Here is a 144179-nt window from a genome sequence, read left to right as displayed (position 1 = left end):
TGGTACTAGGGAATCCAACCCAGGGCCTTGTGCTTGCAAGGCAAGCACTCTACCAGCTGAGCTATCTCCCCAGCCCCTGGATCACAAGTTTGATTCTATCCTGGGCAACTTAGCAAGATCCTGTGTCAATTTTTTTTTTTTTTTAAAGTGGTACTAGGGATGGAACCCAGAGCTTCATGTGTGCTAGGCAAGCACTATACTATTGGGCTATATTCCCAACCTCAAGATAATTTTTTTAAAAGGGCTGTGTATCCACAAAACATTAATTAAAAACCAACAACAACTAAGTAAATAACAGAAAGATCAGTAGAATAGAGGGAAGGTAATGGGGAGAGAAGAAGGGAGAAAAAGGAGAAGTACTGGAGACTGAATTAGAACAAATTATATTCCATGCTTTTATAATTATGTCAAATGAATCCTAATGTTATGCATAAATAAAAAGAACCAATTTTTTAAAAAATGGCCGGAAATGTAGCCCAGTGGTACAGCACTTGCCTAGTATGCATGAAGCCCTGTATTCGATCGCTGGTACCACCAAAAAAAATAAATAAATAAAAATAATTAAAGGTTCTGCAAACTTACAGTATTATGTAAGCAGAATGGAAGAGAAAGAAATAGAATTCTTGGCTTTATAAATTTTTTTAGACCTTTTTATTGTTGTTTGTTTGGGTGTGGGTTTTTTTTAAATTTTTTTAAATGAACAAAACCATTCTTAAGTACTTCTCTAAAACACATGTACTTATTCCTCATCTATTTTCTGCATGTTATTGCATATCCTAGTTCTTTATCAGAGAATGTCTGTTAGTAATGTCTATGGGGGTTGCAGATGCCCCACAGATTTTAGCTCAGAGGCAGGGCTAAGACTAAGGGGAGGTAGATGAAGCCACTCTGGGCCCAAGATTAAGAAGTGAAGGGGCTGCAGATATAGCTTAGTTGGTAGAGTGCTTGCTTTTCATGCACAAGGCCCTGGGTTCAATCCCCAGCACCACCAAAAAAAAAAAAAAAAAAAAGTGGAGGGTAAGCTAAAAATCTCAGTAGTAAGTATAAATGCTTTAATGTGATTTTTTTTATTAATTAATTCTTGCAGTACTAGGAATTGAACCCAGGGGTGCTTTACATTGAGATACATTCCTAGCCCTTTCATTTTGAGGCTAAACTGCCGAAGCTGTCCTCAAACTCAAGATCCTCCTCCCTCAAGCTCCTGAGTAGCTGGGATTACAGGCATGTGCCACCATACCTAGCACAAATTGTTTTTTCAGATACCAGTCTTTATTCTGTTAATGCCATTTTTATATATCATTAGGTTTTGGCTTTCAAATAAGTGACATTCCAATTGTATACTTTATACCATTTTTCTATACCATACTCACTTTGTGTTTGGGGTTTTTTTTTTTTGTCACTTCAGTTATTTCTACATGTAGCTAATATTATTTGCTTTGTAACGATCTGCAGTGATTTTATTCTCAGCCAGTAATCTTATTTCCAAGGTCTAGAAACACCAACTCCTCTAACCATTTTTATAGCAATAAGAATTATCTCATAAGTCAGGTGTGATGACCCATAGTTGTAATCCCAGCTCAAGAGACTGAGGTAGGAGGGTCACAAGTTTGCAGCCAGCGTCAGCAACTTAGTGATACTCTATCTTAAAACAAAGAGCTAGGGGTGTAGTTCATTAGTAGAGCACCCTGAGTTTGATTGCCAGTACCATCATCAATAACAACAAAAATTATTCCTAAGTGATTTAACTTTAAAGAAATCTACAGTTTGCATTTGTAAGTATTCATTCATCTGAAGACTGATTGTTATTTCTCAATTGTTAGACATGTTTCCTTTGTTGACTGTCCTGGCCACGATATTTTGATGGCTACTATGCTGAATGGTGCAGCAGTGATGGATGCAGCTCTTCTTTTGATAGGTAAATACAACAGAATTTGTTTGGACTAATCAGTGTGGAATAAACCCAAGATGGAATATTTAAAGAGAAACTAAGGCCTTTAAGGGCCATATCCATTGCCTAAGGGTAATATGAATGGGAACAAACATGTCATACAGGATGACATTCCTACCTAGAAGCTGTCACAAAATACTAATCAAGATAGACCTGGGGCTGATAAGTTTCTGAGAGTTCTTATCATAGTATCCAAAAGAATGAAGGTCAATAATGTGTTTTCCCCATCTTTGTCACATGAGGTAGTTTATTATTTTAGCTTAAAATTTATGTGTAGAAGGGTGTGATGCTTGACAACAATATCAGGACTTTTGCCTTGAGTAGGGCTAGAATATTCTAAAGTTTTCTTTATTGGATGCCAGTGATGCTTTTTTTTTTTTTTTCCCCCTGCAGATGGTGATAAAATAATACACATAACAAAATTTATCAGTTTAGCCACTTAAAGTATAAAATTTAATGGCATTAAGTACTTTTACAGTGTTGTATAATGTAGTGATTGTAGCAGCACTATTATCTGGTTCAGAACATTTTCTCCACAAACAGAAACTCCATGCTCATTAAGCTCATTAATTCATTTCCCAGTCCTTTTTCTCCCCAGCCCCTAGCAACCAATAATATGCTTTCTATTGCTGAATTTGCCTGGTCTGGCTATTTCTAGCTATACTTATACATCTTTTTTATTCCTCATCAACTAGCTGGTAATGAATCTTGCCCTCAGCCTCAGACTTCTGAACACCTTGCTGCTATAGAAATCATGAAACTGAAGCATATTTTGATTCTACAGAATAAAATCGATTTGGTAAAAGAAAGTCAGGCAAAAGAGCAGTATGAACAGATCCTTGCATTTGTACAAGGTAAGAAGCCATAATATCTAATAAACCCATGAATCATTTTGAGAGGCATTTAATCCAGGCACTAGATAATAACTTTGAATAAAGGACACTTACCTAAAAACAAGGTAAATTTAGGGGTCTTAAGTCTTATTTCTGTACTGAGTATTTGTTAGCAACTTGATATAACTGGTAAAATGTGTGTTTTTGAATTCGATGTACATAAATATATTTTTGCTAGCTGAAAGTTAGAAATGAAGTTATATTCTAGAATCTTTTATCACTCAGATTTTTAGAAAAAATCCTCAGGACTGAGGGTGTAATTCAGTGGTAGAGCACTTGCCTAGCATGCATGAGGCTCTGGGTTTAATCCCTGGCATGTGTCAATACAATAAAAGTATTGTAAAAAAAAAATCTTCATAGTGTCCCTTTCTCTAGCAGTATAGTATTTTTCATTTTAGGGAAGATTTGATGCATATCATTGTTCACATTTGATTTTCTCTTAGAATCTCATTTTTCTTGTTAGAAAGGTTAACTTCTTATGAACCCAGTTCTGTCACCATGAAAAAAAATGTCATTTTGATTAAAATCTGATTATGTTTTGTCTATTTCTTTGACGTCTGTTTGATGTATAATTAATAAGGAGCAAAATGTTATATGTGGCAGCAGTCTTTGATTAGCAGAGTCTGTAATTCTATCTTAACATTTATTGGGAGGTTAATTACATGTTATTAGAAATCTTTTCAACTAGTAAAGTACTCTTTCCCAGGAGTGTTAGTAAAGGGAATAGTATTCCTTTTCAGGAGTTAAAACAGTGGTGAAATATTGTCATCTTTCCAAACAGAATTATTGCTTTCTACTTATTGCTGTCATTTGTGTGGGGTTGTATAGAACTCTGTTTTAGTAATCTTAGTTGTTTTATGTAACAGATGCATAGAACAAGTTTATTAAAACTGAAAAATTTTGATTTTTCTCAATTTTGCCATATAGGTACAGTAGCAGAAGGAGCTCCTATTATTCCAATTTCTGCTCAGCTGAAATACAATATTGAAGTCGTCTGTGAGTACATAGTAAAGAAAATACCAGTACCCCCAAGAGACTTTACTTCAGAACCCCGACTTATTGGTAAGTGATAGGAGTCATCTTTAACTGTGTGTCTGTCTGTCAGTCTGTCTCTCTCTCTCACTGGGGATTCTACTCAGGGCCTGGAGCATGCTAGGCAAATCGTCTACCACTGAGCTATACCCCTAGCCCTTTTCTTCCTTTATTTTGAGACAGTGTCTCACTAAGTTTCCAAGCCTGGCTGCAAATTTGTGATCCTCCTACCTCAGCCTTCCAAGTAGCTGAGATTACAGGCATGATCCACCATGCCCAACCAATCTTTATCTCTTATATTGGTCTCTTCCACATTAGTGATTCACATTTATGGGTGTTTCTTAATATTTCCTCTTTCTACAGAGAGATAATAAATACATAAGTTTTTGAAATTAATTCTGAGATTGTATTGGCAGTGTTAGATTGTATTGCCAAATGAGGAACAGAGTCCTAAATACTGTAGAAACTATTAACTTTTCCAATACTCAGCATGTTGTATGTTATATAATGTTTTAGGATGTTACAGTTTCCATACAAATGATGTCACTGTACCATTGATGAAAAACCAATCTTGGTGTAATTTGATCATCTAAGCTTGTGGTTCCTACACAGAAATATAGGAACTTTTTCAAAATAGACATTTGAACCCCTTTAAGCCTTCATTTTGAGTTCCTGTGTTGTTTGGTGGGAAAAGTGCTCTTGAGTGACCTAAGTATAGGTCATGTAGTCCTAGAATTGTTTAGTTTTGCAGAAGCCACATAATATAGAAATTTCTTATATAAAATGGCATAGAATTTGTATGTAACCTACACACATCTTCCTCTATACTTTTATTTTTTTGTGGTGCTGGGATCAAACTTAGGGCCTCATGTATGCCAGGCAAGCATTCTACTACTGAGCTGTAACCATAGCCCCCTCCTGGATATTTTAAAGCATCTCTACATTACTTGTAGTATCTAATACATTATAAATGCAGTGTAAATAGTTATTGTATTGTTTAGGAAATAATGACCCCCCCAAAAAAAAAATAAATAAGTAAAAGTCTGTATGTATTCTCTATAGACTGTTGATTCTTTTCTTTTTTTTTTTTTTAATCTGCTGGGCATGGTGGCATACACCTGGAATCCCAACAACTCAGGAGGCTGAATCTTTATAACTACTCTTTTTTTTCTCCTTAACAGTATATGAGAGTCATTCTAGATCATTATAAAAACTCTTAATACTCTAACATTTTTTTTATTTTGTGATACTGGAGACAGAATCCTAGCCTTGCACATGCTAGGCAAGCACTCTACCACTGGGCTATATCCCTAGATCATTGTTTCTTCTTTTTTTCTTTTCTTTCTTTCTTTTTCTTTGATCTTTAATTTCTTTTTAAGTTTATTTCAATCTAAGAGAAAATGAAAAGACTAGTCTTAGCTCTAGTCTTTCTTTGTGAGAACAAATTATAATGATGGACTATTACACAAGAATTCACATTGCTAGTCATAAAATTATAGCATGAGACCGTATTAAGATTATACTTAGAAATTTCCTAGAGGGGCTGGGGAGATAGCTCAGTCGGTAGAGTGCTTGCCTTGCAAGCACAAGGCCCTGGGTTCGATCCCCAGCACCTAAAAAAAAAAAAGAAAGAAAGAAAGAAAAGAAATTTCCTAGAAACAAACAAAGATTAAAGCGTATTTGACTTTTTAGAGGGTGGGGTACCAGGGGTACCAGGAATTGAACTCGGGCACTCAGCCACTGAGACTGGCTTTGAACTCATGATCCTCCTGCCTCAGCCTCCCCAGCCGCTGGGATTACAGGTGTGCATCACCACTCCTGGTGTATCTAACTCTTAAATAACACAAAAGACAAATGATGATGCCCCCCACAAAATAGCATCCAGTACTTAGGTACATCAGCAGAAGTACACTTTGTTCAGTTACTAAAACAAATAGCACACCTAAAAATTAGCCAGCTGAGTTTCACCTAAAACAGAAGACAGAGGAATTCAGAGCTAATATTCACAATGAAAGTAGAAACAAGTTAAACGTATGCATTTAGGCACTGAATCTCAGAGAGTTGGCCAAAACATTACAGGGGATATATCCCTAGATCTTTTTATTTTTTTGCTTTGAGTCAAGGTCTTGCTCAGTTGCTGAGGCTGGCCTTGAACTCAATATCCTCCTGCCTCAGCCTCCCTAGAAGCTGGAATTACAGTCATGTGCCACCATGACCAGCCCCTGACATTCTTATTTATTTATTTAATGCAAGGATTGAACCAGGGGCACTTAACCACTGAACCACATCCCCAGCCCACATTTTGTTATTTGAGACAGGGAGGGCCTCACTAAGTTGTTGAGGCTGGCTTGGAACTTGTAGTTCTCCTGCCTCAGCTGCTGAGGCTACAGGTATGCACCACCCAACATTCTTTTTTAATAGCTTAAATGGTATTTTATAGTGCAGATATGTCATAAGACTTATCAAGGAACTTTCAGGTTATTTTCATTTTTCTCATCATAAGTAAGGCTGTAATAAGTTTGGAGTAGTAAAATTAGATAATTAGATATTTTTGAAAAGTTAACTTGGAAAAGAACATTTCTTCTAAAGTTAAAATTAATAGAAATAGTTTTAATTTGTTTTCTTTTAGTTATTAGGTCATTTGATGTCAACAAACCTGGTTGTGAAGTTGATGACCTTAAGGGAGGTGTTGCTGGTGGTAGTATTCTGAAAGGAGTATTAAAGGTAAGGTAGGTTTGGGTTGTTGTGTTTTTGTTTAGCCCTGTCTTAAGAAAAAGAATGAATAATCCAAGTTGAATTAAATGGTTTATGGTGTTTGTTATTTGATATAGATTTGTTTGCTTTTATGTCTTTGGAATGTGTCTAACCTCTAAATTTACAGGCTTCTTTTGAGTATGAAGCCCATTTTATGTGGTAATGGGTTTATGTGGTAGGTAGTAACTTGAGTGGTTCTGATTTTGAAGGTCTCTTCCACATTTATTTTTTTCTTTTATTAAAATGGTGATCTTTGAAATAGAGGAAGGTTTACCTTTTCAGTTTTATGGTTTTCTTGTTAGAACTTTTTTGATAGATAAATGATAATTGTGTTAATTCATAGTAATTTTCACTACTGGTTATATATTTACAGGTGGGCCAAGAGATAGAAGTCAGACCTGGTATTGTTTCCAAAGACAGTGAAGGAAAACTCATGTGTAAACCAATCTTTTCCAAAATCGTATCACTTTTTGCAGAACATAATGATCTCCAGTATGCTGCTCCAGGAGGTCTTATTGGTAAGGATTTCCCTCTCATCCCTTTTCTTTTAATTTGTACATATTCATGGTACTTTTCATGGGAAATGGATTAATATAAAGGTATATTGTAGTGGTTTTTGTTTGTTTGTTTTTTATTGCACCTAGGGGCATGTTATCACTGATCTATATCCCTGGATTCTTGGTGGTTTATTTTTGTTTTTGGGTTTTTTTTAAGAGCACAGGGTTTTGCTGTGCTTGCCCAGGCTGGCCTTGAACTCCTGAATTCAAGCAATACTCTTTGCCTTAGCCTCATAAGTAGCTATAACTGTAGGCACATGCCATAGCAGTACCCAGCTTATGCTTTTTTGAGGGTAAGATGGGTTAGAGAGTGGTTGGGTTTGTGTGTGTGTGTATGTACGTGCACATGTGGGGTTGAGCCTAGGGCTTTGCGTATGCTAGGCAAGTACTCTCCCACTGGACTACATGCCCAGCTCTTTTTTTTTTTTTTTTTTTTAAGACAGGGTCTTGTTAAGGCTAACCTTGAACTTGTGATCCTCCTGCCTCAGTCTCCTGGGTAGCTGGAATTATAGATGTGCCCATGCCCAGCTTGAGTGATTACTTTTTATGTATGTTTTGTAAATGGAAAGTTATTCAGAAATGTTGGTTGAATGATGTCAAATAATGTTTACACTGCAGTGGGAATAAAAGAAGATAATCACTAAGTGGGTGTGATTGTGTGCACCTATAGCCCTAGGTACTCAGGGGACTGAAGCAGGATGATCACTTGTGCCAAGAGGTTCAAGGCCAGTCTGGGCAATGTAGTGAGACCATGTCTTTAAAAAAAAAAAAAAAAAAAAAAAAAGTAAAGGAAGATACTTTCACTGTGTAGGAATCACTCAAAGTTGTGGGGTTTTTTTTGTTTTGTTTTGGTTTGGTTTGGGTTTTGTCCAGGGGTGGTAATGGGGATTGATCTCAGGTGCTTTACCACTGAACTACATCCTGTCCTTCTTATTTTTATTTTGAGACAGGGTCTCTCTTCTCACTAAGTTGGTAGGTTGATAAGGGCTGAGGTGTAGCTCCATGGTATAGCAACCCTGGGTTCCATCCCCAGTGCCAGGAAAAAAAAAGAAAAAAGTGAAGATTTAGCAAATATTAGTGATATTGTCATATCTTTGGATTAAGGAAGAAAACATTGGGTAAAAAAGCAGTTTATTCTTCACCAAACAAATTGGTCCTCTGGTTTTTACCTATATGGTTCATTTTTCTATTCTGCCCTATAATTAAGTGATTATTGCATAAATAATCACTTTTGTTTTGTGGACAAGGAAACTCTGGAAACTTTTTTTTGACACGGTTTCACTGAGTTGCTTAGGACCTTGCTGAATTGCTGAGGGTGGCTTTGAACTTGCAATGCTCCTGCCTCAGCCTCCCAAGCCACTGGGATTATAGGCATGTATTACCATGCCCGGCTTGGAAACACTTTTTTATAATGTAATTTACTGCCTGGTGTGTTACACGCCTAATAATCCAAGCTATATGGAGACTGAGGCAGGAGGATTGCAAGTTCAGCCAGTCTTGGCAATTTAGTGAGAACTTGCCTTAAAATAAAAAGGACTGGAGATGTATCTCAGTGGTAAAGTGCCCCTGGGTTCAATCCCTGGTTTAAAAAAAAAAAAAAATGTAATTTATGGAACTCTTCAAACTTAACAATAGAAAGTAGACTATTATAGTGATAACCTTCATGTAGCAACCATTCAACTAACAGCCTCGCTAAATTGCTGAGACTGGCTTTGAACCTGCAGTCCTCCTAACTTAGCCTCCTGAGCTTCTGGGATCACAGGCATGTGCCACCACACCTAGCTAAGCTCTTTTTGATCAACCTTCCAAGAAATGGCATGAAAATATTCTGCAAACTACTCATGAATTTTGTATCTCCCCCTCCCCTTGGGTACTGGGGATTGAAGCAAATGGTGTGTTCTACCTCTGAGCTACATCCCCAGTCCTTTTTAATTTTTTTTTTTTTTGTAGTCGTAGATGGACAGAATGCCTTTATTTACTTATTTTTATGTAGTGGTGTTAAGAATCAAGCCCAGCACCTCACATATGCTAGACAAGCGCTCTGCCATTGAGCTACAGCTGCAGCATCCCCAGCCCTTTTTATTTTTTGTTTTGAGACAAGGTCTCACTAAGTAGCTGAGACTGGCTTTAAACTCAATATCCTTCTGCGTCAGCCTCCCAAGTTATTGGGATTACAGGCATATGCCACCATGCCTGGCTCAATTTTTATATCTTTTTTCATATTTCAGCAAGGATATTCAAACTCAATTTATATTAGGTTATTATCTCTATTTGCCTTTTGTTTAGAATATAACAAAGAGAATTTTTCTGTTCTCAGTTGCCCAAAGGATGTGTGAATTTATGAAACAGGTATCTTGTTATTCCTATGTAGCTGTGTACGTATTATTTTACATTAGGAGTTGGAACAAAAATCGACCCCACTTTGTGCCGTGCTGACAGAATGGTGGGGCAAGTACTTGGTGCAGTTGGAGCTTTACCTGAGATTTTCACGGAATTGGAAATTTCCTATTTCCTGCTTAGACGACTTCTAGGTGTACGCACTGAAGGAGACAAAAAAGCAGCAAAGGTAAGTGCTCTTTGTAATTTCTGTTTCCCAAAAAGTGGCCATGATGTTAAACCCAGTTTTTAGTTTTATTCTTGTATAGTTAAAATAGAATTAAGATAAATCGTTTTGACTTCCTGAAAATCAAGAGCAACTATATGGCAATCAGTTTGAAAACAAAGAAAAGAGTAGGGAAAAGTATTTGTGTCATGTATGACATAGACATGATATTCCTAATATCTTTGTGTTTAAAAAAAGTGTTTCAGTAAGCATGTTGGTAGAAAAAGGAAAAGAAAGGTTGAGGGGAGATCTCATGAAAATTGAATGAGAACAGTAGAATAGAGGAAAGAGATCAGGGGGAGGGAGAAGGGGCAGGAAACGGGAGGTATTGGGGAAAGTTTTGGCCAAATTATACTGTTATGTTGTTTGCATTTATGAATAACAACAAATCCCACCATTATGTACAACTATAATGCACCAATAAAAAATATGGAAAAAAAAGAATGTTAGCAGAGATGGAAAAATTACTGACAGCTAAGTTGGCAAGGATGTAGAAAATATAGAAGAATTACAGAATTGCCTCTTTTCAGTGGAAACCCTGAACTTTTTCTGACTCTCATCATGAAAAATTCATATAACACAAATAGCATGAAGTTATTTTCATGAAAAAGCAAGGAAAGAAATCATTTTGACTTTGAACTACATGCCTATAAAACTTGAGGTTATATTCTTCAGAATTTCTGTAGTACAGACTGTTTTTGTCTCATTTTACTTTTAATGAAAATATAAAGGTATTAAAATAATGATCTGAATTTTGGCATTAGGTTTTAAACAGCAAAAATAGGAATAGTAGCTAAAAATTCACCTAATTTTTCAGACAAACATGTGGAAGGTGTTAGCCAATTTTAAAGAGGCGCAGAGAGTTCAGTTGCTGGCTTAGATACATGAGTGGAAATGCATCTCCAGAATCGCTTTATTAACTTTTTTTTTTTGTGCATTGTAGTTGTACATAATGATGGGATTTGTTGTTACATATTCATGCATGCACATGATATTATTAACTAATAGCTGTTTTCCTGCCCCTTGCCCCACTTAGGAAATTTTGTATCTCATTTCTACTACAGGTTGTTCATCCTTAATTTAAAAATCTGAGGTCCAAAATCCAAAACTTTTTTGAGCACCAACATGATGCCACAAGTGGAAAATTCCACACCTAACCTTATGTGATGAGTCATAGTCAGAACACAGGTGCACTAAAAATATTATATAAAATTTCCTTTAAGCTATGTGTATAAGGTTTATATAAAAGACAAGTGAATTTTGTATTTAGGCTTGTGTCCCATCCCCAAGTTAAGCTTATTATGTGTACGCAAATATTTTAGAATCAAAAAAAATCCAGAGCACTTCTATTTCTAGGCATTCCCAGTAAAGGATATGCAATCTCAATCTGTATACAACGTCTTCAGAATTTTAGGAGGTTTTATGCTATGGTTACTAGCTTATTTTTATAAAGGTAGATCTTGTGTGAAGTCAGCATGTGCCAAATCAACCAGTTGTTATTTTTAGACTATATTATAGTTCACATTTCATTGTAATGAAATTTCTGTAGAATTTTTTTTCTTTTATAATTGTCTTTCTTTCCCCATATTTTTTTCTTGGTACACTAGTCATACATAATGGTAGGGTTATAATTGTCTCAATTCCAAAAATATTTGGTAAATCCCCATTCTTTTTGGAAAGCATGTTCTTGATTTTGGGATTTGTTCTTCCCTAATTTATTTCCATAGGTCCAAAAGTTGTCTAAGAATGAAGTGCTCATGGTGAACATAGGATCACTGTCAACAGGAGGGAGAGTTAGTGCTGTCAAGGCTGATTTGGGCAAAATTGTTTTGACTAATCCTGTATGTACAGAAGTAGGAGAAAAGATTGCCCTTAGCCGAAGAGTTGAGAAACACTGGCGGTAAGTTTATTAGCCTTTGCCGATGCAAGAGTCAGTTTCCTTAAGTCCATGGTTGTGTAAACACAGGTACATATTCTTTGAACACAGTTGTATAGCTTTAGCTTTCAACTATTTATTTTGATGACTTAGAAAACTATTTCTAACCTCAATTTGTAGTACCATATTTTAGTCCAAATACTGTAATTGACTTCCCTATGCAAGCATCAGTGAATTCAGATTCAATATTTCCATTGTCTTTTTTTGTGTGTGTGTGCTGGAGATTGGACCCAGGGCCTTGCGCATGCTAAGCCTGCCCTCTACCACTGAGCTATACCCCCAGTCTGTATTTGACTTTTTATTTATTGATTGATTGGTACCAGGGATTGAACCCAGGGGTGCTTTACCACTGAGCCTCATCCCCAACTGTTTTCTATATTTTTATTTAGAGACAGGATCTCACCGAGTGCTCAGGAGTTGCTCAGCCCTTGCTAAATTGCTAGGGCTGGCTTTGAACTAACAATCCTCCTGCCTAATCCTCCCAACCCACTGGGATTACAGACATGTACCACCATGCCCAGCCTTTTTTGACTTTTTAAATACTATTTGTTAGTAATTTCATACTTACCAGGGAAATCTCAAGAATTGTACGGAGAATTCCTATATACCCCTTACCCAGATACACATGCACACACGCACATACACACGTACATTTATTTATATATATAAAATGTTTTTTAGAACTATGGGTAGCTTGTTGGTTGAATACTTGTCTAGCATGTGCAAGGTGCTGGGTTTAATCCCTGGTACCAAAAACAAAACAAACAAAGCCGGACACAGTGGCATATGCCTGTAATACCAGTGACTCAGGAAGCTGAGACGGGGATCATGAGTTCAAAGCCAGCCTCAGCAACACCAAGTGAATCACAGGTTTAAGACCTGCCTCAGCAATTTGGCAAGGCCCTAAGCAGTTTAGTGAGACCTTGTCTCAAAATAAAAAATATAAAGGGCCAGGGATATAGCTCAATGGTAAATCACCTCTGGGTTTAATCCCTAGTACCAAAACCAAACAAACAAACAAACAAAAAAAAAACATACAAAAAAATAAAAAGGGCTGGGGATGTAGCTCAGTGATAGAGTGCTTGCCTGGGAAGCCCAAAGCCCTGGGTTCAATCCCTAGTACCACAAAAAAACTCTCAACATGGAACTATGTTGTTATTACTTGTTTGTTTCATTTCATAGATTTAAACATATTTTTAAATAAAGGCTCTTTTGGGGTATTTTTACTAATATTACAAGAGGATTCTATCCAAATAAAATTGGCAAGTATGTTAAAATTCAAATAAAAAGAGAGCATCTGAATGATCCTTACGTGTTTATTTATTTATTTTGGTGCTGGGAATTGAACCCAGGGGTACTTTAATATTGAGCTACATACCTGTCCTTTTTTTAGACGGGTCTTAAAGTCATCAAGGCTGGCCTTGAACTTGGATCTGCCTGCTTCAGCCTATTGAGTCGCTGGTATTACAAGCATATGTTGTAAGCATATGTTGCCACTCCTTGCTGATCCTTGTATTTTTAAGAATTGTGGGTTTTTTCCGTGTTCAGGTGGACTTTGTTCAAGAAGCTACAGTTGAGGTAGAACCAAAGGGAACAGAAGTCCCTTTGTTATCAAGAGTAATCAGTTTACCAGTGACTCTGAAGGTTGAGGCAGGAGGGTCACAAATTTAAGGCCAAACTTAGCAACTTAGTGAGGCCCGAATCAACTGAATGAGACACAATCTCAAAATGAAAACAAAAAGGTCTGGGGATATAGCTCAGTGGTAAAGCATCTTTGGGTTCAATTCCCAGTACCCACCTCCCCCCAAAATAGTCTGCTTATAGACTGTGGGTTCCTCTGGTTCTCTTAAATTTCCTTTACCATTTGGGGTCACACTAAATGTGTCATGATCTATTGATGTGCTATGAGTGGTAGAAAAGCATTTTTCAAAGAGAAAAGCATAGAATGAGGTTTTGAAAGACAATCAGACTGATTGGTTTGTGTATTGGCATGATTCCTTCAGTGGAGTAAAGAGCTCTTAGTTGGATCTGAAGGGTTAGGTATATTTTGATAGAATGAAGACACATATATCCATGGTAGCAATTTTTGTTTGCTTTTCCTGTCATGCTAGCCAGATCTTATCTGGTTCTAAGAATCTAAGAAAATAGTGTGGCCTTTATGGAGCAGCAGTCTGTGGGAACAAATTTGAATTTAGAAGATAGGCAGGTAAAACTAGTTCTATCATATAATTGTTTGGTGATGATAATGAAATGGATGTAATATTCATAATTCTTTCTATTTTCATTTTTCAGTTTAATTGGTTGGGGTCAGATAAGAAGAGGAGTGACAATCAAGCCAACAGTAGATGATGACTGAAGAATCCCAGTTAAATAATACATTTGGATGGAGCTGGAATTTCTCTTAAACAACCTAGGCGTATATTTTCAGAGCAATACTCGGCAATTAATTTCACAGCTCATTACCTTAGTAGGTAGCTGTAAGGTTGTTCTCATTTTTTTGTTGATGAAAATTTAACCTCTAGCACTAATATAGCATCTACAATAAATATAAAAATTGGTGTAATGTTGGATTGAATCTACATTTTAACAGAAGTTAAACATTCCCAAGTAATGTATAATTTATACATCAATGCAGGTTTAAAATGAAACTGTTTGCTACAATCAGCCTTTGCTATAGCATGCATGCCACAGAATCTGTCTGAAATAAAATTTTTCTTGTTCTTTTTCATGATTCTTTTCAGTAGCACCAGGCTGAGGGACTGTTGTACCAGTAAAAACTGGAAGATACAGCTCCCCTTTGGCCCCATATTTTATGTCGCTTTATCTTGATATTTTGAGAGAAAATTGACCTTCTGAGCACAAGTGCTCATTCCCATGGACAAACCTTTCCTCTCATTTTCCTGGACTAAAACATAGGAAACCAGAACCAGAAGTTCTCACCCTCTCACCATGGTGCCCTGAGATTATTTCTGCATTGGTTTACGCCTAAAACAACACTCATTGGAAAAAATGTTAAACCAAGTGATTCTAGATAACCAACAAAGATCTTTCCAGTCCTTATTTTTGGGGCATTTTGTTGATTGATTGGTTGCACTGCTGGGGATTGAACCTAGGGTCCACAAAGCAAGTACTCTGCCACTGAACTGTACCCCCAACCCTGTTTGTTTCTTAACCACTTAATTGGTGTGATTATGAAATAGACTCTAATCTTAGTAATCTTTGGACTTTGCAAGGGATTAAAAGGTAAAAGATGTTAGAAAGCAAAGGGTGAGTCCTTTTAATTTTTAACACATTTTCCATGTCCCTATACTCTTCCTGGTACTGTGCTTTTAAATTTTTATTTATTAATGATTTTCCTCCATAAGAGATTTTGTTAGAGCACAGATGGTATTTTTTAAAACTCCCAGTATTGAAAAGTAGGCCTATTAAATAAAAGTACCTGGGACTGGGGATATGGCTCAGTGGTAGAGTGCTTGTGTAGCATGCACAAGGCTCTGGGTTCAGTCCCCAGCACCACCCAAAAAAAAAAAAAAAAAAAAATTATCTCAATGAGTTTTGGTAGTCTGATAATATGCTTTAGTTTTTTGGTTTTTTTTCTTAAACTTACACTGAGGTGAGATTTCATGCCAAATCATCATATTGTGCTCTTGAACATTGAGGCTGCCTTGAATTTTTGAAGCTGTGGGGTAGTAGGCTGTTATTAGTGAGTTTTTTTTTTGTTGTTGTTGTTTTTTGCGGTACTGGGGATTGAACGCAGGGCCTTGTGCTTGCAAGGCAAGCACTCTACCAGCTGAGCTATCTCCCTAGCCCATTAGTGAGTTGAGGAAACATAAATGTTACACACTTGATTGACTTTGAAGGGTTGTGCTGTATCACAAGAAACCCATTTAAATAAAATAAGGTTCTAAATCTAGCAATTTTATATCTAACGTCCCCATGTGGTTTTTTTGGAGGGAGATCTTGGGGGTTTTTTGGTTTTGCAGTACTAGGGATTGAACCCAGGGCCTCATGCATGCTGGGCAAGTAAGTGGTCCGCCTCTGAGCTACATCCCTACCCTTTTTTATTTTGAGACAGGGTCTCACTGGGTTGCTGAGGCTGGCTTTGAACTTGTGATCCTCTTGCCTCAGCTTCCTGAGTAGCTCTGATTTACAGGCATGCACCACTGTGCCTGGGTCCCCTTGAGTTTTGTAAACACTGTATATCAGAAATTCTGGAATAAGACCCAAAATATTGACTAACATTGTAATTAATCTCATGTCAGACAGAAACCAAAAATCTCTTAGAATTAATTTCAGCCATCCACATGAATTTAACAACTTTGCAAAGCATTGTGCTTAGCCTAATAAGTATATACAGATAGGAAAACGATGGACCTTATTGTCATAGAGTTTGAAGTCGGTATGATGATTGTCAGCAAAAGATATACCTGATCAAGAATCTACCTGTAAGGTGATGTTCCTGTTGAAGGTATGTTGCATATATAAATCCTCTTGGCTCTACCATCAGCATATTTTCAAAATTTTCAAAATCTGACCAGTTCTCGTCACTTCCACTGTTTACCACCCTAGTCAAAACCACCAGTGACTCACTTGAAGTAACCTAACTCCATTTCTGTGCTTGCCCTGTTGCAGTCTGTTCTCAGCACAGTATCCAGTTATCCTTTTAGTAAGAATGCTATGTACGACTCTAATAATAAGTTGTACAGTTAGTCTAACTGAAATAAGGGTTGTGAAGACAGTCTGACATTATTCATATGACTTCCAGGCTGACCTGGAAAACACCTATTTTACTCCTAAATAACCTCCAAAGATTGTATGCACACACTTGTATTTTGCAAAGGAAAATTTCTAATTGTGCAAGTAACTAGACTCATAAAACTTATGGAATCTTTTCTAGAAAAACTTGATACAGTGATGCTTCCAATTAAATGGATGCTTTTCTAGAATACATATTTGTGTGCATGTGGTGCTTGTGATCCTCTTGCCTCAGCTTCCTCAGTAGCTGGGATTTACAGGCATGGAGCTCAGGGCTTCATGCTTGGTAGGCAGGTGCTTTATCACTGAGCTACGTTCCCTGTCCTAAAAGTTTTTTTTTTTTTTTAATTACCAAAGATAAAGCAGATATCCTTAAAAGATTGATACTTATGAGACAGGTTATTAAAAAATGACCTCTCTGGGGGCTAGAGTTGTAGTTTAGTGGTAAAGCACTTGCCTAGCATGTGTGAGGCACTAGGTTCAATCCTTAGCACCACATAAAAATAAAGGCATTGTATCCATATACAACTAAAAAATATAAATTTTTTAAAAATTACCCCTCTGTTGAGCATGGTGGTGCTCCCCTGTAATCCCAGCAACTTGGGAGACTGAGGCAGGACAACCATAAGTTTAAGGCCAATCTCAGCAATTTAGCAAGACCCTGTCTAAAAACAGTTCTTTTAAAAAGATGGGAAGTAGCTAAGTGGCAGAGGCTTACCTAGCATGCACAAGACCCCTGAGTTTAATACCCAGTACTGAATTTTTTCTTTTTTTAATAAAAGGATATGACTAATGAACAGTATTGAATTGGGAATACCAAATCTTGTACAGATGACTGTGCCTCCTTTAATTTTTCTACTAAAATTTTCAGTAAGGCTTTTTTTGGGGGGGTGGCGGAGTGGGTACTGGGGATTGAACCTGGGGTACTTTACCACTGAGCTACATCTTCAGCCCTTTTTTATTTTGACACAGGGTCTTGTTGAATTGCTTGGGGCCTTACTAAATTACTGAGGTTGACCTCAAGCTTGCAATCCTATCTCAGCTTTCCGAGTCACTGGGATTACAGGTGTGTAGCACCAAACCCAGCTTAGTAAGGCTTTTTAAAGAACTTGTCCAGCTGAATTGAAAGATTTGGAAAAATAAATTACAAGAATAATAAACTTGAAAAATTATGATTGGAGGGCTGACAACCATATTTTGGAATACATAAAATCACAACATTTACCTTTATAAATATGTGTGGTATTGATGCAGGCATAGGGCAATCATTGAAATAAGCTTTACAACCAAATGTGAAATTACAGAAATAAATGCTGTGGGCAGCATTGATGTCAGTGAGGAAAAGGGTATACTTTTTATTTTATTTTTTTTAAACAGGGAAAAGAACAAAATTTGTTACATTCCTAAGGCATAGGAGTATTAAGCTCTGGGATAGATTATTTTGTAATCAAAATAGTTAGTCATGCTGGGTGTGGTATATTGCACACCAGCAACTTGGGAGGCTGAAGCAGGAGGATCAAAAATTCGAGGCCAGCCTCAGCAATTTGGCAAGGCCCTAAGCGACTTAGCAAGATTCTTATCTCAAAATAAAAAAAGGACTGAGGATGTAGCTCTGTGGTAGTGCTTCTGGATTCAATCTCCATTATCAAAAAATAAAAATAAAAAGTCATTTAGGGATAAAAGTTTTATTTAGAATTGTATTTAAGATTTAATTTTATTGAGACAAGATTATGGATGAAGAGAATACAGATTACTTTAGTAATTGAGGGGAAGAAGGTAAAACAAGAAATCCAAGACCCTTAAGAAAAGAATTGAGTGGCTGGGGTTGTGGCTCAGTGGTAGAGCACTTGCCTAGCATGTGTGAGGCACTGAGTTTGATTCTCAGCCCCACATATAAGTAAATAAAATAAAGGTCCTTCAACAACTAAAAGAATACTTTTTTAAAAAAAGGAAAAGAAAAAAATTGAGCTGGGCACTGGTACACACCTATAACCCCAGTGACTCAGGAGTCTGAGGCAGGAGAATCACAAGTTAGAGGCCAGCATCAGCAACTTAGCAAGACCTTGTCTTACAAAAAATAGAAGGGGTAGGGATCTAGCTCAGTTTTAGAGCATTTGCCCAGCATGCACAAGGCCCTGGGTTCAATTCCCAGTATGCTGACAAATAAATAGAAAGGGCTGGGGATGTAAGCTCAGTGCTGGAGTGCCCCTGGGTTCAATCCACAGTACCACAAAGGAAAAAAAAAAAAAAAAACAGGTGTGTCAAGGGAATAAGTGCCACATCAGTGTTAGTATAGAACCTGTTGGAGTCAAGTTTATTTTCTCTAACGGCTTTATAAGAAGAAAGCCAAGACTAACAAGTGAATTTATGCCACTTGTGTATTAGTGAAATTATATATAAAAACCTCTATTGAGCTGATGTATTCATTACAATCTATTTTCCTACAACAAATACTTTCTGTCAAATATAATTTCTTGTGATAACAAACATATAAAAACACGTATTAGGAATCACAATGTAGATTCACACCATTCATATAATCATACATATACATAGGATAATACTGTCTGTCTCATTTCCTTCCCCCACACCCTCCCACCGTGTTTTCCTCTACACCATCCGAAGTTCCTTCATTCTTCTTTCCCCCACCATCACCACCTCCCCTCGTTATGTATCATCATCCACTTATCAGAGAAAACATTCGGCCTTTGGTTTTTTGGGGTTGGCCTATTTCACTTAGCATGATATTTTCTTACTTCATCCGTTTACCAGCAAATGCCATAATTTTATTCTTTATGGCTGAATAATATTCCATTGTGTATATATACCACAGTTTCCTTATCCATTCATCAATTGAAGGGCATCTAGGTTGGTTCCACTATCTAGCTATTGTGAATTGAGGTGCTATGAACACTGATGTGGTTGCACCACTGTAGTATGCTGATTTTAAGTCCTTTGGGTATAGGCCGAGGAGTGGGATAGCTGGGTCAAATGGTGGGTCCATTCCAAGTTTTCTAAGGAATCTCCATACTGCTTTCCAGAGTGGCTGCACCAATTTGCAACCCCACCAGCAATGTTTGAGTGTACCTTTCTCCCCACATCCTTGCCAACACCTGTTGTTGCTTGTATTCTTGATAATAGACATTTTAATTGGGGTGAAATGAAATCTTAGGCTAGTTTTGATTTGCATTTCTCTTATTACTAGCAATGTTGAACATTTTTTCATATATCTGTTGAATGCTTGTAGATCTTCTGTGAATTATCTGCTCATTTCCTTAGCCCATTTGTTGATGGGTTATTTGTATTCTTGGTGTAAAGTTTTTTGATTTTGAGGTCTACATCTTAATGTCGGCTTAGGATCAGACTTCCTTAACAGGACTCCCAAAGCACAAGAAGTAAAAGCAAGAATCAATAACTGGGATAGATTCAAACTAAAAAGCTTTCTCTCAGCAAAGGAAACTATCAGCAATGTGAAGAGAGCACCTACAGAGTGGGAGAAAATCTTTGCCACATACACTTCAGATAGAATTTGTAAAGAACTCAATCTCCAGAATTTGTAAATCTCCAGAATTTGTAAAGAACTCAAAAAACTTTACACCAAGAATTTTTCTTATATCTTAAGACAGAAGCACATGCTATTGGCCAGATCCCTCCTTTTCTGACAGAAATTTAAAGCCGCGAATTTCCCTCTAAGCACGACTTCTCTGTATCCCATCCTATTTTTCAAATTAAACTTTTTTATTATGAAATAACTGTGAATTCACATGCAGTCCTAAGAAATCAGAGAGAGCCCCTGTACATTTTACACAGTATTCTCTCATGGTAACATCTTACAAAACTGTAGTACCATATCACAACCAGGATACTGACACTGATAGCCATACATGAGTTTTTTCATTAACAAGGATGCCTCATGTTACTGTCATGCATCACATCAGCTTTCCTCTTACCCTTCATCACCTCCATCCTTCGCCCTTGGTAACCACAAATCTGGTGTCCATTTCAATAATCCTGTCATCTCAAGAATGTTATATAAAGCTGGGTATGGTGACTGCACGCCTGAAATCCCAGTGACTGAGGCAGGATGATTGCAAGTTCAAATCCAGCCTCAGCAACTTAGTGAAACTCTAAGGACCTTAGCAAGACCCTCTCTCTAAATTAAAAAAAAAAATGTTCACATACAAACACACACACATAGGGCTGGGGATGTGACTCAGGGGTTGAGCACCCCTGGGTTCAATCCTGGAATCATATATTTTAGGATTGGCTTTTTTTTTTTTTTTTTTTTTTTTTTAACATTTAGCATAGTTCTCTTAAGATTCACCCAAGTTGTTGTATATATCAATAGGTAGTTCCAGGCAGGGGTTGTAGGTCAGTTGAAGAGTGCTTGCTAACACGTGTGAGGCACTGGGTTCAATACCACATAAAAATAAATAAATGTATTATGTCCATCTATAACTAAAAAATATTTTTTAAAAAAAGTTCCTTTTTGTTACTAAATAGTATTCTGTGGTATGGATATACCATGGTTTGTTTGAATTATTTACTTATTGAAGAACACCTCTGTGGTTTCCAGTTATTACCTGTTACAATTAAAGCCACTAGAAATATTCATACACAGGTCTTTTTATTTTGTTCATTTGGATGATGCTGGAGATCTAACCTAGGACTTCATACATATAAAGCATGTACTCTACCACTATTCCCAGTCCCTGTATTGGTCTTTATGTGAATTTAAGTTTTCAGTCCCCCAGAATAAAAGCTTAGGAGTATAATTTCTGGGTTGTATGATGATTACATATAGAAAGTTACATGTTTAGTTTTTGAAACTGTCAAAATTGCCAGGTGAGCCAAGTGTGGTGGTTCATGCCTGTAATCCCAGCAATTTGGGAGACTGAGGCAGGAGGATTGCAAGTTCAAAGCCAGTCTCAACAACTTAGTGAGGCCCTGTCTCAAAATAAAAAACAAAACAGAAAGACTGGGAATGTGGCTCATAGGTTAAGCACCCCTGGGTTCAATATCTGGTACTCCCCCACAAAAAAAATTGCCAAAGGTGATGGTTCATGCCTGTAATTCCAGCTACTTGGGAGGCTAAGGCAGGAGGATTACATGTTTGAAGCCAGCATCAGCAATTTAGTGAGACCCTGTCTCAAAGTAAAAATTTTAAAAAGGGGTGGAGGTGTAACTCAATGGTAGATCACACCCCTGAGTTCAATCCCCAGGCATACACACACCAAAAAAGAAAAAAAAGAATAAAGGAAAAAAGAAAGAAAAATCTGTCAAATTTTTCTGAATGGTTATACCATTTATGTTCCCACAAGCAAAGTGTATAGTTTTTCCACATCCTTGCCAGGATTTGGTGTTGTCACTATTTTTTATTGTAGCCATTCTGATAGGCATGTAGTGATACCTTTTTGTGGTTTTAATTTGTGCGTCTAGTAGCTAATGGTATTGAATAGCTTTTCATGGGTTTATTTGTCTTCTGTATATCCTCTTTGGTAAAATGTTCATATCTCTTCCTCCTTTCGTAATTGAATTATTTGCTTTTTTACTGTTAAGTTCTGAGGCAGTGATGCTTTGTCAAATATGTGGTTTGTAAATATTTTCTCCCAGTCTTTAGCTTGACTTTTTTCATAGTCTAAATAGGTTCTTTCACAGAAAAATTTTACATTTTGATGAAATTCAATTTACCCATTTTTGGGTATTAAGCTTAAGAACACTTTGCCTGGCCCTAGATTCTAAGAAATTTCTCCTTTTTTTCCCCTTAAGGTTTTATAGTTTTATGTCTTACATGTGACGCCAAGATCCATTTTTAGTTAATTTTTATATGAGGTGTGAGGTTAGGTTGAGTTTCATTATTTTGCTTATAAACGTATAATTGCTACAGCACCATTTATTGAAAAGGCTATCCTTCCTTCACTGAATTACTTTTGCACCTTTGTTAAAAAATTAGCTGGACATATTCTTGTGGTACTGGAGGTTGAACCCAGAAGTACTCTTGTCACTGAGTCATATCCCCAGTCTTTTTAAAAATTTAAAAATTTTCCCCTCCTGCCCTTTTTATTATTATCATCTTTAATTCAAGATAAGGTCTTGCTAAATTGCAGAGGCTGGCCTTGAACTTGAGAGCCTCTTGCCTCAGCCTCTCAAGTAACTGGAATTATAGGCATGTGTCACCATGCCAGGCAGTTGAGCATATGCATGTGGATCTGTTTCTAAGTTCTCCATCTGTTTCACTGATCTATGTCTATCTCTCTACCAGTATTACACAATCTGGATTACTACAGCTATATAATAAATCACGAAATCAGGTGATCGATGCCTTACACTTTATTCTTGTTCTTCAAAATTATTTTAGATAATCTACATTAGTTAAATTAATCATTTTCCTTCCATACACACATTAGAATAAGCTTGTCTGTTTCAATTAAAAAAAATTGCAGCCTGGTGTGGTGGCATATGCCACCAGCCTTCTGCTTAGGAGGCTGAGGCAGAAGGATCATAAGTTCAAAGCCAGCCTCAGTAAATTTAGCGCCTGTAAGTTCAACCCTGGTACACCCCAGCAAAATATATGTGTGTGTGTGTGTGTGTGTGTGTGTGTGTGCGTGTGCACGTGTGTATGTGCGCGTGCATGTGTGTGTGTTATATATACATATGTGTGTATATATATATATACATCCAGGATTTTGATAGGAATTGTACTAAGCCTATATACCAATTTGGAGAGAATTGATACCTTTTCTGTTAAGTCTTTCAATCAATGGTCACAGACTGTCTATTTATTTAAATCTTTTTAATTTTTTAATCAATGTTTTATAATGTTCAACATATAAGCCCTATGTATCTTCTTCCAGATTTACACCTACTTATTTCATTTTTTTCTAAGCAATTGTAAATGCTATGTGTATTTTAGTACAATCAAAAACAACCCTTTAAAAAGAATCACACACTATGATGAAGTGAGGTTTGTTCCATGAATGAAAATCTGGTTTGATATTCAAAATCAATCAATGTAATCTACCACATTGTATTTTAAAGTCTGGTATTCATGTGTTCATTGCTAATACATGAAAACACAATTGATGTAGTATGTTTATCATGTTTATCTTGAAAATTCCATTGTAATTGGATTATTTGCTATGACTTTGTTGAACTCACTTTTTAGTTCTAAGAATTCTTTTCTAGATTTTCTATGTAGACAACCATGTCATCTGAAAATAGGAACAGTTCTATTTCTTTCCAATCAAGATATCTTTTATTCCATAATCCCATTGGCTCAGGAGGCTGAGATAAGAAGATCGAGAGTTCAAAGCCAAGCTCAGCAACAGCAAGGTGCTAAGCAACTCAGTGAGAACCTGTCTCTAAATAAAATACAAAATAGGGCTGGAGATGTGACTCAGTGGTTGAGTGCCCCTGTACCAAAAAAATTATATATATATAAAATATATATATAATAAATATATATATATATATATCTTTTATTTCCTTGCTGCACTGACTGGAATATCCAGTATTTTTTAAAATGTTTTTAGTTGTAGATGGAAACAATACCTTTATTTTATTTATTTATGTAGTGCTAAAGATTGAACCCAGTGCCTCACATATGCTATGCAAGTGCTCTACCACTGAGCTGCAACCCCAGCCCAAACATCCAGTATGATGTTGAATAAAATGATGAATCAACCTTGCTTTGTTCCTCTTCTTAGGGAGAAAACATTCAATCTTTCACCAGTAAGCATAATGTTAGCTATAAGATTTTTTGTAGGTTTTCTTTTTTTAGTTGAAGAAATTACCTTCTATTCCTAGTTTTCTGTGAAGTTTATCAGGATTGATTGTTGAATTTTGTTGAATCTTTTTCTGCATCAATTGATATGATTATGTGATTTCTCTCTTTTAACTTGTTGATGTGATGGATTACATTGATTGATTTTGAATATTGAACCAGATTTGCATCCACGGAACAAACCTCACTTGATCATGGTGTATGATTCTTTTTTTTAAATTTATTTGTTCTAATTGGTTATATATAGAATGCATTTTGACACATTGTACACAAATGGAACACAGCTGCTCATTCCTCTGACTGTGCATGGTGCTGAGTCACACCAGTAGTGTAATCATACATGTATATAGGGTAATAACATCTGTCTCATTCTACCATCTTTCCCATCCCACCCCTCCCCTCATGCCCCTCTGCATAATCCAAAGTTCCTTCATTCTTCCCTATCCACCCCCAACTATGAATCAGCATCTGCTTTTCAGAGAAAATATGGTTTTGGGGGATTGACTTATTCTACTTAGCATGATATTCTCTAGTTTCATCCATTTACCTACAAATGCCATAATTTCATTCTTCTTTAAGGCTCAGTAATATTCCATTGTGTATATGTACCATGTTTTATGTATCCATTCACCTTTTGAAGGGAATCTAGATTGGTTCCATAGCTATTGTGAATTGAGCTACTTATGATTCTTTTTTAAAAGTTGTTTTTCTATTGTAGTAAAAACACATTGCATCAATTTTCCCATTTAGCCATTTTAAAGTGTATAAATGACATTAAGTAATTTCATGTTGTGCAATCATTACCACTATCTAATTCCAGAACATTTTCATCACCCCAAAAGTGAAATCCTAAGCAGTTGAAATCCATTAAGCAGTTATTCCCCATTCCCATTCTCCCCAGCCCTTGGCAACAACTAATATACTTTCTGTTTATGTGGATTCGCCAACTCTGGATAATTCATATAAATGGAATCATATAATATGTGGTCTTTTGTATCTGGTTTCTTTCACTTAGCATAATGTTTTCAAAGTTCATCCATGTTGCAGCATGTGTCAGTATCTCATTCCTTTTTATAACAGAATAATATGCCATATTTTGTTTATCTATTCATCTGTTGATGGACATTTGGGTTGTTTCCATGTTTTGGCTATTGTGAATAGTGGTGCAATGAGCACTCACATACAAGTTTTCATCTAAACGACTGTTTTCAATTCTTTTGTGAATGTACCTAGAAGCAGAATTCCTGGGCCATAGTAATTATATGTTTTAACATCTTCAGAAACTGCCGAACTATTTTCCAAAGTGGCTACACCATTTTACGTGGAATTTTTAAGATTAATAACTCAATTTCTTTAAAAAATATAGAATTATTTTAGGTTTTGTATTTTTTATTGCATGCATCATAGTAGTTTATATTTTTAGAAGAATTGGTGCATTTCATCTTTTTTTATTTAAAAATTTTTTTTAGTTGTAGATGGACCTTTATTTTATTTATTTATATGTGGTGCTGAGAATTGAACCCAGTGCCTCACACATGCTAGGCAAGCACTCTACCACTGAGCCACAACCCCAGTCCACATTTCATCTTAACTGGTAAGTTTTTGTGTAGAATCGTTTGTGGTATTCTTTATTGTCCTTTGATGTCCACAGGGACTGTGGTGATCTCCCATTTCTTTTTTTCTTTTCTTCTTTTTTTTTGTATAGGAATTGAAGTCAGGAATGCTTTACCACTGAGCCACATCCCCAGCCCTTTTTACCTTTTATTTTTTAGAAAGGGTTTGGCTAAATTGCATAGGACTCGTTAATTCGCTGAGACTGTATTCGAACTTGCTATCATCCTGTCTCAGCCTCCCCAGTTGCTGGGATTATAGGTGTGCACCACCATGCCAGCATAGCACTCTGTTTCATTCTTGATATTGGTTATTTGTGTCTTTATTCATTCTCATTCTCTCTCTCTCTCTGTCCTGTCTTGCTAGAGGGTTATCAATCTTATTGATCTTTTTTTTAGATGTTGATGGACCTTTATTTGATTCATTTATTTATATGTGGTGCTGAGAATCAAACCCAGTGCCTCACACATGCTGGGCAAGTACTCTACCATTAAGCCACAACCCCAAACCCAATCTTATTGATTTTATTCAAAGAATCAGCTTTTGATTTTTTTTTATCTGTCGTTCTTCTGTTTTCACATTGATTTCTGATCTTTATCATTTCCTTCCTCTGCTTGCAACCTTTCTTCTTCTTTTTTCTTTCTTTTCTTTTTCTTTTTTCTTTCTTTCTTTCTTTCTTTCTTTCTTTCTTTTTTTTTTTTTCTTGTACTGGGGATTGAACCTAAGGGTGCTCTACCATTGAGCTACATCACCAGCCCTTTTTATTTTTATTTTGAGAGAGGGTCTCACTAAGTTGTTGAGTCTGGCCTCTAAATTGCAATCCTCCTGTCTCAGCCTCCCTAGTAGTTGGAATTACAGGCATGCACCACTACATCTGGTTCTTAGTCTTCTTTTTCTAGGTTCTTCTATTGGGAATTTAGATTAATACTGAGAGATTTTTCCTTTCAGCACTACTTTATCTCTGTCTTGTAAATATTGATATGTTGTCTTTTCAGTTTCATTCAGTTTGCTCATGGCTCTTCTTCTGTCTTCAAAGTCAGCAAAGAAGCCAGGTGTGGTGGCACACACTATAATCCCAGCAACTACAGAGGCTAAGGCAGGAGGATCACAGTTCCATCTTGGGCAATTGAGCAAGACCGTGTCTCAAAATAAAAAATGAAAAGGGCTGGAGCTATAACTCAGTGGTAGAGCAACCCTGGGTTCAATCCCTACTACCCCCTTCCCCCAAAAAAATCCTCAACAATGAGCTGATGGCATCTTTCTTGCATGTATCACTCCAATATTCTCCTGTCTCCCTCTTTCACTTTTGAGGACCCTTGTGATTACATTGAGCCTGTCCAGATAATCCAGGATAATCTCCTGATTTCAAGATCTTTAATCACATCTACTAAATCCCATTTGTTATGTAAAGTAACATACTCCTATCTACTGGGGATTGAGAGTTTGTTTGGAGGTTCTAGCAGGGGAGTGCAGCTGCTCATACACCCCTGACTAAAGAACAGTCCTTCTCTATCAAGGGAAGGTCATCCTCTTCCACCAAAGATTCGACTTTGGGAGGGACACACATTGCACATGAAGTGGTGAGGGAGACACTCAGGGACACTTGACCACTGAGCCACATCTCCAGCCCTATTTCATATTTTATTTAGAGACAGGGTCTCTCTGAGTTGCTTAGTGCCTTGTTTTTGCTGAGACTGGCTTTGAACTCGCCATCTTCCTGCCTCAGCCTCCCAAGCTGCTGGGATTACAGGCATGCACCATCTGGCCCAGCTCTTCATATGTTTTGAGTCTCTTGTTAAGTATTTATGTATATATAATTTATCATTGTTATGTCTTCTTAATGTACTGATGCTTGTGTCATCATGAAATGTACCTCTTTGTCTCTGGTAATATTTCTTGTCTTAAAGTCTCTTTTGTCTATTCAGCCTCAGTCAGGAATGTGCTTGCCTCAACCACTATGGTGGCCTCAGGTTAGGAGAGATGCTTATCCTTCCCTCTCAAATTGTCACTTCCTCTGATAGTGCAGCTATGCATTGATATGGCCCACTGAGACTACTTTATGGCAGAAAAGCTGCCACTCCTCAAGATCAACCCTAATAGAACTTCCATGTTTCATTTCTGTTCAGAGTATATCAAAGAGTGGAATGGCTGGGTTATATGATAATTCTGTACTTAACCATTTGAGGAACTGCCACACCATTTCAAAGCAGCTGCACCATTTTGCATTCCCACCACCAGTATGTGAGGGTGCCAGTTTCTCTGCATTCCCACCAGCACTTGTTACTAAGACTTTTTTTTTTTTTTTTTTTTTTGGCAGTACTGAGTATTGAACTCAGGCTTCATACATGCCAGGCAAGTGCTGTACCATTGAGGTACATCCAAGCCCCTGTTACTGTGATTTCTTTGGCTGCATTTTTTTTTTTAATTTTGAATTGTTTATCCTTCAGCAGATTTTTTTCCCTTTGAAGTCCATAATTTATATTAAGGTTCATTTTTTGTGTATTGTGTATTCTAGGGTTTCTTTTCTTTTTTTCAGTGTTAAAGATTGAACATAGGCTCTCTGCATGCTAGGCAAGTACTCTGCCACTAAACTACATGACCAGCCCCCATTCTAAGGAGTTCTGACAAATGTCTAATGAATAGATTAACTGTTCCAAAAATCACCTATGCTCTACCTACTTATCCCTTCCTCCCTTCAAGTACCTGCAACCACTGATCTTTTCACCATCTCCATAGTTTGACTTTTCCAGAATGTAATACAGTTGGAATCAAACAGCATGTAGCCCTTTTAAATTGGCTTTTTTAAAAAAAAACTTAGCAATATGCATTGAAGTTTCCTCCATGTCTTGTTTTTTCTGACTTAATAGCTTATTTCTTTTTATCACTGAATGACATTTCATTGTGTGAATGTACCACAGTTTGTTTATCCATTCACCAATTTTCAGTCATCTTGGTTGTTTCCACAGTTTGGCAATTATGAATAAAGCTGTTATAAACATTCACACACAGGTTTATATGTGGACATAAGTTTTTTTTTTTTACATTTTTGTAGTTGTCAATGGAACTTTATTTAATTAATTAATTAATTTATTATTTATATGTGGTGCTGGGTATTGAACTCTGCCTCACAAATGCTAGGCAAGAACTCTACCACTGAACCACAACCCCAGCCCCTATATGTGAACATAAACTTTTAATTCATTTAAGTAAATACCAAAGAGTGTGATTGCTGGATCATATGTTTAGAGTCTGTTTAATTTTGTAAGAAATTGCTGAACTGGCTTCCAAAGTGGCTGTATCATTTTGCATTCTCACCCACAATAAGTAAGAGTTCCTATTAGTTATTATGACCTTTGGATTCAAGGCATCCTACTGAGGACAAAGTTGTATCTAATTGTCATTTTGATTTGCATTCTCCTAATGCTTAATAATGTTGAGCATCTTTTCATACGCTTATTGTTCATTTGTATGTTCTTTGGAGAAATTCAGATCCTTTGCCATTATTTATTTATTTATTTTTAAATTATTGAGTCTTTAAGAGTTCTATATTTATTCTAGGTACAAATTTCATGTCAGATTTATGATTTGCAAATATGGTGTTCCATTCTGTGGGTTTTCTGTCCACCTTCTTTTAGGGTGTGGGGAAGAGGATTGAACCCAGTGGCACTTTACCACTGAGTTACATTTCCAGACCTTTTAAAATTTTATTTATTTATTTATATTTTTTAGCTGTAGATGGACATAATACCTTTATCTTATTTATTTTTATGTGGTGCTGAGGATGGAACCCAGTGCCTCACGTGCTAGGCATGTGCTCTATCACTAAGCCACAATCCCAGCCCTTAAATTTCATTTTGAGACAGGGTCTTCCTAAGTCACGGAGGCTGGCCTTGCACTTGAGATCCTCCACTTTAGCATCCAGAGTCACTGGGATTACAGGGATGCAACACACCCTCCTTCTGAGTATCTCGTTAGTGTTCTTTGAAACATAAAAATTTTTGATTTTGATGAAGACCAGTTTATCTAAGCTTTCTTTTATTGCTTGTGCTTTTGATGTCATACCTAAGATTCCTTTGCTAAATCATGATTTACTTTTGAACCCATGAATTTAGTAGCATTTTAGTGTTATAAATAGTTATTTAAAAAAAACTTTTATTGTCCTTTCTATTAGAGAGTGAAGTCTATTCAATCTTGATTCTTTGAAATTTGTTGAGAATTCCTTTGTCATTTATGTGTTTTTTGGTACTGAGGATTGAACCCAGTGGTACTTAACATCTCCAGCCCTGTTTTATTCTTACTAAATTGCTGAGTCTGGCTTTGAACTTGTGATCCTCCTGCCTCAGCCTCCCAAGTCACTGGGATTATAGGTCTCTGCTACCACACACCTGGCTTCAATACATTATTAATGTAGGGTAAACAGTTTCATGATCTGTAACAGAGTTTTAAGGAACATGTGAAACTGCTGGAACAGTCTTTGACTTAAAATAATCTCTTACATAGTTCATATTTGTTCAGGAAAACTTAACCATTGTTCCTCAAGCTTCTATAAAACCAGTCCAGCCTCTTTCTATAAAATACATTACAGGAATATTTATTACCCTTTGCAGGGTGGGTATAAGATATTTCACTATATTTGCTGTCAAGTATTCACCGGAGAAATTGTTACTGGAAATATTACTTTTGGGAAATGCTATTTTGTCAGGCTGAAATATTTTTTCTAACATCTTATGTTAATGATGTACCTAAAAGTAATAAAAGGGTATTCAAAATGAATCTGAGTAATTTTTCTTTTCTTTAAGATGGGTCTTGCTAAGTTTCTGAGGTTGGCCTCAAACCTTGAGATCCTCCTCCCTCAGCCTTCCGAGTAGCTGGAATTACAGATATGAGTCACCACGCTCAGCTTTGAGTAAATTTTCTTTTATCAGTATTAAGAACATTATTTCACGTGACTATTTAAAAAAATCTCATTTTTGCACAAAAAGACTGAAACTATGTCCCTGAGGCCCAGCCGGGTCGGGCTGCTGGCGGCCGGGCGCCGACGGCCGAACAGAGGGGCGCAAGCAAGGACAGGCGGGCACGCTCAGCCCGGGCCGGCGCTCTGAGGCCCGCCCGGGAGGGCCGGGGACGCGCTCGGAATCTGATTTGGCTGCTGTCTTGAAATATAAGCCTTAAAAATGCCAACTTGTTTGGACTTAGAAGGTGACCTGGATAAATGATAAGAATTAAGAAAGACATTTTGGTTTTCTTATTGTCCACTTGGCATATGCTTCAGGGGTAATATACACCATGGTTTTGAACGACCTTCCTAACTTAGAAGACATCTATACTTCCTTATGTTCATCAACAGTGGAAGACTCAGAGATGGAGTTTGACTCTGGACTAGAAGACGATGACACAAAAAGTGACAGTATTTTGGAGGATTCCACAATTTTTATGGCCTTCAAAGACTTCAGATAGAGCACTAATCTCCAGAATCTATAAAGAACTCAAAAAACTCTACTCCAAGAATTCAAATAATCCAGTTGACAAATGGGCCAAGGAAATGAATAGACACTTCACAGAAGAAGATCTACAAGCAATCAACAAACATATGGAAAAATGTTCAACATCTCTAGTAATAAGAGAAATGCAAATCAAAACCACCCTAAGATTCCATCTCACCCCAATTAGAATGGCGATCATCAAGAATACGAGCAACAACAGGTGTTGGCGAGGATGTGGGGAGAAAGGTACACTCATACATTGCTGGTGGGGCTGCAAATTAGTGCAGCCACTCTGGAAAGCAGTGTGGAGATTCCTTAGAAAACTTGGAATGGACCCACCATTTGACCCAGCTATCCCACTCCTTGGCCTATACCCAAAGGACTTAAAATCAGCATACTACAGAGATACAGCCACATCAATGTTCATAGCTGCTCAATTCACAATAGCCAGACTGTGGAACCAACCTAGATGCCCTTCAATTGATGAGTGGATAAAGAAACTGTGGTATATATATATACAATGGAATATTACTCAGCCATAAAGAATGATAAAATTATGGCATTTGCAGGCAAATGGATGAAATTGGAGAATATTATGCTAAGTGAGAGGAGCCAATCTCAAAAAGCCAAAGGATGAATGATATCGCTAATAAGTGGATGATGACACATAATGGGGGGAGGGAAGAGTTAGTGTTAGGGTTAGCGTTAGGGTTAGGGAGGGGGGCAAGTATGGAGGAAGGAAGCACTGTATAGAGGGAAAAGAGGGGTGGGAGGGGTGGGGGGAAGGGAAAAAATAACAGAATGAATCAAACAACATTACTCTATGTAAATTTATGATTACACAAATGGTATGCCTTTACGCCATGTACAGAGAAGCAACATGTATCCCATTTGTTTACAATAAAATTTTAAAAAAAGAAAAAAAAGACTGAAACTATAAATTTACTTGGGTAATTATTTTAAATCCTGATATAGTTTTACAAATACATGATTGGTTTATTTACTAGAGTGATGCCATCAAGTATGACTTTTAATAGCTATTTAAATAAATATTTTTGGATGGAAAAAAAGATAAAGAAAGGGAAAAAAAAAGAAATGATTGGTTTAGATTAGAGACATTTTTGTTCGTCATAAGTGGTTGACCAAGCTGGGCACAGTGGCACATGCCTGTAATCCCAGTGTTTCAGGAAGCTGAGGCAGAAGGATCAGAAGTTTGAGATCAGTCTTAGCAACTTAGTGAGACCCTGTCTCAAAATAAAAAGGGCTGAGGACATAGCTCAGTGGTAAAGGGTCCCTGGGTTCAGTCCTCAGTAACACAAAAAAGATAAATAAATAAACATTTCAAAAGCATAGAGGAACCTCATTTGGAGGAATAGATACTATTATTGGAAAGCAAATAATCTATAATTTTGCCTGAATCACATTTCTGTGAATTGAATGCTATTTCAAAATTTATTAGAGAAACTTATATATGAAAAAATTATTTTTAAACCATATAGTACTGTATTAACAGGGACTATTACAATTTTCAATAACAATTTATAGGAATCCTAAGTGCTTTCATAGATAGTTTATTTAAATGAGCAAGGCTATAAGATAAATACGAATGAATAAATGTTCTCTTTTAAAGAGGGGAAATAATGGAAAAATACAAGGGGAGGAGATCACTCATTTTCAGGGTTTTGTTGTTTTTGTTCACAATTTGGTATGTGGTCCTCTGGGGGAGAGTCCCAGTAGTTCCATTATTTATTTAAAAAATTAGATAAAATCCAATAAACTAAGTAAAAGACCATAATATTAAAATTGAATTGAAATTTTTATATAAGCCCATGACTAAGAATTACATTTGCAGGACTAGGGTTGTGGCTCAGTGGTAGAGCGCTTGCCTGGCATGTGTGAGGCACTGGGTTTAATCCTCAGTACCACATGAGAATAAATAAATAAAATAAAGGTATGTGTCCATCTACAACTAAAAAGAATTACATTTGATATCTATTGCTCCATAACTGTATTACCACAAACTTAGGGGTTTAAAATAAGACACATTACTCTCTCACACTTTCTTTTTTTTTTTTTTTTTTTTCTGTCTCACACTTTCTGTGGGTCAGGAGTCTGAGCGTGGTTTAGTTAGATGCTCTGCTTTTGTGTCTCACAAAGTTTTAATTAAAGTGTTGGCCAAGGGCTGAGAGTGTAACACTAGCAGAGCTCTTGCCTAGCATGGACGAGACCCTGGTCTTCATCCCCAGTACCTTGGCCAGGCCTGCAGTTTAATCTGCTTCCAAGAACATGTGTCTGCTGGCAACCTTTAGTTCCCTGCAGCCTGCCACACTGAGGGCCTCCGTTTCTTGTAGGCTGTCAGCCAGAGGCTGCTCTCAGTTCCTTGACATGTGACCCTCTCCATATAAGCAGCTGGTTTCTGCAAAGCCAGCAAGGGAGAGAATCTCCTTGTAAGAGGGGTATTACAATCATAATGTAGTCATTATGTATATGATATAATCATGTATGTAATCATGTACATCTGTCACCTTTGCCATATACTACTGATTAGAAAGAAGTCACAGTTCTTCCCACGTTCAAGAGGAGGGGCTCACAAAGGGACATGATACACCAGGAGGTAGGGATCATGGGGAGGCCACCCTAGAATCTGTCTGCCACAAATGTGTGTTTTTTTCTAGCTCTGTCTATTGAAGTGCCCTAAAAGCAACATCACTTCATAATAAACAACACTGCTGGCCAGGTTGTTGTCTCTAAAACCCACTTCTCATAAAAGAGAAGAGGGGCTTTTTGAAGGAATGGCTTATTTCAGGTTGGGTCAGGGAAAGTACAAGGAGAGCCAGAAATATCTTATTGTGCTAGAAGTCAGTAAAATTCTCAAGGATCAATGGAGTCATGTTCCATTGGATATAGTCATGACATTTAGTACAAATGCTAGTAATAGCAGTGATGTAAAACAGATGGAATTTATGAAAATGCATGATTTAATAATGATGCTCAAAATAGGGAGTCACTATTTGACAAAGATATTAAATCAACTACTTACTATGAATAGTGGTAGTAGTAAAAATGTAAGCAATTTTATTCAGTATTTCCAGTAAAATCTGTATTACTTAAGTAACCGAATATCCCCAATAGATGAGGGAAAGCTGTACTTCACAAATACAAATTAATAAATGCAGAAGGGATGATAGATTTAGAAAAACATTACTTTGCAAATTTTAGTGAAATTATCATGATAATGATAGGATCCTCGTGATTACACTGGGCCCACCTGGATAATCCAGGATAATCTCCACATCTCAAGATCCTTAATTTAATCACATCTGCAAAGTCCTTTTTGTCATGTAAAAGGTTCCATTATCATGATAATGATTTTCATGCTAATCATCATTATCATATCAAAGCATGAATACTGATATTAAAATGGTTGATTAGAACTGGATTTTTAAAAATTTTATTATTATATTATTTTGGTCCTGGGGATTGAACCACCGAACCACATACTCAGTTCTCTTTTTTTTTTTTTTTGCGGTGCTGGGGATTGAACCCAGGGCCTTAGTGCTTGTAAGGCAAGCACTCTACCAGCTGAGCTATCTCCCCAGCCCACATACTCAGTTCTTTTAATTTTTTTTTTTTTTACTTTGAGACAGGGTCTTAATAAATTGCTTAGGTCCTCACTAAATTGCTGAGACTGCCCTCAAACTTGTAATACTCCTGCCTCAGCCTCCCGAGTTACTGGGATTACAGGTATATGCCATCATGCCCAGCAAGGACTAGATATTTTTTAAATGCAAAGGTAATAATGAATATGTCACTTAGTTTCAGGACAAAAATATACTGTAAAATGAAGCAATTAGGCAGTCATCTTTTTTTTTAATTTTAATTTTTTTGGTACCAGGGACGGATCCCAGGGACTCTTAACCACTGAGGCAAATCCCCAGCCCTTCTTTTTTTTTTTTGTATATATTCTATTTTGAGACAGGGTCTTGCTAAATTGCTTAGGGTCTTGCTAAATTGCTGAGACTGGCTTTGAACTTGCGATCCTCCTTAGGCAGTCATCTTCTTAATCCAGCACTCAATCTTAAAATCATTAATGGATTAAACTGTGTATTACCTCTCTTCTGATGTGATTTGACATGAATACCTATCATTTATAGAACATTCTAGCAAAAAATGTATAATAAAAATGATACATGATGCTGGGCATGATAGTGCATACCTGTAATCCCAGTGACTCTGGAGGCTGAGGCAGGAGGATTGCAAGTTTGAGGCCAGCCTTGGCAAGGTCAAGGGCAGCCGCAGCAATTTAACATGACCCTGTTTCAAAATAATAAATAAAGAGTGTTTGGAATGTAGCATAGTGGTACAGAACCTCTGAGTTCAACCCCTAGTACTGCAAAGAAAAAAAAGTTACAGAAAATGCTGAGCATAGAAGAGTCAATTTTTATCCGAGAGGTAGCAACTCAACAAACTCATAATGTGGCATATTTCTCAGAACAATTGTAGACAATCTCTTCCATGGTCAATGAACATCACAAGGAAAGGGACCTAAATTATCAGATGCTATTGTGGTACTCGAACAGACTCAAGTTTGGATCAAACTAGTGTGAAGGGTATTTTTGTTTCATCTGGAAAATGTTTAATAGTCTTAAGTACTTAATCAAATTAACAGATTTTTCTTGGTCAAAAATAGTAGGTTATAAGGTAGTATGTATGCTGCAATCCATTTTTGCAAAAAGTACACATGCACACAAGAGTGTAGACAGAGATCTAGAAGGTGCAGGTACTTAAATGTTAGTAATGGTGACTCTCTGTGGGGGGATTGTTGCTATAATAAATGACCCCAAATGTAGTGGAAAGAACACAATTTTATTTTCTTACAATTCTGGAAGTCAGAATCCTGAAATGAGTTTTATGGGACTAAAATCAAGGTATTTACAGGTCTGGTTCTCTTTGGAGGCTCCAGGGGAAAATCCATTCCTTGTCTCTTCCAGCTTCTAGAGGTTTCCTGTGTTCTTTGGCTAATGACTGCATCACTCCAATCACTGCTTCTATCATCACATCATCTTTGCTTTCTGACCTTCCCCACTTCCCTTTTGTGATTACACTGGGACCACCTGAATAATCCAAGCTAATCTCCCCATTTCGAGTTCTTTAATTTAGTCACATCTGCAAAGTTCCTTTTGTCATGTAAAAAGTTCCAAGGATTAGGTTGTAGACATCTTTAGGGGACCATTATTCTGTCTACCACAAAATGTGATTTTACTTTTTATTTTCTATCTGCATTTTCTAATTTTGTGTAATGTACATGAATTGCTTAAAATGTGTAAGTTAAAAACAGAGAATATTAAGCTGGGCATGGTGACATACTCCTATAACTCCAGGGATGCAGGAGGATCACAAGCTCCAGCCCAGCCTGGGCAATTTAGCTAGATCCTGTCTCAAAAAAAAAAAAAAAAAAGATAGGGAATATTATAGTTTGTGGACATTAATTTTTATCTGAATTAATTTGCAGCTTAAGTATCACATTCAGCCACTTATTTTCTTACCTTTTTGTTATACTAAATCAGAAAATTCCATTTCACTTTATATGTTGCCAAAAATGGCCATAAGTTTTTGATCAGAGACTTCTGTAAGTTCGATCCAATGGGGACCCATAAGTTGAGAACTAATTTCTATTCAGTGTTGTCCCAGACACTAGATGAAGTATCATATTCAAATTAAGCAAATTTCAATGTTTTACCTTAGGAGAGTGGTTGTCACTGGGGGGCAGCACCAGCCAGGGGTGTGCTTAGAAAACGTGGGAGCTATTTTGTTCATTACAGATCTCCTAGCTGGGATTTACAAGGCATTTACAAGGCAGAAGCCAAGAATGTCATGTGTCCTTCAATGCACATGACATTCCTGTAAGGCAAACTTTTCCTACATTTTACATAATTTTCAAATGTCCCTAGACATTCATGCATATGAAAAACCTATTTGGGATTATCTGAATTTAAAACTAATCTCATTTAACATGTAAACCCAAAGTCCTTGTTTTCTTTATATAAAATTTATTTTTTAAAATATGGAGTGCTGCTGGGTGGGTTGGCACACACCTGTAATCCCAGCATTTGGGAGGCTGAGGCAAGAGGATCACAAGTTCAAAGAAAGCCTTAACAACTTAATGAGACCCTGTCTCAAAATAAAAAATAAAATGGCTGGGGATGTGGCACAGTGGTTAAGCACCCTTGAGTTCAATCCTTGGTACCAATAAAAAGTAAACAAACAAATTAATTAAGTAAAATATGGAGTGCTTTCACAAATTTCATGCCATTCTAATGCAGAAGTCACACTTCGTTGTATAATTCCAATTTTAGTATATTGCTGCTGAAGCAAGCATAACTCAAAATATTTTTTGCATGGTTTTAATATACATGGAATTTTCCAGGAACAGAACTACTATGTAAATTGAAAGGAGTGTATGTTTTGTTTGGAACCCTCCCAAGAATGGCTTAATGTTTTAGAAAACCGCACCAATGATGTCCATGCCATTTACTGGTTGTGGTGGATATCTTCCATTTACCCTTCCAGATTCACTCTACCCTTCTTTACCTGCTGTGTACCCCAGGGAGGGGCTGTATCAACAGGTTTCCTTGCCCCTGGCTTTCAAGAGTGTCCTGTCAGTGAGAAGCATGGGCAGGAGATCTAGAAGATAGGAAAGTGAGGTAAGCTACTTGAAATGACCATCGGGAGCTAGGCTGGATGTATATGGCAGTATTCCATTAGAAAATAATAATGAGGGGCTAAGGCTGTAACTCAGTGGTAGAGCACTTGCCTAGCATGCGTGAAGCACTGGGTTCAATCCTCAGCACCACATTAAAAAAAAACAAAAAACAAAATAAAGTTATTGTGTCCATCTACAACTAAAAATATTTTTAAAAAGAAAATAATAATCAGTTTGGGTGTAAGCTGGTTGGGAGGCCCAAGTAAACTGTGAAAATGTGGTTCAGATTCTCATTATACTCGCTTTTAATGGTTTACTTCTTTAACCCACATTATGGCTTCCTAGAGAGCTCTCTTTGACTGGGCAACAGGGGAAATGTACCGGCCTGGTTTATGCAGGTTTTTGGGCACCATCTGAAAGTGCATGGTAGCCAGGCATGGTGGCTTATACCAGTTATAGCAGCGCTTCTGGAGGCTGAAGCAGGAGGATCACAAACTCAAGGCCAGACTCAGCAATTTAGTGAGGCCCTAAGCAACTTAGTGAGACCCTGTCTCAAAAAAAAAAAAAAAAAAAAAAAAAAAGGACTGGAGATGTAGCTTAGAGGTAAATAAAAACAAAAAAATATAAAAGTTCATGGTAGCTGCATTCTAGCCTCTGAATGGCCATGGTGATGGAAAATAATCATGGGGTAAAACTTTGGGCAGTATATCTTATTCACTTTGAGTGGGGAAAAAAATCTATTTTCCCTCTGGGCATAATATTGTTGGGGGGTGCAACCCTCCATGGCCTGGAGTGTTCGTGCTTGTTTTTGTTGGATATGCCAAGAACACAAATCCCTGACTGCTCTTTACCTGGACCATTTCTCAGGGTTTCATTGCAAGGAGCTGCCTTAAGGGGTGATGCTATAGCTCCGTTTAGGACAAAAAGCAAGTTTAATAAAAATGATGTGAATTCCTCAAGGCCAAGGATTCCTTGTCTGTGATGAAATTGTGTGCTACATACATAGCATGTACACCTGGGCCGGTTGGCATGACCCCATGGAATTTGGAGTTAGGGAAATGAGGAAAATACAATGATACTCATGCTGGCTTGCTGTGCTGCTACTATCCATGAAATAAATAGATCCATAAAAGACTAACTTGTAAGTAGAGAAAAATCCCAGACCCCAACAAATAATCATTATAAACCTCACAATTGATTTTGCAAGCCTTTGGACATTATGTGACTTGTACATAATTTCTCATTGAAGGGTGCAATTTTTCCTCTGAAGTTTTCCTCTGTACATTTGGTCCCTTAGAGAAAAATTTCAACAATTTTTGTTCAGGCAAAACTCATTAGCAGAGGCATCACTGAGCATCTGTTAGAAAAAAACAGGTGAATTTTTTCCAGGTATTAGAGAATGAATCCAGGGGCGGTTTACCACAGAGCCACATGCCTCGTCTTTTTTATTTTTTATTTTGAGTCAGAGTCTCACTGAGTTGCCCAAGCCAACCTCTAATTTATGGTCCTCCTGCCTCAGTCTCCTGAGTAGCTAGAATGACAGGCATGTACCTCTGTGCCTCGGGATGTCTCCATATTCTAAAAGCTAAGAATGCATATAAGTTTTCTTTAATAGCCAAGCGAATTGAAAATTTATGTGCTCACAAAAACCTGAATGCAAATGTTTATAGGAACCTTATTAATCAAAAAGTAGAAACAAACAAGATGTCCTTCAATAGGTGAATGGATAAATAATTTGTGGTACTATATATGATGGAATACAGGTTAGCAGTAGGAAAGAAAGGTCTATTGGTTCCCTCAACAGTGAGGGTAAATCTTTTTTATTTTTAATTGTAAAATATGTGTGACTGTTTGGTGCTTTGACCTACACCTATAATTCCAGTTACTTGGGAGGCTGAGGCAGGAGGATCACAAATTTGAGGCCAGCTTCAGCTATTTAGCAAGATCCTGTCTCAAAATAAAAAATAGAAAGGGCTTGCAATGAAGTACCTATGGGTTTAATCTCCAGTACTGCAAAAAATAAATAAAATAAAATATGTATAATATAAATGTGGATGAATCTTAAATGCATTTTGCCAAGTGAAAGAAGCCAGAATCGAAAGCTCAAAAAGTATTGTATGATTCCTTGTATATGATATCTTAAAAAAGGTAAGTATAGGGATGTGTTTTAGTTTCCTATTACTGCAGTAACAAATTAGCACAAATCTAGTGACTTACATCAATACAAATTTATTCTCTTATTGTTCTGGAGGCCAGAAGTCCAAGACCAGTTTCACTAGGCTAAAATCAAGGTGTTGACAGGACTGGCTCTTTCTGGAGGCTGATGGGGTGTTTTCCTTCCCTTTTTAGTTTCTAGAGGTCATCTGCATTCCTTAGTTTGTAACTCCTTCCTCACATCACTCCAACTTCTTGTTTTTACCCTCACATCTCCTGCTACCTTCTTTGATATTCTTGCTGCCCTCTTTTAAGGGTACTTGTTCTTACAATTAGGGGTCATATGAATAATTCAGAATAATCTCTTCTCAAGATTCTTAATATAATCACATCTGTAAAGTCCCTTTGCTGTATAGGATAACATTCGCTGGTTTCTGAGAGTTAGACATGGATATCTTTGTGGGGTCATTATTCATTCTAGAATAGGACTGAAAACAGATCAATGGTTACCAGGGATTGGGGGAGAAAGGGGAGGTTGAGGACATAATGGACTGCACAAGGTTATGGTGGATACATTACTCTATAATTGTCAAAACCCATAGAATGATACATTAGCAAGAGTGAATATTACTGTATAAAATTGAAAAATAAATCAACCTGGATGTCAGTGATCACAGGATGGAATGCAAACAGTAACTAAAGAACTTAATTGTACCTGGAAGACATTATGTTATGTGAAATAAACCAGGCACAGAAAGACAAATACCTCATGATCTCACTTACATGTGGAATCTAAAAACATTGAACTGGTGAAAGCAGAGGCTAGAATGGTGGTTACCAGAGTCTGGGAGTAGAGTAGGGGAGATATTGGTCAAAGGATACAGAATCTGTTAAATAGAAGGAACAAATTCAAGAGATCTATTGTACAATATGGAAATTACAGTGAATAGCAATATATTATATTCTTGAAAATTGCTGAAAGTAGATTTTTAGTGTTTTCACCATAAAAAACATAAGTATGTGAGATTAGGATGCATATTTATTAGCATATGTTAATTATCTCCATTTATTTCACAATGTCTACATATTTCTATTTATTTTTGTTTTTCTTATTGTTTCTCTTTTTAATGCATACATTTTTCTTCTTCTTCTTCTTCTTCTTCTTCTTCTTCTTCTTGTTCTCCTCCTCCTCCTCCTCCTCCTTCTTCTTCTTCTTCCTCTCCTCCTCCTCCTCCTCCTCTTACTCCTCCACCTCCTCCTCCTCCTCCTTCTTTTTTGGTACTGGGGTAGAACTCAGGGGCACTCAACCACTGAACCACACACCCAAACCCTATTATTTTTTATTTTCAGACAGGTTCTCACTAAATGGCTTAGGTCCTTGCTAAATTGCTGAGGCTGGCCGTGAACTTGTGATCATCCTGTTTCAGTCTCCCGAGTATCTGGGATTACAAGTGTGTGTCACTGCCTGGCTTAATGCATGTGTATTTCAAAACAACATGTTGTATGCCACATATGTAATTTTCATTTGTCAATTAAATAATAATAGGATTATTATTATTATTTTATTTTATTTTATTTGGTACCAGGAATTGAACTCAGGGGCACTCAACCACTGAGCCACATCCCCAGCCCTATTTTGTATTTTTATTTAGAGACAGGTTCTCACTGAGTTGCTTAGCACTTTGCCATTACTGAGGCTGACTTCGAACTCTCCATCCTCCTGCTTCAGCCTCCTGAGCTGCTGGGATTACAGGTGTGTGCCACTGTGCCCAGCAGAATTTATTATTTTTTAATTAAATTAAATTTATTAAAATGTATGTATGATACAACTACTGAAGAGGGTGGGAGAAGAGTTGTTGATTAAATAACTTTGAAAAATGTGTTCTTACTAGATAGTATAAGACTACAGACAAAAGCAACTGCACATAAACACCAACCTCTAATTGGGAGATAGATACAGGAACATAGATATGTATATCTATATAGGTTAGCATATGTACATGTATTTCCTAGCCCTGTAGTGACACCCCAGCTTCGATGAACAAGTTTCAAAGATTGGCAATACTCTGCTTCTGAAAAGGGGCCTGACTTTAATTGGATCATACTGTGAAGCAATTTATGTCCCACGGCAATGTCAAAAACAGAACAATCAGCTAGATTTAGTAGATGCTAATGGGTGGGTATGATACCATTAAAGGTAAACCAGTTAGAAGCTTAACAGCAAAATAGAGAGCTGAGCTATAACCACTATCAAGACCCTGAAAGTCATGGAGATGATATGTGTGTCCAAGGTTGTGTACTGTGAAGAAGACATCAGAGGCTCCCCATTTTGTGGGATTTCAGACTTTACTAACCTAGTCCAGTTAAGTCATTAAACAAATAATAAATAAGTCCTGGAGGTATGTGTGGGGGAATCAGTCCCCAGATTTACTATAAAATAGTCTCTAAAATGTTCAGAATTCAACAAAAAGTTACAATCAGTTGTGATGACACACATCTGTAATTCCAGTAACTCAGGAGGCTGAGGCAGAAGGATCACAAGTTCGAAACCAGCCTCAGCAATTTAGTGAGGCACTGTCTCAAAATACAAATGAAAAGGGCTGGGGATATAGCTTAGTGGTGAAGTGCCCCTGAGTTAAATCCACCTCCCTGCCAAAAATGTGACTGGGAATGTAGCACAGCGATGGCATGCTTGTCTAGCAGGCAAGAGACCCTGGGTTTGATCTTTGGTATTGCAAGCTGATATTCTGAGCTGGCAGAAGAAAGAATCAGTGAACCCAAATGTCAATAGAGATTATGCAATCTTAAGAACACAGTGAAAAAAGTATGATGAAAAAGTTAACAGTCTCACAGAAATGTGGGATTCCATTATATATAATGGCAATACCAGGAGGAGAGAATTACAGAAAGGAGAAGAAAAAATATATGAAGAAAGAATGGTTAAAACCCCCAAAACAATGTTCAAAGAAATTAAAGACGACTCAAATACATGAAAAGATAACCCATGTTCTGGAATCAGAACAGTTCACAGCATAAGCTCAGGAGATCAGGCTGCCTAGGCAACTATTCTGCTCTTAGATAAGTTACTAAATCTTTCTGGACTTCAATTTTCTCATCTCTAAAATTAAGACAACAGAAATTCTGTTTTATGGTATTGTATATGAAATGAATGACAATGTAAATATAAATCACTTACAGTACCTGTTATACATGTGTTTAATACTGATTAGCTACTGTGAAACAGTGAAGGACAATTTGGCAGAGTATATGAATCTCGAATTATAATCTTTTTATTCAAAATATTTTTTAGTTGTAAATGGACACAATGCCTTTATTTAATTTATTTATTTATTGTTTGTGGTGTTGAGAATCTAACTCAGTATCTCACACATGCTAGGCAAGCACTCTACCACTTAGCTACAACCCCAGCCCCTTGAGTTACAATCTTTTTCTCCAACAAGTCCAGCTGTTGCTCCATTTTCTTTTTTGGTATTGGGGATTGAACCCCAGGGGTGCTTTACCACTGAGCTACATCCCAGCCCCCCCCCCCTTTTTTTTTTGACAGTCTTGCTAAGTTACTTAGGGTTTCACTACCTTGCTGAGGCAGGCCTGAAATGTGTTATCTTCCTGCCTTAGCCTCCCAAATTGCTGGGATTACAGGTGTGTGCCACACTGCGCCTAGCTGTTGCTCCATTTTCTTCTGAAAGCTAATGTTGCAGAGAGGTCTGAAAGCAAACTGGCCCTGTTCCCTTACAGAGGATCAATTAAGAGCTCTAGAGTTAGCCTGTCTTGGTTTGTACCCTGGTTCCCCCACTTACTGGATGTGTGACCTTGGGCAAACGACTTGACCTCTAATCTTTATTGTCATCATCTGTAATGTGGAGGCAACTCACAGGTCCTCTCTGTCATGCGCCCTTTGTATTTGTTGCCCAAACCATCCTTCCCTCCTTTTGTTTGTTTCTCTTTCTAACCTTTTAATTCTGGTGCCATTTCCAATCATAGGCCCATGGCCAACTATCTTACTTCACTCTTTAGCTACTGTGCTGGATCAAAGTGTGAGCACACAGTATGAAGACAACTGGAGACCTATAGTGAACCAGGAGGAAGAAACATTCCCTCCTTTCCTGGGCTCCTGGGGCTAGGAAAACATGGGTCTGGAGCTGCCTATGCTGTTTTCCAGGAAGCCTGTCTGCATTTGGAGAGACTTGGGCATCACACAGGAAAACAAACAAACAAATAAACAAAAACCAGGCTGAACAGCTAGGGAGCAAAGGGATCCCCACAATATTGGCAACGGGGGTTCCTGAACCCAGTCACCTCCTGAACACAGTTGACTTCAAGGCCAGCACTACCGCTGTGTTGGGCTGCTGTGAGGACTGAATGGGAATTCCCATGAAGCACCCAGCAGAGTGCCAAACCCAAGGCCAGCCCTCAGGAAGGGATGATTTTCTTGTCTTAATGGTTGCAGGAGTTTTTCCTTTTGTAGTAGAAACTTGTTGCTGAATGTGTCTAGGTGTAGGGAGTTAATTCTCCTTGAAATGTGGTAAGTTCTTTCAGTTTGCAGATAAAGATCTTCCTCGAGCTTGGGAAAATCTTTTTCTAAAATATGTCACTGTTGTCTCCCTTGGCTGGAACAGCAAGTACTGTTATCTGTGCACTGGTACTTGATTCTCTGCGTTCTCTGCTCTCCGATATCTCATCTCAGAATTTTCTCTCTCCCCCACCTCTGAATGTTGGAGCTCCTCGGGGGCTGACCTTGGGCAAAAGTCTTAATCCTAAGAGCAGTTGACTCCTTGTGCTGCTCCCAACCTTCCTGGGCCATATCAGGCACACTGACCACCAAGAGCCCAGCTCCTTCCTACAGGCCACCTGAGGGAATGGGTTTCTGCCATTTCCCAGCCCCTGTTGTCTTTCTAGCAGCAGCACTGGCAAGGACATGCAGTGTGTGATTTACCAGTGACTCAGACTCTGCAAAGCTGGCTGGAGAAGCAAAGCTCTGCAGAATCCCAGAACCCCCTCTGCTCAGACCAGCAGCGTCCAACAGTATCACGTGAGAGACTCTCAGTCCTTGTCCTGAACCCACTGAATCAGAATAAGCATTTGCACAGCATCCCCAGGAGATTTGTATGCACATCAAAGTTTGAGAAGCTCTGCTCAGAGCACAGGCTCGGTTTAACCCTTTGATTTATAGTCCATTTTTTTTCTACCCACCAAGTTATTCTTTACAGTAAAAAAAAAAACTCCAAACTCCTCACTAGATCAGATCATGTAATGCTCTGACTCTCTTTATTACTAACTTCATTTTCATGTGAATTTTCCCCTTAATATGATATTACCAAAAAGTGGGGGCTCTGTTGCCAGGCACCTAGAAATCTTGTATGCACAATTCAGACTACACTGAAACTTTAATTTTACTCAGTCAGACTCCTGCTGTGTCCTTGGCTTGCCTCACCTTTGCGAGAATTACAAAACTTTCCACAGTTCTGCCAGCTGCTTCTTCCTGTTTTGTTCTCAATTTGGGGTGTTTATTTCTTTTGCTTGATGTCTGTGTGCTAAAAGAAATAAATAAGCAGAAAACATTTGTGGTTCATTCAAGTACAGGGCACAATCCAAATGTGTTCCATATGATATTCTCTGACTAGGAATTTGTATGTCCTGTTGTTGGTGAGTATATTTTTGCCTTAAAGTGTAATGTTGAATTAGAAGTTCTTTTAGTATATTTATTTTTTGGGGGGGAGTCATTATGTTATAAAAAAGGAGCCTTTGTTCGAAAGGTGGTACAATTTTCAAGAGGTACTTTGGCAAAAGTTGTTAACTGAAGGGTCATTATGTAAGTTAGTTATGTATTATATTTTATGTTACACATATTATGTAAGCCTATGTGATTTCAAATATGATTTGTAGAGTGGTTCCAGTCAATGAACTCTTTGTTACTCACTTGTGACAAGATAAATATAGAAATTGAGAGAATGTGTTTAGAAAACTTTCTAACAGTTGAATGAGTAATTTTAATGTCTGCTGTCTTTGATAGTAAAAAATTCAGCTTTGTATTTTGTATGTTATTTTAAAATTTCATTTTCCTAACAATTTACTTTTATATTTTATAGAAATATCAGTGTACAAAAAGAAACAAAAGAAATATTAGTGTATGATAGATTGGAAATTTTTTTAAAAGTCAGTCTTAGTTTTGCTATTGTACCTCACACTGTAAAAGTTGTTGCCATAGTGTGCAATAAATACAGGAAAAACAATATATATTATGTATATATATGTAATATATGATTTGGAATTATCTATGGTTTCAGAAATCTACTGGGCGATCTTGGAAAAATATCCCCTCCTGGTAATGGTGGATTGCTGTAATGTTATTATTTTGTTAAACACTATAATAATGTTTAATATTTTTACTGATTTTTTTTACTTTAACTGTGAGATCTGGTTTTATGGGCAGCACATATCTGGGTAGAAAAATGCACCATGATATGTTTCTTTGTTCCTATTTACAAGAAATTCACCTTCTCAGATGCAGCTTGAGAATCTGAAAATAATCCTTAGAAGCAAGTTTAATTAAATTTGATTAAAATGTCAGGACCAAAAAAAAGCTGATTGCAAAAAGAAATGGAAACTATCCATAAAGTTCATAGATTAAGAAAAAAATAAAAAGTTATTCTTTCACTGCAGATCATTTGAGTAGCACTGATATCAAGCACATTCTATGGTGTCAAAAAATCAAATTTTGATATAAAAATATGAAAACACAACCTTTCCTTGCTTCAGTAGTAGGAGCTCTTTTTTTTTTTTTTTTTTTTTTTTTTGAAACAGGGTCTCACTCTGTTGCCCAGGCTGACCTCAAACTCCTGGGCTCAAGCCATCTTCTTGCCTCCTGAGTAGCTGGGACTACAGACACACGCCATCATATCTGGCTTTGTAGGGATATTTAAAATATTTTAAAATAATGACTGGGTTAGAAAAGAAACTGAAATGAAAATTTAAAAATATTTAGAATGGAACAGTAGCAAAACAATTTATTAGTGCTTGAATGATACAGCTAAAGTGGTATTTAGAAGGTTATTAAAGTGCATTTATAAAATAAAATGCATTTACTTCAGAAGAAAAGATTTTATTTTTTAAAAAATATTTATATATATGTGTATATATATATGTATATATATATATATTTAGTTGTTGATGGACCTTTATTTTATTCATTTATTTGTGGTGCTGAGAATCAAACCCAGTGCCTCACACATGCTAGGCAAGCACTCGCTTTACCACTGAGCCACAAACCCAGTCCCAGGAAAAGGTATTTATAACTAATGATCTAAGTGTTTAGAAAAAGATATAAGGGTATAGGCTCAGTACTTTTATCAACGAGACCCCAAAATCTAGAAACTTAAATAAGATAGAACGATATTTTCTTCTCATAAAATAATCCTGTGGTTGGTGGAAGGTCCAGGGTTGGCAGGCATCTGTGTAAAACTCAACATAGGTCTTTCATTTGCATGTCCCAAGCAGCACTATCTTGTTGTCATCACTTTGCAATCAGACAGCAGGAAAGAGTCTGAGAGTGCACGCATAATTTTTAGAAATATAAGACCCTGAAGAGGCATGCAACACCTCTTCCCCCATTCTGGTGGTGAGAACTTGGTCATACAGTGACAGCTAGTGGCAAAGGGGACCAGGAAGTGTGAATATTAGCTGTGAAGCTGTGTCCAATTAAAATTCCATTATAATGAAGGAAAGAAAGCAAGCTATTGAGGGATAATTACAATATTCCATAAGCAACATTAATAAACTCAAAGAAAATTGAAGGAAGTAGTAAATATGAATGTAGAATGTTACAAAGAAAACAAAAATAAATGATCAACAAAATTAAAAATCAATTAGTTTAAAAGAATAAAAATGAACTAATCACTTGGAAGATTAGTTGAGAAAACAGGAGGCATACTAGGCAATGATAGAAATAAAAATGGGGGACTGGTGATATAGCTCAGTTCATAGAGTGCTTGACTGTCAAGTACAAGGCCCTGTGTTCAATTTCTAGTACCACAAAAAAAAAAAAAAAAAAAGAATAAAGAAATAAAAATGGGGACACTGACAGAAACAGTAAAGGTTCCAAACTCACTAAAGAATATTATGAAACACTTTATAGAAATATATTAGAAAAGTCACAGTGAAATAGCCAATGAAAAGTTAAAATTGCCATTATTTTCAGGGAATATGATTATTTTCATAAAAGTGAAGGGAATGTTCAAACCTTGCAACTAATAACAAAAGTCAGCAAGATTGCAGGATACAGTATTGATTTGCAGGCTCACAATTCCTTAATTACAATTCTAAAATGAAAAAAATCTCTGGAAACCAAGTTTTTTTTGTTTTTAATATTTGGTGCCAATATTCCTTTGGCAATAAGACTCTTAGTCTAGTTACAGTCTTAATTGATTCTGCTTAATAAAATGCTTATAAGAGTCATTATAGAAATATTAATGTACTTTGATTCTTGGGTGCTGCCCCAGAATCTGACAGTGTTACACAATATACAGCAAACGCATTGTATTTTTTAAAATATTTTTATTAGTCGGTGATGAACCTTTATTTGTTTGTATGTGGTGCTGAGAATCAAACTCAGTGCCTCACACATGCTAGGCAAGCACTCTATCACTGAGCCACAACCCCAGCCCCTGCACTGTATTTTTAACAATTTAAATATTAATTTTTTCAATTTTTTTAGTTTTTAATTTTTTAAAGTTTAATGTTTTATAAAATCTGAAAAATCTGATCTTGGAAACACATCTGGCCTAAGGGTTTTGGATAAGGGCTTATGGATTTCCCTTGTTCCTATACATTAGCAGTACCACTTAGAAAATATTGTAGAACAAAACCCTCATTCACAACTAACGTATAAGATACATAGAAATAAATCTAATGAAGAAGTTGGAGACTTTCCTTCCTTCCTTCCTTCCTTCCTTCCCTCCCTCCCTCCCTTCCTTCCTTCCTTCCTCCCTCCCTTCTTTCTTTCCTTCCTTCCTTTGGATTGAACCCAGGGGCACTTTAGCACTGAGCTACATCCCAAGTCTTTTGTTTTTTATTTTGAGACAGGGCCTTGTTAAATTGCTGAGGCTGGCCTTGAAGTTTTGATCCTTTTGCCTCAGCCTTCCAAGTGATTGGGATTACAGGCATGTGTCACTATGTCTGGCTGTGGAGATGGTCTTTAACCCTTCTGGAGGCTTGTACGGCAGGTGGGCACAGCTATGACTGACCTTTTTGCACCACAGATGTTTAAAAAAGTTTGTCCCCTACCCGTGGTAAAAAATAATTTTTACACTGTGACCTGTTACAGTTCTCTATATATAAAATGAAACAACTTCACCAAAAAATATTCTTACTACTTGTGATGTATTCTACAAAGCTTAGAGGGTGGTAATACACCAAATTCATGGTTCTGAACCTTGACATACATTAATATAACTTGGAGAATTTTTGAAAAAAATACTAACGCTAACGTCTCACCCAGAGAAAATTAGAATCTCTGGAAGTGGGACCCAGACAATGGTAGTTTTAAAAAGTTCCGTAGGCTATTTTAATTAACTTTGTGATGTGTAACTTGAAAAGCTATCCTAGACAAAATCACTTGAAAGACAAGCAGCAGACCAGAAGATGATATTTGTAATATTTGTAACAAGCCAAGGATTAATATTCAGAATATATAAAGTAGTTCTACATATGAATAAGAAAAAGACAACTTGATAGAAAAACAAAGGTATTCCAAGGCAATTTCTCATGAGGAAAACTGTAGGTAATGAAGATTCAAAGATACTGTGAACTTTATTTGTTATCAAGGTTATGTAAAGTAAATAATTTCACCATTTCTCACTCATCAGATTGGCAAAATTAAAAAGTTTGAGCCTGTCAAGAGTTGACCAAGGAATGGGTAATTGGGAATTCTCTTATTCTGCTAGAGGGAATATATATTAGTATAGTACTTTTGGAGAGTAATATTGAAAATGTGCCGTAAAGAGCAATTTTACTATATATATATATATATTTTTTGGTACTGGGGATTGAACCCAGATGTACTTTATCACTGAGCTATATTCCCAGACCTTTTTATTATTATTTTTTAGACCGGATCTTGCTAAATCGCTGAGGGCCTCACCAATTTGCTGAGGCTGTCCTTGAACTTGTGATCTCCTTGCCTCAGCCTCCTGAGTTACTGGATTACAGGTGTGTGCCACCACACCTAGCTAATTTTACTTTTTTATACTACAAGAGAAATTCTTATAGATATGGGCAAAGAGGCATTTATAAGGATGTTTTAATATTTTTTGCAAGGCTGTATTAATATTTTCTTTTCTTTTGTGTGTGTGTTGGTGGGGATTTAACCCAGGGCCTCCTGCATGCTAGGCAGGTACTCTACCACTGAACTATACCCATCCTATACCCTAGGATGTATTAATATTTCTTGAAGTGTCATTGGTGTGTGAAGCACTTGTCTGAGTATCACCTGAGCTACCAATTAAGTTATATATTCCTTGGCCCTTTCCCATTCCACTGAATTAGGATTTCCCAGAGAAACAGCCAATACTATATACAAAGGCTATATAAGGGGAGATTTATTAGGTGAATTTTCTTGGCTCTCAGAGAGGCTATGAAGTCCCATGATCTGCCATCTATAAGCTGGAGAACAAGGAAAACCAGTGGTATAATTCAGTCTGGGTCCATATGCTTGAGAATTAGGAGCTCTGATGTGTGGGCACAGGAGAAGATAGATGTCCCAGCTCAAGAAGAAGAGAGATGATTTGCCCTTCCTCTGAATTTTGGTTCTGTTTCTGCCTCAACAGGTTGTATGATGCTCACTCACATTGGTGAAGATGGGTCTTCTTTATTCTGTTACTAATTCAAATGCTAATCCCTTCCAGAAATCCCCTCAGAGACAACAGACACACCCCCAAAATAATGTTTTGCCTGCTATCTGGTCATCCTTTAGCTCAGTCAAGTTGAAACATTAAAATTAACCATCATGGGCTGGGGAGATAGCTCAGTTGGTAAAGTGCTTGCCTTGCAAGCACAGGGCCCTGGGTTTGATCCTCAGCATCGCAAATATTAACCATCACACTTACTGAATCAGAATTTCTAGGAATTGGGGCCAAGGAACTTCCATCTTTACCAAGGTGTTGTTCCCTTACAAATGTGAAAAACATGGCTATTCTCTTAAATCATAAGTAGTCTAGTTTTAGCTGTGTGTGGTGACCTATGCCTATAATCCCAGCGACTCTAGATACTGAGGCAGGAGGATTGCAAGTTGGAGAACAGTCTGGGTAACTCAGCAAGACCCTGTCTCAAAAATTTTTAGGGGCCTGGGGGATAGCTCAGTTGGTAGAGTGCTTGCCTTGTAAGCACAAGGCCCTGGGTTCAATCCCCAGCACCCTCCCCCAATTTTTTTTTTTTTTTAAAGTGGTCTAGTTTTATTTATTTATTGTTTGACTATGCTAATTTTTTGAAAATAAGTGGTGTCATATGGCCACAGAAAGTGAGAAAGGAAGCACTAATACCTGCAATGCTATCTACTTCAAAGATTCTTTGAAATTTGAAGGTAATTTTTTCTTTGTGTGTATAACATATATATTTAAACTTACTGTGGAAAATTTCAAGTATGTACACAGGAAAATAATATAACAAATCTTCATATGCCTATTATCTAGTCTCAAGAACTGTCTGCTTGCAGCTCATCTTGTTTCGTTTATATCCCTCACCCTCTTCACTCTCACTCCCTGTTCAGTTCTTTTCCACCTCATGTTATTTTGAAGGCCATTTCAGATAGTGTATCATTTTTTCCACAAATATTTTGTTCTTATATCTCTAAGATAAGGACTCATTTTTAGATATAATCAAAACATCATTATTACACTTAATGAATTAATAATTTGTTTATATATCAACATATATCCAGTCAGTGTTGACAACAATCCAGTGTTCACATCTCTAAGATTGTCTCATCAATTTTTAAAGTTGCCTGTTGAATCAAGATTGAAATGAAGTTCCTACACTGCAATTAATTGACATGTCTTTTAAGGTTTTTCTAATCTATTGGTTTTCCCATCAGTTTTCTTTCTTGTAATTTCTTTGTGAAAGAAAGTAGGTCATTTGCCCTAGTTTCCCAACTGGATTTTGTGAATCACATCCCTATGGATTTCATTAATATATTTCTCTGTCCCCTGTATTTCCTGTAAATTGGTAGAGCAAGAGGTTTGTTCTAGCTCAGGTTTGTTTCATTCTTGGCTAGTGGCATTGTGTATTTCTGTCATGAGGATATATCTGAATGTCTTTCTGCTTAGCAGCCATCGATTATTGTTACCAAGATCTATTATTAATTCATTAGTGGTTGCAAAATGGTGATTTTCTAATTCTATCAGGACTTCTTCAAGTATCAGTTGGAATACTACTACAAGAAAGTTTTCCTTTCTGAATGATGTGGTTAGTGTGGGAAACAGTTCTTATAGGATTAAGTGCTTCATCTTTTCCTTTACCAGTTTTCAAAGTAATGATTAGGTTCCCTAGCACTCTCCAAAGGTGATCATTTAAAAAATCTGAGATATAATTCACACGCCATCAAAATAACATTTTAAAGTATACATACAAGTCACTAGTTTCTAGTACATTTGAAAAGTTGTGCAACCATCACTAGTTGATCATGTTTTGAAGTCTCATAGATTCATGGACATATCATTGTTTAAATCCACAGCAATTATTGTTCTTTTGACGTACAAATTTTCTCCATGTTAGCCAGCTGGAGTCTTTAAACTGACTCCTGGGACCTTTTGACACATTCCTAATAAGCTTTGATTTTTTTTCCCCTTGCTTTCTGGTATGAGATGTTCCTGGCTCATCTCATACTTTCTTGTTCCAGCCCAGGACTCAAGTAATTTCTCCAAGGAGCCCTGGTTCCTTCAATGGAAAATTGTAGAGGCCCCCATCTGGGCACCAGAGGTGTTCCCTGCTGCTGCTCATTATTTCTAGGCCTCTGTATTGGTGTTTATTTCTTTACCAGAGCTAGTCTGTTTACTGTGTCCTGTGATTTATAATCCCTGAGGTAGAATTTGGCCATTTGTGATATTCAGGAATTAAACAATGTTTTACTTAATTAATGAGTCATATGAAAAATATTGCTTCAAAATCACCTAATTGTCATTATTTATTTTAAAATTACATTCCTTTGGGAAGGTGTACAGCTTAAAGACTCAGATTAAAAATTCTTAGCATTAATTATAACTGACTGAATTCCAACAGAAGATGAAACTAGCTCATATTAAGTGTAATTTAGGTATCAGATATAGTTAATTTTTATAGGACATGTTTAGATCAATAAAAATAGAGGCTTTCTAGGGGAAGGTAAATATTTTTTAACCTTTGGGATATAAAATAATGCATTACCTCAGCAATTTAGTGAGACCCTTCTCAAAATAGAAAATTAAAAAGGGCTGGGGATGTATCTCAGTGGTAAAGTGCCCTGGGTTCAATTCTCAGTGCCAAAAAGAAAACAATAAATAAAATAATGCATTACAAAAACTTTATTAGGGGTCTATATTTTCTCATAGGGCAATAATTTATTGTTTCCTATTTGAATTCCATCACTGAGTGATGGGGATTGCAAATCGATCGACGGCGTCTTTTCTGACTAATCTTTCTTTGGAAAAATGATTGAAAGGTCTTATGTTGCTTCTGGCTCAAGCACCTATAAATATGTCAGAGATTTTTAGTTAAGTTATTAAAACACTGTCAAAACCTTGAGTAGAAGCTTTTAACTATCTGATATACATTAACAGCTTTGAAGGAACAAATAAATTTTAGCACACCATCAAAATTCTTTTGACTGCTTTGAAACCAGCTATTTTGTATTCATAGCATATGCTTTTGAAACGTTCTGCTCTCAATCTCCCTAGCTAAATTTTCCTTTTATTTTGTGTTTATTTAAGTGAGAAAATGAAAGCACTTAAGAATGTTGTTATTCTGCTATACAGCCTCCTTTTTCAAGTTCCCCAAGGGCATGCATGGAGGCTTCGTTATTGCCTGTGCCCAGGACTCTGTAGGTCCCTAATACTGAAACAATGACAGAAAGTATGAAGAACCAGGTAAAGTAATAGAACCTTTAAGTACAAAAGGTCTGAGCTTTATCACTTGGTTCTTGATTGTCAAATACTTTCAGTGATCTTAGGTGCCCTCAAGGTCCAACTGTACTTTCATAAACTGCATAAATTATAGTACAAAATGATTTCTGACTTCTGTTGTTCACACTTCTTTTACATCCTCACTTTATCATAATATTAAGTGTACTTCCAGTAAAATGTTTATCACAGTTCTTTTAACACTGTTTAACAATGTTCTTTACTGCCTTCCATAAATGGATTTGAAGTATAAATTACTCCCCACCCCACTCTTTTTTTGGTATTGGGGATTGAACCAAGGGGCGGTTTACCACTGAGCCACATCCCCAGCCCTTATTTTTTATTTTGAGACAGAATCTCGTTAAGTTGCTGAGGCTGGCTTTGAATTTGTGATCCTCCCGCCTCAGCCTCCTGAGCCGCTGGGATTACAGGTATGCGCCACCGCAAGGTCAAACATCCCCCCACCTCCCCGTGCGCCCTTAATTTAACCCAGGGCACTTGCCTAGTTAGTCTCTTCATGTATGAAAAGTGATCACAATCTGGCATGGCGCAAACCTGTGGTTCCGGCTACTGGGGAGGATGAGGAGGAAGGATCATTTGAGCCCAAGAGTTCAAGACAGCTTGGGCAAATACAATGAGATTCAATCTCCAAAAATAAATTTTTAAAAAAGTAGTGACAGCACTCTGCGACAGTATGAATACCTAAAAACTGTGTGTGTGTGTGTGTGTGTGTGTTTCTTTTGGCGGTTCTGATTGAACCCAGGGCTTCCAAGAAGCTAGGTGAACACTCCAGGCTGACCTAGATTCCCAACCCGGCTCCCTTCCCCCTTTTCTGAGACCAGATAGGGATTCACTGTGTTGTCCAGGCTGCCTCCAAATCCTGTGCTCCAGTGATCCTCCTGCCTCAGCCTTCTGCATAGGTGGGACTACAGGCACATGCCACCACACCGGGCTTTCTTATTTTGCTTGAACAATGTTGCTTAGTTTTATTTACCTTTCTTTGAATACAGACTGTCTGCAGCCTGAAGGAATTTCCCATAATGAGGAAGATATGTTATCATTATCACATCTGAAAGGAAATTTGATCATTTAAAAAAAAGAAAAAAAAGCTCAAGCCCTGAGAGGAAAATGACCATTCAGTATATTCCCAGAGATTTCTTCTCATGCTTCCTTTGTTTTTTCTTTTTGAAAGCATTTTATGACTGTAAGACTTCTGAGGGAAGGGACAATTTGCATTATGGGAGGTTTTTAAAAAGTGTTGGGAAAGGTCACTAAAATACAGGGCCTCTGAATTGAAAGAGATTTCACATCAGTATGTTACTTGCTTTCTAATTTTGTGTTTATTGTATAAAAATGCCTTTAGCATTTAGCGCTGTGTGGAAGTATAGCATGTTGGATTCCAGATTAATGTAGACTACACTAACTTTTTCCTGGTAATATTTAAACATAGTCTGAGTCCCAAGTTCGGTATACAAACAGCATAAAAAGCAAACTGAGAAAAACTCAAGACACATTTTTTGAAGTTGACAAATACTTTGTTTTCTCCTGTACGTTTTTCCTCCCGCCCATCTTTTTAAACTTTAAGACTTGTTTAAGCAGTTAAAAAGAAATCCCTACCCTATTCTGCTAATTCCTAGATATTTATGGAAGAATGTGGAAAATGCATTATTTATGAAAAAATTACAGGAGACTTGCAATTCATAGGTTCCCAAACTCTGAAACACAGGTATATAGAAAATATACCATTAAAATCCCTGTTCATTGCGATGCGCGAAACCAGTTTCAAAATGTAACCTATTCCTCATCCCTCCCCGCATAATAAAATCAGTTTGGCTCTCTGACTGAATGCTTATTTACTAAAAAATTAAAGGGCTTGGTAGTTGCTCTAGGGTTACCCTTCTCCCCCCTTGTCTTGCCCGCACACCTATTTTAGACTGGCAAGTCCATTTTCATTTTATTTCAAAGATTTTCTTTCCTTTTTTTTTTTTTTTTTTTTTTTTTTTTTAAGGGAAGGCAGGGGACGTCGGGGGTTGCTAAATTTATCTTCTTCCCCAGCCGCGGGGATGAAGAAAACACATTTACTGCGGGCGGGGGTCTGAGGGCCTGCAAACAACTCGAGCTGGCGCCTCGGCCAGGACCGGCGCGGAGAAGCGGTAGGTCTCCGGGGAGGCCCCCGGGGGGCGGCCGCGGCCCACGGACAAGGTGGGGGGCGACCCGGGCCGCCTGCCTCACCGCGGGTTCGGCGGACCGCGGCCCCGCGCGGGCTTTACGGCCGAGGCAGCGGCAGCGGCGCGTGTTTGGCGGCGGCGGGCGGGAGCGCGGAGGAGGTGGAAAGAAGGGGGGCGCTGTCACGGAGACTCAGGCCGCAGGAGACCCCGCGCAGCGAGGCCACTGGGCTCCCGGGTTGCGGGGCGTAAGCGGCGCCGACCCGGGGCGCCAGGGGGACCCACCGGGCGGAGGAGGGGGCCTATCTACCCTTCCGCATTTTCCTGGGTCTCTCTCCCGGGCGGTGACGTGACGTGCTGACGGCGGGCCCGTGCCGGGGAGCTGGGCCGCTTTTTGTCAGCTCCGAGCTCGGCCCCTCCTCCCTCCCTCCGCCCGCCCCACCAGCCGGAGCCCGGCCCAGTGCTCCAGAGAAAGGCCGGCCTGCAGCACCCGCCACCGTCGCCGACCGCCCGCACGCCCGTCCGGTGAGTCCCGGGCGCCGCCGCGGCCGTAGGGCCTAGTGCGCGCGCGGCGGCCTGGTCCCGGCCTGGTCGGCGGCCCGCAAGGCGCCCTCCCGCGCTAGGCCGGGCGGCGTGGCGTGCGGCGCCGAGCAGGCCCCGAGGAGGCCGCAGTTAGGCCCGGGGAGGAGCCCGGCTGCCCCGAGCGGCTGCGGAGACGCTCTCCGTAAGCGGGCGGGGGTTGGGGGAGGTTTGCCCAGCGGTCCGGGAAGCGGCTGAGGGGTCTTGGGTGGGCGCCGCGGCCCACCCGGGGCACCGCGCGGGGGCGAGGCCTGGCGAGGAGGCGAAGGCTGCAGGCGTGAGGTGAAGGCCGCAGGCCGGCCGGGCCGATTTTCGCTATGTAAATATCGGCGAGGGGGGGAGGGACGGGGGGACAAGATGGCGACGGCTCGGCGCCTGCTGCAGGGAACGATTGAGGGGGTTGCCGGGAGGGGGAGCCGCCATCTTGAAAGCGGTGTCTGGAGAGAAAATTCCGCTACAGTCCGTGAGGGGGGGTGGGAGAGCGGGCGGCGGAGGCCGCGGTGCCGGTGACGGGCACCGGAGGCCGGGCGCGGCGGCGTGTGCGCGCGGAGGGGCGTGCTCGCTCCCTACGGCGGCCATTGCCCTCGCCGCCATGATGAGCGCTCGGGTTCCAGTTGCTCCGCGGCAGCGCCACCTTCCTGCCCTGCCTCCCGCAGCCCCGTGACTGGCTGCTGTTTCCGCTGCATTTCAGCTGTGCTGCCGCAGGCGGCCATCGTCCGGGTGCCGGAGCCATCTCTCTCTCATCGCCCCTGGCCCCAAACCTTTCCCTGGCTTTCCCTGGCTGAGGGCTGCCGGGTGGGTTGGCTGCTTTAGGACTCCAGGAAATTTTGTTTTGGCTAAGTCAAGTCATACATGGTTGAGAGGGTGACCTCGATGGCGGTTGTTCACCGCTAATCATTGCCTTCTCAAGTATCTGAGTAAAGAAGTACAAATTGATGGGAAAGTTCTCACCACTCTTGACCAATAGTGAAAAAGTGCATAGCACGAAAGCGGAAGAGTAAGATTTTGAAGGAGTCTTTTGTATTCATTTCTGTGGAAACAATTTTCTTGAAAAGCACCATTTAAGCTATTAGTGATGTTTGTAGTATTTTTTTAAATTGAAGAATAAGGGCAGAACTTTTTTTCTTATTGGAGGACAACATATTGTGGTGCAGTATTTAATTTCCTGTTCTTTATTTGCGAAGTTTTATGATATATCCCCTAAAGTACTTTTGATTGCGCACTGTGCAACTTTCCTAGGAAACTCAGAACCCCGTGTTAACGGTACACTGTGCTAGTTGCTAAGAAAAATTAAAAATTTTCTTGTACACGATGGCTGCAAGAAGTTCGTTGTTCAGAGACAGATGAGACAAGGTGAAATATACTAAGTGCTGCGGGAAAGGCATATTCGATTGATTACTGGACTTTAAGAGAACGCAAGGTTTCTATTCGGAGCGTCAGGGAAGGGTTCCTGAAGTAGATGGCATTTTGAGGTTACAAAGGTGGGACTTCGCTAGGTAGCGAGCGGTGCGGGTGGAGAAAGGGCATTTCAAGGTTGAATCTTCCTCAAAAAGCAGTAAGCATTTACAGTTTGACTGAAGTGGATGGTGCAGATAGGGGATTTGGTAGGAATCAGGCTAGAAAAGGTAGATTGAGGAAGTGCTGGCTTGCCAGGTGGAAGGACTTAGGCTCAGTGGGGGAGGCAGCAGGGGAGCCCTCAACTAGTTCAGTGATGACACCCGAGCTGCGCTTTAGAGTCAACAGTTCCGTTGGACTAGGACACGTTTCAAAGTTGAGAAATAACCAGTGTTAAGTTGATCAGCGTTTTCCTTATCAGGACGCTTGCAGGGATGTTCGGGAGTTAAGCAGATTTTGCCGCTTTTTGAGTGATCTTTTTTTTCTATCCTAATTTCTCACCCCGAATAACTTTTTGCTCAGAGTTATGATTTCTGTGGTAAACAACGGGGAGTTTGTACCATTTCATTTGCCGTGGTTGAAAATTACAGGACTAGCGCTGTGAGTTACTTTGACCGAAATGGGAAATGAACCTGTAAGTGTTCTTATGATAAATTTTTCAAGAAGTCATTTTTGGAAAAGTGAATTGAAACAGTGATTATTCAGAAGACAGTGACCGTCAGATACCTTTTTGCAGTCCGTGTTCTTCCCCTTGGTGAAAGTAACCACCGTTTTGTTTGAGAGGGTAGCTAAGGCTGTTTGCTGAGCCAAGCCTTCCTGCTTGTATTTTCATTAATATTTGACTAATCCTGATGCACATGTGGGGAATGTGTTTATTAGAATTTTATGTTGTAGACCTAGGTGGCCCAGATATTCGCTTTCAGTTTTTCCATTTTCCTGGATTGCAACAGGTGAGAGTACTGATGCTCCATGAGAGGAGTGGAGGGGCTGAGTCTCCAGTTTCTCATAAAGGCCATGATTTAGAAAAGTCTGAGGTACAGTGCATGGCATGGAGCCGACTAGAAGCAGGTTGCTAAGGTGGCTGTGGTTGTTGAGGTGCTAAGGGTAAACATAAACGTAGAAAACCAGTCGTTTTTATGTCTTAGCTGGGAAAGGCATAGACAAACTATAAAGAAGTTCTTTAAAAAAAAAATCTTTAAAGAACTAGTTCTTTGTAAAGACAGACAGTACAATAGGGTTAAATTAGACTCACTTTGTATTATTAAGAAGACAGATGAATATATAGTTTAGTTTCCATCAAAAATGGAAGGACAAACCTTGATAATCTGGAAAACTAATTATTTTGTTATTTTGCATTATTTGTGTTTGTGCACAATGGCCATTCCAAACTACTACTATTACTACTTTTTTTTCTCCCCTCTTAAACTCTTCAGCGAGGCCCTTGAAATCCTTTCCCCTTAGAAAAGATTACCTAATCTTTTACTTAACTGAGAATGATAAATGACTATCTGATGTAAACAGTTGTTTCCCTTCCTTCCACTTGATGCTTTTCCTCTCTCTGCCTAGGCTTTCCTCCTTTTTCTTTTGCCACTGGAAAAACAGCCCTTCCTGGAGTCCTGCTGCTCTGCCCCCACCCTGGCCTGCCTCCTTTGGGATGTTCTCTGTCAGTGGTGCTCTCTTGCATCATTACCCTCTTAAGTCCGCAGGAGCCTTTCCCTTTTCCTTTAAATAGTCCTAGTTTTGCTCATCTTGCAAAAACCTCACCTGTCTTCTTTTTCGTTTCACCAGTACTTTCATTTGTTTTCACCCTACTTATTCCTAAATTCAGTATTTCCCAAATTAGGAAATTTGCACAGCATCTTAATGACTGTGTCATATAAAATGTTCTGTTTTACAAACTCTGTGCCTTCTCTGTCTTCTATGGTGGGATTTCCCTAAAGGTCAATTCTCTACCCATTTTTCTCTGAAATCTCCCCTAGTTTTAGTGTCCCTTACCATGTCCACCCTTTCTTCTAGTTTCTCATCTGTATTTGTGGTTGCTTACTGGCCATATCTACCCAGGTGTCTGAACTGTCTCATTAGGGCTGAAACCAAATTATTCTGGCATGTAGTAGATATTCAATATTATTTATAGAAAAAAAATTTTTTTTCCACCTGGAGCTCCTAAAACACCTCCTGTTTCTTGTTTTCTGTTAATGGCACCACAGTTTTTTTTTTTTTTAATTTTATTTTTTTATTTTTACAGACTGCATTTTGATTCATTGTACACAAATGAGGTACAACTATTTGTTTCTATGGTTGTGCACAATGTAGATTCACACCATTCGTGTAATCATACATGTACATAGGGTAAAAAATATGGAACGTTTCACAAATTTGTGTGTCATCCTTGCACAGGAGCCATGCTAATCTTCTCTGTATTGTCCCAATTTTAATATATGTGCTGCCAAAGTGAGCATGGCACCATCATTTTTCTAGGCTCAGTCTTCTCTGTCCCATAGAACAATGTGGACATCTTTAGTTTAGCATTTAATCTACTGTATTTTATCTGTGTGTTTATATTTTTTTTCCCCTAAACTGTGAATATAGACAGATTCTCATTTATCTTTGTCCATAAGCGGTTCCTGGAGTATGATCATTATCTCCCAAGACAATTATCTCAATTATTGGGTGCAGAAAATTTTATGTAGTTGAATAATTTCCAGCTATTCAAAATAAATTATCTAGTCAACGTGTTCTTTGACCAAGGGGTATTCATGTTAAGGCACACTTATCTTGTTAGGATCCCAGGTCAAAACCAGGAGCTGAGTAACCCCATCTTCAACCCTTGTGTGATTGGAATATGGCCAGCCTCTTCTTACTCTTGTCAAATTGTTTTTCTGAACAAACTTTTATAAAATCTGTTATTTTATAACTGCATTGTACTCAAAGGGAAATATACTTTAGGGAAACTGGGTAGCCTTGAAATATAGTCATTAGGCTTTTTAAAAATATGTTTTAGGGACTGGAGTTGTAGCTCAGTGGTAGAGCACTTGCCTAGCATGTGTGAGCACTGGGTTCAATTCTCAGCACCACATGTAAATAAATAAGTAAATAAAGGTCCATCAACAACTAAAAATATATTTTAAAAATGTTTGAAGACTTTTTAATTATGAAACACTTCAAAATTACTGAAAAGCAAATGTCACCAGATTCAATGAATCTCAATGTTTTGTGGTGTGTTTGCTTCATGTTTTTTTGTTTTAGTTTAATGAAATAAAATCTCACACATCTCCTTCCCATTCTTGTCTTGGCTTTGCCAGAAGTAACCACTGTCCTAATGTGTATGTACCCAAACAAGATATTGCTTTGTGTGTTTTAACTTTATGTAAGCTGTATCATACTGTGTGCATCATTTTATGTATTATTTTCACTAAAGACTTTGAGATTTATCCATGTCATATGTGGATCTAGTTCATTGGTTTTCAAAATGTGCTCCAGGGATTCCTGAACCTCTCTTTGTCTTATAGGAGGTCCAGGAGATCAAAAATATTAATTTACTTAAAAATATTTTTAGTTGTAAATGAACACTATACCTTTGTTTTACTTATTTTTTACGTGGTGCTGAGGATCGAATCGAGTGCCTGGCACATGCTAGGCAAGTGTTCTACCTCTGAGCTACAACCCCGTCCCAAAAATGTTTTTTTATAATAGTATTATTTGCTTTTTTACCTACATTCTTCTGTATATCATACAAGTACTGTGCAGAGACTACATGACACATGATATAATAGATTGAATGCAGAAAAAAGTTTTGAGGATCCATCTGTTCTCTGTTAAGTCACACATTAAAGAGATTTGCAAAAAAAATACTACTTTGTTTCTAATATATTTTTTGTTTTGAAAAATAGTTAATATTTTAAAATGAATACTTTCATATTTACATATAGGTTTATTTTATCCATTAATATATCTCTTTAAATTTCCAATATAATAAATCTCTATGGAGAAGAACCATATGATAAATTACTGTGGTCCTTAATTTTGAAGAGCCTAAAGGGGTCCTGAGACAAGAAGTTTGAAAACTACTGATCTAGTCCATTGATATTACTTACAGAGGTTTGTTTGTTCCTATGGAGGGAACATTAGGCTATTTGCAGTTTTCAGCAATTTCATGCAGTGCTGTTGTGAACATCCTTATACGGGGGTTCTCTCTCGGGATTGTATTAGAAGTAGAATTGCTACATTGAAGAAGTCTGTGCATTGTCAACTTTACTGGAACTTGCCAGAATGCCAAATTTTATTCCATTTGACACTCCCACCAGCTGTGTATGAGCCTGCTTCTCCAGATCACTGCCAAAAGATTAGATTTTGCAAGTTTTTCCCATCTGTTGGGTATAAATGCTATCTCTTTGCTGTTTTCATTTTGTATTTCTTAGATTACTATTGAGGTTGACCTTTTTTTCCTCCGCGTTTATTGGTCATTTGAGTGTTCTGTGAATTGCTCAGCGGATCTTTGGTCCATTTTTCTATTGGATTGTTGCTTTTTCTTACTGATTTGTAGATATTCTAGATACTAATGATTCACAGTTATATACACTGAAAATATCTTCCTAGTCTGGCTTACCTTTTAGCTTTGTTTAAAGAATGCTTTTTATGTAGAACTTCTTAATGTGATGGTAGTCACTTTTTTTTAATCATTTGTGACTTGTGTTTTCCAGTGTCTTCAAGGAATTCTTCACTTACTCCAAGGTAATAATGATACTGTGCCTTTTCATATTTAGGTCATTAATTCTTCTGGAGTTTTTCTCTGTGGTATAGGGATCTAATTGTATCTTTTTCATATGGATTTATTGTGTAGTTCAGTCTTTCTTCCCTGCTCCTAAGATATACTGCATTCTCACATATACACATGTTTTTAGTTTCTCTCTTCTGGTTTCATTGATCTGTTTGACTATCTCTAGCTATACCACCCTGATTTAATAATGGTAGCTTTATAATTAAATCTTTATTTTTATTCAGGATTATTTTAGTTATTTTCCTCTTTTTGCTTACTTTAGAGTTTAGAGAAACTAAAAAGTTTCTATGAAAAATGGTTGGATTTTTATTGCATTTGCATCAAATTTATAGGATAAATAACATAGATTCATAGATATATTAAATAGTAGAGCTGGCATTTAAATCTGGATATGTGCTGTTTTCATAAAGTTTTTGCTCAACTCTTCAGGATAGATTTTTTTTTTTTTTTTTGCTAGATACTATGTAAGTTTGGTTATCATTGTGAATAAGATTTTCTTTTAGTATTGGGGATTGAACCCAGTGCTTTGTACATGCTGTTCCACTGAGCTGCACCCCAACCCAGTAATTTCTATTCATTTTTTGCTGATGTATAAGGGTATTGATGTACTGTGTATTGATCATTTAATGTTGCTGAACTCCCATGACCATATTTCATAGATTCTGAGATATACTTTCCTCCCTACAGTTTAACATCTGTGAAATCAAAACTCCAGTTGATGGTGCCCTGTGGTCACTGTTATCCAGACAGCAGTTATCATTACTTGGACATGCACAAACTTGGTCAGGGCTCTTAATTTTGTCATCACTTTAGATGAGTATGCCCATTGTCGCATTGTTATTTCATGCGAAACATTACAACAGAAGACAGATGAAATTGCTAAGTGGGTGTCTGCCTTGAGAGAAAATCCCATAGATAATAATGGAGCATTTTAAGAAATGCTTCATCCCCAACACTTGTTGGCAGAGGACAATTTTGTTAGGAAAAATTGAAGAGTTTTGGGTAGAAGGCAATCCATTCTAGGATGCTGAATGTGAAGTTTTAAAAATACCCTACCGATTTCTTCTGCTTCTACTTTTCTTTTGTATATGTACAAGATATGATAAATTCTGTTTAAATCTGAGTTGTCTTGATATGTCTAAAATGAAAATCCTAGGTAATAAGGGAACATGGAATCAAAAAAATTGGTGTTTTTTTTCCCCTTAGTTTTGTGAAATATAAGGGTATGTCTTACAATTGGTGGTATCTTTAGATTCAGTGAAATATGGGAGTAATATCAGTTTATAAGTCTTGTATTTTCTATGTAGTTATGCCTGTGAATAATAGTTTTATTTTTTCTTTTCCGTTCCCTTTTTGTCTCCCATATTTTGCTTATTGACTAATATCTCAAATGAAGTGTTAAGTAGAGCACTGATAATGGGCATCCTTGCCTATTAATGGAATGCTTCTAATGTTTTGTTATTACATATGATACTGTAGTGGACTTTTCTTGTGGGGGGGGGCGGACAGAATTTTTTTTTTTTTAAAGTCAAATTCTCTTCTGCTTAACATTTTAGAGTTTTTACCATGAACAGTAGTTGAACTTTTCTAAAGCTTTTAATCTGTTGGTATGATGAAGTGCATAGATTTTCTAATTTAAACTATCTTTGGATTCCCTGAATATTTGCATACTTTTGTTATTGCCATGTACTTTTCTCTTTTCACGTACTCTTTGTGTGTCCCCCTCACTTTGGGTGCCCATACTGGGGATTGAACTCAATGGCATTCTACCACTGAGCTATACCCTCAGCTTTTAATTTTAATTTCTTTTTAAATTTTTTATTGAGACAGGGTCTAAATTGCCCAGGCTGGCCTTGAACTGGTGGTCCTCCTGTTTCATCCTCCCAAGTAAGTAGGATTATAGGCATGTGCCACTGCCCCTGGCTTCTTTGTGGTTTTTTTTTTTTTTTTTTTTTGTTCGTTTGTTTGTTTTTTATATTTAAATCTTTTTTAGTTGTAGATGGACACATACCTTTATTTTATTTATTTATTTTCATGTGGTGCTGGGGATTGAACCCAGGGACTCGTACATGCACTCTACCACTGAGCCACAACCCCAACTCCTTTGTGTTATTTTGATAACAAGGTTATGTTGTTAATCTCATGAGATGAACCCCAATTTTTTTTTTTTTTTTAAGGTGGGATCTCACTATGTTGTCTTTGCTGACCCCAAACACCTGGGTTTAGTTGATCCTCCTGCCTTAGACTCCCCAGTAGATGGGACTACAGATACATGCCACTGTGCCCAGATAATCTCATAAGATGAATTGGGAGGTATTTTCTCTTTCCTGAAACAGATCTGTTTAATACACATGATCTGTTTATTGAAAGTTAGATAGAAACCATCTGTGAAACTGTCTATACTTGGTTTCTTTTTTGTGAGTAGATATTTTTGGTTTTGATTTATTGATAGTTTTTTTTCCCCCCATGGGATTCTTTATGACTTTTTGTGAGGGTTTTGTTTTTTAATTTTTTTTCCATTTATATAGAGTGAACAATTTCCTAGAAAAATATGCAGTTTCAAGGCTATTGGCATAAACTATAGGTTTCCTTAATGAATTTTTAAAAATTTAATTTCATTAATTTGTTCCTTTTTTCCGATTAGGATTGTCAGTAAATTGCCTGTATTTATTACACTTTTCAAATAGTTCTTTTTATTGGTTCTTTGTATTTATGTTCTTATGGTTAATACTTATTTCCTTCTGCTTTAGTTACATTTATTCTGACATTTAAAAAATGTTCCTGGGTGTGGTGGCCCACCCCTGTAATTTCTGTGACTTGGGAAGCTGAGGCAGGGGGCCAGACCCAGACCCTTTCTCAAAGTAAAAACTAAAAAGAACTGGGGTTATAGAGCACCCCTGGGATTAATCCCTAGAATTCCCCCCACCAAAAGAGGCTTATTTCATTAATTATTTAATCTCTATTTTTGTGCTATATACATTTAAAACTTGTAATTTTTGCTCTAAAGTGCAAATGGATACTGTGATTTTGACATGAATTGATTTTTGTAACTCTATAGTTTTAAATATATTGTGATTTATAATAATCTTGTTGCCCATTAAGTTATTTATAACTTTTTCTTTTTTCAAATTTATGGGATATATCTCCCTTGCTTGTATTATCTCTGGCATTTATTTCTTGTTTTTCTTTCTTTCTTTTTTTTTTTCCAGTGCTGGGGATTAAACCCAGGGCCTTATGCTTACGAGGCCAGCACTCTACCAACTGAGCTATATCCCCAGTCCTCTGGCATTTATTTCTAATTGTATTGCCTCATAGTTGGGGAACTCTACTGATAGGCAAAAATCAATTATATTTTTACGAATAACAAACAATTTGAAAATCAAATTTAAAAAACTAGTAAAATTTATAATAAGGTCAAAGAATTTCTTTGATATGAACCCAACAAAACATACCAGGATTTTTAATAAAAAACGTTACTAAGGGAAACGAAACAAGACCTCAGTTAATGGGCGGAGAGATGATGCTCGTGAACCAGTCACTAGTTTGGAGATGTCAGTTCTCCTTGAATTGATAGAGATTCATTGCAGTCTCAATCAAAATCCAACAGGACAGCAGATGTTGTTTTTTCTTTCTTTTTTTTTTTCTGGATAGACTGGTTCTCAAATTTAGATGGAAATGCACAGGGCCAAATATGTCAAAGGCAATCCTGAAAAAATGTTGGAAGACTTATACTACCATTTATCAAAGCTTATTAAAACAGCAAAACCATATTGATTAATGGAATAGAATGAAGTCTGAAAGCATTCCTACATATATAAGGTCAGTTAATTTATAATAAAAATGTATTGGGATTTTGGTAGAGGTTAATTAAAATGAGCCATGCATGGTGGCACTTGCCTGTAATCCATCATCTCGGGAGGCTGAGGCAAGAGAATCGCTAGTTCATAGGCATCCTCAGCAACTTAGCAAGGTCCTAAGCAATTCTGTGAGATCATGTCTCTAAGTAAAATAGAAAAAAGGGCTGGAGGTGTGACTCAGTGGTTGAATACCCCTGGGGTCAATCTCTGGTACCCCCCCCAAAAAAAGAAAATGGATAGTACCGATCCAACATATTCAAGAGCAAGCTTGGTTTCTTGGTTTCTTGATATATTATTCGTAGCAGTGAGATTTTTTTTAAATTCTCAAATATTATATAAAAAAGCTTTTATCTTCAAGTATATTAATTTTCTAGCACATTTTGTGAATTCATATTGATAAGGTTTTCAGTTGATTCTCTTGGATTTCCTAGATATGTAAATAAGTTTAATTTCTTTCAAATGATAATTATATCTTGCATTTTATTTTCTTACCTAATTGCATTGGTTAGCAGTTCTCATACAATCCCTCTGCCCCAGCACTGGGGATTGAACCCAGGGGCACTCTACCACTGAGCCACGTCCTTTTAATTTTTGTTCTATTTTGTTTTGATTTGCAGTGCTGGGAATGGAACCCAGTGCCTCACACATACTGGGCAAGCATTCAGTCACTGAGCCACACCACTTTTATTTTTTATTTTGAAAAATTTGGTCTCACCAAATTGCCCAGGCTACCCTCGAACTTGGGATCTTCCTGCCTTAGCCTTCTGAATTGCTGGGATTGCAGGCATGTCCTGCCATGCCTGGCAAGTTCTCATACAATCTTAAATAATAATGGCATTCTTGTCTTAATTTTGACTTTGGAGAGAATACTTCTAGTGTTTTACCTTAGTGTTTATAATGTCTTTTTGTTATAAAGTATAGTGACATAATTCCCATATCCCAGAATGCATGTTCTAACATGACCTGGTTTAAGATTGCATATACTTATGTTTTTTAAAAACAGATTTATTGAGATAAAGCTGTTATTAAATTTGCCCTTTAAAATGTACAATTCAGTGGTTTTTATTAGATTAATAGTTGTGCAACCATCACCACTAATTTTAGAACATTTTCATTATCCCAAAAAGAACCACTATCCATTAACAATCACTCCCCTCTTTCTCTTCCCCTTAGCCTCTGGAAGCCACTAATCTACTTTCTGTCTGTGAAGATTTGCTTATTCTTTTTTTGTTGCCATAGTGGGGATCCAGGGGTGCTCTGCCACTGAGATGTACCCCAACCCTTATTCTTATTTTGAGGCAGGGTCTAAATGACCTAGGCTGGCCTTGAATTTGTGATCCTCCTGTCTCAACCTCCTAAGTCACTGAGATTTGCTTATTCTTGACATTTCATATAAGTGAAATCCTATAATGTGTGGTCTTTTGGGTCTAGCTTCTTTCACATAGCATGTTTTTAAGTATCGTCCATGTTGTGTATGTATTGGTGCTTGTTCCTATTTGTGTTTTTTTTTTTTTTTAGTTTAGTTTTTTAGATATCTTTTTTATTCTAATTAGTTATACATGATAGTAGAATGCATTTTGACACATACATAAATGGAGTATACTTTCTCCTCGTTGTAGATGATGTAGAATCACACTGGTCGTGTATTCATGTATGTACATAGGGTAATGTCAGATCCTATTTGTATTTCATTAACTGTTACAAAAGTATTCCAATTTGAACAGTTCCTTTTAAATTAAAAATAGATGCTGAATTTCGCTTTTTGGCATCTAAACTCTGGAATAATGATACTGTATCAAAGTCTCTTTTTCTGTATGTACCTGGGTGTGTATTATTTATATTTTACATGATGAATCATATTTGTAAATATTTGACATAGGATTCATAATTAACCAATTTCGTCGTCTGCTTAAATCATTTTTGTGAAGTTTTGTTTTAAATAGTAAATTACTTTTGTGAAAGGAATTGAGAAAGCTTGCTTTCTTTGTGGTCTGGCCTAGTTCAAATAGCTTTGGGAAAAGCCTCAAGCTTTTTTTTTTTTCTGCCAGTGCTGGGGATTGTGCCCAGGCCTGCATATATGCTAGGTAAGTGCTCTACCACTGAGCTGTACCTCCAGCCCATGCCTGGAGCTTTTTGAAAGGGTAACATTAGACAACCCCCCCCAACCTTTTTAAAAATTTCATGGTGATTGGGTTTTCCATCTCTTACCGAGTTAATGCTGGTAATTTGTACTTTCCATCAATGTGCTAGCATAAAATTACAATTTTCTTATAAGTTTTTTCATTTTTATGTATCTGTGTGTTTTTTCCTTTTTCATTTATGTTTGTTTTGCCCCAGTTTCCTAGTTTTGTAGTATTTTATTGTCTCCTTTTCTGGGGGCAGGGAGGCCAGGTTTGTTTTATTTGTTTTTTTTTTCCCCCTAGTGAAAATTAGCTGGCTCTCAGGCTCTGCTCCAGAGAATGATTATGGCATTTTTTAAAAAAAAGAATATCACCATTTCTTTTTTTATTAATGTTTTTAAAATAACTTTATTATTTATTTATTTATTTATTTATTTATTTATTTATTTATTTATTTTTGCAGTGCTGGAGATCAAACCCAGGGCCTTGTGCTTGCAAGGCAGCTTGCAACTTACCAACTGAGCTATCTCCCCAGCCCTCATTTATATTTTTATGTGGTGTTGAGGCTTGAACCCAGTGCCTCACACATGCTAGGCAAGTGCTCTACTACTGAGCCACAACCCCAGCCCCCTGATTATGACATTTTAAAAATGCTTGTTGATAGTCAACCTGGAGCATGCCCATTAATGGTTCTATGAGAAGCCAGTGTATTGCAAACCAACCCCTGTATTACCTAGCTTTTCCTTTTTTTTTTTTTTTGTTTCTAATGATTAAAGAATTTATTAAGTAGTACATGCAAAACATTGCTAGTTGCATTAGCCAAAGATCTGTGTGAAAACACTCCACAATTCTGCAATTACCAATTTGAAAAAATTATTTTAGTTGTTGAAAGGCCCAGTGTTAAAATGTTAACATTCTTGCCAGTTTTGCTAATGTACAGAGACCATTGTTAGTGTTGGCACTGCATTTACAGAATCTCAGAGAATTTAGGAAAAGCGATAATAGGAGTCATGTGTTCATGTAGGTGAGGTAGAGTAGGGTCAGAACAGTATTAGTCAAGTTGTAGTATCTGATCTGGCAAGACAGTGATGTTATAAATGTTCATAGTTCATAAATACTTAACATGTTTTTGAAAATCCATAAAGCTGCAAGGGATGATTTTTACACCTAGTTACCAGAAAACTAAGGCAAGCACTTTACTAACTTGAATAAAGTAAAATGAAAGTGAAAATGGACTAAACAAAGCAAAAAATAAAACGTCCCAAATTCTAATGCATTATCAGAAAGATTGCTCAATACAAGGGGACGTATTACTCATTGAGAAGGGGTTTGATAAGGAAAGCACAGACTAAGCTAACAATTATGGGAATGACCAGTTAAGAGATCAATTAAATGCCCAATTTTGGAAAACATGGCAGGTACAAGAAAAACAGAGCATAAGAAAATGCTTTCTGATAATACTGACCTTTCTTCATTACCCACTGCATGTGACAGAAGTTAATCTCAAAAAATTTGTGACAGTTTTATTTCATTTATTCCATGTACAATGTAGTGTAATCTCAACTTCATAGTATGTTAAAAGACTGTCTTCATTCCTTTGATCACATCAAGTGTTTCACATAGTCTATTCCAGCATGCCTGCAACTGAAGGCAGACTAAATACTTCATTAGAGAAAACATGTGGATAGGATTTCTGTTCAGTCTCAGCAAAAGCTAATAAACTATTTTTTAAAAATTTCACTATGAAGTCAGAGTGATCCAAAGAGCTGAGTTATGCTCATTCCATTATGATATGTAGTAGAATGTTGTATAATGAACATGGATTGATAAATTATTACATGCATTTAAAAGGCAATATTTTATTAAGGAGGCTGGCTGTATTGCTTTATCTGAAAAATATATGCATCAAACTAGTCTTAAAGACAAAGGTATTGCCTTTACGCCATGTACAAACAGAGAAATAACATGTATCCCATTTGTTTACAATAAAAAAAAAAAGACAAAGGTATTTAAAACGGCATAGTATTCTTGGCTCATCAGTACAACTAAGTTCAGAGGGTATTTTGGCAACTCAATCTGAGCAGGAATAGGGAGAGAAATAAGGCTTTTAGGTTTGTCATTCTAGGGCCAGATTTTAATAGATTGTGAAAGTTTGAACTCTTAGACTTTAAACAAACAAAACCTTGAAATTACCAATTGGCCTAAAATGGTTTTATGGAAAAACTAATCTGTAACAAAACCTTGGCATTGAATCTTTTGAGTGAAGCATACAAAAGTTCCAAGTAGGACAGGGCAAAGAAGGACAGGGCTCTGATATATACAACAGCAGACATTTTTTTCTTCCTCTTGACACAGGGGTTGGGAGAATTAAATATTCTGTTCTAAGAGAATGGGATTTGAGTTATAGCTATTTGATTAATATTAATCATATACATCTTTACAGAATATTTGATCTGTTAAGTATTGATAGAGTTGTACCCTACTACTGTTGATTTTTCTTTTTTCTGTTGTTCTCAGATTAAAAAATCTATATTTCCATGCTATTTCATTTGGCATACACTCCATAATGACTTCAAGTTCCACAGACAAGAAAACACACACATTTACTTTTCTTCCTCCCAAAATAAAATTGAGGAGGAAATATAAATTCAGAGAAACAATAAAACCAGAGGCTTGTATTCCTTATCAGAATACAGTGAATTTCTGGTTGAGTAAAGCAGTTTGACTGGGATGAGGAAGTTTGCCCCTGCTGTCAACATGTAACTCTAATCTAGACTCTCATTTACAAATGAGTGAACAAACAAAAGGACCCATGCTTTTTTTTTTTTTTTTAAATTTGTTTTTAGTTGTAGATGGACACAGTACCTCCTTACTTTATTTATTTTTTTATGTGATACTGAGGATTAAACCCAGTCCTCATGTTTGCTAGGCAAGTGCTCTACCACTGAGTCCCAGCCCCAGCCCAGGACCTTTGCTTTTGAGAAAAACCACCAGTTTAAAAGAGTTTTACCAAAATCAGCCGACTGAATAATGAAACACCAGAGTAGACAGTTAAATATAGGGTAGACTAAATATTAAAATCTCAGAAATAACTGGGAAAATTATGTCCACAGGGGGGAGGGGAAGTAAAGATGGCTGTGAAAAAGAAACTGTTCATTTTGAAGTTAAAACAGGGTCTTTTAAATAAAAATTTAGTAGATGAGGTGAAGATCAAATTAGCTTAGAAGAATTAATACAAAGGCAAAGATAGAGAAAAAGTTAAAGTGAAAGGCCAGATTTAGGGGACCTTACATCCTGTAATAAGAATGAATAGAGTTAGGTGCAGTGGCACATTCCTGTAATTCTACCAACTCAGTAGCTGAGGCAGGAGGGTCTGAAGTTCAAGACCAGCCTCAGCAAATTAGGGAGGCCCTAAGCAGCTAAGGGAGACCTTGTATCAAATAATAAAAAGGGCTGGGGATATGGCTCAGTGATAAAGTGCCCCTGGGTTCTATCCCTAGTACCAAAAAAAAAAAAAAAAAAAAAAAAAAAATTAGAGCCAGGCACCATGGCACATTCCTGTAATCCCACCTGTTTGGGAGGTCGGGATAAGAAGATTGTAACATTAATTAATTAGGATTTATTTTATTTATTTTGGGGTGGTACTTTTTGGATGGAACCCAGGGCCTCATCCAAGGTAGAGCAAGGCTCTACCCCTGAGCTGCATCTCCAGCCCTTAATTAGGCTTCAAATTTCACCAGTTCCAATTTCCTCCAGAAAAACTTTGTAGACAGGTTTGCTTTTGTTTGCCATTCCTGCAGCTTGAGCAATTCCCTGTACCACTTAAAATAAAATTGGGTTCTCTGAACGTGACTTATGGAGATAAATTAGAATTGAGTCATAGAATTAAAAGACAGTGAGTTTCAGGAAACCAGAAACTGAAAAGTGATTTTTGTATGCACATTTACTACAAAAAGCAAAGTGAAATACATACATATATATACATATATATATGTATGTATATTATGTGTATATGTATAAATCCTATTAATTTGCCTAAGAGGGAGACACAGAAGTGTTTAGGTATAAAGAAATATAAAACGAATAAATTGTATTGATAGTTCCTAATTAAAGGTAGATAATATGCCTTTGCTATATCTGTTAACTTGCTAGGGTATTTTTATTTATTTTAAAGAATTGAAAACCTGCCAAAAAAAAAAAAAAAAAAAGAATTGATGTAAGTTTTTGAGAGTTTTCTGGGTTTCTCTCCTAGACCATTAGTCACCTTAAAATTTCATTTTCCCCTTGTGAATGCTTTCAGAATTATTTTCAGGGTCATGACTCTTAGGTGCAGGAAGGGAATATTTTACTGAGTTTGAGGTGATAGTGGAGTCCCAAAAGTATTTTGAGGGCATTTGATAAATGTTGGTACTTGTTCACCTGTATCCTTTAGTTCTTTGTTCTCTGAACCTTTCTTATTTGTGTCTCTCCAACCTTGGTTCTTTTTGCAAACATATGGACACTTTCTATTGTCAGCAACCCACCCTCTTCAACCCTTACTTTTTCACAATCCCGAGAACCCCATTCTAAGAACACTGTTTCATTTTGATTGTCAGAGGGAATTAACAGCTCTAACTACTGAGAAGTTACAAAGTTGAGGTATCAGCTTTTCTGCTTGGAAGTACAAAATGTATTTTTTTCCCTGTTTGAGTTTTTATAATGACAAAACAGAAGGGAAAATAACCAGTCAGAATGGTTACTGCTCATCTAAGTCAAGATGAGGTGAGTGGGCCCCCTCCATGTAGGTCAGAATATCTGTTAGGAAGTGCTTATGATGTAAAAAGATTGGGAATAACAGCAAATAAATCCATCATGGTATGTTGGGTTAATATTGTTGTCAAGCCCCATGGATATTGGGAATGTTCTAAGCAGGGCAGTGCCATGATCAAAGCAGTGTGTCAGGAGTTTTAATCTGCAGATTGCAGGAAGCCTTAGTCCTTGGCACCAGCCCTTATTGGGTTCCTGGTCATTGGTTGTGGGAGTGACAGAAGCAAGGCCACTTGAGAGGCTATTTTCATGCCCCAGGGATCAGGAAGTATGAAGCTGAGAGGGGGAATGGTGACGGGGCTAATAACAGGGACAGATTCCTGAGAAGTAATTGACAAGATTGGCAACCTGACTGAATGTAAGTGGGAAGGAAGTAAAAGGCCATAGTGGTTTTGTCAGGAGAAAGATGAGTTTTATCCAGATGAATATACTTAGTCTGGTGATGTTAGGCCCTACCTACCTTGAGAATGTGGATTTTGCGACTCATCTTTGTGCAAATGGTAGTTGAAACCATGAGAATTGAGAGAAAGCAAAAGAGGACTGAGTGCACTGTCTTGGGCAATGCTGAGGTAAAGGGGGAGGGGTGACTGGGTGGCTAGCAGAAACAGAGAGGAAGGAGTGAACTTCAGAATCAAGGGAATTGGTTATCCGTCACATTCTAATAAAAAACCAAGGAGGAGGAAAGCCAAGAGACAGAATTGTTTTGCAGGTGGAGAATTCTTAGAGCTGATGATGGGATTGGGTTTATATAGGGAAGTTGAGGTTGTAGGGCTTAAGTACCTTAACGAATCTCCTTTATTGCCTTAATTTACTTAATTTCATGTAGTATTTCATTATGCTTAGAAGATTAACTTGCAATTATCATTTTATAATTACATTTTTAAAGGGGGAAAAGAATTTTATGGCCAGAGGTGATTTTGGCAAGGAGAGGGCAGTTACGATTTATTCAGAGAACGTACATTTTATTTTTCATGGTTGAACAATTTTTTGTTTATTAATCTAGCCATTATTTGCTTTAATTGAAGCATTTTGAATAACATAAAATAAGCTATTTCTTGAAGATGAATAGAATGTCTCATAGCTGACATGTTGAGAAATCCATTTGTTTATTATACAAATGTTGAGCTTCTCATGAATATTTCAAGGACTATATGTGTATAATTTAGTATCTAAAAATAAGACATATAAATAACCATAATATATGGCAAACAAGTACAGTAAGAGAAGAAGGATAAAGTGCTATGGTAATTCAGAGGGAGAAATTATTTCCAAAGCAGAGATGACAAGGGTAGGGTGTTCCAGGTAGAAGGGACCTGAGCTAGATGCAGAGTTGGGGTCTTTCAGGAACTTGGGGTGTTTTTGTTTGGCTGAAATGTCTGTGAGCCCATGCATGGTGTGGTATGGGGAGGTGCTTAAAGGAAAGTTAGAGGAGCCAGGAAAGGTAGGTTGGAGCCAGAGCTTAGGAGATGGCAAGAACGTGAACTTTATTTGGAAGCAGCAGAGAACCATTAGCATTTTTGAACAAGAAATGTCACATAGCTGATGCTTTAGAAAAATGAGTTGTATTTCTGTTATTTAAAGTTTTTAACAATAAACATGTACTTATGTCATTAGCAAAAAAAGAAAAAAAATAAACATGCATCTAATATCTCTATATCTCTGTTTAGGTTGGATTAGAAAGTAACAAAATAAAACCAGGTGCAAGCCTATAATCCCAGCCACTTGGGAGACTGAAGCAGGAGGGTTGCAGGTTCAAGGCCAGCCTTGGCAACTTAGTGAGACCCAGTCTTAAAATAAAAATTAAGAAAAGGGCTGAGGATGTGGCTTAGTGGTAAAGCACCCCTGGGTTCAATCCCTGGTAGGGGAATGTGGGGGGGAAGGTGAGAAAATAGAGATAGGGAAACCAATGAAGAGGTTTAGGTAGTGCTTATTTAAGTGAGCAAACACAATCTCTGATGTCTGCAGTTTTGAAAAAGTAGTTAAAATATATTAAGAAGTACATTATTTAAATTGGCTAAGGTTCTTTTAAGTTTTTGGCTTAAGTAGAAAGGGGAGAATTAAGGTCATTGGGATGTCTTGCAAAAATCTAAGGCAAAAATATTGGTGGGCCCCAAAAATATTTAGAACCAGGAGCCACAAAGCTATTGGTAAACCTCCCTTCCGTGTTTTATCCATTCGGTTTCTCAGGGTATTCATGCGGTTCTTTTTACTTTTTGTTTGTAAACTTTATCTCACTAATCTAAGCCAAAGTTGGAAAATGATCTTCCTCATCTCCAGTGTTCCAGTCACCAAAACAGAGGGAGGGAGGGAAAGTGAGCAAAAGAATAAGAGAAGGACAAAGACAAGGGGAGAGATTGATTCTTATTCATGGTTTCAGGTTCTCAGGAATAGGACTTTGATTTCATTGTGCTCACAGATGAACTTATTTTTATCATTTTACAGCTAGTACCAATCACCCAGGCCAGGAGAGTGTCAGTACACTGTGGGAATTTACTTCTCTGGATCAGAGGGTTAGTTAAAAGAGGTCATTTAAGTTCAGCAGAAATTCCAAAGGGTGTTCACTACAATTATGCACTATAAATTTTTTACCATTGTTCAATATATTGACTGAAAGAAGACTATATTAAATTTTAGAGAAGCTATATGAAAATTGTTTAGGAATTTAAGTTGAACTTTAACAAAACCATTAACCCTTGTAGATGTGTGAGGTATGTAGACTGAGGCGAGAATGCTAGAGTCTTGGAAATATTCTGTATTTTGATCTGGGCAGTGTTCTGAAGGTTTATGTGTATGTTAAAATTCATCAAGATGTATGTATTTGATATATATAAGCAATACCTCAGTTTAAAACAGAATCTAGGTGAAGGTGACCCTTTGATTTATCCGTTTTGTTTTTCATAGATGTTCATCTGTCACATAATTGAGTGTCTCAGAAATGAAAATATGACATTTTTAATACATGATATAAAACATTAATGTTTGGTTTACCTTTTTACCTTGATTTAGGAGCTGTGACTGATGAGAATTAAAGGCCATGGATGAAGATGGACTTGAATTACAACCACAGGAACCAAACTCATTTTTTGATGCAACAGGTATAACTTCATGGGTTGTTCCACTTTGTATCTACCACATTGAGAGTTGGTTTCCATGTGGATGAATTGCTAGGACTCTCACGTTGATATTCCCACTTAAATATTTTGTTAATCCTGTCAGGATCTCCAAATGTGAAAGTGAGCACATTATTATTCTCCTCAAAAACTTGGCTCCGTCACAACCGACTCACATACTCTTGTCAATATAGGTTGCGCATCCCTAACGTAAAAATTCAAAATGCTTCAAAATCCAAAAGTTTTTGAGTGTCAACTTGAAGCTACAAGTAGAAAAGTCCATACCTGACTCTATGTAATAGGTTGCAGTCAAAATACAGGCACACTAAAAATATTGTATAAGATTACCTTCAGTCTATGAGTGTAAGGTGTATATGAAACAAGTGAATTTCGTGGTTAGTCTTTGGTTCCAAGATAACTCATTTTGTATGTGTGACTTTTTCAATATCTGTAAAAAATATGAAATACTTCTGGTTCTAAGCATTTTGGATAAGGGATACTCAACTTGTAACAATAGCAATATCAAAACCTTAGTGTTATCTTCAGTTATTCTCCTCTTGCTCAGTTATCCCACTGAGTTCTGTTGGTTGTCCCTGTGAAAATGTTCCTTGTTTACATCTCCTCTTCATTCTAGTCTGTTATATAGATAGGCTCTATCATCTCATTCTTAGTTTGCAATAACTTTTGCACTGTTTTTCTTACCCTAAGTCTTATTTATCTAGCCCACTGATTAGAGTACCCATCATAACAGTGGATCAAGTAATTTCTTTGTTCTCCATTATCCAGCAGATAAAGTATAAACCCAAGGTTCTCTACATCCTGACCCTGTCCTACTTGCATAAAGTTCTGTCTCAGACGTTCCCAAAAAGAGCATTCTGGCTCAGGAAGATGGTCTTAGTTCTCTCCCTAAGTGTACAAGGAAAAATTATATACATGAAATTCTAAAAATGGAGAAAAAAGTTCATTATTTTGGAGTATCTATTGTTCTAATTATGTAACATTGAAAAGTGATTAATTATAGTTGGTTTTATAATATAACATGGTTTTATATCACACTAGCCTAGCTATCCTATAAGTAAAATGTTAATGAGTTTACTATTAGACTTGAAATGATCAGATTACAGGAAATTAAAGAAATAACAATTAACTATCAGAAAATTAAATATTAGTGACTTTCAATTTTTGAATTTTCTTTAACTCTAGTGGGGGGAGGGTGTATGTTTTTCTTAATAACTTGAAATAGACTTTGATAAATTTCAGTTTGATTGCAATAAATGCCAAATTTATAATTCTTCATTGGAACAAGAAGTATAATTAATGTGTGCTTGAAAGAGAGACCAAGCTCTTTGGAGAAAAACACACAGTATTTGTTTGCTTAATTTTGCCACAAGCAAACCTGGGTTGTGGACTGAGTAGTAGATTGAATTAACACTTAAGGTATTTGTTTATCTTTGAGCAAGTCACTTAATCTGCCAGGGCCTCCGTTTTCAAATGTCGTAATAATAATGAAACCTCTCATTACAGTTTTTCAGACTACTTCCCATACATTCCCATTTGATCATCACCACAGTCCTGTGAGGTATGCATGGCAGATACTACTGTCCTCATTTTACTGATGAGGAAACTGAAACTCAGAGGTTAAATGACTTGCCCAAGGTCACAAAACTATTAAGTGTATAATCCTCCTCTCTGATTTAGATTTTGTAACCAGTGCCACTAAATGCATTTCTCTTCATGTCTGCCAAATGGAGATTACAGTGATTTATCACTTGATGTTAATGTTGACGATATTGAAAACAAATGAGTATGAAACATTTTGTATTTCTATAGAAAATGAAGTTGAACATATTTTTGATTTCTAGAAATAATTAAAATGGATATTAACTGACTTTTTAAAGACTTTCTATAATTTTTAGTATTCTTTGGCTTTTGTTCATTTGTGTTTGTTGACAAAGCCATATGTTTATCTGATGACCTGGCCAGTGACACAGAGTCATTGAGGCACCTGCTTAGACTCAGGCTGGTCTGAGTCTCAACCAGAAGTACTAATAGCTTTTTGGTAAGACTTGTATAAAACTTTCTTTGCTTTCCTCTGGACCAACAGTCATGATACTGGTTTTTGTTTCATTTTGTTTTATATTTTTGGTAAGGATGTATAATTTCTATTCTCATTTATGGCATTCATTTGGAGTAATATTTACTGAGCACCATATGCTGTGCAAACAACTGTGTGATCTTGGTTAAGTCATTTAATCTCACTGGGCTACAACTGATTCAATCCTCTACTTTGATTCCTTAACTGTAAAATGGACAAGATTAAGATTTCCTATATTGTGAGGAACTGCCTTGGGGGTTGGGGTCCTGGGGCAGGAAGGAGGCTAGCTGGAGGTGGAGTACCCTGGTGAAGTTGGGGTAAGACCACTCTAACTACCCTCATCCTGCACTGCCCCAGTACAGCTCTGCTTTTTGTTCTTTATCTATCCACAGGGATAGATATCCTTGACAATTGTCTTTCCTTCTAAACTGTGACTTTGTATCCCTATTTTGATTCATGCCCTGATCCTTTTGTGTCATATTCAGAGATTGATATCTAATTTTCCATAGTCATTGATAGAGGATGTTGGTGGTCTGTTAGACCAGAATATAGGATGTAAAGGAAGAAAGAGGAAAAATGGAAATAAAAGAAACACGTGGGAGAGATGGAAAGAAGATAAAACATGAGTTGAAGAGGGGGAGATGGAGCAAGAAGGAAAAAAAAAAGAACACATATACTGGAGGAAAATCATATTCACCACCTGAAGTGACATTACATATTTTTTAATAATCATTCCTTAAGTAATTACAAGTATTGAGTTTAATTTTATAAGAGTATCTAGAATTTTACTTTCCTAAATGTACTTCTTCTGTGACTGCCACAATTGCTTTGTTTTCCTAGTGTTTATCTGTTGATTTCAGATAAATGTATAAAATTCATTGTGTTAAAAGTATTTTTCCAATATGATTGAAAAATAGATTCCTTTTTTATTTCTTTAGTCTATCTTAATGTTTGAGAAAACTGAGGAGCTAGTCTGTTGTCCTGGTAGGAATAAAGTAACATTTACTCAGTTGTGATAGTCACACACTCTGACCTTGAAATTCGTCATTTTATTTATTTTTTAAGGAGCTGATGCAACACACATGGATGGTGATCAAATTGTTGTGGAAGTACAAGAAACTGTTTTTGTGTCAGATGTTGTGGATTCAGACATAACTGTGCATAACTTTGTTCCTGATGACCCTGACTCAGTTGTAATTCAAGATGTTATTGAGGACGTTGTTATAGAAGATGTTCAATGCCCAGATATCATGGAAGAAGCAGATGTATCTGAAACTGTCATCATTCCCGAGCAAGTGCTGGACTCAGATGTAACTGAAGAAGTTTCCTTAGCACATTGCACAGTTCCAGATGATGTTTTAGCTTCTGATATTACTTCAGCCTCAATGTCTATGCCAGAACACGTCTTGACAAGTGAGTCTATACACGTGTCTGACGTTGGGCATGTTGAACATGTGGTTCATGATAGCGTAGTAGAAGCAGAAATCGTCACTGATCCTCTGACCACCGATGTAGTTTCAGAAGAAGTATTGGTAGCAGACTGTGCCTCTGAAGCAGTCATAGATGCCAATGGGATCCCTGTGGACCAGCAAGATGATGACAAAAGCAACTGTGAGGACTATCTTATGATTTCCTGTAAGTCTTGGGGTATGGTGATTGTCAGAGATGTTTTTGAAGGCTGCTTTTCCTAACTTAGATCTGGGATCTGGGGTGAGATTTCTCTTAACTTACGTGTCTATAAAATTAAAATAAATCTCATAGACCTACCTGCATTATTGTGTTAGTTCGGAGCCTATAAGATTACTCAGGATTTCTTCAGTCTAGAAAGACACAGGTTGAATGGAACTGAACTTTGTGAAATCATGTAGGATATGATTAGAGTGTTACCAGCTTCTATTAGAGTTAGGAGCCCTCGTGAAACTTATAAGGAGTTCAACTTGGAAAAATGCATAACCAGACTACTTACATTCTTTTATGATGATAGGTACAGGAAATAAACCATTGGTTAGAGAAACCCAGAAATACGCACTTAAGCTCTTGGATGCACAGAATTGCTAATGTAATACTTAATGTACTTACTCTAATTATGTGTAAAATACTGTATATATAACAGAATGGGAAAGAACTCTGCCATAGTACTGAAATGATTCTGAAACAAGTATGGTGGATTCTTATTAGGTTATTGAAGAAAAGCAAGGTGTTTTTGGAACATACATTGAAATATTTTATTTGGCATCCAGTGGAATTCTTTGGAATTAATTAGCATTTATCTTATTATTTTTATTTTGAGACAGGGTCTTGTTTAGTCACTTAGGGCCTCATTAAGTTGCTGAAGCTGGCCTCAAACTTGACAATCCTGCCTCAGCCTCCTGAACCACTGGGATTACAGGTGTATACCACCACACTTGGCCAAAGATATTTCTTTTATGATGTTTTTTAACTTAAAACCTATATTAACTTCAGAAGTTTAGGAGTGATGAAGGTTTTATGGTAAGTGTGTAGTGGAACTATGGCCTGATTTCATCTGTGATGGGAGAATGCTGAGGTGCCATTATTAGCAGTCAACTTTAATACATGTCATAATATGATGAGAGATGTATCTCTGAATTACTGTTATATTTATTCAACAGTCGGAAAGTCAAAGAACAAAAACAGGTATCCAAATACTCTCTTCACTTTAAAGATTTCAGTAAGCGTGGATCTAAGAGCCTAATCAACAGCTTTTATAATATCTTTAGTGTCCATCTTGGCAGATATTTTTCCCTTTGAAGGTCTCATTTAAAGTGAAGATGAAGCAGTCCTCATTCTTTATAGCATCAAGGTATTATATGTAGACATAAATGCACATTGTTCCAAAGAGCCAGCCACCTTTGAGGTCCAGGTGACCTCTTTAGTCTTTTTAGACTAGATGTTGCTTCTGAATTGGTTTTGTATTTCTTGAGGACAGGAACCGCCCACTGTATCTTAGCTGCTATGTATTTTCCCCATCAGACCACATGCATATTAGAAGTGAAATAGATATTTGTTGAAAAAATGAATAGATGAATGTTACAGCTGAAGTCCTGTGGTCATCATGTCTCAGCTTTTAGCAATACATTTCTTCCCTACCAGTAGCTATTGGCGCTTACTTGATTCTGGTCAGGCTAGATAATGGTGGTTCTGCTTCATGGCCCTTAAGAGTTTTCTGGCTGGCTGTGAGGTGGAGTATTTGAGTGGTCCACTTGTTACTCAGGTTGCTTCTTAGTTCTTTTTCAGTATGAGGCAGCTGCCAGATTGTCCCTAATCTCTTTGTAAAGTGGCCTTCAGCCACCTGGAGTTTCACTTTGCAGCTGGATAGTCAAGATGCCATTTTGTGAAACATCAGTTTGTGCAACAGGGAAAGCTGGAGAAGATCTGGTGATGATGAGTCAGATAATACCTTTGAACAGTGGCAGACAACACAATATTCTATGGGTACCTCTGATATTAACATGATCAATAAGATATCAATCTTTAGGCCTTATTGATATCTCCTATGTTTTTTAAATTAATACAGCTATGTAGAAGAGGTAGGAGTTTATTTCTTTCTAAACCTAGATTCAACTTAAGTGTTAAAAATTTTGATACTAGCTTTATCTAGATGTAATTTACATACTATACAGTTCACTCATTTAACAGTTATTTTTAGTATATTCACAAAATTATACAATTGTCAGCACCTTCAGTTTTAGAAATTTAGCTATCATTCCCATCAACCCTTTCTGTCCCCTCCCCACCCAAGCAACCACTAACCTACTTTTGTCTTGTTAAATTTTCCTATTCTGAGCATTTTATTTAAATGGAATGCTGTGGCCCGGTGAGGGGGCATGCACACCTGTAATCCCAGTGACTCGGGAGGCTGAGGCAGGAGGATCACAAGTTTAAGGCCAGCCTGAGCAACTTAGGAAGACCCTATCTCAAAATAAATAAAAAGGTCTGGGAGTATAGCCAGTGTGGTTAAAGTGCCTCTGAGTTCAGTCCCCAGTACCAAAAAACCAAAAAAAACAAAAAACTGCAAACCAAAATATAAGTGCTATAATCTGTGATCTTTTGTGATTGGTTTCTTTTGCTTAGCATGATGTTTTCAAGGTTCATCTGTGTTATAGCATGGACTTCATTCTTTTTATTACAGAATAATGCTCCATTGTGTGAGTATACCACATATTAGTTCATCAATTGACAGACGTGTGTTGTTTCCACTTTTTGGGCATTTGAACATTTGGTACTCTGTGTGTGTGTGTGTGTGTGTGTGTGTTGCTGGGAATCAAATTCAGGGCCTCATGCATGCTAGGCAAGTGCTTTACTGTTGAGCTACATCTCCAGCCCCTGTGTACATTTCTTTTGGGTATTTTATGAGGGTGGAATTTTAGGTATTTTATGGGAGTTGAATCGGTAGAATTAAGTCACTATCAGACCATTTCCCAAAGTGGCCATACAATTTTACTTTCTTACCAGCAGTATATGGGGGTTCTAGTTACTTCACATCTTATACAGCACTTGGTACTTTTGTTTTTGATCATAGCCATCCTAGTGGATATGAAGTGGTATCTCATTGTGGTTTGGATAAGCATTTTCCTGATGGCCAGTGGTGTTGAACATCTTTTCATGTGCTTATTGGCCATTTTGTATATTTTTGAAAAAACATTTATTCAGATCCTTTGATTGTTTTTGAATTGTTATTGGTCTTTTTATTATTGAGTTGAAAAGTTCTTTATGTATGCTAGCTATAAGGCCCTTACAAGAGATAAGGGAAATAGTTTTTCCCATTCTGTCAATTGCCTCCACTTTTTGGATAGTGCCCTTTGATACACAAAAGTTTAAAATTTTGGTGGAGTTCAGTTTCTATTTTTTGTTGCTGATGCTTTGGTGACACATTTAAGAGATTGCTGTCTAATCCAAGGTTATAAAGATTTATACCTGTGTTTCCTGTGAGTTTTTATAGTTTAAGCTCTTAATTTGGCCTCACATCCATTTTGAGTTTATTTTTATATATGGTGTGAGATAAGGATCTAACTTCATTCTTTGGCATGTGAATATTCAGTTGTCCCAGTGCCATTTGCTGAAAAGACCATTCTTTCCTTATTGGATGTTCTTGGCACTCTTGTTGAAAATCAATTCACTGTAAATGCAAGGGTTTATTTTTGGAATTTTGATTCTGTTCCATTGATTTATATGCCTGCCCTTTTCAGAACTGCTTGAATAGAAGGACAGATTTGCTGTTGGCCCACAGTAAGAGTCTATTCCTAAAAAAGGGGAAAAAAGAAAGAGTCTACTCCTAAGACCCACAGGGACGTCTGTCTGTGACATCTCCTGTCTGTCCCTTATGATTTTTTTGTGACCTAGTTCCCATGGAAACAGCCTATGAAGAAGAAAAAATGAGGTGGGCTATCAGAAGTAGTCAATAAGTGTCCTGTTCTCTGCAGTGCCAGTGGTGCTGCAATGGTGTTCTCAGGAAGTAGCATAACAAGAGTTCAGGTCCTGGAGTCAGGCTGCCTGTGTTCAAGTCTAAGCTCCACCATTTACTTGGCTGTGTAGGCTTGTGCAAGTTACTCAACCTCTCTGTGCTTCACTTTCTCTCCTGTAAACTGGAGATGATGATAATACCTACCTTTGGGAAGATTAACTGAGGTAAAGCATGTAGTTCTTAGAATAGTGCATTATAAATGTTTGCTTCTAAAATACACATTAGCTGGTTTTCCCAATGGCTCAACTCTTTGCCAAAAATATGAAATTTTGACTCCTTCCCACCCAGACTAACAGCAGGATTAAATTGTAGCCTACTGAGAAGGAGATTCTTAGGTGATGCGGACATATCATGACTAAAATGTATCTTAATCTGTTTCCTGTAATTTTTACATTGGACAGTACTAAGATTAAGACATACTGCCAGGAGTGGGTAGCAAATTTGCAAAATTTTACTAATTTAAATATTAAAGTCCAGCCCAAAATACATAATTCAGTTTAAAAAGGTTTAGCAAAATTAATTACTTTTAGCAACATAATTGGTTCTTAAGAAAACAAAGGTGCTTGGGTATTGTGTGCTGGTATGTAGTAACAACAAAGGAAAGAACTCATCTGCATCTAAAGCCTGGAATCCTCCTGCCAATGATGGAAAAAACACTTGGCCAGACGGTTTCTATTCTAATGTAAATCTATAGGATGCTTCATTCTGATACAGGTTTTGATAAATTTTATGTTTTCACTTATTTAAAGCAGTTTTGAAATAGATGAAGAACACTTACAGTAAATAATTTAAGCATAGAACCTTTTAAATTTAGCATAAGATGCTAATTTAAAAATTAGCACCATTTAAAAAATGTTGGTTATAAAATTTGAAACTTTACTGTGTTTAGACATAAATTTAATAAAACCTTTGATTAAACTGTGGAGTAATGTAACTATATCCACTCCATCTTATTGTTTTTGTGTTCTAAGTTAAAATAGTATTCAAAACACTATTTCCTAGAATACACAACAGCTTATATAAAAACTGAATATTGATAAGTCAGTAGATTGGTTCTTAACTAGCTCCCGTTAAACGTTTTTTTGTCTGTAGCATATGTAATTTGAATTATTGTTACCAGGAAGAGCTGAGGTGCTCATGTATGCAGGATGCTTTCAGATCATCAGCCCCATCTTCTGTTGACCTTTGAGTCACTTGGCAGTGAGAACAGAAGACTGAAAGCAGTTGGTTTGTTAAGAAAAAGCCCTCTTCTGGTGAGGAAAAATGTTTAGAATTTATTTTTAATTTTTAAAAATCTAATCCTTTTTTTGATCCCAGAAAGATCATTGTGTTGGAGATTTGTAACAAGTTGATAACCATAAAAATAGTTAATAACCTTCAATGATATCTGTGTGCCAGAATTTAATACATATTATTTTTCTCAACCTTTTAATGGTATTACAATTGTTTGGCAGATTGAGCAACTGAGGTTCGGTTTCAGTAACTTATTCAGGGATATGCATCCAGGTAGCGTTAAGGGAGGATTTGAAATCAAGTGTATTTTATTCCAAAGTGTCCGCTCTCTTAATGTCTTTGGTTGTGTCTGTTTGTATGTATGTGTGTTAATACTACAGAACAGTAGAGTTTGGGATAAATAGTGTTTATTGGTAGATGGGGTAAGTAGAATTCTACTGATTACTAAAAATTACAATGTGATCGAATTTTAGCAACATCAGGAAATTGAGGGAACCTTAAACACTCAACTCATTTTAGTAGAAGGCACCCAGGTAAGCCTATGATCCCTATCCTACCCCCCCTCAAAAAAAAAAAAAAGTGTTAATTTTTTTCAAATTTGTGTTTGAGAAAAACAAATTATATAAACTGTATTGTTTTTACTCTTGCCTATGTTTACTTTTCTAGTACCTTCATTCATTCAAAAACATTTATTGATCAGCCACAACGAACTCCACAATGAACTGTGGACCTCACTAGGTGTTAGAGAAAAACAGTGAAGTCCCTGGCTTTTAAAGAGTTCGTAGTCTTGGGAAGACAGAAACAGGCAGTTACTGTTGAGTATAAAAAGGTATATAAATAGATGTACTGAGTATTTTGGAAGAGCTAATGGAGGAAAGGTAGAACATTTTTGTTATACTAGAGTGAGATAAATGCTACAAAATTGTTATAGACCAAAGTTATATGGAAGCACAGTTGAAGATGTGGTTAAATTTATTTCTTCTCTGTTCTCATCAATTTCTCTCCTTCCTATATTACTTTGAAGTAAATTCCAAGTCATTTCTTTCATAAATATTTCAGTATTTATTTATCAAAGACAAGGACTTTTTGAAAAAACCATGTCATTATCACAACTTTAAAAAATAAATAATTTGGGATGAACTCAATTCGAAGGATGAATGAAATGTTCAGTAGGTGGCTGAGGAAAGAGAAAAGACAGGGAGATGTGAAAACTTATTGAGTATTCAGAGACTTATTCTTTGGGGTGCAAATAATGGCTTTGGCGAGGCAGGTAGAAGAAATGGTAAGAAATAAAATTGGCAAAATGGGCAAGGCCCAAAACATAAAGACCCTTGAATACACTAAGAAACCTGCTTTACCTTTTCCACGTGAGGAGTTATTAAAGGGTTTTAAGCAGTTTACTAATAACATGCTTAGATTTATAGTTTAGAAAGTGTAATGGCAATGTTGAAATGAGAAACAAAAGCACAATTGGAGAGGTTATTTAGTCCAGGTAAGGAACAGATGGTAATAGTTTGAAATAAGGTTTATCAATAGAGTTTAGCAGAACCTAATTCATAACATATTTAGGAAGTAGAATTTGGATTGGATTGGTGAAGAGGGATTTTTTGAAGCTCACTCCCTAGTTTCTGGCTTTGTGCAGCTGAGTAGATGGCAAAACTATTACCAGAAAAGGAACTTATTTGGACATGCTGAAGATCTCTGCAGGATTGCTGCATACACTTATTCACTGTACAACTGCAGTATAAATGGATACCTGCACGTGGAGTATGTGGTGGTCCTGGCCATCCACTTTAGGTGTTTTGGCCCAGTTGGTCTGAGGTTAGCTTCTGATTAAGTATGACTTTAGTCAGAGTAGACCTCCAGTAATCTGTATTTTAGGGACTAAATGAATATATAGAGTTTAAACCCCTGTGTTTAATGCATTTACTCTGAAAATCAACAAATCTAAAAGTTTATTGATTCTTGGGACCATTGGCACAGCAGAAATAGTAAAATATTCCTTTGTTCTGTGGTTTAATTATTGGATGTGTGTGGTAAAGCACAGAATAAAATTTTGAAATTTAAAAAAATATGTATCAAAATGGGAATATTTCTGAAATGTGAGGAAAGCCTTAAACTAAGGATATTTTAGAGAGGTTGTGTTGAACATCTATTTATATTTTATTATTACAATTTTTAGTTAACAAGTTGTATACATCTGTGATATAAAACAGGATGTTTTGAAATATGTTTACATTATTGAATGGCTAAATTGAGCTAATTAACATGCATTTACCCCACTTTTTTGTGTGTGGTGGGAACACTTAAAATCTATCTACTTTCTTAGTGGTTTTCAAGTATGTAGTACATTATTATTACTATTATCACCTTGAACATCTCTTTTAAAGTTTGCTCTGATAAAATTTGAAGAGGTTTGTTATTTCATTGAAAATTATTGTGTAGGCACTATGAAATTTGTTTAGAAGTCAACACTAAAATTAGTGAATCAGTTTTCAGTATACTGTTAGTCTGGGCATTAGTTAGATATATACCAAGAATAAAGTACTTGGACTAAAGTTGTGGTGCAGTGGTAGAGTGCTTGAGGCACTGATCCTCAGCACTACATAAAAATAAATAAATAAATAAAATAAAGGTATTGTGCCCATCTATGACTTTAAAATATTTTTTTTTTAAAAGAATAAAGCACTTAAGGGAAAAATGTTTTAGTTTTTTCCTCCCCTCCACCAAGAAGATTAGAAAAAGGGCTATATCTGGAAACCATTAGAAGGAATCGGAGCTCTAGACTGGCCTTGTGGTTAATATTTACCGTTTATCTGCTGAGACCTAGACAGAATCAACCATCACCCTGTCTTTTGACGGATACATGATTGTGAGCAAGAGAGGGAGGGGAAAAGGGAGAAGGGGGTTTGGAGCAGTAAAGAAGGGGGAAGGTGTTATGGAGAAACACAGATGGTTTGTGGTAACAGGTGGGGAAATGTTTGTGAGTTATTGGTAGGTGGATAGTGAATCTTCTGATTATTTTGCTTGTTCTCAGTGAAGAAGAAAGGTCAGCAACAGTGGGATTAGGGAGGTAGCATCAGAGATTTGGGGGTGGAGGAGAATCTGGAAAAGAGGAGAAGGGAAAAGTATCAAAAAAAAGGTTCAAATTTCTCTGTTTGTAACTGAATTTAGTTACATAGGTGCTGGTCCAGAGGCAAAGAGGCAAGTTGCCAAGTTTGTGATTCTGCCACACCATTATAATGAAACAAAAAACGGGTAGGGCAAAGGAATCAAGAGTGTTTGCCAGGGAATGAGATAACCGCAGAATTAAAGTTGTTTTATTCTTGAGTTCAAGTAAATTCTAATTTAATAATTTTCATTTAAAAATAGTATGTATAATATCCAGTTTTCATAAAAAGTATCTATTTTAACATTCTTTTATATGTAAATATGTGAAATGTCTAATGATCTGTAAGTTCTATTGTTAGTTCCAAGGGGAGGGATGGTAGGATTTTGAGTACATTTTAATTACCTCTGATACTTCTTAAATACTTTTTGTTAATAATAAGCTGCATCATTACTACAACAAGCAATATTTAAAAAAAAAAAAAAAAAAGGCAAAATTGGATTGGGTGCAGTGGTGCACACCCATAATCCCAGTAGCTTGGGAGGCCAAGGCAGGAAGATCACAAGTTCAAAGCCAGCCTCAGCAATTTAGTGAGGCCCTAAGCAACTTAGTGAGACACTGTCTCAAAATTAAAAAAAGATCCGGGGTTGTGGCTCAGTGGTTAAGTGCCCCTGGGTCCAATCTCTGGCAAAACAATCAATCAAACAAAAAACAAGATTGAAGAAGCATAAAGGAGTGGAAATAATATCTTGTTTAAGTTGAGGACACATGGTCTGTTTCTTTGGGGGAGACAGGACTGAAGGGATAGGCAATATGGTCAGAGGTGGATTGCTACAATAAATAATGTGTCTTTTATTTGGTAGAAAATGGGTCCCCCTTCTCTGTTAAAAATTAAGGTGACTGAATCTTTGCTTTAGGAAAGCTGACTGGGGGCACTGCCCAGGGGTGTTTGGTAGGAAACGTAGGGAACCGAGATCAACTAAGAAACAGTTCATTTGTTCTTGGAGAAGGTAAATAAACTTTACAACTTGATCTTGAGAGATGAGGCAATTTTGAGTAACTGGAGAGACAGACAACCAAGAACTTTAATGGAAAGACTGAGAATAGTAAAACTGCCTCTATGTTAATTTAGACAAAATGCAATTCCAGTGCAAATCAAATACACATTCTCCCCCCTCTCTACATGTACTATAACATTGTGTGTGTGCATATGTGTGTGTGTGTGTGTGTGTTCTTGGCAAAATCATAATGAAATTATACATACATAAAAATCTTGGCAAAATTATAATGAAATTCATCTAGAAGCTTAGAGAGGTGACAATTACAAAACAATATTTCTTGCTTCATAAGGTTGTTAAGAGTAAAAGGTATACTTCTTTAAGACCTTAGCATCATTCTGGGCCTGGGATATATAGTCAGCAAATGTTTGTTATCCTCTATCACAACCACCATCATTTCTTATTCTATTAAGTTTTCCATGGTGCTTTTCATGTAGGAATCAGCTCAGTCCTGCCAATTATTTTTTAAAAATTAGATCAACATTTCCTTAATAATTTATTTGAAGAATATTTCCCCTGCTCTCCACAGCTCCCCCCCCCCCATTGTTTTCTTTACCAGAAACTGTTGGGTTTGCTGAAATTTTAATGAACTATATTTTTAGACACCATAGTATATATTAGCATTGCAAATAATCATCCCCTAATTTTCAGTCTTCAGGGTGTTTTATTGAAGCTTCCTTGAAGCAGTAGTAGTAGGAACCTATATTTTGCTATTACTAATGACATCATTGGTAAGTCAAAAGTTTTACTTCAGTTTTTAGGTTTGAAATACTGGATGAGATATAAAGATTATTATATAAGACTTGAGGAGACTGATGCCAGTTTTACTTTTTAAAAGAATGGGATGAGAAATTTATCGATTATAATGATGAAATTTCTGGTTGATGGGGTTATTGGTTATTTAGTTTTTCAGTACTAGATTTTATTTATTTATTTTTTACGGTGCTGGGGATTGAACCCAGGGCCTTGTGCTTGCAAAGCAAGCACGCTACCAACTGAGCTATATCCCCAGCCCTCAGTACTAGATTTTAGACAATGAACATACATTTTATTAAAAGTCAGAAGTCAAAAATGAAGATCTGGGTTCTAAAGACAGGCGTGTCCTCCTCCTTTCCCTCATGCCTCATTAGCTTACTGACTTTGGGTAAGTACATACCATCTTAGAGCCTTTATTTCTTTATCCGGAGAAATTGAGAATCAACTGAAATAAAAAGTATATAGAAGCGCTAAGGAAATTGCAAAATGCCATGCAAATGGTAGTTATTATTAGAAGTAGTCTTAATTTCCAGAAATTATGCTCTTCTATTTTGGAGAGGCCTTATTCTAAAGCTCTAGCCCTTCATTACTACATTAGAAGAAGGCACTTATGCAGAAATCATATGTGTGATGACTCACTTTTATCGAAGCCTTCTTTGTCTGTTTTTAGAAATTCATTTTTAATGGTAGCTTTCAAATCACAGTGAAAATCTGAGTACTTAACAGGACCATCAAAGTGTGTTTTTTTTTTTAAGTCACTTCTCTAATATTTCATATTCAGAATAATTTCATAGGTTGAAATTAGTGGGGCAAGTTTTCAAGGTGAAAATCTGAAGGTGAATTCTACTTTTAGAAAAATAATACAATAGTTTCGCTATTAGGTAAGTTGTTATATTTGCAATGTGTTTTACTACACATTTATGAGAGCAAACAGAAGGGTTATTTGCTCCAAATTATAGGTAAATATAAGACATTTTGTAAGTTTTAAAATGATTAGATTTTCCAGTCATCAGAGGTTTTAATGCTGGTACCGACAAATCCTGTATGCAAAAATGGCAAGCCTGGCCTTGTTCTTTATAAACACAAGGACATTTGATTTTCCAGTATCTGTTAGAATCAGTTTTGATAAACCTTGCCAAAGTTTAGGCCAGGTTCATCAATGTCAAACTGTTCAGAGATGAATTAGCTGAAGATATTGCTGATTTATTTTGAATTCTTCTACCTAGTTTGGTGAGAGCTTCCTTTTAATGCTATATTCCGTTTGAAATTCCAAAATAACCTTGGCTTAGTTAGCTGGGTATGTCTAAAATGTTTAGCTTTGAAAAATGGTAAGTAAACATTGGACCAGAAATAAGGATATAATGCCCACTCCCTTTGCCTCCCAAACCATTTTACAAAGGAAATTGCAATACTTTAATTTAGGTAGTTACATTCAGAGTTCAGAGAACATTTATTTGTTTTTGTTTGTTTGTTTATTTATTTATTTATTTTGATGGCAGAGAGTTTAACCAGGTAGTCTCTTTGAACCTTTTCATTCAGGTTCAGTGGATCACTTTCCTGAATCAGCTCATTTTCTCTAGCTTCTCGGCCTCTTAACCTAGTCTGCTGTTCTCACTGTTTACCTAAGTCCTCTGCTCCCATTGCCATCTGTGATTGAAACCACCAGCCATGGACTTCTCCAACTTAGCACAGTACAATCTTCCCCCACCGCTGAATACAGTGGAGCTACATTCTTATCCACATATATGTCCTCAGGTTTCAGAAGGATAGGGTGTTTCTCCTATTTTAGAAAAATGTGTTGGTTTTTGCTGCTAGTTTCATATATCCCTTTTCTTTGAGATGTGGATTCAGAAATTTCTGTGTCCTCTGGCTTCAACCTCTCACTTTCTCTTCTGTTTCTTTCCCAGATTGAACAGATTTGAGTATTTTTTATCAGTTGAGCAGGAGAGTTCTTTACCCTCCATGTGTTCTAGTTGTTGCCCCTTTGCTTTCCTTTTATAAATAAGGCTTGAAGAAATTCATACCTTCCATTTACTCTTTTTTTTTTTTTTTCCTTCCTGGCACTGGAGTTTGAACCCAGGGGTGCTTTAACCACTGAGTTATGCTCCCAGCCCTTTTTATTTTTTTAGTTTGAAATGTCTCGGTAAGTTGCTAAGTGGCTCCCTAAATTGTTGAGACTGGCCTCAAACTTGTGATCCTTCTGCCTCAGCCTCCTGAGTCACTAGAATTAATAGGCATGCACCACTGTGCTAGGCTTTCCCTTGACTGTCTTCAGCCCATTGCACTGACCCCACATGACCTTCACTGCTTTCATCAAGAACATCAGTGACATTGGGTTACCACAGCTAGTGCAGGCATCCTCCTGGGCTTGTGTGCCTACTGTATTACTGCCCTGGGCCTCATTAGGATTCCTGTCACTTTTAATTCCCTGACTTTCTTCATTCCCTTCTATTGTCCTTTCCTGCTTTTTCTTTTCAGGTTCTTTTGGAAGTCCTTTTTGTCCCTTTCTAAACTATGGCATTCCTCAGGTCTCTGTCCTCAGCTCCCTCCTCCTCCACACTGCAAATTCTCACTGTATGATCACAAGACTTAGTTAACATAGCTGATGGTTCCCAATCTGTGTGTCAGTATTCAGCTTTCAGACTTACGTATTCAGCTGCTGACTTTACATCTCAGTCATTTATGGAACCATTGATTCATCAATATTCTAAGTATTGCTGTCACCACACTCTTAAAAGACTGAAATACAGGTTTTATGGTATCAATTGGGAGAGATGGCAGGGGTGATGCAAATAGTGATAATGCAGGGAATTGTACTCTGAGAAAAGCAAGCAAGGGGTGTTTGTAGCACAGAGTGGTAGGGAGAAGCACTGGCTCTGAGAGCTTTTGGGGACGTATCCTTGGGATATTAAAGTAATCAACCATTCAGGTAGAGAAATCCCTTTCCTTGTTTCTCTTATATTTCTTACCTCAGTCATTCCTTCCCCTAAATAAAAAACCCCAATTATACTCCTTGGCTCCTGTGTCATATTCAGTTTTCAAAAGTGCACCAAGTCCTGCTCATTTTAATCCTAAGATAGGCCTCAAGTCTAACCCTCTTTCCAATATGTACTACCTCTGTCCTGATTCAAGTCCACATCATCTGTTACCTGTTGCCTATGTTATTGTAGTAGACTCACCAGTGGTCTCCCTGCTTCATGTCTTGATCCCTTTGCATCCACCTTTTCAAGGCCAGCAGGGTGGTGTAGCGAAATGGGCATCTGACCTTGTCATTCCTACTTAAAAGTTTCTCATCGTCACAGCAGATATTCTCAAATCTTTGGTCAGACTTCTAAGGGTAGGATACCTCTAAATCAGTCTGCATATATCCTCATCCCTACACATTCTAATTTTGTAGAACTGTGGGATGGGAGCCTATGTTATAAGTTCCCCAAGAGATTTTGATGCCTGATTAGATTGAGAAATCTCCAGCCTACCAGGATCAGATCTGAGCTTCTCTGCCAGTTATGTGAGGTCCTCCATGACTTGGCATAGGTTTAGAAGCCTCCCATGTTTCCTCCCACGCTTTGTGATGAGCTTTATTCTCCATCCTAGCAATGCTGAAAGATGTGTTCCATTAGCATCATGCCATTTCTTGTGTCTCTACCTTTGTCTCTTTGCCTTTACCTGAAATTAAGTGTGCTTCTCTTTTTCTTAGCCTGAGTGATGCATCCTTTCTTTGTTTCCATGGGAGCCATCAATGTACAGTGCAACATTTGCCAATCTTTTGACTGTAATCCTCTTTCATGTTCTGTATCAGTTTGTTATTAAAGATTTCATGACAGTTCAACTTCAGTATCATCTTGTAATATGTGTAAACACAAATGTATGTAAACAAGGTTTTGCTTTTTCTCTGTGACCTTTGTTCCCTCACCACCAGCCCCTCCCCGCCACCCTGTGCCAGGGATGAAACCCAGGGCCTTGTACATGCTAGGCAAGTGCTCTACCACTGAGTTATACCGCCCCCCCCCCAGCCAAGTGACCTTCATTTTTGAATTATGTAAGGAATTATGTAAGGAAAAGTATGATTTATCAAGTGTATTTTAAATTGGCATGTTTGGTTTTGAAATCGAATATATATTAAAATGTAGTTTGGTATTTAATAATGTTACAGTGTCAAAAGTAGACCAGAACAACTGTTTTCAGCCCAAAGATTCTTGGCACTTTGCATTTGAAGCAAGCTGATTAAATTTTATAATATATGTTTGTGAATGACAAATAAGAAAGGTTTGGGGATGTGGTTGGCTGGCAGCTCTCTGCAATAATTTATCTGGGTTATGGATGGTCTTGATTCTCAGTAAGTCAGAAACCAAGTTGATAAATTGTCAGTACATGTTTGCTTTTTAATGTTTCCTTTGGAAATACTGCATTCATCTTGATTTTCTATATAAACATTCATAAATGTAAATTTTGGACCTGATAGCATGATAGGACTTTGCAGAAGAATCATTTCAAAGATGTCAAAATCCGGGTTCTGTCTTGGTTTAATGGGTATAACTTACATAAGAGATGACTGTGAATTTAAAATGTTACAGTGGTCAAAGCCACTACCACCTAACATTGGTTCTGGTACTGGCTCTGCCTGCCTGAGTCATGGGCATATCACATTCATCTGATTTCAACTAAAAGAAAGCATCTTTTTTTTTTTTTTTTTTTTTTGTTCTAATTAGTAATACATGGCAGTAGACTGCATTACACATCATACATAAATGGAATACAACTTCTCATTTGTCTGGTTGTACATGATGTAGAGTTACACAGGTCATGTAATCATATATGCACCTAGGGTAATAATGTCTGATTCACTCTATCATTCCTAGCCCCACTCACTCCGCTCTGTTTAGTCCAAAATACCACTATTCTCTCCCCTACCCCATTGTGAATTAGCATCCTCATATCAGAGAATACATTCAACCTTTGGTTCTTTGTGATTGGCTTATTTCACATTACATAATATCCTCCAGTTCTATCCATTTACCGGCAAATGCCATAATTTCATTCTTTAAGGCTAATACTCCATTGTGCATATGTACCATAGTTAAATGAAGGCATCTTTAGATAGTTATACTATTTATTAATTTTTCAAAAATCCATGGTCCCTGCCAGTTTCCATCTCCTTCTCCAAACCCCAGAAGTTCTTAGCCTGAGTGATACATCCTTTCTTTGTTTCTATGGCAGCTATCAATTCTTAGGACTCAAGTGGCTTGAGATTTGAATTCTGTGTGACTCCAAAAACTTTAACTCAACTTCTTTATACTTAAGTTTGCTGTATTGTAAAATGTCAATAGTACTGGTCCAACTCCCTCACAGAGTTGTTGTATTAAATAGTACTTAAATTTAATCACTTAATAAATGGTAGCTGCATTGCTGTATTTAAAAATAATTATATACTTGTCTGTTTTCCCACTAGACTATAAACCTCTGGAGTCTAACACTTTTTGTATTTGTATCTCCAATACCTTCCATAAAATCTAATACACCATTGTGATTTACTGTTTGCTGAGTTGAAGAAAACATAAATGTCCAACCAAAAGGAAATAGATCTGTCTAGCAGTGGAAAACCAGAAAGGCAACAAAAAGGGAAAAGGGGAAATGGAAAGGCTTGTTAAGGGTATTAAAGACAAGCTAAACAAACCATTTCTGGGCCTTGGTCCTGCTCTCTTCTGTTTGGTCTTTAGCTGGACCTAGAGCAGAGAGAACATTCCTGCAGTGTTTCTTTAATAGAATAACATGGTTAGATTCAGCTTTTGCAAAAAAATTGCCCTACTGTGCTAAGTTTTATTAATGTTAGCCACACTTTATCTTGTGCTAGAAATGCTCAGAAGTGATGTGTAGTGTAAGGTTACATTGTATGGGGATTATATTTTGGGTATTTTTCAAATCCAGAGTCTGGTTTATTTTTTTGTTTTTATTTTTGTATTAGGATTGGAACTCATGGGCACTACTCTATCACTGAGCTACATCCCCAGCAGTCTTTTTTAAGACATTGTTTTTTTCCTGTTTTATTTTCTGATTCTTATGCATAATAGCACACTTATTTCCTTGGCTACTTTTATGAAGCCTTAAAAAATGTAATGTTGGTTTTATATCCTGGCTCTCTGCTACTAGTAATTATATGTACCTCTGTTTTTTCCTTTCAACGTAACTCAGCCATTTGGGAGGATAGTGGGTATATGAGAATATACTTGAATTCTCATATTGCTGCACTTGCCATCAGGAACCTGGACTCATTACTGTAATAAATTTGTGTGTATGATGTGTATATAAAACTATGCACAGTTTCAAGATTAAGCAGAATTTCCATTGACCATCTCATTACAGTGCACCTGTCTGGCATTCATATTTAATTATTTTTAAGTGTCTTATTCTGATGGAAATAGATCAGATCAAATGATATTCAAGAATAGTAACCATGAAGTAGTGCTTATAAAATATTTATATGAAGACTGTTTTTTTGATTTTACTATTAGGACATTCTTTGAAACTCCTTGTCTTACATATTAAAAGAATATTCGTTAGCTGGGCGTGGAGATATGCTTAAAATCTGGGTGACTCAGGAGGCTAAGGCAGGAGGATCTTGGGTTCAAGGCAGCCTTGGCAACTTAGTGATACCTTGCATCAAAATGAAAAGGGATGTAACTCATGGGTAGTACCTCTCGGTTCAATTCACAGTATGTATTGTATTAATTAATAAATAAAATAAATGTAGGAATACTTTTACCTATGGCTTAGTACAGGCTAGTTATATTGCTTTGTTACAGTTTTCTAGGATATCAGGGTAGTTTTCTCTATGTAGCAGTCTTTGCTTTAACATCTGATCCTATTTTAAAAAGTCTCTATAAAGAAATGTATTTATTGAACTTCTACTTGTCTAGGTAAAAACATCAACATTTTATGTGAATCAAGTTAGAGTTTATATTTGTGAAAGGACTCTTTTTTTTATTTTGTACTGGAGATTGAACTTAGGAACATTACATTGAACTTAGGAACATTACCCTGGAGTTGGATCTGCAGCCTTTTTATTTTTTAATTTGAGACAGTCTTGCTAAACTGCCAAGGGCCTTGCCTCTGCCTCCCGAGTTGCTGGGATTACAGGCATGTATCACCATGCCCAGCTGTGAAAAGGACTTTGGAAAACAGCAATGTTTTATTTATGTATCTTAATTGTGATGTATTTCCTGCCTATTTAGTGGATGATGCTGGAAAAATAGAACATGACGGTTCATCTGGAATGACTATGGATGCAGAGTCTGAAATCGATCCTTGTAAAGTGGATGGCACTTGTCCTGAAGTCATCAAGGTGTACATTTTTAAAGCTGACCCTGGAGAGGATGACTTAGGTAAGAGGAAACCTTAGCACAGTATACATCCTGATCAAATAATTCAATCTGATTACTTTTGGATTAGAGCGACAGCATTTGAAATATTTTCTGAAGATAACTTTTTTTCATGCAGTACAGGGAATTGAACCCAGGGGTGCTCTACCACTGAGCTACATCCCCAACCCCTTTTATTTTTTATTTTAAGACAGGGTCTTGCTGAGTTGTCTAGGCTGGCCTTGAACTTGAGATCCTTCCACCTCAGCCTCGGAGGAGCTGGGATTACAGGCATGAGCCACCATGCCCAGCTGGAGATAACTTTTAAGCAAGAATTCTAATGTAGTGACAGAAAAGCATATATAAAAGTAATTTTTCAAAAGTATGTTAAAAGGGAGAAGAAGTGGAAATGAAGTTTTCAAATAAATTCTTGGAGTTGTCTTCTCCGATAGGTGGAACCGTAGACATTGTGGAGAGTGAGCCTGAGAATGATCATGGAGTTGAACTGCTTGATCAGAACAGCAGTATTCGTGTTCCCAGGGAAAAGATGGTTTATATGACTGTCAATGACTCTCAGCAAGAAGATGAAGATTTAAGTAAGTAGGTGGCCTTTTTGTGGGAGAAAATTTTATGTTTTTATAGCTTCCTCTTTCCCTCTTTGTTAAAAATGGCCAATATTTGAAGAGAACAAGTAGCATCATTTTAGTACTTATTATTATACTGCCATATTCTGAGAGAAGCATCAATGACTATGTATGTTTAGAATGTTGCTTTAAAACCAAATTATGATGAAAGCCAAGAAATGAATGATTCCTTCAACAGATGTTTATTGAGTGCTTATTACATGAAAGCTGTGTTGTTTGGTATGTAATACTTACACCTTCTTTCTGTTTATTAACTGAATTCAGGTACAAGTATCTTTCCTTTGATCTCTGTAAACCTGGTCAGAAAGTTTTTATATTTTCTATTTAGATGTTGCTGAAATTGCTGATGAAGTTTATATGGAAGTGATCGTAGGAGAGGAGGATGCTGCAGCAGCAGCAGCTGCTGCTGCTGTGCATGAACAGCAAATGGATGACAATGAAATCAAAACCTTCATGCCAATTGCATGGGCAGCAGCTTACGGTAAGTCACACAGCAACCGTGAGGATTGGCTGAGTTGGTTCTTGAACTGCAATTCATGGTTGGAAAACAGTTTCTGTGGTTTTAGGTTTCAGAAGTCTGAACTACCAGTTCCCTGTCAGGATTATTTGACTTAAGCAAGAGTAGAGGAAGATTATAAAGTCTATTTTTTGTCTTTATTTTTAACAGGAATTTCCTTCATGTGTATATTATGTAGAAGGAAGTACTGCAAGAAGTACACAGGCTTTCAAGCTGAAACTTTCATCTTGATTATATCTGGCCCATGACTTTATAATTTGGGGATACACAAAGGGAGTCCATGGGGAAAATGCTGACGTGTTTTTAGCTTTGGAAGTTAGGCATTTCCTACAGTCTCACTATAATAAATGTGCTCATAAAACCATTACCTAGAATGGGGCATTTCTGTCATTCATGAGTATCATGGCTTACGTTTCATTGTCATAGTTAATAAAGAATTCCTAATTCTTTATAATTTATAATACTGTATAATTTTGTTTTCTAATGCGCATTGTTAGGTAATAATTCTGATGGAATTGAAAACCGGAATGGCACTGCAAGTGCCCTCTTGCACATAGATGAGTCTGCTGGCCTCGGCAGACTGGCTAAGCAAAAACCAAAGAAAAGGAGAAGACCTGATTCCAGGCAGTACCAAACAGGTGAGGGCGCACGAGTTCCATGGCGCAGCGAGCTCTGTGAGCTCTCAGAGGAAACTAGAATGTATCCACAGGGGTGTCATGATGGCATTTTAGCTGCTAGACCACATGTCGTTTTTATGTATTGAATTTGAAAATATAATTTTCAGAATTCAGTGATATTCATGAATGATTTCCTTGGATAAAAAGAAACAGGAAATGGATCAAACATGGATGAAAATCTTTAAAACTTGGATGATTTTTATGTGGAAATGAAAAGGAATTCCTCAAATATGTTGCAAGCAGTAACTTTTTGTAAAAAAAAAAAAAAAAATTAGTATATTTAAAGAACCTAATTATGTCAGCATAAAGCAGGCATAATTTACAGAGCAGCAGTCTTAAGTCCTTCAAAGCATGTGACATTCCTGTCTATCCTTGTATAATGACTTGCATACTAAAAATTTTATAGATATATTTAGGTTTTAATGTAAATTAGCATAAATTGTTTTTTTGAATAACCAAAGTAGGAATTTTGATTATAAAACTTTACTTCTATGAATAATTTTCCCCAGATTTCTGAATTGATAAGGTTTAACCACTGGTTAATAGAAGTTACATATTTATTCATTAATTTTGTTAAACTGAAGGGAGTGAGGTTGGTACAGTTCTACTTAGTGAAGTTTCCAGACCAGGTTCTCATTATATCTCTTATGTTGAAAAATGATAAAAGGGATGTTAGTAGCAGATAGCAAAACAAGAGTGAGCCCGTGGCCAATAGTATTCAGAGCACATACTAAATTTTTGAAGAAGCCAAAACAGAACTTGATTTGATCCCTTATGATCTTTTCTTTTCCTTTTTTAGCAATAATTATTGGCCCTGATGGACATCCCTTGACTGTCTACCCTTGCATGATTTGTGGGAAGAAGTTTAAGTCACGAGGTTTCTTGAAAAGGCACATGAAAAACCATCCTGAACACCTTGCCAAGAAGAAGTACCGCTGTACTGACTGTGATTACACTACCAACAAGAAGATAAGTTTACACAATCACCTGGAGAGCCACAAGCTGACCAGCAAGGCAGAGAAGGCCATCGAATGCGATGAGTGTGGCAAGCATTTCTCTCATGCTGGGGCTTTGTTTACTCACAAAATGGTGCATAAGGAAAAAGGAGCCAACAAAATGCACAAGTGTAAATTCTGTGAATATGAGACAGCTGAACAAGGGTTATTGAATCGCCACCTTTTGGCAGTCCACAGCAAGAACTTTCCTCATATTTGTGTAGAGTGCGGTAAAGGTTTTCGGCACCCATCGGAGCTCAAAAAGCACATGCGAATCCATACTGGTGAGAAGCCGTACCAATGCCAGTACTGCGAATATAGGTCTGCAGACTCTTCTAACTTGAAAACGCATGTAAAAACTAAGCATAGTAAAGAGATGCCGTTCAAGTGTGACATTTGTCTTCTGACTTTCTCAGATACCAAAGAGGTGCAGCAACATGCTCTTATCCACCAAGAAAGCAAAACACACCAGTGTTTGCATTGCGACCACAAGAGTTCGAACTCCAGTGATTTGAAGCGACACATAATTTCAGTTCACACAAAGGACTACCCCCACAAGTGTGACATGTGTGATAAAGGCTTTCACAGGCCTTCGGAACTCAAGAAACATGTGGCTGCCCACAAGGGTAAAAAAATGCACCAGTGTAGACATTGTGACTTTAAGATTGCAGATCCGTTTGTTCTAAGTCGCCATATTCTCTCGGTTCACACAAAGGACCTTCCATTTAGGTGTAAGAGATGTAGAAAGGGATTTAGGCAACAGAATGAGCTTAAAAAGCATATGAAGACACACAGTGGCCGGAAAGTATATCAGTGTGAGTACTGTGAGTATAGCACTACAGATGCCTCAGGCTTTAAACGGCATGTTATTTCCATTCATACAAAAGACTATCCTCATCGCTGTGAGTACTGCAAGAAAGGCTTCCGAAGACCTTCAGAAAAGAACCAGCACATAATGCGACATCACAAAGAAGTTGGCCTGCCCTAACAATACTTCTACAGACATTTGTAGAGATACTGGCCTTGAAGCAGGAAATTCATTTTAAAGCCAATCAGTCTTGTTCACATACAATACTGTATATTGATTTATGCTGTGTACAAATAGAATTATTGCTTCTAGTTGACTTTTTTTTTCATTTTGTTCAGTAGCGTGTTCTGAATTCTATTCAGTTTGTTTAATAAATGGGGAAAAGTAGCAACAAGTTAGTTGCTTTTAATAAAGTAATCCCTGGTTCTATACTGAATTTTTCTATCTTAGAAGTTTTATATTTATTTAAATATTTACCTTGCCTACCTTGATGGTACTCTTCTAAGATCTTTTAACTTAAGGTAACTTTAGATTGGTAACTCTGAAAGTATTCATGTTGACTCATTTTCTTTTTCCCCATAAATTTCTCACAATAAAATTGTCAGAGACATTGAATATGAATGGGAGATTTTATAGTCACGTCTAATGATCACAGTGTGGAAGGTTTTACTTGTTCTGTTTAATATTTTCAGACCATATGACAACAAAAGTTTCCATTTGAGCTTTTGCGTCCCTGGCATTGCTGAGTTAAGAATAGTGGCTGGGTTCGTGTTTACTTTTTGTTTTGTTTAGCACACAAAATTTACTTCTTTTTGGCTTTCTTTGGACTATTTACATCTTTTGTTAGCATAGCAAACTTTTAGAAAACTTTATTGGAAAATTTTGCTTGCTCCTGTTGTATTTTGATTATTTTGTCAGTGCTGCTTTGTCTTGGAATGGTTGTGTGCTACAAATGAAATTTACTGAGGACTGCATTTTGGAATCTCCTAGAGGTAACTTGTGGCTCATAGGATCTTTTGCAACTTTATATATGTAAATGTACCCTGAATTATATATATATATATATATATATATACACATATATATAACATGTATCTGTGTGTATTGCTTATTTTACATATTTATACACACAACCCCAAGTAGTAGTTGTTTAAAATCTATAATGAAAAGTATTAAATTTACAATAACATGAAAGATCCAGGGATGCATGAGAGAGCATTTTGTAAGTCATGCTCTTCAGAGAGACTACTCAGGTGAAGAATTAGAAGGAAAATAAGGACACTAGTATTTTTAAAGAGTAAAGGTATTTTCTTTTAAATATCTTTGGTAATTGAAAAAAAAAAAATAGAGGTTAAGATGTTTTTAGATAGAATGTTTTCATACAGTTTCAGCTCCATGCCTTTATATTTTTCTGAAAAGCTAATGAATATCCAGACGTGACTCCCTCAGTTCTCTCTGAGAAGCTGGAGAGAGAGAGCTCTGTCTCACCAAATGAGGGGGGGGGACAGAGAAGAAGTGATGGCTCCATGGACCAGAGAACGGGTGCTAATTATGACTTACACTTGGCAAGTTCAGCCTGCTCTGTTAGTTCTTAGGCAGTTAAAGTTAGCAAACTTTTAAAAAACTTTTTAACACTCAAGTTGGCTTAGGTTAGAAGATAGAGGTGTGTTCCAAGTGCATAAGGAAAGTTTGAGGCCTTATTTGGAACTTCACCAAGTCTTTCAGTTTTGTTTTTCTTCGAGAGTTGGCAATTTTTAACATGTAGGTCTGAATCGGAGTCATAACATTTATGAAATGAATTTGGTTGATTAGAATTTAGTTATGTTAAGACTCTTGGAGAACAGAAAACAGTTTTTTGTTTGGGGTGGGGAGGTCCCTGGAATTGGCTGTTGGCACATGGATCTGGCACATCATGGGAGATTCAGAAATTTTCTTCCCACTTGATAGCTGCCTTGCCACCTCATTATGGTGCTCCATCCCTTTGTGCCGTTAGGTTTTTACCTTTTGTCTTTCTCTTTGCCATCAATATTTGTATTCAAGAGTTATATTTTTAGGGTTAGAAATCTAAATATTCGGTGTTTGGCAAGCCCCTGAAGTGTGAGATTGATTTAGGCTAGTTCTGAATCAAGTGCTTTAGGCTCTTGTGAACTCCAGCCTAAATGCAGTCAAAGTCAAGGCATGGGTTTCTCTAGCCTGCCCCATAGGGAATGCCTGTGTCCTGTCGGCCTCCATAACATGCTTTTTAAAAAAGTAACTTACAATTCTGTCATTCATTGCCCTACTGTTCTTGAAAGCTCTGTCTGTTTTTTTGTGAGAACCTTTAAAATCTCCCTTAATTTTTATTTTCCCCAGAAATAATGTAAAACACTTAAAATAGAAATTTATTAATTTTAGAACATCCTGTAAAATTATTACATAAAATATAAATGATTGGGTCATTTAACTATATTTTTTTAAATAAACTGAAAGATAAAGAACACAACACTTTACACACTTTATATTTCTCTTTACATAATCTGGAATCATACACAGTTCTTTTCTTTTTAAAGCACAATATTGAAGCCTTTAAAAGGTATTTAAGGGTTTGGTCAAGTGAATATAAAATGTATTTGTCTGTATAAAGAGAAAATGAAATTGTAGTCACTGTTATGTACTGACATTAGTTACAACCTAGTTTTAATTCTTAAAACAATTTGATTAGCAAAGCTAAAAAAATGGATGTTTCAGTTAAATGTTTTAAAGAGGTACAGATTTTTACAAGGACATAATATAAGTTATTGTTCTGTAGAAATATCCTATTAAATATTGTATGTCCCTCCCTCTGTATACTTTGTAAAAAAAGTAAAATACATAAAAAGAAAATCATATAGGGATGTGTGACATTATTGTAATTGTGTACTTGAGAATAACGTGCAAAAATAAAAATCAGAATATTTTCCTGTTAATGAATGTTTAGTCTATTTGATACCAGTACTAAGTTAATGCTTTTTCTTAAGGAAAAAAAAAAAAAATGTACAGTTTTTGTAAACCTAATAAACATCAAAAGCAGTGGATTATTTTCATCCCCCCATTTCTTAATTCCCTTTTATGCAGCAGTGGAATGCAAAATGCTTGATTGCTTTGAATTTTGTGACTCGGATGCAAATACTGATAATATTTCAGTCCTGTGAATTTGCAAGTAATATTTCAGAGAAGTTAAGAGGTGATTGGTGAGTCCTTTGATGAGCATGTCCTTGAAATTCATTTTTTCTTTTATCTTCGTAAAGGATTTGTTTTATTAGCATCTCCTATTCCCCTGATATAAATTACCCATGCATAAAGTGGGTTTTGAGAGCACTTAAAGTTCATTTCAGTATCAATCCACAGCACATTTAATCAGTGGGGACTGCTATCCACTCCACGATAGAAGCCCTGCCCTCAAGTTACCCCTCTGTGCCCAGTTTGTAGGGTTCTAGTAGATGCTGACACAGTAGAGGATGGCCATTGTCATAGTAAGAAGTTTGGTAAAAGTTCTCAGAAACTGAAAGAGATTTGTGACACCTTTGATTTTTTGAAGGTGAGATTCTGCAGTTCAACTGTAGGAGCAAAATGTTGACCTAATAGGTGAAACAGTAAACCACCAAAACTTGAGATAAATGACCAAGAGAATGTGATGACCATCACTGTCCAGAGCTATAAATGCAACAAAACCAGACCATGCTGAAAAAACTTTGTTGTAATACAGTGCCTGACAAATGACATCTAATCCAACTATGATCCTGACCAGTCAGGTAACATGTTGCTCTATTCTTTGGGAATCTCAGTATTAGCAATTTTTTTTATTTCCCACAAATTCTAGGATTCATGTAGGGAGAAGCATAACCATCAAAACCTTAAAAGGGGTGATATTTCAGAGCAGTGATTTCTAAAGTATGACTTGGCAGCGCTGGCAGCATGGTGGGACTTCAATAAAGATGCAAATTCTCAGCCCTACCCAGTCCCCCTTGGACTGGGAAACTGGGTGTGGGACCCAGTGATCTAGTAACATGTTCCCGGAGTAATTCTGTTTCTTGCTCAAATCAAGTTTGGAAAACACTATTTTAGAGCACTTGAGGAACTTAAAGGATCGCTGGCATAACATTTTGGGTGGTAAATGAGAAAAATCACAAAGCAATCAGAAATAAATGGTGAAAGTGAAATAGGACCAGAAAGTTTTCTACCTTCAGTTTACCGTTAAGGTGTGAGACTGCCAGTAAATATATTCTTTAGTGCACAAACATGTAAATAGACTACACTTTCTAAGTATTCTAATACACTCCCACAGTTGCATTCCTCAAAGGTAAATTGAATTCAGAGGAGAATTTGACAAGTATAAAAGAAAAAAGGTTTTTAAAAGGGGTGTGTGTGTGTGTGCGTGTGCGTGTGTGTGTGTTTAATTGGCCCAGGGTTACTTAAGTAATTCATATCCAAAATTCATTTTGCCACATTCTGCAGCTTTTTAGATAAGGTCAAAATTAAGTTTGCCCTATGAATTTTACTTGTTTTTATCTTTTGTTTCATGTATATATTGTTTGCCTTTTTCATAAAGTAATTCTTGGATTTGTTATATATTGTTCCTGTTATTTTTGACATCTTTGCTATCGTTGTAAATAAATTACTATTTTGTTTTAAGTTACCCTAGTGGAGTGTTGGCTATAGACAGGAGACACACACACACACACCCATGCTTAAATGAGACTCAGATAACAGTTAATAAATCCTTACAATCTAGAAGTGCAAACCCTTGATTAGCACTTCTTGCACCAAGGTAACCATTATTATTGCATATCAGGCATGGCATCTGTACCTACTCGGATTTTAAAATTGCTTCCTGATCTCCAAGATGGAAATACTTAGTCCATCAAATTTGAGGTCAAAATCAAGAATCGTTTTACTTTACTTGATTTCTTCCATTCCATCGCCTCCTATATCACTTGTCTTGCTGATATTGATGAATACCACTGCATAAAGAAAGCCATGAGTAGCATAAAGCCACTAGGGATGCTTTGTTTTGAAAACCTACTTAGGAATTCCAGATAGCATTTAGCTATGTAAATTACCACAGAAATATCTAAACACATTGGCCGAAATTATACAATAGTTAACTAGACCTGTATTAATTATTTTGTTTTCCAAGAGATTGGTTTTTGAATGCCCATGCTTGTGATTGACTTTAAATGCAGAACCCATTTCCTTTTACTTGAGATTCTTTGAAATATGGGGAAGTATTGCAAAGTTATCTGTTGAGGTTTTGGAGGTTTTAATATCTGTCCTCCCCTCTGGGTTCTAACTACATTGAAAACAGACACACAAAAAAAACACCAGTTTAACGTGTGACTTTTGCTAGTAAAGCTGAATTGGGAGCCCCAGAGGTGGAAATAGGTCTACCTCCAGTTGATTTCCCCTCAGTGTAGGCTTTGACTGATAGCAGCCAGTCACTTAAAGGCAGGGATCCTACCTGCCACTCCTCCATGAGATTAAAAGAGACTGGTTTGGTCTCTTACCAGAGAAATGAAGCATCCTCCACAGCTGTCCCAGGATGTAACACAGGAAAAGGTGGAAAAGAGTTCCCTTATTCCATCCTAATATAGGTTAGTCCAATTCTAGGTTGTCCTCTATCATTAGAACGGTAGCAAAATGTGAGATTCTCCTCCACTTTAGCCTTGTTTATTTTGTGTCCATCTTCCTCCTATTGACTTTTAAACTGCTCTCTCCTGAAGTGGTAGTTGTAACAGATTTTCAAAGGTTTAGTTGCTATTTCTCCCAAGCAGCATGCTTTGGTTATTTTTCAGAAAAATAATTTTGGGGGGCTGGGATTGTGACTCAGTGGTAGAGCACTTGCCTAGCATGTGTGAGGCACTGGGTTTGATTCTCAGCACCACATAAAAATAAATAAAGTAAAGGTCCGTCAAATTAAAAAATGGCAAAAAAAAAAAACATTTAAAAATAATTTTTGAAGGGCAAATTTACAGCTGTACAAAGATGGAGGTCTTACAAGTTAATTTTATCACATGCTTTTGTAACAAAAATTGGAAAGAATGATCTTTCACAATGCCACTTTTATTCAAGAAATCGTTCTCTTGTGATCTTAGTTTATACACTTAAGTCTTTTATCTGACTTGTAACCTCAGCATTGATTCCATTCTGTGGTGATTTTCTTTTCAACATCAAGTGTATTACCAAATCTATTGGTTGCCTTTAAACAGTTCTCTGAAATGCATATTCTTTTGGAGAGAATATGGAAAATTCAGAAGGATACAAAGAAAGTAAAATACTTTCCCCCTCATCCCCATAGTAACCTGGACTATTACTATCCTTTAAAAAATGTCTTTCCTGAGTTTTAAATTTTTAATTTTAACCCAGGGGTTAAAATTTGAACCCAGGGGTGCTTTGCCACTGAGCTACAACCCCAGCCCTTTTTATTTTTTTGAGAACATGGTCTAGCTAAGTTGCTAAAGCTGGCCTCAAGCTTGTGATCCTCCTGCCTCAGCCTTCTGAGTTGCTGGAATTATAGGCATGCACCACTATAACCAGGGAATTTTAATTTTATTAGATTTCTTCAGTTGCAAAATATGTGTTATTGGAACAAATGTTATACAAGTAAGTATAAAGAAAAAATGATCTCACCCCCATACTTCCTCCAAGCTTATTTTCTTGAGGTAATCATAGTTAACAGATGGTAGATCTTCCCTTCATGCTCATATAAACCTATACAAAGAGACACCCCGAGAAAGCTTAAAGGATTTTAAAAAGATTATTCATCTTTACAAGTCACTTAATATGTTCATTCCTCTGGGTCAGTAGGCCAAACTCAATCTCATTTTCTTCAGTAAGGGAATACAGATTGAACCTACCATAATTCAGTCAACCAGTACTCTTGATGGGCATTTAGGTAGTTTTCAGTTTTCTGCCACTACAAGAAGGCTGGGAGTGACTATCCTTGTACATATAATCCTTTGTATTTGTGCTTTGATTTCTGTAGAATGGCTTCCCCCAAGATGTGACTACCAAATGAAAAATCAAGTGCTATTTTAAAAATGTTACTAGATATTACCAAATTATTTTCTGCTGGAATGTAAATTCCAGGAATGCAGAGATTTTTGTCTGTTCTTTTTGTTGCTGTTCACCTAGAATAGAGAGATGCATAGCAGGTGCTGATGATAAATTACTAGGATTAAATCAATTCACACTTCTCCAGCAATATATGGGAGGATCCATTCCCCTTGGTCTTACAGTGGGTGTTACAGCCGATTTCACAGGTTAAACAAATAATATGTTTTCATTGAATTTGTTTTGACTGGACTTTGAGTAGAGTTTAATACTTTTATATATCTGATAGTTCTTTGTGTTGTCTCTGAGAAATTGTTCAAGTTCTGTGCTCCATTTTCTATTGGGAATCTTTTGTAAGACCTATTAACTTTCTAATACATTTGCTGCACATTTTTATAGTCTGATGTATCTTGTTACTGTTTACACAATCTTTTGATATATAGAATCTTTAATATTTGTGTGTTCAAATATGTTTATATTTTTCCTTTATAACTCTTGTCCTGGTTAAAAAGATCATCTCTACTCCAAGATTCTACAAATGTGTGCTTAGGTTTTCTTCTGATATTTTTATTATTTTAATTTTGTTTGGATTTTTATACAATTAAATTTTTTTGGTACATGTTGTTTGGTAAGGGGTCTCGTTTCTCTTTTTTCTTGGATAGAGAGCCAATTATTAGAATGCTGTTTATGCAGTAAGTCATCCTTTACTGCCATGAACTGAAATGACACTTTATGTATATCCTTGGATTTATTTCTGACATCTATTTTGCTGATTTATTTGTTGTTGTTCTGCTGATGCCATACTGTTTTACAGTACTCTGGTGAATTTTAATACCAAAAAGCAAGTCCAGGGCTGGGGATGTAACTCAGTTGGTAGAGTGCTTGCCTCGCATGCACAAAGCCCTGGGTTCTATCCCCAGCACCACAAAAAAAAAAAAAAAAAAAAAAGGTAAGTCCATCTTCAGTTCTATTCTTTTTCATAGTTTTCTTTACATTTATTCTTCCATAAGAATATTAAAATAATTTAACCCAGTTTTCCTTAAGAGACTCACTGGGATTTTTAAAATTGAAATTGCATGAATTTTTAATATTAAATTGAGCTTGACGTTTTCATCATATTATTCTCACATCCCTGTTTCTACATTTATTTTAGTTTTATTTTATAGTCCTTCATGAAATAGTTTTGCTTTCATCATATAGGTCATATACTTTTCACAAGTACAGGATAAATTTTTGTAGATGCCTAGATACTGCTAGAGTGTAGAGAAAAGCTATTGGTTTATGTATATTTTTAACGTACACAGTCAATCTACCACATTATCTTCCCAATTCTAATTATACTTTAGGAGTCTTCTGAATTTCTGTGTGTGCAGTCATATCAGAAAAAAGATGTCAATGATTTCCATTTTGTGTCTTATATCAGTTAGAACTTCTAAAACATTGCTGACTAGTACATATTATAGTAGGTATTTCTGTATCATTTCTGATTTTAATGGCAATACTTCAGTATTTAACCATTTAGTATAATGTTGGTGTTGGAAAATAACATTTACTGAGGTTAGATAAGTTCTTTCATTATTTTAGAGATCTTATTAGAAATGACCAATATTATCAAATATCTTTTAGCCACCTACAGCTAAAATTACTTGATTTTCTCTGTTGATAAGTACATTGGATTACACTGATAGATTTTTTCCAAGGTTAAACCATAATAAGTTTCTAAGATCAAAGTACCCTACTTAGGCAAATTTTATGGTTCTTTAACTATACTGTTGCTTAAATGGGTTAGCATTTTATTTAGAGTTTTTATATCTATGTTTATAATTCTAATGTTTTCTCATTTTGTACTATTGTTATCAGGTTCAAATATTAATGTAACTTTAGTTTTCTAAGAAAAACTTGGAAATTTTTCTGTACTCTGGAATAGTTTAAAAATGAGAGGCATTTTCTGATTTTTAATGATTAATCAGAACTCAGTTGTGAAAGCATTTGAGTCTGATACCTCTTTATAAATAGTAGGTCTTTTTTTTTTTCCTGATCTCCTCTATATTAATTGTGATGTCAGCTTTTCTTCTTAAATTTTGGTATCTATATTTCCTTTGTAAATCATCCATTTTCTCTAGATCAGTACTTCTCAAATATTAGTGTACATATGTCTCACCCATGAGATATTGTGAAAATGTCCTTTCTAATTCAGTGGGTTTATTAGTCAGCTTTTCATCACTATAACAAATACCTGAGATAATCAACTTATAAAGAGAAAAGGTTTATTTTTGGTTCACAATTATGGAGGTTCCAGTCCATTATTGTTTGGCCCTGTTTCTTTTAGGCCTGTGGCAAAGCAGCTATCATTGTGGGAGGTGTGGTGGAGCAGAGCCACTTACTTCATGGCCAGGGAGCAAAAGAGGAAGAGGAAGGGACTGAGGCCTCATTATCCCCCTAAGGTGATACCTGCAATGACCTCCTCATCATCTTAAGACCCCCTAGTAGGTCCCACCTCTTAAAGGTCCGACCACCTCAATATCACCATGCTGGGAGCCAAGTCTAACATCATGGACCTTTGGGGGCCACTTATCCAAACCATATCAGTGGAGTAGGGCCTGTGATTCTGCATTTCTTGCAAGTTCCCTGGTGATGCTGATGCTGCTGGTCAATCAACCACATGTTCCAAGCTCTCCTAAGAATTCAGTGGCTTTTGATTTCTGTTGAACATCACAATCATATAGGGTAGCTTTCTAACTTCTCAGTGGCCAGGCCACACCCCAGACCAATTAAATTAGAGTCTCTGGGGACAGGTCTTAGGAGTGAGTAATTTTTCAAGCTTCTCAGATGATCACAAAGGGTAGCCAAGGTTGAGAATCACTCTTCTAGGTTTACAATTTATTGTCATAGAGACGAACACTATAGTCTCTTATTTTCTTATTCTCATGCATTTCTGGTTATATTTCCTTTCTCATGAGTATGTTTTATTTTTTCTCGTTTAAACAGACTTTCAGAGGTTTAGTTATTTTTTAGTATTATCAAAGAAACTGCTTTTTGTTCTCTATGTTTTTTGGGTTTCTATTAATTTCTTCTTTCATTGTTACTAATTTTCTTTTCCTGTTTGAGTTTATTTTGTTTTCTAATTAAAATGTCTTATATTTCATGGTTCAATTATTTTCATTTCTTTCTTTTTCTTTTTTTTTTTTTTTTTTTTTTTTTTTTTGCAGTGCTGGGGATTGAACCCAGGGCCTTGTGCTTGTGAGGCAGGCACTCTACCAACTGAGCTATCTCCCCAGCCCTATTTTCATTTCTTTTTAAAAGAAATTTTTGAAAGTTATATATTTCCTTTGTTTTACAACTCTGTCCCATTGCATTTGAACTGTTCTTTTTTATAACTTTCTAGATGGTTTTGCATATCAGGTTTGAGTTCTTTACAGTAGTGTTTAAATTCCAAATAGTAAAAATATTATTAATCTCTTTAGTGGTTTGTGTTCAAAGTATTACCAGTACAACCTCTGTAATTTTTAGAGTTTTTAAGGTTTTCTTTTTAGACAAAGCATAATAATTTGTGGGGGAATATAATAGACTTATAATGTATATTTTACCCTATATATGTATACACTTGTAAATAAAATTGAACTTGTTGATTACACTATTCTAATCCTCTATATCCTTGCAATTTTTGACTCATTTTTTTTAGTTTTTGAAAAAATAATAAAATATTTGTTATAGAAAGAACCCTACTTCTTGGCACTAATTTTCTTAGTCTGTTTTCCACTGCTATGACAAAATACCACAGACTGGGTAATTTATAAACAATAGAAGTTTATTTGGCTCATGATCCTGGAGGCTGAGAAGTAGAATGAAGGGCCACATCTGGTGAGGGCCTTGTTGCTGTGATAACACAGTGGAGGGTATCATATGGAGGAAGGGGGAGAGATAGAGATAGATGGAGGAGAGAGAGAGAGAGAGAGAGAGAGAGAGAGAGAGAGAGAGAGAGAGAGAGAGAGAGAGAGAGAGAGAGAGAGAGAAAATGTATATGAATGAATACAAGTTCCAAACTCACAATAACTAATCCACTCTTGTGATGATCTTGGTGATCATGGTGTTGGTCTATTGGTAAGGGTAGAACCCTCATGACCTAACTGCCTAAAGGCCCCACCTCTTAATACTGTTAAAAAGGCAATTACATTCAACATGAATTTTGGAGGGGACTTTCAAACCATAGCACCTCCCTATCCCCTTTGAGACTATTGGAAACACTGCACAGTTCCTGTCTATGAGTCATCACTTTTTTTTACCAAGCTTCCCAGCTTTTCAACTGCTGCTTTAAAATTGTAAATGGCTTGAAGGGAAAAACAACACTGAATTTTGGTCTCATTTCTGTGTATTTCTCATTTCTTTTTTTCTTGGCTCTCAAGTCCTCATTGCATTGGTAGCTATCTAATACTTTCAAAGCAAGAAGTTAGTCCACTCTTGCTGTAAATAGAAAAATCTACCTTTAATTTTTCATTCTTTTTCATTGAAGTGAAATATGCATTCTTTTCTATAATTGTAATTTCCACAACTGTATAGTGTTAGTTCTAAATTTATATGGACACAGTATTCACCATCAGTTGTTTCACCCTTGCAGGGTCATTTTTGAGCTCCTTCTTTTTTTACTTTTTGTAGTACTGGGGATGGAACCCATGGCCTTGTGTGTGCAAGGCAAGAGCTCTACCACTGAGCTACATTCCTAGCCCTTGAGTTCTTTTATTTTGATTCCGCATTTCATTGCTTGGGTTTTAGTTACAAAACTTTTTCTCTGGGATCTTCCTTCCCCTGTTTCAACTGGTTGATTTCTTTCTAAGTCCATTCGTGCAGCTACTATGCTTGAATGATTTCTTCTTATTTTTTCTGGTTAAATTCACTGTTTCTTTGATGTTATGTCTTTCTCTTTCTAGGCTTACACAGTTATTACATGATGGAACCTATCCTTTAAATTCCTGAAAAGGGTTTGGGAAGTAAACTTTAAGTCCTTGCATGTCTCAATATGTCTTTATGCTGTTCTACTCTTGAGTTGAGGTCATATTATTCCATTTCTTAGAGTATTTAGAAATACTTATGAGAATTCTTTTTTTTTTTTTTTTTTTTTTTTTTTTTTTTTTTTTTTTTTTTTGCTGTGCTGGGGATTTGAACCCAGGGCTTTGCCCTTGCAAGGCAAGCACTCTATCAACTGAGCTATATCCCCACCCCACTTATGAGGATTTTAAGGCCAATCTTATTCTACTTTTTTTGAAGCAATGTGTTTTTTCTCTTTGGAAATTAAGGATCCTTTTCTTTATTTTTGGCATTCTGATATTTCACTACAATAGGTCCAGATATATATTTTAAAATTTATCAGCTTCCTTGGATTTTAGTGACTCTTTATGAAAACTGGTTTCTTTTTTTCACTTCTGAAGGATTTTCATCTCACTTGAAAATTATTTTCTACCCCTTATTTTCTTTAACTCCCCGGGAACTTCCCTTAGATCAATGCTGATACTTCTGAGTTTGTCTTTGTTCTCTTAAAAGACTTTTCTCACATATTTTAATCTCTTTTGTTTCCCATTTGCTTGGTGCTCTAAGAACAGCACTTAGAAAACTTGTTCTCCAGCTAGTGTTTTTTGAAATTCAAATTTTTATTTTTTAATCTTAATCAGTTCTTAGCCAAATTTTTTTTCCCTTTTTTTTTTTGCAGCGCTGGGGATCAAAATCAGGGTATCATGCTAAATCCTTGTTTTATACTAACCTCTCTAATCTTTCTTCATACATTAATTATAATTAATGTTAAGTCATCTTCTATTTGCTATATCTACCCTTAATTTTCATATGATTCAGGGACTTATGTGATCCATTTATTGCAAGGCATCCGTCCAAAGAAATCTAGGTCAGCAGCTAAAATTCATGACAAGTAATTTGTAGCTTTACTTCATCCCTTGAGAAAAGCCAAAGAGGAAATGCATTTTAAATTCCTACCTAGCATCTTAAATGTTCCTTCTTCCCACTGCTTCTTCCCCAATACATCTCATACCACTGGCAGTCCATCTCTGAAAATCTCTCCTACTATTACTTTCAAGTCCTCCAAAAATCCCCTCTAATATCCTTTTCCTTGACACTTTTCCCATTTTCTTCCTACTTTGGAATCTCCAGGATATTTATTTTTTTAAAAATATCTCTTCCTTGCAGATTTTCCACAACAAAGGAAACCTAGGAGCTGCAACATGAAGAATCTCCTTTAGAAACTGAAAATAGGGAGGGAAGATTTTAAAAACTCATACCACGAAATTTTTGTCCCTGTTAAACTTTTCCCAAAAAAGTATTTGAAAGTCTCTGTAAATAGAATTTCAGTATTTGATACTGCACCCAGAGACTATTTCTCCTCCAGTTCAGTCTTTATCCTTATCCTTTTGGAGTGAGTGTAATAATTTTTCTTGGTATCTGGAGACACTGCCAGGCTGAGCCTGATTGAATTCATCATAATTCCTTCTCACAAATTTTATAGCCAGGGAGTGGCAGACACATTCCACAGTTTTTGCCCTGTGTAATGTAAAAATGAAGATATGCTCACCAAATAGGTATCTTCATGTTCCCAGGCTGCTGCCAGATGACCTTTCTTTATAACTTGAAGTGAGCCCAGGGCATATAGAACCTCCCAATATTTGGAGGTAGCATTTTAGGTTCCATTTCACATTTGTCTGGGTTTTCAAAATGCCAGGGTATGAGTGGCCAAAAACTTACTACCACTCCCTTATAACTCATCTTGCTCAACTGAAAGTAAATTAGTGGGTGCATCCTTCCAACTGAACTCTTGGGAGAGGGGGCACTAACTCAGGTTTCATACTCCACTTGTCCAAACCACTGAGATCTTGCTCATCATGGGCCCAATTTACAATTTGTATTTTTTTTTTTTTTGGAGGGGATACCAGGGATTGAACTCAGGGACACTTAACCACTTAGCCACATCCCTAGCCCTTTTTTGTATTTTATTTAAAGACAGAGTCTCACTGAGTTGCTCCATGCCTCGCTTTTGCTGAGGCTGGCTTTGAACTTGGGATCCTCCAGCCTCAGCCTCCAGAGCCTCTGGGATTACAGGCATGCACCATTGTGTCTAGCTGCAATTTGTATTTTGAATCGCTCCTGTCTTCTAGATCTATACCAGAGTCCTCTGAGTTTCATTATTTAATCTTGCTTTTGAAGAACAGGTACAGTAACCTTTTCTTCTTTCTCAGATTAGGTGTACCAACAGAATTCTAGAGCTCATAATGAAGTCTAAAATGATTGAATACATTCTGACTATAAATTAGGATTACACATCCTTAATCTAGGTCAGAAGTTATGTACTCTTGCTGCACATTAGACTCACCTAGGCTCATTTAAAAAGTCACTCTGTGCAGGAGTTAGCCAATTGAACATGAATCTGTAAGGGAGAGACTTAGCCACCAGTATTTAAAAAAAAAAAAAAAAAAAAACTCTTCAAGTGATTTAACATGCAGCCAAAGTTGAGAACAATTGTTCCTGGTGCTTCTGGCCCTTCTCACCTTGCTACCTTCTGCCCAGTAGGTACCTACGGTGGGAGTTGTTCCAGTTTGAAGAAACTGGGTGTGCCCTTTTCTTCTCACCAACATGTGCTGTTTTCTCTAGGGGTGTGAAGCAACCCTAAAAAACAAAAATAAATTTTGGTGACCTAAGGTTCATAAACAACTCTAAAATGAAAGTCACTTGATTGATGCCCAATTCTTGGGGCTTCCACCCTTCTACCATTTCATTGGTATCTCTAATCACAGATCAAATCTTTTTATCTGATGCATTAAAACTATTTCTTACTTATTGTGCTTGTGGTAAGCCTATATTGTCACAAGCCTCACAAAGGCTGCTGAATCTCAGGGAGCTCATGGCACTGGTAGAGCCTAGAAGAGCCCTGAGTGAACACAGGCATGTTTGTCACACATTCCCTGTCTCCATTTAGGGGTAATTTCAATTTCTTAAGAACCTGGACATCTGTGGAGGTTAAGTTTGAAAGGATACCTGAAAAAAAATAAAGGATACCTGATTTACAACTTCAGATTTTCTCAAACTTGTAGACTTACAATGCCACATACTTTTGGTTTTCTCTCTGGTATATACAGTTCAAATTGTAGCATTTTCTCCCCAAATTTGTCACTCTGATTTCAACTTTAAAATGTCCTTCTCTGAGGTTGGGGTTGTGGTTCAGTGGTAGAGTGCTTGCCTGGAATGCATGAGGCACTAGGTTTGATCCTCAGCACTGCATAAAAATAAAATAAGTAAAATGTCCCTCTCTTGGGTTATCTAGGGTTAATGTCAGATTTATTATGGCTTGGGTCTGGGAAAATACTGGTCTTTAGCATTATTGTTCTGACATTCATGGTGAAAATATTTTCTTCAGGTTTAACATGGAAGTTTTAATTTGAAGTACAGCTGTATATCATACCTTGAAACCCAAAGATGGTGTGTAACACCCCAAATGTTCTCCAGGCCCTATGCCCCTTGCCTTGTTGGGGAAGGAGTGGAACAGTCAATAGCAATTCCATGTATGACTTTTCCTCTCTTTGTTTTCTACTTGGGAAAAAGCAAATTTTGTGAGGGATTGGAGAGGTCAGAGATGCAACACGCCCATACCCTCAGCCAAGTAAATGCACAAAGTTGGTTGTGTTTATCTCTTTATTTATTTTTGCAGTGCTGAAGATCAAACCCCAGGACCTTGTGCATGCTAGACCAACACTCTATCACTGAGCTACATCTCTAGCCCACAAAGTTGATTCTTTACTTCATAATCCATGCCATATGGACTTCATCGAAATTAAAACTTTTGTGTCAAAGGACACTATCAAGAGACTGAAAAGCCACCCCATGAAATGAGAGAAAATGTTTACAAATTGTATATCTGATGAGGGTTGAATATACAAAATATATGAAGGATTCCTACAACTTGACAACAAAACTCAATTTCAAAACATGCAAAGGACTTAACTAGACATTTCTCCAAAGAAGATATATGTATAATGACCAACAAGCACATAGAAAAATGTTCAACATCATTATTCATTAGGGAAATGCAAATAAAAACCACAATAAGATACCACTTCATACCTACCAGGGTAGCTATTATAAAAATAAAAAAAATAGTAAGTGTTGGGAAGGATGTGGAGAAATTGGAACCCTCAAGCATTGCTAGTAGGAATATAAAATGGTATAACTACTGTGGAAAATAATTTAGTGGTTCTCAAAAAGTTAAACATAAAATTACCATATGATCCAGTGATTCCACTGTTAGGTATACACCATAAGAATTGAGAACAGGGACTCAAAACAGATATTTGTGCACCAATGTTAACAGCAGCATTTTTCACAATAGCCAAAATGTAGAAACAACCCAAATGTTGATAGACCTGTGAATAAATAAAATGTGATCTATTTGTGTAATGGAATGTTGTTGTGGCAAAAGGAATGCAGTTCTGATACAATGTACCAAATGAGTTAGCCTTGAACACATTATGTTCAGTAAAACAAGGCAGATATAAAAGGACAAATAGCTTATTATTCCATTTACATGAAATATTTGGACAGATTCATAGAGACAGAAAGTAGAGCAGAGGTTATCAGGAGCTAGGGGAAGAAAGAATGGGAAGTTATTACTTAAGCTACAGTTTCTGTTTGGAATGAATAAAATGTTCTGAATATAGATAGTGGGGATGGCTAAGACTTTAAATATATTTGATGTTGTTGAAATATACACTTAAAATGGTTTAAATGGTAAATTTTATGTGTTTTATACCACAATAAAATTTGTGATATAAAACTTTTTTGCAGAGGCGGGGGGGGGGTGGGTACTGGGGATTGAACCCAGAGGTACTTAACCACCAATCCACGTCCCTAGCCCTTTTTATTTTTTATTTTGAGACAGGGTCTTGCTACGTTGCTTAGGGCCTCACTAAGTTGCTGAGGTTGGATTTGAACTTGTGATCCTCTCTGCCAAGCCTCTCACTAGGATTACAGGCTTAAGACACTACACCTTTTTAAAACATTTTTAAAATTACAATCCATCAAGTTAATTTTCTGATTCACTAATATGTCAAAATATCACAGACCGAAAAACATGGTTAGATGACACTTAATATGTATAAAAACCCAGATGCTTTAACCCTATGAAGAAATGATGGCAATTAATGCATTATGAATGGTACAGCCATTTTTTTGGGGGGGAGGAGTACCGTATATTGTTAGGCACAAATGGTCACCTAGTTTTTAATTTATCTATTGTGATGCTGATTTGAAGGACCCTTAGTTTAAAATGATTACTCTCTTAGTAATACTCAGATCCTGGCTTGCAGGCAAAAGCTTGGTGTGGTCATGATATAATTTGTCACTGTACATATCCAAATCTGCAACACAATTTACAAAAGAAAATCATAGTAATCACTCAGAATGGGAGCAGAATTATTTTCTTTTCCTCTGAAAATTAATCACTGGTGTGGTGTATGTGATAATTCTCTATTGACAAGAATGTGATTGACTGCTTAAATCTATTTATTCCCATGGTCTGCAGTGTCAGAAGGTGCTATTCTCCAGGGGATGGGTACTAGCTTGTAGTGATGGGGGCCCCCTACTGGATTTACAAACATCCTAGTAACACCAAGACTTCTTTTTCAGGACTCTTTTGGATAATAATATTTCCTTCATTCCCAAGACATTTCCCCCATCCCACTGGCCCCATTTCAATACAGCATAAATTGAGCACAGAATTCACATGGGGCTGTAGCAGGCAGCTTCTGAACTGGATCCCAATGAAACACACCTTCCTTTGAGTGTGGGTCATATTAGTAACTTGCTTCTAATGAACGGAATATGACAGAAGTGATGGTATGTCCTTCTGAGATTAGGTTACAAAAGACTGTGACTTCTCTCTTGATCACAGGTTGTCTCTGGTACCTCTGGCTTGATTGTTCTGAATGAGATCAGCTGACAGCTACTACATTGTCTGCTCCCCCATGGAGAGTTACACATGGTAAGGAACTGAGAGCAGCTCCTGGCCATCAACCTGTGAGAAAGGGAAGCTCTCAGAGGAAGCAAGGCCCTTGGTGCAACAGTTTATGAGAAGCAGAATCTTGCCAAGAACCATGTGAGTGAACTTGGGAGCAGATCCTTCTTCCCCTGTGGAGCCTTCAGATGAGACTGTAACCCTGATCAACATCTTCTTCTTCTTCCTTTTTTTTTTTTTTTTGCACAGTGCTGGGGATTGAACCCAGGGCCTTGTGTTTGCAAGGCAAACACTCTACCAACTGAGCTATATCCCCAGCCCTCCTGATCAACATTTTGATGGTAGTCCTGTGAGAGACTCTGATTACTGAGCTTCAGAAAAGGAGAAAATAGTGGGGTTTTTTTTTTTGAGCCATCAAATTTTAGAATCATTTCTTTTTAACAATGCTTGTAATTAGTGCATTATATTTATACATAATAGTGGGGTTCATTTTGTCATAATCGTACATGCATGGAATATAATTTGCTCCATTTTAGCCGCCAGTGCTTCCTCTTTCCCTCTGCTCCTCGCTCCTGCTGTTCCCCTTCCTCTACTGTCTTCCTTCTAATTATTATTATTATTTATTTTTTAAAGTTGGTGCTTTACACACACACACGCATATGAGTGCATGTATATGTACACATAAAATAAATGTGGTATATGTGCCCAATGGAGTTTTATTCAGCCATAAAAAATGAAATTATGGCATTTTCTGGTAAATGGATAAATCTGGAGAACATCAAGTTAAGTGAAATAAGTCAGACTCAGAAAGTCAAGGCTTGAAAGTTTTCTCTCATATGCAGAAGCTAGAGAAAAATAAGATGAGAAAGAGAAGGGGGGGGTCCCATGAAAATACAAGGGAGATCAGCATGGAGGAGGGACAGAAAAAAGGAGAACTATAGAATGAAATTGACCAAATTGTGCTATATACATGGAATCATTTCTTATGCAGCAGTAGATAGCTAATTCAGGGACCAAGGCTGACTCTATTTTTTTCTATTATAAGTGCATTATAGTTATACATAATAGTTGGATTAATTTTGAAAAAAAACATACATTCATGGAATTTAATTTAATCCATTTCAGTCTCTGGTTTCCTCCCTGTCCTCCCCTGCCTGCCTCCCCCTATTCTACTTCCTCTACTGATCTTCCTTTCACTTATTTATTATTTATTTTAATTGGTGCTTTATAGATATGCATAAAGATGGAATTCACTGTGGCATATTTAAACATGCACATAGCATGATTTTGTCAAGTTAATTCATCATTTCCTCCCCTTTCCCATTCCTCCTCCCTCCCTCTCAATCCCCTTCTTTTACTCCACTGATCTTTATTCTATCTTTATGCTATCCAACCCCCCTTTTTCTCTTATTTTGCTCTAGCTTTTGCATGAAAGAAAATATTTGACCTTTGATTTTCTGAGTCTGGCTTATTTCACTCAGCATGATGTTCCCCAGTTTCATTCATTTACCAGTAAATACCATAATTTCTTCTTTATGGCTGAGTAAAATGTCATTGTGTATATATACCACATTTTCTTAATCCGTTCATCTAATGACAGGCATCTGGGCTGGTTCCATAACTTGGCTATTGTGAATTGTGCTGCTATAAACATTGATGCGGTAGCATTGCTATAATATGCTGATTTAAGTTCTTTTGTATAAATACTGAGGAGTGGGATTGCTGGGTCGTATGGTGTTTCCATTCCTAGTTTTATGAGGAATCTCCATACTGCTTTCCAGAGTGGTTGCTCTAATTTGCAGTCCCACCAGCAATGTGAGTGTACCTTTCCCCCCACATCCTTGCCAGCATTTATTATTGTTTATATTCTTGATGAATGCCATTCTGAATGGAGTGAGATGAAATCTTAGTGCAGTTTTGAATTTGCATTTCCCTGATTGCTAGAGATGTTGCACATTTTTTGTTGCTGGCTCACTAATTTTGACAGATTTTCAAAAGCTCCAGAAGTTTCCTGTTTGAATTTTGTTTAATAAGCCTCAGTAAGGACTTTGTACTGAGCCTGCCTGTTCGGCCTGTTAGACCTTGTGTTTCCAGGGGAGTACTCCTGGAAGCTTCTGATGCTGCTTACTCTGTATCCTATGAAATGCGAATGAGCATTTTATAAGTTAAATATACTTTCCAGAGTAACATTTATTTTTGTTATTATTTTTGTTATTATTTTGTTCATTAACATGAACATATTCTCCTTATAAAATATGAGCACCCTTTATATAAGTACTCTTTGTCCTCTTTTAAAAAATTTTTTTAGTTGTAGGTGGACATAATACCTTTATTTTATTTTTATGTGGTGCTGAAGATCAAACCCAGTGCCTCACATATGCTAGGCGAGTGCTCTACCCCTGAACCACAACCCCCGCCCTCTTTGTCTTCTTTGTAACCTAATCTAGGTCCCTCTCCTTCTCACCTCTCCTTTCCTTCTAATATGAATTTGGGATAAATCTTTGCATATCTGAAACAACTTATATAAACATGCATGTGTTTATTTTTACAAAATGATACTCTCTTGCCATATCATTCACTTTTTTCGCCCTTTGCTTTTTTCTTATCCGGTTTCGAAATCCCTGTGGACACATGTGGATTTGGTTCATTCATAGTTATAAAGTGAAAACACCACATTTTACTTTCTATTTTCCTACTGATGGCCTTTAGGATGTTTCCAGATATTTATCATCTACACAATGCTGTGGTGAACATAAATTATCTATCTATGCCAGAGTATGTTTTCTAGGTTAGACTCCTAACAGAGGAAATGCTGGGTCATATAATATGTACATTTTTAAGTCTTAGAGGCGCTGCCAAATGCTTGCCAAAATGGCTGTGCCAATTTACACTTCCTGAAGCAATGAAAGTGCCTGTTAGCCTTAAACCTTGCCAGAATGTCATATTTTCCAGCCTAGTAGGTGAAAACTTGTTTCTTGTTGTTTTAGTTTGTATTTCCCTGGTTATGCAGATCTTTTCATATGTTTATTGGCAGGTCCTCTCCCTTTTTATAGAGCTCCTATGAGAGGAGTTTTGTGTGTATGTGTGGGGCTGGGGGCAGGGCGCGGATTTGAGCCTTGGCGCCTATGGCTGGTTGCGGGAAGTCGCATACCAGTTCTGAGAACATCAGCTGCCCAGTGCTGATAGCTCTAGGAGAGCTTGAGAGAAATTGAGATCACATTCAGCCTCTCCCACCGGAGTGATGAAGAATCACAGATTTCAGCAAGTAATCCAGAGAGAGCCACTGGGGTTAACCAATACCCAAACTGCTTGCCTCTTCACAATGCCACCATGTGAAGGTCAAAACAAGGGGCTAGGATGTTGGCTTGACTAATTGCCTCTGATCAATATGAAAAATAGGTCAGGTAGAGGGCTAGAATTCAGGGGTTCACCAGGTGAAAGATAGTATGGAAGACTACTGGATGCCTAACAGGCAGGACTAAGAAGAACACAGACCCTCAGGAATTAAAGCTGGGGGCATCTCACAGAAAGGCAAGAGAAATTAGGATTGTATGATGGAGGAGGGAAGTCTCCCAGCTAGTTGCAAAAATAAAGACTCTTTCTGAGCCTCAAATTTTCTTCTTTGCCAAATATATATGTTTATACATTTAAAAAAGTTTCTCATCTCTTTGGCTCTTTTCTTCTCAGTATAGATAATGATGGATAAACTTGCTGTATAGATCATAAGTTACAGCATTGTGATGGAATTAAAAGAGGAACAGATCTGATCGAAAAAGATCTTTATCTTGGAGCTGGATGTAGAAACTGAGGAGACTTTTGGAAGTGTGAGTACATTTTCTGTTGTAAGGGGGAAAATCACATTATTTTAGGTAATAGAATTTTTGGAAGAATATATATATAGGAAGACGGGTCCTAAGAAATGAAACTGCTTTGTGGGAAGGGATACCATCCAACATTCACTCCTAACAACATGCATGATTACTTCTGGGCAATTCCCAAGGTGTGTGCAATCTTGGTGGAACGATAAATCCAGGATCTGGCAGAACGCCTACTATAGAAGCTAAAGAGGCCCCTGAAGGCGCCATCTGCCAGATTCTTCCTCTAATCTCTGCACTAGAGCCAAGGTGCCAGCATGTTGCCTAAAGTATGTGAGGGTGACTCACTCTTCTGGAACTTTTAATCCTTTAATCCTAAACGGAGTGAAGCAAGTCTATTCATTCCAGAGGCAGTGCTGGGAAAGATTCTCAAGTTCCTCCAGCCACAGAGACTCTCTGGAGCACTCTGATTCCATTTTGTTCCATTGGATGAATGTATTACAATTTATTTTTCTCTTTCAACAACTGGGGCTATCTCAAATACCGATGCTAGGAGCATTCTTGCACTTCTCTTTTGGTGAACATGTTTACATATTTCTCTTGGGCATATACTGGGGAGTAAAATTGCTGGATTATAGTTGTAAAAGAAATAACAATATACATATTTGATTTATTAAAATGTAATGTTAACTGGCATTTTGCCTACTTTCCAGACAATGCAGGGACCCTACAACATTCCACCCCCCAACCTATATGCCATTATAGTCAGGCATATTAAGCCTCATAAGACATTATTATTGTTGTACTGTATGGTCAGTATTGATTTAGAACTGCCCACATATTTATGGTTTCACTTGCTCTTTATTCCTTCCTGCACAAACTTCTATCCGGTATCATTTTTCTTCTGCTTGAATAGCATCTTTTAGTATTTCCTTTAAGGAAATTCTGCTGGTGATGAATTACATGGATCTCTTTTCTGAAAATATTATTTCATCTTCTTTCTGAGCCACATCCCCAGTCCTTTTTATTTATTTTGAGACAGGGTCTCACTAAGTTGCTTAGGGCTTCATCTTCATTTTTTAAAGTTATTTTCATTGAATATAAAACTTGGGATAGGCAGTTATTTTTTTATCAGCACTTTGACTCAAATAAGTAGAATTTTTATATGTCAATAACAAAAGAAAACCTAGGCACTTGTAATCCCAGCAACTTGGGAGGCTAAGGCAGGAGGATTTCAAGTTCAAGGCTAGCCTCGGTCATTTAGCAAGGCCCTGTCTCAAAAAAAAAAAAAAAAAAAAAAAAAAAAAACAGAAAGGGTTGGGATGTGGCTCAGTGGTTAAGTGCCCCTGGGTTCAATCCACAGTAGCAGAAAAAAAAAGTACAACAAAATATTTGATGTGTTAGGAATGACCCCCCCCCCACACACACCTTTTTAAAAACTTCATGGGATGCATTAGGCATCTAGAATCTATAGATCAAGGCATTTCATCTTAGCCATATATGTCCCTACTAATTCTTTCTCTTCTTCCTGGAAATCCAATAAACATATATTAAATTTATCGCATCATATCCTGTGTTAACTTCTCTTTGGAATTTTTTTTTATCTGTATACTAAATTCTGGATGATGTTTTCTGAACCATCTTCCAATTGATTCATTCATCTCTGTGTTGTCAACCATTAAACCTATCCATTGAGTTTAGTAGTTTTGCTTACTAAGTATGTTTTGTTTCTACAAGTTTAGAAAATGTTCTTTTCTAAACATTTTGGGTCACCTTTTTAAACAAAATTATCTTTTCATTTTAGAATAGTTTTAGATTTGTAAAAAAGTTGCAAAGCTAGTGCAGAGTTCTGTATTCTGCTTTCAGTAGGGCCTATTGTTAACATTTTATATGTCTATGATATATTTGTTGCTATTAAATGAACCAATGTCCATATTATTAACTAAACTCCTTACTTTTTCACATATAGTTAGTTCCCCCAGTGTCTTTTTTCTGTTCCAGGATCCAGTCACATGTAGTCATCATCATGTCTTTTTTTTTTTTTTTTTTTTTGTCCTCGGGATTGGACCTGGGATCCTCTACCACTGAACTGTTTCTAGCCCTTTTTAAAAAAATTATTTTGAGTCAGGGTCTCTCTAAGTTGCTGAGGCAGGCCTCAAACTTGTGATATTCCTGCCTCAGTCACCCAAGGCACTCAGTTTACAAGTATGCACCACCACATCTGGCTTCATCATGTCTTCTCTGGACTGTGACAACTTCTCAGTCTTTAAAATATTTTTTTTAGTGCCTTTGACCATTTCGAGGGGTACTGTTTATGTATTTTGTAGAATACCCCCGACTGGGATCTGTCTGATGTTTTTCACATGATGATATTGGAGTTCTGGATCTTGCAAAAGAAAGTTACAAAGGTGAAGTATCTCTCATTACACCATGCCAAGAGTACATGCCATCAATGAAACTAATCACTGATAATGTTGACCTTGATCATCTGGCCAAGGTAGTGATTGCCAGGTTTCTCCACCAAAAAGCTACTTTTTCTTCCCTTTCAGTACTACACTTTTTGAAAGTGAAACTCTAAGCAAACCCACACTTAAGGAATAGGAGTTAAACTTTGTTTCCTTGAGTCTTGAGTGGTAGTATCTACATAAACTATGTGAAAATCTTCTACATGGGAGATTTGTCTGTTTCCCCACATTAACGTTTTAAAAAAACATGTTAACATCAATATAGACTCATGAATATTTATTTTACACTTTAGGTTATAATTTAATAGTTTATTAGTTATTTGTTTTCCCCTTGCCCAAATTGTTCCATTGACCATTGGTAGCTCCCTCAGGTTGGTCCCTTTGTTTCTTTGATAAACCCTCATCATTGAACTTTTAAACTTTTTTTTTTTTTTTTGGCAGAACTGGGGATCAAACCCAGAGCCTCACACATGTGAGGTGAGCCCTGTACCACTGAGCTATATCCCTGGTGCCCCTTCAGTTTGTTTTTGGCACTCTCCTTTGCTTTCTGGTGCTTCTACATGCTCCATTACTCACCTTGTATTTTTCATACCCTAGTCCTGGAATCAACTATTTCTCCAACGATCACTGGTTCCTTTAATTATCTTGCAGACATTTTAAATCATGTCTTTTGCTTTTTAAAAATAAACACTTTTCAATGAATCTCTCTGAATTTTTGGCATTTTGTTTCTGCAGTCTGTTGTTTCAACTGGTTTCTACTCATGGTGTCTTGTTCTCCTATGTTCAGTTATTTTTTAACTTTATACTGGTCACTGTACTAGAAAAATTATTTTGGAGATTCCTAAGATGGAACTACTTCCCTCCCACAATGTTTGGTATTTGTTTTTTCTTGTTCGAGTACTCTTACCCTGGGACCACTTTAAATTAGGTACATAATTCTAATTTCCTTGAACTACCCAGACAAAGTGAATCTGAGCTGCAAATTCATGCAAAGGCCAGATTCACGGGCACAAGATTTTTTTTTCTTTTCCTTTTTTTTTTCCTGCTCTAAATATCACCCAGACAGTGGGATCCTAATATAGCACGGGGAAGGTTTTCTATTTCTCGAACTTGGGCAAGCCATGACATTATTTTATGTCCAAATTTCCTCCATTAATCCACTACATTTGATGCACAAATGTTCCTTATTACCAAATTGTCTTAGGCTAAAAGTGGTTTTGTGCTTTGAAACTCTATTTCTTTCTAAAGTCTCATACTTTCTCTTAGATTTTGACCTGGTGTTTATTTACCTTTTCATTAGTCTTTCAATAATCTTAGGATTTAAAATTTTTATATCCACATATTTTGTTGTTATCAGTGGAATGGTTGGTATAAATAATACATACCATCTTCCCTGGAAATAGTTTTTTTCAATCTAAGGATACCATCTTTCTTCACTTATGAAAAATTTTTTAGATATTATCTCCTTAAATATTGCTACTTCCTAGTTCTTCCTAGTTTTTCTTACTGGGACTTTCATTAAGCATGTTTCGGTGCCTCTCAATCTATTCCCCTAGATCTTAATTAATTTTTCCTATTTTAAATCTCTTGATCACTGTGCTGCCTCTGACTTCCTTAGCTCAATCTTCTAAATCATGAATTCACTAATTCATGAATACAATGGGTATTCTCTTATTTGTCTCATTTTGTTGGGCATTTGTCAGTTTATTCTCAATGTACACCCTATTTTGCCTTGTAATGTAAGGGAAGGAACTACATATCCCATGATCCCTTCTGGAGGTGGTCATGTAGCCTCTGTGCCCCTTCCATGGCCCCAGTTCCTACTGTGGTTCTAGCTCTTATCAGATGGCTCAAAATGCTGGGTTTTAGTAATTTCTGGGATGCCTCATCATCCCTCCCTGACTTTTCAGCTTCTCTCTCTCTGGGTAATAAATTCCTTGCATAAAGTTCCCTGTTTTGGAAATTTTTAGAGAGATTTTTCTTTTTTTTAGAGAGATGTTTCTTTTTTTTTTTTTCCCAACAAGGTCACTCATTTATTTAACTATAAGAAATTCCTCTTTATTAATTAAATCACTAGGAATTTTCAGCACGAAATTTAACATTTTAATGACCACCACATCCTGGGCTCTAGGACTTGCTCTGCCTTTTCCAATCCTTAGTGGGTTTTAGAGGGAAAGACATCATAAACAGAGACCAAGTCAGATGGTTGCAGGTCCTCCTTTCCCAGTCATTGGACAAGCTGCTCAATTCTTGTCCAGAGAAGGAAAGAGCCAGTTCCTCATAAAAATCTAATAAAGACTTTGACATTATATTATAAGATCTCTCTTAACAACTTAGATTTATCAACAATTTTGGTCCAAACTCATTGCTTCTTCTTCTTTTCTTTTTTTAATGAGAGATGTTTCTTTTCCTGAGTGAATCCTGACTGAGACACCATCTAAAAATTATCTCAGTGGTTTGATTCTTAACCACCTGCTTTCGTTTGCTGATTTTAAATGTATTTATTTAAAAATTCTTCCCCGATTGCACTTTTATTCCTAGTTTTCTTTGATGTGACTCCTCATACATATTGGGTTTGCTGTCTTTCTTTTATGGTGTTGGGTTTCATTATGACCTTTGTAATTTTGTTGTTGCTGTTGAGTGCTCATCTTACACGGAAGCTTTTTTTCCTTCCCCACTCACTCTCCCTGGAAAATTGTTTCATGATTGCTTCATCCTAGTGTCCTGAGGACACAATTTAGTGGCTCAGGGGCATATCACAGTTCTAAACCAGAAATTCCAATGAAATGTGGCTGCTGTGCAAAAATTTCTGTTTTTCACTCTTATCACAGGCAAGAAGTTTATCTCTAGCTGTACTTGCAAGCAGATGGGGAGTAACTTTTCAGCCTTCAAATATAGCTGGTGGAGCATAAGCTCAGTGCATTAGTTTTCCCATTGTGAATGGGGATATAGTGATTCCTCTTTCCTTGGTTGGAGCTGAAATCCCAGACTTTACTATTTGTGTCAGGACCTGGGCTCTATGTGGTAAGATTCCACCTACTGTTTGGAGTTTCTACTTAGTTTTTGGCCCATAATTATAAAAAATCACATCCCTAAATATCTTCCGAAACAGTCTATCATTTTACATTTTTGAAACAGTGAAAAAAGTTCAGCATAGATTCACACTGACTCAACACAATATTTAAACCAGAATATTGCCTAAAATCTTGCTACTCAAAGTGTGGGGTCTGTGGAGTTTGTTTTAAATGCAGAAAATACTGTTTAACAAAATCCCCAGATAATTTGTATACATATTAAAATGTGGGGAACCTTATTCTGAGTGTCCATTAGTTTCTGTATCATAATCCTGAACATAATAAGACCCTTAGAAAGCTTTTGTTTCCCTTCTTCCTTCTCCTATCTCTTCTATGTTGATATGTCTTAAATTTTATAGTTTGATATTCTTAAAGATTATGATTTTTTATCAGCAATAGTAATTTAAATTTACTGTATGTGTTATTGATTTCTTTGCTCTCCATTTCTTTTTGCACCCCACAATTTCTTTTAGTTTTATTTTTCTTTAGTTCAAGTTCCCTTGGAGCATCTGGTATGATGAAATTTCTGAGTTCTTGTAATTTTGCCATTGTTCTTGAAGGACAATATTAATGGATACAGAATTTGAAGTTCAAAGATATTCCCCTCAGTACTTTACCGATATTACTCTATTAGCTTCTTGTATCCATAACAACCCAAACAGAAAACAATCCCTTTTATTATGAAAAATTCAAATCAAACAGCAAAATAGAGGGAATAAAATAATGAACCTTCAAGTGTCCCTCACTTGACTTCTGTAATTGTCAATATTTTTGCATCTGTCTTGCTGATGGGAAATCTCAGGACAATGTCATCTTCATTTTTTCCCCATGTCCTTTTGCTTTTAGAAGAGCTTTTAGATAGCTCTTCATCCTTTTTGTTCTGAAATTTTACCAGGGTATCTAGAAGTAGGTTTAAAAAAAATCTTGATTAGCTCTCAGTGGTCTCTGTCAATCTAAGGACTTGTATTTTGGTCTAGTTCTGGGAATTTATTGACTATTATTTTTTTTTCAAATATTATTTAAAGTTTTTCCTTCTGGAAATCCTTTTAGAGGAATCTTGTAACTACTGAATCTTTTCTTTATGTATATTTATCTTTATTATTCTCATTTCTTTATCTCTTTGTACTGTGTCCTGGGAAATTTTCTCAAAGTAACATTTTGGCTTCTTAAATTTTCATTCAGTTGTGTATAATCTGCTATTCACCCAAACCCATTTTTTTTTGTTCTTAAGTTTTTGATATTGCATGGTTATAGTGTTTGAGTAATTATCTTCTCCAGGAAAATTCTCCTGGTTACATCCTGAGTGGAGATGGTTTTCCAGTGGGCCTAACTGATAGAACAGTTGGCCACAAAGAAACATTGTGGCTGCAGGGTGAGCCTGGCCCTCCTGCTGGTGAAAGTCACCATCTTTCTTAGGTGAGATCTTAGTTGTAACTGACAGAACCCACCAGCTACTTTACACAGAAAAGACACTTTATTTCTACTTCTTATAGATGACAGGAGTTAAGCACTTAAAGTGCACCACTACAATTATACACCTTAATTAACTTTAAAAATATTTTTAGGTGTAGATGGACACAATACCTTTATTTTATTTACTTATTTTATGTGGTGCTGAGGATCGAACCCGGTGCCTCACATGTGGTAGGCAAGCGCTCTACCACTGAGCCACAACCCCAGCCCCCTTAATTAACTTTTACATGCATATACCCTTCTATAATCACCACTGAGATCAAGTATAGATTATCTCCAGCCTTCCAGAAATACTTTGTGCCTCTTTCCTGTCAGTATGCATCCCTTCCACCCACTAGATGTAACCATTTCCTCTGATTTCTTTCACCACTGATTAGTTTTCCTGTTTTTTGAACATTATGTACGTGGAATTATACCATGTGTATGTGTCTGACTTCCTTCCCTGAAACAATGACTATGAGATTCCTCCTTATTGTGCCATAAATTGTCCTTTGGTTTTGCAGTGGAAACCAAACTTGGATGAATAGATCACAACTTATATATCCATTCTCCTACTGATAGGTGTTTGTTTGTTTTTTCCTATTTTTTAATTATACTGAATAAAACTGAAAATTTTTGTTTCTGTCTTTTGGTATATATGTGTATTTATTTCTCTTCGGTACAAACCTAGGAAAGTGTTGGGTCCTAGAGTAGGCATAGGTTTAGTATATACAGTCAAACAATTTTTCATGTGGTTGCACCAAGTTATATTTCTATCAGCAATGTATAAGTTCCAGTTGCTTCACATCCTTGCCAATACCTAGTAATATAAGTCTTTCTATTTTTAGCCATTCTGAAGGATTTGGAGTTGTGTCTCTTGGTTTTAATTTGCATTTACCTGATGTGTAATGGTGTTGATCACTGTGACAAATTAGATTTTCCAAAGAAAGTGTCAAAATCTCATCCCACATGGTCTTGTAATGTAACTTTGATACTCTCCCATCAAGAAGTGAAGTCTGTGTCCTCTACATGAATTTTATGACTTGTGGAAGTGGGAATATGTGATTTCTGAGACTAGGTCATGAAAGGCATTACTCAGTTTTTTAAGATACCTCTTAGAGCATTGAACTTTCATATAAGTAGTTACTAACCTGAGATCACCAGAAGAGGCCCAAATCAGATGGTACAAGGAGACCATGTGGAGAGGCCCTGAGACTATGTGAGAAGAGAAAGATTCCTACCCAACCCCCAGCTGCCTCAGTCACCACTGGTTCAGCTCTAACTACCATTTCACCACAACTACATCAAACACTCTAAGTCAGAACCTCCTAGCCAAGGCATTCCTTGAGTCTTGATTGTTGTTTTCAGTCAATTGTTCTCAACTGGGAGATTTTGCCTCCAGGGGACATTTGGCAATGCATGTAGACATTATTTTTGGTTGTCATAACTTGAAGCAGAGCTGCTATTAGCGTGTAGTTGGTAGAGACGGGGACGCTTCTAAACATCCCACAGAACACAGGATAGCCACACACAACAAAGACTTATCTGGTCCAAAATGTCTACCATGGTGAGGTTGAGAAACCCTACTTTAATTCACAGACTCCACTTAATTTTAGGGTGATTGTTGCAATAGTAGTAGAACAAGCATGCAGGCAGAGAGGGAGTTTATTAAAGAAATTAGAAAGTTTGAAGATCTCTCAGAGGGTCAGAGTGGTAGGCTTCATGACTACTCAGCCAGCAGTAATCCTCAAACCACACCCAAGTGGTCAGTGAACATCACTGAACATGAACTCACAGGTTGTACTGATGATGTTAAGAACAGGGTTCCAGAACCTCTGAATGCTGGATGCCGATGCCACTCTCACCAGAAAGTGGATTCTACATTCTACATGTTTCCTGCTTTTTCACATTGCTCACTTTCGAATCAGTCTGACTTTGGGTTATCTGATGGATGAGCTCTGGGTCATATGAGAACTATCTGCAAAGGAAGCTGAGAAAGCGAGTTTTCTGGCTTCTATCAGGGAGGTAGGACTAACAAAGAAAGGGTGTTCCAAAGATGCCGGGAAGCCAGAAACCTTGACAGAATTCCCTGGAAAGATGTCACAAATATAATTTATGATGACCACAGAATAACACATGTGATGACTTTAACACAACCAATTTTTTTATGAACACATTTGGATTATGTTTTAAAAACATAGAAGTTAAAATAATGCTATGGTACTATGAATTTTGGGCTAGAAATATTACTTTAGAAATTATAATCCTAAAGAAATAACTATTCTCAAGTCTATCATGCGAAGGTATTAATTGCTTTATTAATTATAATTACTGAAAACTGGAAATAGTTCAAGCATATAAAACCATGGAATGACTAATTCTGGATATTATAACAAACTTCTAAGATTCCCCAGGATAGTAGTAACTTCAAATATTAGGTCAGATTGTCTTAGTCTGTCATCAGTTTATAATTGGTCAGACCATGTTTCCAGTCTACCTTGAAAAATGTGGTCACTGTGAAATTGGTACTTGCATAATGCAAAAGGTTTTAAGTACCTTTTTTTTGCTTTTGATTTGTAAAGTTGTTTAGAATAGAAAAATTAAAGGAAATGTCCTTTTCATTTTAATGTTTATACTAACCTCACAGCATGTGAAGAGTTTGCCCAATAGGTGGCAGTACTGGATAAGAGCAGATGGAAACTTTTCGAAACTGCCTTCAAGCAGTGTTTCTCAAACTTTAGTGGACATCACAATGACCTTGTTAAAATAAGCTTTCTGGGCCCTACCCTCAGAGTTTCTGGTTTAGTAAGTGTCTTAGTCTCTTAGTGCTGCTATAACAAAATACCTGACACTGGTTAATTTATAAAGAAGAGAAATATATTTCTCACAGTTCTGGAATACAGGCTGGGAAATTCAAGATCAAGGTGCTGACAGGTTCAGTGTCTGGTGGGGGCCTATTCCATTGATTGCATCTTCTCACAGCAGCATTATCACATGGCAGAAGACTGAGGGGTAAAAAGGGTCTAAGCTAGTTCCCTCCTTTTTTAATGCACTAATTCTAATCGCCTCCTAAAGGCCCCAACTCTTAATACCACCATAATGGGGATTAAGATTCCACATAAATTTTCTAGGGATGGGGCCTGAGAATTCGCATTTTAACAATTTTCTAGATGAAACTGATGCTGCTGGTGGAGATCTGCACTTGAGAGCCACAACCTTCTCATACAATGAGCTCATTCTTCTTTCCTGTTTCATGGCATTCTCTAGGCCTACCTCACTGCCAAGTTCATCCTATGTTAATGGAGGGATTGCAGTCACTCAGGGGTGCCCTACAGACACATGTTTCTTCTTGGTCCACTTGACCCTCTATAGCCTATCTTTCATTTGGAGGGAACAAATGGCAGGATGGAGGGAATGCCCTTCATCTACTGTTTCTTGGAGGCATCAACAGATCTCACAATAGGGTCCTACTCTGGCCAATATGGTAAATGATAGTATCCCTGGTTCCTACCTGGTATACCCTTTGTCCACTCTGGGGTACCTCTTGTCTCTCTGCCAGCATCTTGGGGTCTTGTCCACTCTACCCTTCCCTCCTCTCTGTGAACACTGATCTCACCCTGAACTTAAGTCCTTGGTTAGCTTAATTCTTGGCTTTGTATGTTTTGTGTTCTAACTACTGAATAAAGAGCTCATCCCCAACTTAAAAAGATTCAAGCAAAATTTAATGCTGGATTTTTATTTCTTTTTAAATTATTCATGTGTGCTTTGATTTTTTTCCCCACATTTTATTTTGTTGGTATAACACTGCATTTTTAAAAAACTCTCTCCTCAAACTTTCAACTTTTCTCCTATCTGCATTCTCTCCATTGAGCTTGACCTTGCTTCCTACTTCACTAAGATGAATGACTTGTTTATGCTCCTGGCCAAGAACAGTCCCTCTGCCTGTACACTAGATTCCAACCCCTCTCAAGGACATGACTGTGGTAATCCTTCCCTTTCTACTGCATCACTGATTTTCTCCTATTACTGGGCCATTCCCATCAGCACACACATCTGCTGTTGTTTCTTCTATATTAAATACTTATAATCATTGTTTCTGTTCACTGTTTCCAATTTCTCTGCTTTTAGTCTCCCATGTAACCACCTAATCAGGTTTTGTTTCCATCTGTCTACTAAAACTGTCTTAGTTGCAGAAGACCCCCACATTTCTCTCAGAACACATATCCATTCTGTCAGCAAACCTTTCTGGCTCCATCTTCAAATTGTAAACAGAATTTAACCATTTGCCTTGACCTTCCTCTGACTGCTACCTTGTTGATCCAGATCACCATCCTCTTACTTGCATGATTGAAATAGCCTCTCAGCTGGTCTCTTTGCTCCCATCCTTGCCCTCCTGCAGTTGTTTCTCAACACAGCAGTCAATAATTGTGTTAAAACAGGTCAAATTATTGTCATTCCTTTGTTCAATCCATACCCTTCATTTGCTTCAGAATAATACCCAAGTCCCTATTATTATTGTTATTTGGTACTGGAGATTGAATACTAGGGGTGCCCTACCACTGAGCTACATCCCCAGCCCTTTTTATTTAGTTTTTTTGAGACAGGGTCTGGCTAAATTGCTGAGGCTAGCCTTGAACTTGCAATCCTCCTGCCTCAGACTCCCGAGTGACTGGGGTTACAGGTGTGCACTACCACACCCAACCCAAGTCCTTATTAAGACCTATAAGGCTCCATATGGTCAGCCTCCATGGAATTCTGATCTCTTCTAGTAATGTGTCTGGCACAGTTTTATTGCAAGGTCTTTGCACTCTGGCTTCTCATTACTTTGAGTTCTCTTCCCTAGATATTTGTTTACATGGATCACTCTTTCACTTTCTGCAGATGTTCCCCCCCCCCCCCCAAAACCACCTTCTTGGAAGACTTGGAACAAAGCGGGTTACCACCATAATGCGAGTGGGCCTCATTCTGTCAGTTGAAGGCCTTGAGGACTAAAAGACTGAGGTCCTCCGAGGAAGAAGGAATCATGCTACAGACTGCTTTCAAGCCTGCGCTGAAACATTAACTCTTCGCTGGGTCTCCAGGCTGCCAGCCTGCCTTGTAGATTTCAGATATGCCAGCACCACAATCATGTGAGACAATTCTTTACCTCAACCTCTCTCTCTTTCTCTCCCACTTCTCTATCTTTTTCTCTCTCTCTTTCTCTCTCTCTCTCTCTCTCTCTCTCTCTCTCTCTCTCTCTCTCTCTCTCTCTCTCTCTCTCCTCTATTTCTTTGGAGAATTCTTACAAATGCATATTCTGGTTCCCTGGCCAATGTATCTAGAATTTTAATACCTCCACCAGAGGCAGAGTCAGGGTGAGCTGAGGTGCTGAGGAGCTTGGTGTTTTGTTGTATTTTGCATGAGAAGTTTACTTTAGTATTTTTGGCAATCAGGCAATTAACAAATATTTGTTAAACATCCACTATGTGTTTTAGAGAAAAAAGCCTTTATTTAAAGCGTTTTACAGGCCCCTTCCTAGGCATTAGGTTAAGTGAAACTGGTTCCCTGACCTCAGTGAGCTGCCACTCTAATCAGGAACACAGAAGCTATACCAATGATCTAGATAACAAAGACAGTAGTAATATTGGACACAGCTCCACAAAGCAAGCGTAGCATCTGCTTCTCTGGGAAATAGTGAGTGGTGTGGGATGTGCAGTCATCTGTGGTAGGATGCCAGCAATGTGGGCAGGAGACACCTTATGTGAAGACATGGTTTAGACCTACCTTACTCAGGGCAGCTAGAAGGTCCAGCTACATGGAGGGAGGTTTTCTTTTAGTGAGTACCCTGAATTAATTTCAAAAAGTAGCTGGGGCAAAACTGAAGTTATTTAGGAATAAAGCCTGGAGGGACTGTGCCCAGATGGTCCCCAGTGTTCATATTTTGTGAGACACATCTACTGTCTTGGGAACAGTAGAGTCTTGGGGATCTCAACAGTACCAGAGGTCTCATCCTATATCCTCCAAAGACAATGGAGGGGCTATACCCTCCATACCCTCTCTTAAGACTGTTAGATTGTCTCCTCCACTAAAGAGTGCTACTCAACCCACCAAGTACTTTCTTCCCTTGACCCTTAAACATAAGACCACCTACCAATTTTCAGGATGCCAGAGCCTGGTTTCATCCAATAAGACTCAGCCTTTCAAAACACAGCAAGCTTAATTATATCACATGTCCTCCCCCTCCCTGTGACAAGAATTACCTTTACTAAGGTGGCTAAGGTGATAGCTGACAGAGTCCAAAATCCAAGTTTATCCTCGGACAGGACATTGTGCTGTGTGTGTGTGTGTGTCCCCACCCCTAAAGTTCTTTTCTCTCCTCCATTCTTTGATACTTCCTTTGGCATCCTGCATTCTCCCATGGATTTCCCTGCAGCCTTTCTTGCTACAACAAAACAGACATTGCCTGCTGTGAATTGGCCTCATGTGTTAGCCCTTCTCCAAGAACAATGATGTTTCAGAATTTGGCTCCAAAGGGAAAAATCAATTTTCCACAAGGCTAAAGCTTATGCTTAACATTCACATGGGATAAATTTTAAAAATAACAGCACCCATGCAAAAGATACAATTCAATGTTTTTTAGTATATTCACAGATGTGCACAACCTTCACAGTAGTCAAGTTTAGAACATTTGAATCATGTCAAAAAGAAACACTTTATTCTTTAGTTATCAACCTTTTATCCATCCTCCCTACCTGCATCCTTCCAAGCCTTAAGCAACCACTATCCTACTTTCTGTCTGTATTGATTTGATTGTTCTGGACATTTCCTGTAAATGGAATCATACAATATTGTCCTTTGTGTCTGTTTCCTTTCACATGGCATGATGGTTTCAAGGTTCATCTACATTGTAAGCCTGTATCAGTACTTCATTTCTTTTGATAGCCAAATAACATTCCAGGATAAGGATATACCACATTTTGTTTATCCATTTATTAATGGATGTTTGGATTGTTTTCAGACTATGATGAATAATGATGTTATGAGAATTTGCATGTGAGTTTTTGTGTGCAGATGTTTTCATCTCATGACATAAATTTTAATCCTTTAAATAAAGAACTTTCTAAAATGCACTCTGATCAATTCTGTGTTCACAAAAAACCATGGGAGAGGACATTTATTGCCTGCTTCCTGGCTTAAAGTCATTGCTGTATGACAATGGCTCTTCATGCTATTTGCTGCCAGACTAAGCAAATATGTATCTTGCAATTCTGGATCAACATCTCTGCTTTTTACAATTCCCTTTCATCTAACTTTGTTATTTTCAGTGAAACTAGACAAAATTTGTCAGAATTAAGTGCAAAGCATTAGTTATTAAATATTTATTTAGTTCAATAAATATTTGTTCAATGAATGAATGGATAAATGATTGGCGTGTTTGACAATCTCTCAGGGGTTTCTTTAGTGAAACAAAGTGTATGAACTCCGTGACAGTAATCTCAGTGGTTCTAAGGCCTCCTTTGCCTCTGTCAGGGAGAGCTGTGTTCCAGAGAGTTGAGGTTGCCAGGAGAGTGGCTTTCAGGAAAGCACAGCATTGTACCATCCATTGTTTTGCAAAAGGAAGAATTGTAAAAAATTAAAAGGCAATTTTGGATCAGAAATCAAGAGATTAGGGTTCTTTAAGCTGTTCAATAGCTATCAGCTTGATTTTGGTAATTCAATCACTTCTTTGAGCTTCTGTTTTCTAGTTTTTAGTAAAGGACGAGTAGACAATAAATTAAGCAATAGTTAAGAATAGTTCTTAACTATTCTTAAGAATTAAGAATCTAAATTCTTAATTAAGATTCCAATTCTAAATTAAGAATCCAATGACATGCCCCAGATCATCACCATGGTTTCTGATTTTGAATGATGGAAATTTCAGAAATTGTAATGCCTGATTTAGGGAAAATTTGGAGTGGAGACCCATTCAGAGAGCCCTAAGTTGTATGACTTCAGGAAACTGTTCAGAAATTCTGTCCTAACTATAATATTTTAAGTTTAAAATGTGAAGTATGTTTCCCTACCATGAGCCCAATTACAATTGTTGACTCTTGGAGGTAATTTTTACATAGTAAAACAGAACATGCAGTGTATTTTAAAATTGTAATTCCTACAATAAGCTGGTTGACCTACTCCTAAAAAAATCAAGTGATTTACTTTTAAGGGAGTATGTTTCAGAAACAACACAAATGAGTGAGAGACAGCAAAGGTGACTGAGTGGGCCCCAACTCATGCTTGGGCTTCTTTGTTCCTCATTTATCCCTTTTAGCCTTTACCACCATCCTTTCCAGTGTCCCCAGTGCCCCAAACTCAACTTTCACTCTCCTATGAGTATCTCCTCAGACTTGAAGATCCAGTACTTACCAGATTTTACAGTGCCCTTCTCCCCACTGGGCCCCCGGATGCTGCCATATTGGTCTGGCAAACCAATTGTTTTGGTTAAACTAATCAGGTTTGACCAATGGCATCACTCATGTGACCTTGACCTCAGCTCACATAATGCATTCAATTCTGCAGATGGTACTCCTTGAAAGCTAGTGAGAGTCATTTCCAAGGGCAACCAGGAGAATGTAACTTATTTCAGTAAGAGTGAAGAAAGGCACTGGATAAATCTAGCTCTTGTGCTTTAGAACTTGAAGCAGCAAATGCAAACCACAGCATCTCTCTTTGGGGCATGGGAGTGAGGACAAGAAAACAAAGTAACTGCAGAGAAATAAGTGCTGGTGACTGGATCAATTCTTCAATAATAGGCATTAATCAGGGCAATGTTAGAATGGAATAATGTGGAATTCAATAGAAATGTACATTACATCCATTGGGAGCCAGATGACTTCATCACAGCTAATGTTATTACAATGAATATAAAAGGAATTAATGATTCACCGTTTAGTTACTTTCCTCCCTTCCTCCAACACCTTTTCTTCAGCTTTAACAAACTGGTCTGGAGCCAACCGCGACATCAGTTTAGTAATGACTTTAAGCACCATTTACGCTGCTATCATGGCAATTTAAATTGTCACTTTCTATTAAAAGGTCTACCTCAGAATGGTTTTAAGTGAAAGCGTTCCACACTGACAGTGCAATTAAACAAGGAAAAAAAAATCCTTTCTTGGGATGTCAGTGCAAACGCATTTTAAATAGTGGTTCAGCAGCGCCTTGCTAATTTAAACTACAGTATTGCTTTCTATTAAAGAATAGAAACTGATTTGGGCTTTTCTCCCCCTCCTTATACCCTGTGACAGTTTGAATTGGCACTGTGTCCCAGTCAAAGCCCTGATGTGCCAATGGGGTCCCTGAACCTAAAGTGTACCTCTCCTGAGGCAAGCATTAAACAGAAATAATTTCCTTATGTGATGGGAAGCTTCACCTTTCACAGCATTTGCTTTTAAAATTGCCCTTTTCTGATCCAGCATGCCTTTTTCCAACTGTGGTCTCACTTGCTCATCGGGGAGAGAATTGTGAGTTTCGGGGGAACTGTTTTCTCCAGATGACAACTTCCTGATCCAAAAATGGACAATCAACTTGAGAGAAAATTATTTAGTGTGGAAAATAATTCTGAGTACAGGTGTGTGAGTCTTTCTGTGTCTCTCAGATTTCTGAGTTTAGATCTTGAGGTGGTTTCTGCATTTCCCCAACCTCTTCTTGAATTCAGCCAAGGAAAGACACTTCAGGCACTTTAGTCTTTGAATACATTTTAACACGTAAATGGTAAGGGAGCACAAATGTAGAATGTGCCAGTACAAAATAACACGTTTTATCCACCTCATTTGTCTTCTGGACTCCTGTAGCCCCAATAGTCCATAATTCCTAGGCATTTGGCTTAGATAGATTCCAGCTATCAGACAGAATAACACAATTACATTCTTAGGTGTTGGTGCTTTAAATTAGAAGTTGAAGAATATTTGAACAGCAGGAATGGCTGGTATTTTATTTTAATGGTGTTGAAGTGTTTCCAGCCTCTTTGACAGAACCTTATGTCTGAGGCATATTAGGCTTACCCGAAGTAAACGAGGCATAACATTTAAGTTGCTTCTGTTACATTCTCAATTGATATCGTTATTGCTCTGAAGGACACCGAGACAGCATCTTGAGAAAAGTGTCCCAATGATGGGTATCGAGATGCAATTTTTTATGTCTACACAATTACATTTCTAACTTTACCATATTCCACACTTGACTGCAAGGGAAAAGATGATCGATGTAAACCAGTCCTCACAAGAATAATACATAAGCTGCTGGGATCGAAACTCATTTTATTTTACAAATTAGGCAAACTTTCTTTCAGTTCCATTTGTGTTTTCTTTGTTTCTGATAATATAACAGATGTTTGTATTTAACTCTGGAGCACCTGGAAACAGAAGTTATAGCCTGTTGATATGGGGGTCTGATGGGGGCCAGGAAAGGGTCACCTCAAAAAGAAATATTACTTCTTGAAAGGTAGAGGTGGAGGGAAGAAGAGAGACCCAGAGAAACTTTCTTTGTAACATCACATAGAGAAAGTAGTGAAATCAATAAAAATCCAGAGAGGGACATATAAAGAGGTACACACAGGGAACACAGAGCATGTTTCATTTTTGTTGTTATTGTTTGGGCATAAAACAGCAGAAATTTATCCTATTCCATTAGAAGTTTGAAGTCAAGGTGTCAGCAGGGCTGAAGGCTCTAGAGGAAAAGCTCTTCCTTGGCCCCCCACCCCCACAACTTCCGGTGTTTACCAGAGCTCTTGGCCTTCCTGGGTTTTGCAGCTGTAGCACTCCAGTTGTGGCCTCTGTCTGCATGTGTCCATCTTCCTTCATGTGTGTGTCCGTGTCTTTGTGTCTTTCCTTTTCTTATAAGGACGCCAGTTCATACTGGATTTATCACCCCCACCTGGTGTGTCCTCATTTTAGCAAATTACATCTGCAAAGACTCTGTCTCCAAAGAAAGTCATACCCTGAGGTTATGAGTGGCATTTTGGGGACACTGTCTTTTTCTTTTTTAATTTATTTTTATTGTAAACAAATGGGATACATGTTGTTTCTGTTTGTACATGGAGTAACAGCATACCATTTGCGTAATCATACATTTACATAGGGTAATGATGTTTGATTCATTCTGTTACTTTTCCTTCCCCCCCACCCCTCCCACCCCTCCCACCCCTCTTTTCCCTCTATACAGTCCCTCCTTCCTCCATTCTTGCTCCCCTCCCACCCCCCATTATGTGTCATCATCCGCTTATCAGCGAGATCATTCATCCTTTGGATTTTTGAGATTGGCTTATCTCACTTAGCATGATATTCTCCAATTTCATCCCTTTGCCTGCAAATGCCATAATTTTATCATTCTTTATAGCTGAGTAATATTCCATTGTATATATATACCAAAGTTTCTTTATCCATTCATCAATTGAAGGACATCTAGGTTGGTTCCACAGTCTGGCTATTGTGAATTGAGCAGCTATGAACATTGATGTGGATGTATCTCTGTAGTATACTGATTTTAAGTCCTTTGGGTATAAGCCGAGAAGTGGGATAGCTGGTGGGTCCATTCCAAGTTTTCTAAGGAATTTCCACATTGCTTTCCAGAGTGGCTGCACTAATTTGCAACCCCACCAGCAATGTATGAGTGTACCTTTTATTGGGGACACTGTATTTTGGACATAAATTGGAATTTTCCATTTCTCTCTGGTGAATTTCATCAATTTCTTTTGACCTGTTGTCCAGTTCAGGGAGATTTAAAAAAAATTACTTTGACAGGTATTCCTCCAGGATTTTAGCTTTATAGATTTTATGCCTTCATTCACTTCATTTGATAAAGTAATTAATAAAAGTGTTGAATAAGTCAGGGTCAACCTGGGGCATACCACTTTTGATCTCCCTCTGATTAAAGTTCTTTAATCAACTAAGAAATCACCTATATCTATCATCATCCAGTTATATGTCTCCCTCCTGTCCAAGAGAATGCCCAGCACCTGTTGAAGCACACACACGAAATAGCACTTTCCTAATTGATCAATCTAGAAATGTTTTTACACAAATCACAATGAGATACCAATTTGAACCTGGTAGGATGGCTATAAAAAGAAAGAAAAAAAAAAAAAAGGAAAAGTGTGGTCAGGATGTGGAGAAATTAGAGCTCTTGTGCTTTGCTGGTGGGAATGGAAAATGATGCAGCTGCTGTGGAAAATAACTTGGCAGTTTCCCAAAAGGTTAAACATAAAGCTACCACATGACCAAGCAGTTCTGCTCCTAGGTATACATTCACAAGAATTGAAAACAGGTACTTAAACAGATATTTGTGCACTAACACAAATTCCAACCCCCCCCCCTTTTTTTTTAATTTTGAGGCAGTGTCTCACTAAGTTGCTGAGGCTGACCTTAAACTTTCAATCCTCCTGCTTTGGCTTTCTGAGTCTCTGGGGATTAAGGCAAGTGCCACCATGCCCAGCTTCCCTGAATGATTTTTCATGATCACACTAAGATTACCTTATAGTATAACAACTATTTAGTAATACTGTGCCCACCTTTGAAGTATTTAATGCCACTGAACTGTATATTTATGAATGGTTAAGATAATATTTATGTTTATTTTACCACAGTAAAAATAGAAAAAATGGCTAACATTGCATCCCCCAAAAGAGATGCTTCCCCAAAGAAAATTAACTGGTGTGACTTCAAATATGTGCCCTAGAATCCTAGAGCTGTAAGAAAACTTCAAGAGAGTGAAAGCTAAATGTTTTATAGTTGAGAAAACTGAGGATGAGAAAGTAAAGTTTTCTGAGTCCATGTAACAAGTCAATTGAAAAACTAGTGCTAGAATCTAGGCTCCTCCAACTCCGTATTTAATGTTAATTCCATCACTCCATGTAGAACCTATTAGGAATTAACCCATGTGAACCCCTACTGATCAACTATTTTTTTAGTTCTTTGTGCTTGCTATTGAACCCAGGGCCTGGTGCATGCTAAGTACATAATGCACCTCCAGTCCTGGTCCACTATCTATTAATTTATGCTAAAATTATGCTAGAGATCAATATCTAGCTCATCCATTTGTGGTTTCCAGAACCCACACTTTTCAGTAATTGAAAGCAAAATTTGGACTACTGATCTAATAGTCCATGCTTTGAAAAGTTCGAGGTGGGGTTTCTCTCATTTCTCTTCCCTTTTCAGTTCTGGTTGCAAAGAGGACATTCTGAGAAATGTGCAAAAGCTGTCAGCTGATTTATTACCTGATACAGTAGCTCCTTATAAATGTGTGATTGTAGTTTGGAGACAGGAAATACACAGGAAGGATGCCAGGTGATGATAGAAGCAGCTGTAGGCCACAGAGTTCCAAGGCTTACTAGTCACCACCAGACACTATAAAAGTAGGCAAGGAGTCTTCAGATGGAACATGGCC

The 144179-nt window shown here is 37.1% G+C and overlaps 2 protein-coding genes across 13 annotated transcripts in view; both read left to right on the top strand.

Moving 5' to 3' along the window:
- EIF2S3 (eukaryotic translation initiation factor 2 subunit gamma) overlaps positions 1-14453 on the top strand; it is a 17763-nt gene extending 3310 nt beyond the window's left edge. Inside the window, exons 5-12 of the mRNA XM_079122925.1 lie at positions 1821-1915; positions 2644-2802; positions 3769-3903; positions 6503-6597; positions 7001-7145; positions 9581-9750; positions 11514-11686; positions 14015-14453. Coding sequence (XP_078979051.1) covers positions 1821-1915; positions 2644-2802; positions 3769-3903; positions 6503-6597; positions 7001-7145; positions 9581-9750; positions 11514-11686; positions 14015-14078 — 1036 coding nt within the window. The 3' untranslated portion in view covers positions 14079-14453. The remainder of the gene's footprint in view (positions 1-1820; positions 1916-2643; positions 2803-3768; positions 3904-6502; positions 6598-7000; positions 7146-9580; positions 9751-11513; positions 11687-14014) is intronic.
- Positions 14454-55984: 41531 nt separating this feature from the next.
- Positions 55985-104856, top strand: ZFX (zinc finger protein X-linked). 12 transcript variants are annotated; one of them, XM_079124447.1, is made up of 10 exons: positions 56576-57063; positions 63213-63243; positions 65120-65176; positions 77079-77167; positions 80343-80912; positions 98145-98294; positions 98723-98866; positions 99243-99395; positions 99929-100069; positions 100908-104856. In XM_079124447.1, exons 4-10 carry the CDS (start codon positions 77107-77109, stop codon positions 102089-102091), a joined length of 2403 nt encoding a protein of 800 aa, XP_078980573.1. In that variant the 5' UTR covers positions 56576-57063; positions 63213-63243; positions 65120-65176; positions 77079-77106; the 3' UTR covers positions 102092-104856. The 12 variants fall into 12 exon arrangements, with proteins under 12 accessions (XP_078980580.1, XP_078980572.1, XP_078980573.1 ...); XM_079124448.1 differs by lacking the exon at positions 56576-57063 and adding an exon at positions 57135-57262; XM_079124449.1 differs by lacking the exon at positions 56576-57063 and adding an exon at positions 57677-57912.
- Positions 104857-144179: the final 39323 nt, after the last annotated feature.

Source organism: Sciurus vulgaris (genome assembly GCF_902686455.1).
Source record: "Sciurus vulgaris genome assembly, chromosome: X".
NCBI lineage: Eukaryota > Metazoa > Chordata > Mammalia > Rodentia > Sciuridae > Sciurus > Sciurus vulgaris.
This window is presented reverse-complemented; position numbering and strand designations above follow the sequence as displayed.

What these genes read in the sequence shown, in the direction of transcription:
- ZFX (XM_079124454.1), top strand. Translation starts at nt 77,107, where the DNA reads ATGGATGAAGATGGACTTGAATTACAACCACAGGAACCAAACTCATTT. An exon ending in GGACTATCTTATGATTTCCT is followed by an intron (nt 80,913 to 98,144) that starts GTAAGTCTTGGG and finishes CTGCCTATTTAG; the next exon opens with TGGATGATGCTGGAAAAATA. An exon ending in CCCTGGAGAGGATGACTTAG is followed by an intron (nt 98,295 to 98,722) that starts GTAAGAGGAAAC and finishes CTTCTCCGATAG; the next exon opens with GTGGAACCGTAGACATTGTG.